The 144,179-nt window shown below is 43.3% G+C and overlaps 1 protein-coding gene across 4 annotated transcripts; it reads right to left on the bottom strand.

Annotated features, from left to right (window-relative positions):
• Positions 1-50,731: 50,731 nt before the first annotated feature.
• LOC147418498 (ELMO/CED-12 family protein) lies at positions 50,732-87,913 on the bottom strand. 4 transcript variants are annotated; one of them, XM_086506665.1, is made up of 10 exons: positions 87,593-87,913; positions 52,903-53,306; positions 52,590-52,704; positions 52,386-52,454; positions 52,181-52,296; positions 51,999-52,053; positions 51,790-51,910; positions 51,665-51,712; positions 51,499-51,593; positions 50,732-51,304 (listed from the first exon to the last, which is right to left on the bottom strand). In XM_086506665.1, exons 3-10 carry the CDS (start codon positions 52,662-52,664, stop codon positions 51,155-51,157), a joined length of 729 nt encoding a protein of 242 aa, XP_086362791.1. In that variant the 5' UTR covers positions 52,665-52,704; positions 52,903-53,306; positions 87,593-87,913; the 3' UTR covers positions 50,732-51,154. The 4 variants fall into 4 exon arrangements, with proteins under 4 accessions (XP_086362791.1, XP_086362793.1, XP_086362792.1 ...); XM_086506667.1 differs by having other exon boundaries at positions 52,611-52,704; XM_086506666.1 differs by lacking the exon at positions 52,903-53,306 and having other exon boundaries at positions 52,611-52,704.
• Positions 87,914-144,179: the final 56,266 nt, after the last annotated feature.

Here is a 144,179-nt window from a genome sequence, read left to right as displayed (position 1 = left end):
GACATTGAATCGTCTACTGTATCCTTGTTGGATCTTTCAACCTCAGCTTGAAAAATTCCAAGCTATTTGAGACCATCTGACGTAGCTGATCCTTTTTGGCAGCTTGATTTTCAATCGAAATATCATTGACGCCTTTGACCTCCAATATTTTAGTCATCAGTTTGTCTCTGGTATCCTTTGACAAGATTTGCTTCCTTTCTGGCGACTTTCTATTTGGAGATGTCTGCTTTAATGATTCAGCTGCTTGCAGTCTGATACTGTCTCGTTTTTCCTGCTTCATCATATCTAAGTGCAACTTTACTGGGCAATCAAGTATTAGATGATCAATGCCACATTTGTAGCAATGCCCCTCAATTTCTACTTGTTCCATACCTAGTCGAGGTATTTGTCCATAATACTGTTGGTATTCGTTGCCCATAGCATCTTTGAACAAGTATGTCATTAGCATGACATGTAGATACTTATAAACCAACACAGACGCTGGCTTTGACTGATTGCCTTTATCTTTGACTGTGGCATCTTCAAGAAGCTTGTAATAGCTTCCATTATAACCCTGGTAGATGGTCGTTTCAGCCCCTGCTTCAGTGACCAACTTTAATTCTATGTCTGTTATCAACATGTGATCCTTTATCTGTGGCTTATGTATAGTCTTGGGACTATGTTGTCGACTCGATCCTTTATGTGGCTTCTGTTGTCCGTTGAATTGTAAAAGAGGATTGTGACTCTCCTTCTTTGTCCAGTTGATAGTGAGGTGGAGATTGGACTCCCCCCATTCGAGTGTGTTCCCTATCTGTAAGAGGCATCTTTATTATGCCAGATGTGGACATTCCAGCTTTGTCATCTAGCTCAGCTGATTGAGCTAGGTCTTGGTGAATTCGTGCTAACTCATTAGCTGATACTTCCATTGATTGTACGTGTGTTTGTGTTGGTGCATTTTGTGGTGCATGTGCAGTGTTCTGTACATGTGAATGTTGTGTTGTGGCACTCATTTGTGTAATGAAAGGAGTTGAATTTTGCTCATACAAATTCACATTCTGATCCTGTGTCTGTGGAAGCCTAGGGCTTTCAATTTGCACTTCCTTATCTTCTAGCAATGGACTTTGTGCAATAGTGGCAGTATAACTAAGATTTACCTGGTTGGATATCATTTCGTCATGTGTCCGTCGTTCAATTTGGTCTTGTGGAGTTGCAGGTGATAAGATGAAAGCTACAGCTCCTTGTGAGAATTTATCTGCCATATAATCCATATCATAGTATCTTCCATCTATATCGTAGCTCATGTCTCTGATGCGCGCTGCCCATAGCGTCCGAGGAACAGACTCGCTAAATGTCCTTGCCCCTGTGATTTGAATCCATCTTTGCCAATCAGAATCCACATAAATTGGATCTTTCCATCTCGTTTCGTGGATCCAATTGAGAGCTATCGCTTCAGGTTGCTTGTTGACTTCCGAAGTTGTTGAAGGCAACTGTTGTTTGCACATGGCCTCAAGGAATTCTTTCCTGCTGACTGTATCTTCATTTTTTGGCAGATTGAGTATAGTAAGCCCCGTCTCTTAAGTGATTTCTCTGTTCTAAGCCACCACTGTATCTGCATTGGAAGCTAAAGGTAAGCTCATTATCAAGCGGTAAACATTACCACTTGTCGACACGTATTTGTAACCCAACTTTGAACCATCTTCATGAGCTATGAAGCATTGATCTGGCTCTTCCGTTGCTTGATGAGTTGTTTCCGCTTTGTAACATCTACCTTCCATGTCTCTATAGAGACTGCTACAGTTTTTGTCTTTGTAATTTGACTTTATCAAGTGCACCGTGACTCGAAAACTGCTAACCTCTGGAAGATCTTGCCTGTGCAATTTTGTTATGTCCAGCTCACTACCTGGTTTGAGCTTCATGTACACCGATCCCAAACAATCTTCCATTAAGTTCTTTTGTGAATTTGCCATGTTGGTAGCTTCTTCTACTTCCAAAACCTGTATTGTCGGACTTTTCAGAGCATTTTGCTTAGATTTTAGATAGCGATTGTCTGCATCGTCCATGTAGCATGGAAAGTCTTTGAAATGACCTATTAACTCCAACCTGACGCCCACTGAATTGACTGTTATTGATGAGCTAGAAGCTGCATCATCACTGCTTTGATTTGCCAATATTTCCATTACTTGTGGCTGTTGTATCTGCTGCTCCATTTTGCTTTTAACCCTGTTTCTGATCTGTTGAGCACCTGTATTCTTTTCTCTAGCCTCTCCCACGGGTGACCAGTGGTTTTCCTAATGCAATGTTCCCTGCTAGGCTTCGCTGTAATCTCGACGGTCTGATTTACCTGCAACGTTGTAGCACCAGTTGGCAAGTTACTTACCACTGTACTGCAACGACTATTTGTCTTTGTGAAATCCCGATTTCAGTCGATTGAGCAATGAAATGTGCTCTTAATCTGCAAAAGTCTGGATTAGCAAAGCACTTTTGAACTTGAATTAAAACAATCTCGGTTTGCCTGTGATCGCACTTTTATGGCGTCTAATTTAACTTAAACCGCCACGCGGGTGACCATAGGTCATCCAACTTCTGAAGTGTATCTGTTCGCAAATTTGCCTGGTACACTCAATTTCTCACTTCAATTTTGCTCTTTTGATGAATTGCACGGGAAGTTCCACCTGAAAATACTTGATTTCCGGCCTGTTACGGTCACTACCAGTCACTGCTGCTGGTTTTGCCCAGATGTATTTCCACTTCTATTGCTTTCTGCCTCTTTCTCTTTCGCTTTTCTGCTTCTGAGCGCTTTCGATTGACGTCTCTCTCGCTTTTCTGATTTTTACCTCTGTTGTTTTTCGTATCTGACTCTTTCGATTTTCTGTCTTTTACCTCTTTCGATTTTCTGCTTTTACCTCTCTGCGTGTGTGTGCTGGTGTATGTGCGCGCGCGTGTGTGTTCCGTTTTGTGTGTGAATGAGTGCTTGTGGGTGTGTGTGTTTTGTCGAAGCCTCGTGGGAACGGCTATTTTATTTTCTTTGTATTTTTTGGTTTTAATTTTATTTTTTTTTCTTTTTATTCGCGTCGTTTGTGCGAGTGCGAAATTGTGTATGTGTTCGTGCGCGTGTGTGAGTGTTTGGTGCGGGAGAACGAGGCCTTTGGATTTTCCTTTTTATTTTTTTATTTTTATTTATGAGAGTGTGCGTTTATGTGTGTGTGTGTTTGTGACGAGTGTTCGTGTTCGTGACCGTGTGTGTGTATGAATGTGTGTTACGGCGGGCGAGGTGGTGGGAATGGGCTCTTGTCTTCTTTTTTTTTTTTCACAGTGTGTGTGTGTGTCGTCAATTGTGTGTGTGCAAGTGTGTGTGTGTGGTAGGTGCACAAGCGAGCGGGGTGGCGGCACAGCAGGGGGTGGTCAGCGACAAGGGCTATGGCTGGCGGCGGCAACAGGCGGCGGTTACGGCTAGGTGACGCGGACAGTGGCGGGCTGAGGAAGCGGCGGTGGTGCGAGCAGTGGGCAGGCGGCGAAGCCGGGTTGGCGACAGCGAATGGCACGGTGGTGAGGGTGGGTGAGCGCGCGTGTGAGGGGGAAGGGAGGAGCGTATGATGTCTAGGGGGAGGGGCGTATGATGTCTAGGGGTAGGGAGGGCGTATGAAGAGAGGGAAAGGGAAGAGCGTACGATGTGTAGGGTCCAAGGGGGTAGGTAGGTGAGGGCCAAGTCGGCGCAATCATCGGCGAGGACAAAACGGAACCGGCGGGACAGACGGAGGGCGTGGGCGCGCGGTCAACGGCAGCCAGGTGAGACAAATTTTTTTATTTTATTTTTTATAAAACTAAAAAAATCAAAAAATTCAAATAAATCAAAATAAATTCAAATAAATTAGAAAATATACACATAAAATTTAAAAAAAACACATAAATAATAGAAAAACACAAAAATAATTTAAAAAAAGCACACAAGTAATATAAAAAAACATAAAAAATTCAAAATAACACTAATAAACTAAAAAAACATAAACAAAAAATCAAAAAATCAATAAATATAGAAATGACACAAAAAATTCAAAAAAATCAAATTAAATACAATAAATAGCCAAAAAAAAACACACAAATTAATTCAAAAAAATCATAAATGAATAAGAAAATCACACAAATAATCAAAAATCAAACAAGAAATCAAAAAGACTCACAAAAAATTCAAAAACACATACAAAAATACGAAAAGAAACACAAATAAATCTAAAAAATACACAAAACTAATCCAAAACACAAATTAAACATATAACAATGCACAAAAATATCAAAAGCACACAAAAAATTATGAAAAACACAAAAATTAATAAGAAAAAACACAAAAATTAATAAGAAAAAACACAAAAATTCACAAAAATCACAAACAAATCAAAATAAACGTAGGAAAATAATAAAACATACAGAAATAAATTGAAAAAACAATTCTTATCAAACAAAAAGCTAAAAAAAACTCAAAAAATTAGACTATCAAGCAAAAACACGCAAATTTTTTTTTCTTTTTGCCCTGGCACTCCACGAATTGTCCAATTAGGCCAATTTGTCAAATTTCTAGGTATAATTTGCAATTTTTGAGTAAAAATTAGCGGAAAATTGTTAAAATTTACCAAAAATTTCCAAAAAATTACCAAAAAATTCTCAAAAATTCTAGATCAACCCACCGACCTAAACATTTGCAATTTGAGCAATCGAAAAACAGAAATTGATCACTTGCTAATTGCAATCGCATGAATCATCAGAGTTTAAGCACAATTAACCGAATTTGACCGAATTTCGACAGCATTTCGGCATCATATCGGAATTAGAAAAAATAACCATAACTCTTGACGACCATAAGCAACATATGCTTCTCACAAGCAAATTGACACAAAAAACAGCCCCAAATTGCCCCAAATTGGGCACTTTCGCCTACACGAAGCGGTCATAATTCACACCTAATTTTGCATCTTACATATGCACATGGTTTATCAATCAAATCTGCACATAAAAACAGAAATTTAGCATCAAAATCAGCACCTCATTTGACCACAAACTTGGCGATTAAGCACTTGGTTAGTGCCCAACACACTAGTGTGAGTGTGTGTGTGTGTGTGTGTGTGTGTGTGTGTGTGTGTGTGTGTCGATCCCGAAAATCACCTACACACAACCAACACAAAATCAATGTGTAGCATCATTTAGCATTAATGTAAACACATGATCATGATGGACATGCATCAAATAATCAACACAAAACAGCACTTTGCAAAATGCCCAAATGATTAGTGAGAAATTAGTGAATGAAATTAGTGAAAATTAGTGATTAATGAGCGATTTTGGCTACGAATTGCGCACAAATGGAGTAGGATATGAGTGTGTGGATCACATAGGCATGTTGTCCATACACCCAACTCACTTTCTACTTGTGTGTAGCACAAAAAACACTTACCAATCAACGGGAAATTAGCATCAAAGTTAGAGAAAATTAGTGAAAATTAGTGAACTTGATGGTCAAAATTAGTGATCAAAATCAAAAACTAATGATGTGTGTGGATTGTTTTGGGATGTTCTAAGCATAATCAATGCTAATCCAAGCACTAATTACACTAAAAACCACTCAATTAGTCAACACACCTAACCTAAAAACTAACAAAATTAAGGAAAAATTAGAGAAATTAGTGTCTCCTAATCGCACCAATGGCACCTCTAGCTTAGGCAATCGATCCCCGGCAGCGGCGCCAATGTTGGGTCGTCATCCTAGCATAGGGGAAGATCAACATAATGTCAATCCGAGGAGCACGATCCGGCTAGGGCATGGAAACACACAAGTGGCGTTGTGCGTGCCAAACGGAGGATTAGGAGGTGAGACCTACACACAAAGAAAGCTACGGAGCGGGTGTGATGATGCTACGAGGAGTGAGCACACTACTAACTCTACCATTCGGCCTAATCTCTTACACACAAGCTTAATCACGCACTACTCTCTAATCAACCACTAATCCAACTCTAATCAAACAAACCATGAGCATAGATTAGCATAGAATGACCACACCGGGCACCAACACTCTACACAATCCTACACACACTTAGTAGCATGCTTAATCAAGAGGAAAACATGAAAAAGAGAGAGATTAATCACAAAATCAGCCACTAATCTTTGATTAATCGAGGCATTGATTACACCAAGAGCAAATGAGAGAGAAGAGGTTAGAGTTTAGCTTTTGGAATGTAGCCGATTCGTCCATGCGCGCGCGTAGAGAGCTCAAGGACTCCATAGCCATCTCCTTCTTCACAAAGCTTATCTCAAGTGAGTCCGAATCCCCTTTCAGATTGTGCATTTTGAGTTATATACTCACTAGACTTTTTAGAAGTGGCCGGGCGCCCAAATGGCCAGACTCACTTAATCTGCTATCTGCACTGCCTAGGATCTAAATATAGCTCAATGTTTACAACTTGGAACTCTTAATGAGCCCAAAACATGATTACAATCCGCATTTGCGGTCATTTGTCGGAAAATCCTAAAACTTAAGTGACCGTCACTTGTGACCATAACTTCATGGATAGTTGTTAATTCCGACTCTTCTCTGCATCTGTAGCTTGTGTTGCTTCATCTTCATCTTTACTTCACATCCGCATCATCTGGCCTCGTTAGTATTTACTAAAAATAGTAAATAGCATCTTTGACTGGTCCGTTTGGCCATTGTTGACTTATCCGCCAAACAACACCTTTTTGCTGCTTGAAACCCTTGGCAACTAGACGAGCCTTGTATCTAGGCTCGGGATCTGCCGCTGTATACTTCTTCTTGTATACCCACTTGCAAGGTAAAGCATTTTTTTCTTTTGGTAATTCAACCAAATCCCATGTCTCATTAGCCACAATTGAATTGTATTCTGATTGCATAGCCTGCTCCCACTTAACGCTATCCTCCATTTGTATAGCTTCTTTGTAGCAGGTTGGCTCTCCACTGTCAGTGACCAAAATGTGGTGTATACCCGGCTCAAACCGCTCGGGCGCACGTGATACTCTCTCAGAGCGTCTCAGTGTCTGACTGCTGGACTCCGCTCTCTCCGGAGCAATAGTAGTATCTTGCACTTGAGGAGTGGGTGTAACACTACTGAACTGAGTTGGTTCGGAGGCTACATCCTCAAAACGAACACGTCTGTACTCAAAATCTTTGATGGGCTTCTTGTGCATTTTTGATTCATTGAAAATCACATGTGAGCTACGAATGACTTTGTTTGATTCTGGGTGCCAGAGACGATAGCCCATCTTTCCGTTTGCACCATAGCCAATAAAAATGCATTTGTGTGATCTGGGATCTCGAAGTTCTTTGGGCACATGTGCATATGCTTCACATCCAAATACACGTAAATGCTCATAGCTTGGCCTTTTGCCAGTCCATAATTCCTCTGGAATTTTGAAATTCAAAGGAGAACTAGGTGACCTGTTGATGATGTGCACTGTTATCAGAACAGCTTCCCCCCAAAATTCGGGAGTAAGGTTCGCCATAGACATCATAGAGACAACTCGCTCTTGAATCGTACGATTCATTCTTTCAGATATCCCATTTTGTGCAGGTGTGTATGGAGCAGTAAACTGCCGCCGAATGCCTCTTCTATTGCAAAAATCCTTGAACTCTGTGGAGATGTATTCTCCACCATTGTCCATGCGAAAAGCTGTGAGCTTTGTTCCTGATTGGTTCTCAACCATGGCGAGGAATTTTTGGAATGTCGAAAAAACTTCTTCCTTACGCTTAAGGAGATACACCCACACCTTTCTGGTAGAATCATCTATGAACGTGAGAAAGTAGTTCGCCCCCCCTAGAGTTTTATGTGGCATTGGACCACACAAATCATTGTGCACCAAGTCTAGAGGTTCGCCTAGTTTCTTATTCAATGGCGAAGATGTCAATCTAGTCTGTTTGCCATACAGACAATGCTCACACAATGGAAAGTCCGTGTAATCTAACACAGGTAAGTAGCCAAAACGCTGAAGTGTTTTCATTCCCTTTTGGCTAATATGCCCTAGCCGGCTATGCCACAACTCAGGAGACGGCAGCTCGGCAACATAGATAGAGTGTTCGTCGACACTCGAAACAAACAAAGAGTACAGGGATCCATTTTTATTGCCTTTCATCATGATAAGGTTGTTCTTGCGGATCATCCAAGAACGATTACCAAAAACTGTAGTGTAGCCAAGATCATCCAATTGCCCTATAGAAAGCAAGCTTTTCGTAAGCTTGGGCACATGTCTGACATTCTGCAACACAAAAGTAGTGCCATTATGCATCTGAAGTTTCACATCACCAATGCCAATAATTTCAAGCTCATAGGAATCACCAAGCTTGACTATTCCATGCATGGATGCATAAGAGGAAAACCACTCTCTATGTGGTGTGACATGAAAACTTGCACCAGAATCAAGGATCCAATTCTGTGCATAACCCTCATCCTGTGCAACCAAAACATCTGGAGTGAGATCTGAAGTGAAAATGAGAACATCGGAGGCATCTGTTGTCAACTCGAGATAAATCTCGCTGGGCATAATGAGCATCACTGGAGGAGGAGCATCCTCTACTACAGTGGTAGGCATGGGAGACTCAACAATATTGAGCTCCTCAATCTTTACTGTACTTTTGCCTTTGCCAGAATTATCCTTTTGCATGTTTTTTTGATCTCTTAGGAAACTGTGACAATCCTTTTTGTAATGACCCTTCTTGTGGCAATAGTAACACTCGACATTTTTGACATTGCGGTCTCTACTTTGGTTCCTGTGTCTGCTAGGACTATGAGGATTCCGCTCTCTACTTTTGCTTTTGTATTTGTACCTGTCACGGCCTCTTGCCTTTGTTGAACTTCCATCCATATATGCATCTCCATGACTAGCATTATCAAGAGATTTACGATGAATCTCTTCAGTGAGCAACGCATCTGTGACAACATTGAATTCTAACTTGCCATTCGGAGCCGAATTGCTAATGGCTGTGCAAAAGATATCCCATGAACTGGGTAGAGAGCATAATAAGAAGATAGACTCGAGTTCATCGTCAAACTCCTTAAAGCCCTGAGATGTCAGTTGACTGAACAACGAGTTGAATTCATTTAAATGACTGGAAACTGTGCTACCTTCTTTCATGTTGAGCTTCATAAGCTTTTTCATGAGAAAAACTTTGTTGGATGCACTTTTGCTCTCCCAGGCTGAACATAAGCTATCCCAAAGTTCCTTGGTTGTTTTCTTCCCGATGATAGTGAAGAAGACTGACTCGGCTAGATGTAGACGTATCGTAGCCATGGCTTTTGCATCCAAAAGCTCCCATTGATCTTGTGTATAATCATCATCCTCTGCGCGCTCTTTCAACAGTTCTAAGAGGCCTTTGTTTATCAAAACATCTTTCATGCGCTCTTTCCACATGGTGAAGTTGCTACCATCGAACTTCCGAATGAAATACTCCTCCTTTTCTGAAGAAGAAGCCATCGCTGATAAGAGGGTTTGAGAGGTGCCAAACTATGGTGAGAAGCTGTAGAAATTTGGGCAGAGTAACCTTTGTATTGGGAGTAAAATTTCAACCGAAATAGACTCAAAAGTGCCAACAATGGAAGTCACGACTCACGGGAAGTAAATACGGCAGAGTCTCCTTTGTACGAGGAGTCAAAACTCAACTCAAAATGCATATAAATGTGCCAACTGCACTAACTGGGCATCTGCTGCACAAAACCACTGCTATGTGAGTGCCAACTTGGCGTCAAAAGCATAAATAACCGTCCAGATACATATCCTATGGCGAGGGTACCGTAAAGGGGAACTCCAGCTACCTGTATCACCGAAGGTGTCTCAACATTCGAGCACACCCTAGCTCAAAGAAAACCTCACACTATCGACCCTCCAAAAAAGGTAATGCAAACACAAAAGGACCACCCACAGTCTCAGAAAGGGCTCTTCCGGTCCGAGTCTCAGAAACGGCCGGGAAAAACTGCCAAAATAACAAAAAATGGCTCCACACGTAGTACAGTGGGAAGTGTCCGCAACTCAACGTACATGAGTAAAATCGCGCTCAAACAGGCGCCAAGAACTGCTGCATGCAGTGAAAGTGATCCCTGCGGGGATATCTGCTCTCAAAAGAGCTCAGTAGCACTAGGTATGCTCACAACAAAATGCATCTGTCAACGCATGTGTCCGCAGAGAATCTGCTGTCAAAATGACTGCCAAATCGCCTGTGAAAGCGCTGTGTCTGGTAATCGGAGAATCTGTGAGTGAATGGGTTGAAAAAAACCCCTGTAGCCTGTAACCTGCGTGTCGGTGTCGCTATGTGCCGATTTCTGCCGTCGGGCAGAAATATGCTAGTCGAATAGCCGCCAAAGGTGTCGTATCCCTAAACTGTGTCGTACAGGGCGATCGGTGCGCTCGATGCCGATGCCGATGCCGGGTGTCACTCCTCTATGATAGAGGTACCTCACCCGCCCATGTCGCAAGCACAGTTGTCGATCGCGGGAACGCGCTCGTGTGGGGAAGCGCCCGGTGTCTGGGTCGGATGTCGGAAATCCGCCGCAATGAGGAGTGTCGAGCCGGTGTGCATGAGCGTTGTGGATGTCGATGTCGCCTTCCGCCGCCAGGCAGAAGTGGCTAGCCGAGTAGCCGTAAAACGCCAATGCTCGAGCGTCCAATACCGAGTCGGATCGGTATCGATCGCAAATTTTGCTTGATCTGTGAAGATTGCTCTCAAAGTTTGTCGAACTCGGTTGCTTGTGCTCGCTCGCAAGCACGGTGTCAAGCTCTCTCTCTCACTCTCTCACTCTCTCTCTCTCTCTCTCTCTCTCTCTCTCTCTCTCTCTCTCTCTCTCTCTCTCTCTTTTGATTCTTCCGAGCCTCGTAGCTCTGCTGAACCCTAGGTCCAAGCCAGGTCAAGGTTGTAGTCGGGAAATGATCGGGTTGTCGAGGGCCTTGGGCGGGAATAGCCCCTTGCACACAAAGAAGTTTTAAAGGGTCACACCAAAAAAAAAATTGAATCCTTCTGCTTCTCTGTCGATTATGCAGAGTTCTCATTCTTATCAATTTTGGGAGACTCTCTGAGATCCGAGGGAGAACGAGTGTGTGTGTGGACGTCTTGCTACACATCGAAGTGTCTGCGCCTGTTGGGAACGACCTGCAGTTGGTGCTACTACAAGGCAAAGCCCGACCCAATTCTGCAAGTCACTATGCTTCCCCCCAAGCTACTCTCACTGTGTGTGTGTGTGTGTGTGTTTGTACCATCACGATCACAAGCTCATCGCCCGGTATTACCCGAGGTTGCAATTGAGTGTGTGTGTGTGTGTGTGTGTGTGTGTGTGTGTGTGTGTGTGTGTGTGTGTGTGTGTGTGTGTGTGTGTGTGTGTGTGTGTGTGTGTGTGTGTGTGTGTGTGTGTGTGTGTGTGTGTGTGTGTGTACACAAGCTCGCCAATTGCCCAATTGTTGCCCGATGGAGCCCCCACTGAGTGTGTGTGTGTGTTTGCAAGCTCTACCGGTCTTCGACTGCTTCTGCTCCCCCCAAAGCTACTCAAGGCCTTCAATTCATGCTCCTGGAGGCCTTCAATTCATGTGTATGTGTGGTTCTTGCAAAGTAAGAGCGCTGCCAGTGTCTTGCATTCAATTACCTGAGATGCACAGGCAGCCACTCTACTGCAATTTCAGCGCTGCCTGAATGCTCTGAGTGTGTGTGTGTATCCCGAGTCTACTCACGGCCATGGTTGGCTCGATTCCACGTACTGCTGCCTGGTTCTGCCCACTGCTGAGATTGCACACTGCCTAATTCGATGCCTTGCAGATATCTTTACTGTTGAAGTTCATGCCCTACTCTTCCTCGCAAGGCTCTGCCGGCATTTCTTTTGACTTTGCTCGCTATACACAGAGTGTGTGTGTGTGTCTGTGGTTCTTGCAATGCTCGTGAGCAGCCCATTTGTCCTCAATTGAGTAGGACAGCCCGATCTTGCTTTGTTGCCCCCAAGCTATGAAGCTCTATGAGTGTGTGCAAGCTGCCGTCTCCATGCCGAAGGCTCCGAGCTCCATGATTCCTCCTAATCCATTCGATCAGGCTTCCATGGCTGATCTGCAAGCTCCGATCTCAAGCTTTCTTTCGACTCCCTCTCTCGAGCTCCGAGCTCCAAGACCGGTTATGGCTGAGCTCTCTCCCGTTCTTCAAGCTCCACAATCTACAACCGCCACCGTTGCTGTTCCCACCTGAGCTCTGATACCAATTGATGAGTGCGCGTGTGCGTGTACCGAGTGTGTGCAAGAGAGGGGAAGAAGAGAAATGGGGAAGGGGGAGATACACAGGCACCCACTGTGTGGGTTAGTGGAGAAGAAAGAGAAGAGTCAACTCTACCTCTTTTTCTCCCTATATTGATTAGGTGAGAATCAAGTGTACAGGAGTGGTTTCCCACGGCCACCTGGCCTACACCCCAACAATATTATCTCCCTCCACTGCTTGTTTATAAAAGTGTGTTGTACCTCCTAGCTCATCCTCAATCTCCTTAGCAATAGCAGTTGGTGGACCTGGTGCTCGGCCTTGCTGAGCTCGAGAACCAAGTTTTTCAGCTTAAGGTCCAGCTCCATGATATCTACCTTCGACAAAAGCAAGCATCTTTACACTTTGCAGTAGAGCATTCACAAGATCAGAAACGCAGGCATCATACAAGTTCAACATTTCTTTGTTTCCCTTGCTAGCTAGCTAACTTGCGTGTTTTGTTTCGGCAAGGTTTGTAGTCGGTATGTATGATATATCACCCACTTCCTGCAACATATTGTAATTAGGGGATTGCATTGAAGCAACATAATATAGAACCCCTTTAAAAGAAAGCCTTGCATTGTTTTACCCTAACGAAGTGCTTTCTCCAGCGAGGGTAGCGCATGTGCCACCAACTGAGCCAACAATCCATTTGCGACAAGTTACAATTTCCAGAAGCCCACCAAGCTCGAATAGTCATGTACAAGCTTGTTTCCTCCTCCTCGCTTCTTGCACAACGCCACAATTCACCCATACGTTTGTGCTTATCCTGGAAATTTTTATGCACGTATTGCATGGTATGAATGTGCAAGCTTTGCTCCCAATGAAACAAGCACAATTGTTCTCTTCCTTCCATAACATTGTTAGGTCCCCCATTGAACACAGTTCGGATAGCTTTCCAATTTGCACCAGCTTATGCACACAAGCAGAGAAGGGGGAAGGTGGAATTGACACATTTGGACAACAATGATCTTCATAACTTCTATATGACACCATATACAATGGACTCCAAGCCGGCACAAGCATCGACGAGCTGAACACATACCTTGGCAGCCCTCTCGGCTCCACACGAGCTTCACATCCTCCATGGCCGCACCTTATCTCTTCCACACACTTGGCATCCCCATTTTGGCACCTTGTGCATGCTCGCCACATCGGCTAGTGGCACCCCTTAACTACACCAGGATCACATCCCTTAGCCACCAACTCGGCCTCTCTCTCTCTCATACTATGCACATGATACACCTCTTAGAGCCCAAGGGAATAGTCACAGCAGTGTGACTGTCCCAGTGCCCCCCCCTCCCTACAAAAAGGTTGGGTGCCATTTAAGGCACGCATGAACGAGCCCGTTGGTAATGCCATGTCATCACGCGCCAGCGGCACTGCCACCCGGAACCACCAAATGCACCCGCACACGCCAAAAGGCACAATCGTGCAGCACCATGAACGGCCCCTGCCATAGCTCGTGAGCAAGGGAGCTCTCTCCCTCCACTCGGATGCTCAAGAGAGGGCACACTTGTGGCCTATGTACCCCGCACTCCGGCCTTCAGAACTTGCATGTGGGATTTACCCTACCACGTGGCACCCGGTCCTTCACCCTCCTTGTCATAATAATCAATATCTAATTCTCCTAAATGATTTTCTCATATTAAACTGATCATTTAATGTGGGGAAGTGCCAAGGGAGAAAAAGCTAGAATATTGGTTAAGCTAGCAGACCGGCCACAGTAGGGATCCAAAGGAGGGAAAATAGGGATCCAAAGGGGGGGCCATCTGCAAAAGAGCCATGTGAAACAATGGGCCAAAAAGACCCTAAGGTTCAGCCCATTAAGACTTCCAAAATGCTAAGGTTCCAAAATTCAAAGGTTGTGTCCAAAGGTCAACCCTAGGAAAAATTGGATGCTTTGTGTGTGCCCTAAAAGTCTTTGCACATCCCTACATGGGAGGGGGCGAGCCCCAAAGCTAGGGGATGAGAGAGAAAGCCACACACACACACACAGGCTCCCTTTACACAAAGGGAATGAGGGACACATGTCAGCTCCCTAGGCCAGATGCCCACAAGGTGTGCCCAGTTCCTATTGGAAGACCCTTGAAGTGGACCAATGAGAATTAAGCTAGAGTAAATCTAGTTTAATTAATTTAAAAACATTTAATAAAAGAAACCAATGAGAATTAAGTCTCCTAGAAGACTATTGGGCAGTCTCCCAAGGGGTCCAATGAGCATTCAGGAGCCCCATGGCTTGCCTGATTCCTATTGGCCAGGAGGCAAAGGGGTCCAATGAGAGTTTAGTTTAATTATTTAATTACCTAAAGCTCTCACAAAAGGGGAAAGGGGGACACATGTCAGAAGGCTATCACTTATGCTGCTTAATTCCTATTGGCTTGACCTGGGGAGGTCCAATGAGGCAAAAGCCAGACCTAATTAGCAGCTAGGGCTCGCCCAAGAGAGAGGGGGGGCTGATTTTTGCTTGGCATTGACACACACACTCTCACACTTGACCATGTGTGAAGGGAAAATACTCTATCTTCTCCCAAGCTTTAATGGAGAGCTCATCACCTACTCCAAGCTTGTGAGATAGAAGCCTACATCAACACTCTCTTGGCATGTGGATGCAAATCCAACCAAGAGCCAAGCTTCAATGTATGCTCATCTTCTCTACCAAGCTAATTACTAAGCTAAGCTATGCTAATATGAGTGATTATGTGAGGAGATGTACATCTTTCTCGTAAGATACTTCTTTTTCTTCTCAATCTACTCTCATACCCTGCTAGCTCTCACCATCTTCGAAGGTGTGTGAGGTCTTGGGTCTGAGAACGGGGATAATTCAAGTTGTGTTTGATTAAGTGTTTTGCTTGGTGTATGAAGCTTCCATCTTCATTGCACTAGCTAGTCTTGAAGGAACACAAAGAATTGTATTGTACAATGTCTCTCTTGATGGGAGAAACCATAATACAAAGCCTTTTGGAGGGGGGCCGGCTCCATGCAAATCCGGTCCTCAACTGTTGTCAATAGCTTAATTTCTCTCTCTTTTGAAAGTATTGTCGATGCTATCTCACTAGGTGTTATGCTTTTTGTTGCTCTCTCCACCCAAGCACTCTTGTAATTCTCATTAGGAATCTATTCTAATGAAATGCCCACTATGTTCATGCTAATTTCCGCTACACATAAGATTATAGGCCATTAAATGTTTCATTGGTATCAGAGCTCAAGGTTTCTCTTTTCTTGCTCAAGAAGGGAGGTCCTCAAGCTAGCTACAAATGGTTGGTATTATTAATTGCCTGTGAGTAAGTAGAATAGGGATTTTTCAGCCTTGCAGTGCGCCTGCCTTTGTGCAGTTAACGGGGCATCACCGTCGAGAGCTATGGTCTTAATAGTGGAGTCCTACGGGGCTTGCCTACGGCTTAACCACTATTGAGCTATTAGAAGCTTGACAGGAGCCGGTGCTGTTTTGGTATCGAAAGACCCTCTCTTCTATTCCTTGCAATTAATGGTATTCGAGCCGCGGGTACAGTAGCTTGAGTGCTTTTTCTAAAGGGGTAAAGAGGAGTAGCAACTAGGGCTTGAAGTGCCAAAGTACACCTAAAAAGTTTATACCTAAAAGTTGTAAGAATGGCTGACAATAGTAAAGAGAGTGAAATTAATGTTGATAACTTTGATTTTGCTCATGAGCAAGCTACTAATGATGCTTCAATGCTTGTTAACTATCTAGTTTCTAGGCTTCAACAAGCCATGGGCAATCCATCTCTCCAAAGTGAAGTGCAACGGCAGCTCCGTGCTCACGGGATTCTCCAAGCTCATCACCATGACGAGAGAACACCTAGGAAGCCTCCTTGTGAGACTACCAAAAGAGGTCTCTCTCCGATTCGGGAAGAAGAAGAGAATCCATATGAAGGGCTCAAGAACTTACTTCTTGATGATGCATCTCCTTCCCAAAGGAGAACTCAAGAGCCTCCACCGAAGGAACGAGAAAGAAGCGAGTCTCCCGCCACCTCGGCGGAGATGGCTCCACGAAGACGGCGGGCTAAACGCTCTCCATCACCACCAAAGCGGAGAAGACCATTACACTCTTCTCCACGCCATAATTCAAAGAGGGATGATAAAAAGCAAGAGAAGAAAAAGGCGAGAAAGAGGACACCCTCTTCTCCATCTTCTTCATCCTCTTCCTCTTATGAAAGCTATGGTGAAGACGACAAAGATCAAGACAAGAAAAAGGCGAGAAAGAGGTCACCCTCTTCTCCACCTTCTTCAAATTCTTCATCTTCTGAAGCAAGTGATGGTGCAACTTTTGAACCATCAAAAAGAAGAGGCCATAGGAAATCCTATGCCGCATGGAAGAGGTCGTCTAAGCTGAAGAAATTCAAAGAGGGAGGGAAGAGCATCTCTTTCCTTACCTATGATGGCACCTTTGGTGCTACAGACAAAGTTTTGGCCTTTATCCAGCAATTCGATGCGGCGTTTGGAGATGAGGGCTTCACGGAGTCCTCTAAGCTACGCCATGTAGCTATGCACTTTCAAAAGTCCGCCAGACAATGGTGGTCTAGCCTACGAGCCAACAGTGAAGCTCCACGAACATGGAAGGCTTTAAGAGCTTCCATTATGAAGCAGTTTTTGGCCACCGATGCCAAAGACAAAGTACTCACCGAATGGCGAAGCTTAAAGCTCTCTCCCAATGAATCCATCCACAAATATGTAGACAAGTTTTGGGACCTACAACTCAAAGCCACTGTCTTCAAAAAGTTGGATTTTGGAGAGCAAAAGCAACAATTTTGTGCGGGCTTAACCGAAGAAATGGCGGAGTATGTCAACTCCCAAAGGCCACGTACCATATCGGCGGTAATACACCATACTATGGTGGCCTCGCGAATCAATTTCCAAACGGGGGGTAAAAGAAATAATAAGCCCCCGGAAAACAAGGGTTCCAATGAGCCTAAGGGGAAGGACAATGTCCAAAAGTCTCCTAAGGGCAATTCCAACAAAGCTAAAGAGAAGGGAGTTTACAAAGGAAAGAATAAACTCTCTCCTGAAGAGCTTGAGCGTTATCGTAAAGATAACCGGTGTTTCAAGTGCGGCGAACAAGGGCATGCATACCGCGCTTGTCCCCAAAAGAACAACCGCCAAGATCCTCCTAGAGCTTCTCTGGTTGAAATCCAAGAGGAGGAGATTCACCAAACTCACCACAAAGGATCTTCTCTATGCCATGCTTGGGGAAAGGTAAGAGAACATGATGCTTTTATTCTCTTTGACCCTGGTTCTACTCACAATTTCATATCTATGGAGTTAGCCACCAAGCTAGGCATACAATCCTACGAGATGGGAGATATCCTACCCGCAGACAGTGCCTTCAAGGGGCAAGAAGCTTCAGTCACTCCCTTAATCGGGAAATTGAGGCTTCATGTCCAAGGCTATGTGAACAAAGAGGACTTCTTTATCTCTCCTCTCAAGCATGAGGATGTAATCCTAGGGGCACCATGGTTTGACCGCCTGGCTGCCGATGTTAAATTTCCTGAAAGGAGAATCTCCTTTAAGTTCAGGGAAAAGGACATGTATATAGATGCTAAGGAGATGGGTAACACCATCCCCATTGTACATACACCAGCTTTCAACAAGTCAATAAAGAGCTCTATTTCCGTGTACATGATTTTTGTTAAAGATTCTCAAAATGAACCTAATGCTTTAACAAAAGAAAATAAAAGCAACCAAAAGGAATTAGAGTTATCTAATTTTCTCAAGGGGTTTCAAGATGTTTTTATTGACGACATCCCTTGTGAGCTACCTCCTAAACGAGGTAATGACGACCATGCAATTGAACTTCTTCCAGGAAGTTCACCGCCTAACAAACCTCCTTATAGAGTTTCTCAAGCTCAACAAGAGGAGATTATGCGGCAAGTGCATGAGTTAGTTGAGAAGGGCATGGTTAGGCCTAGCTCATCTCCATTTTGCTCACCTGTGCTATTAGTGCAAAAGAAAGACGGCACATATCGTATGTGTGTCGACTATAGAGCACTAAATAGGATCACTATCAAGAATAGGTTTCCCGTTCCAAGGGTAGAAGACCTATTTGATAAGCTACAAGGATCGACCTACTTCAGTAGGATTGACCTAAAAAGTGGCTATCATCAAATAAGGATAGTTGATCAAGACATTGTAAAGACCGCATTTCGTACTACATTTGGTCTTTACGAATACATTGTCATGCCTTTTGGCTTGACCAATGCACCAGCCACATTCAACCGCTTGATGGAGAAGCTGTTCAGGCCTCATCGAACCTTCACTGGAGTGTTCTTTGATGATATTATCATCTACTCTAATTCATTGGAGGAACACAAGCAACACCTCCAGGTAATATTTCAAGTTTTAAGAGAGAATAAACTTTATGTTAATCGAAAGAAAAGTGAATTTTTCTTGCAAGAGATTCAATATTTAGGTCACATTATCTCTCAAGATGGAATCCAAATGGATCCATCCAAGTTAGAGGTAATAAAAGGATGGCCTAAACCAAGGAATCTTCATGAACTAAGAAGCTTTATAGGTATGTGTGCATACTATAGACGCTTCATAGAAAAGTTCTCACAAATTGCGGGACCATTACATGACCTAACAAAGAAAAATATTAGGTATACGTGGTCTGCTAAGGAGAACAATGCTTTCGAAAAGCTTAAAGAAAAGCTTATCTCTCAACCTGTGCTTACACTACCGGATCTCTCAAAACCATTTGAGGTCCAATGTGATGCTTGTGGTGATTGCCTTGGGGCTGTTTTGCTCCAAGAAGGGCACGCCATAGGCTATGAGAGTCGAAGGCTCGACCCTGTTGAGCAAGCTCTAGGCATATACGAAAAAGAACTCCTTGCAGTTCTACATGCCTTAGACTCATGGAAGCACTATTTATTGGGGACTCCTTTCATTCTGCGAACGGATCACCAAAGTCTTAAGTACTTCATGACGCAGACCAAGCTCTCCGACAAACAAATGAGGTGGGCAAATTTTCTTTCGCAATTTCATTTTCATATTGCTCACATTGCTGGCAAGCATAATCAAGTAGCCGATGCACTCTCAAGACGACCGAGAGTGAATGCGGTTTCCATAGCAACTCACAATGATCTATCTTCAATGATAGATGAGTATGCTATTGATCCCGATTTTAGAGATGTGATTTCAGCCCTTGCATTAGGGAAGAAAGAAGAACCATTTACTTTACAAGATGGTTATCTTCTCTATGGCAATAGACTATGCGTTACTAACTCACTACGTGAGAAAGTAATGTATGAATCTCATGCTCCCCCATATGCGGGGCATAGAGGGATTCAGTCTACCCTAAAGGGAATTGAAACATATTTCTATTGGCCTACCATGAAAGTGAACATACACGAGTATGTTTCCAAATGTGTGGTATGTCAAAAGACAAAATTTGATAGAGGGAAGCAACTTGGATTGCTTCAACCCTTGCCAATCCCTAATTCACCTTGGGAGAGCATATCCATGGATTTTATCTTTGGATTGCCTAAGTCTATCCATGGGAATACGGGAATATGGACGATAGTAGACAGGTTCAGTAAACAAGCTCATTTTATACCTGTCAAAAAGACTATCAAAGCCCATCAAATGGCAACCCTCTTCATTTCACAAATTTTCAAGTACCATGGCTTGCCAATGTCCATAGTGTCGGATAGAGATCCTAGAATGACCAGTAATTTCTGGAAGGGTCTCTTTGAGAATTTAGGAACAAGGCTAAACTTCTCTTCGGCCTATCATCCACAAACTGATGGCCAAAGTGAAATAGCTAACCTAACCATTCTCGATCTACTAAAAGCCTATGTAACGGAAGTAGATCAAAGATCCCAATGGGAGAAGTACTTACCCTTAGTAGAGTATGCTTACAATAACACTGTACATACTTCCACAGGAAAAGCACCTTTCGAGGTAATTGAGGGAAGATCAAAAAGTCCCTTGCTACTTAAGGTACATGGGAAGATCTTCGCTGCAGATGAGTATAGCCGAGACCTACAAGAATCTTTCCAAAAGATTAAGGATGCTATCTCTATCTCACAGCAAAGGCAAAAGGCTGCTGCTGACAAGCACAGAAGAGCCCAAGCCTTTAAAGAAAACGATTGGGTCTTGTTAAAGTTTCCCAAGGCTCGATTAAGGCACACGACGGGCAAGAATCCTACGGGCCACCAAAAGTACTATGCTAAACTAGCAAAAAGGTATTATGGTCCCTTCCAGATTCTTAGGCCAATCAATGAGATGGCCTATCAACTTAAGTTGCCCAATCATTGGCTCATACACAATGCTTTTCATGTGAGCCTATTAAAGCCTTACAAAGGAGAGCCACCTCAAGAACCAACTATTGAAGACCCACCGGAGATCGAGGACCATGAGGAGGTGCTGCAGCCCGAGTCCATTCTCCGACATGAAGACAAGGTATTAAGAGGCGGTAAGACTATCCGACGATATCTTATTAAGTTTAAGAATTATCCTTTTGAAGATGCTAGATGGATGCAAGGCATACAATTAAAGGATAACCTAAACCTTGTCAATGCTTACAATGCTTCCCAAGAGTAAGCAAATGTACAAAATGTTAAAAATGAACAAAATTTTTGTCTTATAAGACTCTCTTTTTCTTTATTTGTGCACAAAAATGAAGTAATATGCATGCTTAGATCAAGTTTGCGAAGACGACGTCTCCCAAACACCAAGTAGAGCTTGTCACTCTACTATGGAAGACTGATAGGACTAATGTGCAGACATGCTTGCGGCAGCCTCAGGCTCTCAAGCGCCAAATGGACTAGTCATCCATTATGGAATGATGTCGTAGGGTAACATAGGGATCCTCTACCCGCTAAGAAAAGGACTCATGCATATGTTTTATCTTCTCTACACCATAGTCGAGGACGACTATGATTTCAAGAGAGAGGTAATGTCATAATAATCAATATCTAATTCTCCTAAATGATTTTCTCATATTAAACTGATCATTTAATGTGGGGAAGTGCCAAGGGAGAAAAAGCTAGAATATTGGTTAAGCTAGCAGACCGGCCACAGTAGGGATCCAAAGGAGGGAAAATAGGGATCCAAAGGGGGGGCCATCTGCAAAAGAGCCATGTGAAACAATGGGCCAAAAAGACCCTAAGGTTCAACCCATTAAGACTTCCAAAATGCTAAGGTTCCAAAATTCAAAGGTTGTGTCCAAAGGTCAACCCTAGGAAAAATTGGATGCTTTGTGTGTGCCCTAAAAGTCTTTGCACATCCCTACATGGGAGGGGGCGAGCCCCAAAGCTAGGGGATGAGAGAGAAAGCCACACACACACACACACAGGCTCCCTTTACACAAAGGGAATGAGGGACACATGTCAGCTCCCTAGGCCAGATGCCCACAAGGTGTGCCCAGTTCCTATTGGAAGACCCTTGAAGTGGACCAATGAGAATTAAGCTAGAGTAAATCTAGTTTAATTAATTTAAAAACATTTAATAAAAGAAACCAATGAGAATTAAGTCTTCTAGAAGACTATTGGGCAGTCTCCCAAGGGGTCCAATGAGCATTCAGGAGCCCCATGGCTTGCCTGATTCCTATTGGCCAGGAGGCAAAGGGGTCCAATGAGAGTTTAGTTTAATTATTTAATTACCTAAAGCTCTCACAAAAGGGGAAAGGGGGACACATGTCAGAAGGCTATCACTTATGCTGCTTAATTCCTATTGGCTTGACCTGGGGAGGTCCAATGAGGCAAAAGCCAGACCTAATTAGCAGCTAGGGCTCGCCCAAGAGAGAGGGGGGGCTGATTTTTGCTTGGCATTGACACACACACTCTCACACTTGACCATGTGTGAAGGGAAAATACTCTATCTTCTCCCAAGCTTTAATGGAGAGCTCATCACCTACTCCAAGCTTGTGAGATAGAAGCCTACATCAACACTCTCTTGGCATGTGGATGCAAATCCAACCAAGAGCCAAGCTTCAATGCATGCTCATCTTCTCTACCAAGCTAATTACTAAGCTAAGCTATGCTAATATGAGTGATTATGTGAGGAGATGTACATCTTTCTCGTAAGATACTTCTTTTTCTTCTCAATCTACTCTCATACCCTGCTAGCTCTCACCATCTTCGAAGGTGTGTGAGGTCTTGGGTCTGAGAACGGGGATAATTCAAGTTGTGTTTGATTAAGTGTTTTGCTTGGTGTATGAAGCTTCCATCTTCATTGCACTAGCTAGTCTTGAAGGAACACAAAGAATTGTATTGTACAATGTCTCTCTTGATGGGAGAAACCATAATACAAAGCCTCTTGGAGGGGGGACCGGCTCCATGCAAATCCGGTCCTCAACTGTTGTCAATAGCTTAATTTCTCTCTCTTTTGAAAGTATTGTCGATGCTATCTCACTAGGTGTTATGCTTTTTGTTGCTCTCTCCACCCAAGCACTCTTGTAATTCTCATTAGGAATCTATTCTAATGAAATGCCCACTATGTTCATGCTAATTTCCGCTACACATAAGATTATAGGCCATTAAATGTTTCACTCCTCAAGCCTTCAAAGTTCCCAAGCTCCTCAAAGAACTTTAAAGAAACCTTCCTATCTCCAACTTGACTGCACTGTAGTTTTGTGCTCGGTACCTCGATGATCGGGCCGTAAAAACCGACCAAATTTTCAACTCTTTGGCCTCAAACTCCACTCGTCTCCGCTTCACTTCGACTTCGTTGAGCCCATCAATGGAGCTCTCCCATAACTGGAAAAGACATCTGATAATGCATCATCTGTTGGGGTAAAGGCGCTTAGCCTCTTGCTTGCTCGAACGTCCAATGTCCGATCGCCCGCCCAGGTGTGTACATACCCTTATTCTTCGTTACATATGAGAATAAGGAGCTCCTCATCATTAGTTCTCTATGCTGCTCCACCCACATTGGCTTGTGCTTCTCCCCTTCCCCGCATGCACCACATTGTGCACGCATGCACGCATCCGTGCACACATGCACTCACAAGTGGTATCAGAGCTTCGGCGGCGAACCGCACGTGCGACTGCTCCCTGAGGACCAAGTCAAAAGCGATAGAGCTCACCGACTATGGTGGAGCTCAGAGCTCATGCTTGAGCTTAGTGGTGGCAGTAGATCCGACAAGAATCAGCAAACGCAAGGGAGATCGGAGCGCTCGGCTTCTTGGTGTGCGCAGCCCCTCTCTCAAAGAGGCAGATCTTGGAGACTCCAAGGGCATCTTGCAAGAATTTTGGCTTCTGCAAAAAAAGAAGCAGGGGAAGCCTTGAGGGCAATTGAAGGGGGAACCAAAGTTAATTGGGGGGGGAATGGTTGTGTGGTGACAACACACACACACACACACACACTCAAAATCTCGAGCAGCCAGCTCGACAGAGCATCTTCAAGCAACTCCAAGCATGGGATTGGGGAGCTCATCGGGCTTTGGGTAAGCAAATCAAGTAGGCTTGGAGCATTTTTGAAACCTTGAAATGCAAGGTAGTCCAGCAGTATAGAGCCAAGCATTGCTTGAGGTGAAAAGCATTGTCAACTGGGGTCGGGCAGTACAGACAGTCGAAGGTAGAGCAGGTCACGACAACAGCTCAAATCGGGCTTGAAACACCCGAGAGCATCATGCCTGTAAGGTAGCAAGTGGAAGAGCTTGGCAGAATCGGGATTCACTGCAGAAGGTTGCTTCATTGAGCCGCACTAGGAAGAGCTTGTGTGTACACACACACACACACACACACACCAAACGAAGGCAAGACAAGTAGGTTCTCGACAGGGGCATGAGAGCTCAGCCTTAAGGCTTGCAGTACAATTCTGCTAGAGCACTGCCAAGCTTGACATTGAGCAGAGCTTGGGGCCATGAGTTGCAGGTTGACATTGCAAGGAAGTCAGGCTTGGCGGTGTGTTGCGCACACACACACACCACACACACACACACACACACACTCAGTGTGTTCCAAGTCGGATCAAGCAATGTTGTAGCATTGGCTTGTATGTGTCCATAGACACACACACACACACACACACACATACACACACACCCTTAGCTTTAAGTGCCACGGGGTCCCAACCATGGGATCAATGGCTTTTGTGCAAAATCAAAGGCGCTCGCAGATCTTGGCCGCCGATGCGTAAAAACTAAACTCGAGATCCCGAGTTTAGTTTTTATAATGGGCTCCACAAAAACTAAACTCGGGATCCTGAGTTTAGTTTTTATGTCAAAATCTGTTGTTTTAAGTTTAAGTTTATGAAAAACACAACCATTTCAAGAAAGCGCACGCGGGCGTGATGGTTAAGGCCCCAGACTCTCAAGCTAGTGGTGAGGGTTCAAATCCCAGATGGAGAGAGGGGGGCATTTCTCGGGAGATTAGGCCCCATGTGGCCGGTAGGTAAAACCTAAACTCAGGATCCTGAGAGTAGTTTTAAAAAATCTAAACTCAGGATCCCGAGTTTAGTTTTAGCAGATCGATGGTCCAGATTGATCTTTCACTTGGGACCATTGATCCCATGGTTGGGACCCCGTGGCACTTAAAGGGGAGGCACACACACTCCCATTTGCATTCGGCAGTTCTGGCAGGGCTTCGACAGAGCCAGAGGAAGCCATTTCGTCATTGTCAGCTCTGGCAGCTTTTGACAGCATAAGCAGAAATTGAAAGAAAAAAAAACGATTTTTAAAAATCTTTTGCTTACACCCCCTTGTGTACAAGTGTCCATTCCCGCGGAATCCCCCCCCCCCCCTCTTACGACTCCCTGACCCTTCGCCTTTCTCACACCCCGACTCTCTTACCTCGGAGAGGAAGAGAGAGAAAGAAGAGAGAGAGAGAGAGAGAGAGAGAGAGAGAGGATAGGTTCTTGGTCGGTCCCAGTATCGACGAACACATTCCCAGCTTGGAGAGAGAGAGAGAGAGAGAGAGAGAGAGAGAACCCTCTCTTTTGGCGTGCGCTCATGCACACATGCAGACGTCTGCAGGTACCAGCAAGTAAGCCCGGACATCACCAAGCATCGCCCCGATTTCGTCACCCTTTTTGCCGATTTTTCCCCTCCTTATCGACTTTGGATTTTGGTGACCCAACATTGGTTTTGACATCAATTTCGGCATTTTTCCTTAGCATCTCGACGTTCTTCTCTACGGTTTTGCGTTTATGGCTCGACGCATCGGTTTCGACACCGATTTGCGGCTTCGACTAGCGCGCTTTTGCCCAACAAGACAAAAGCTGACATCGAGCATTTTCTCGACTTTGAGCACAGGCATCCATAGCATTGGCACTTCCGCCTGGCGGTGGAAGACGACTCCGAAGGCCATCCTCAACTTTTCAACTTCGACATTCTCCAGTTTTGGCTTCGACGGCACATACCGACATACGGCTCTGACGGACCATTCCAGAGCGCATTTTCCTCGAGCGCACTTGGGTCTTGGACGGCGTTTTTCCGATCGACGTGTTTACCGATCGATGAGGTAGTAGTTGCCGGTTTTTTAGCGGTTTTGCTCACAGGTTGCAATGTAGCTTGTGTGGAGCACTAGAGAGTAGTGTTTTGCACAGTCTTATGCAATTTCATGCTATGTACACATTATAAGGATACAACTTGAGCTTGGTATAGCTCGCAGGTAGCAGGTTTACATATTTGCAACGTTTTTGGACAGATACACGTTGATAGACCGCTTTCGGCATGGAAAAAGTAGCATGTATATGCATGGTCATATGTACAAAAAGATGTAAATACATGCATTTTGGAGCTTTGCAAAGTGGTTTCAAGTTCTAAAAAAGATGCAACGTGTACACATTGTGAATAGTCAGGTTCGCGTGCCAGCAGCAGTCGGACACTTGTACATGCCTCGATAGGGTATCGGGGCCTTGGATATGGTTCTAGGTGGTTTAGTTTGGCTCTAGAGAATGTGTTTGAGCTTTCTAGAATGTAAATAATTCAAGCGACAAGTGTGGGTACTCTCATCCCGCTCGAGAAGTTTGAGACAGCAGCAGTCGGACACTTGTACATGCCTTGATAGGGTATCGGGGCCTTGGATATGGTTCTAGGTGGTTTAGAATGTCTCTAGAGAATGTGTTTGAGATTTTTAGAATGTAAATAATGCAAGCGACAAGTGTGGGCACTCTCATCCCGCTCGAGAAGTTTGGGACATGCAGTAACTGTCTATTTTCGGTGCCTGATCTGTGGTGATGCGTGCACCGCCCTAGAAGTGGTCAAAAATGGAATGTGGGGATGTGGCAAAGTGATTTGGGTATCAAGCATCGAGTGTACAAAATTTGGTGAATTTTGGAGTCCGTTTGGGGTTTTTCCTTCGAAAAATGCCCGCCGGGGGTCAAAACTGGCCAAAACTGGGCAAAAAAAGGTCAAAAATGGTGTGAAAACAATTCAATTTGCCACATCACTCATGGTGCCATGAGTTTTCCAGTTAAGGGACTGTTTTTGAAGCCAATTCTTGGCACTTTCACCTCTCTAAGTGGGGAAGGAAGCAGGGTTCCTATACAGGTGGTGTAGTGCAGTCCCGTCGCATTCACGTCCTGTTTTCGAGTGTGTCAAGGAGTGAATGAGAGATTTCTCTCTTCACTTTTGCACTTGGGAGAGTCTATGGAAGTTCTGAGGTTTCCATGGATGTATGTGTGCGAGGAATTGATGAAAAAAGGTGCGGCTTTCTGCAAGACTATGTGATCTTGTATCAGTGCCATTTGGGTTGGCGCTACTCCAAAGAGTCCAACAGAGTGGAGTTTGGTGAAGGCTTTGCAATGGTTTGTGAGAGGCCTTTTGTGGCTGGAGTTTTGGAGTTTTTTATGGTTTTTCTTGTATATTTTGGTCACCATCAAGTGTGATTTCAAGTGTTGATTGACTCGACTCACCTTGTAGTGTCTGCGGGCAGGCAAGGGCTTGTAGGTCGAGGTGTTTGGAGTTTGAATTAGCTTGTGGGTAGTGTTTTTATTGATCTCTTGAGTGGTGGTGTGTGTGGGTTGGAATTTAAGAAAAGTCCTTGTGTGGTGTTGAGTTGTCTGGGTGTGTGAGTGTGCGCACGACGTCTTTTGCTCCATCATCCTTTGGCGATCCCGTTGAGGAGCGGAAATTTGTCGGTTGTGCACCCAGGTGAAGTGGTTTTGCTGTGAAGTTTGAGCTTCTTTGAAGAAAAGTGGTGGTTTGATTCAGGTGCAAGACTTCAACTTTTGTAGAATTACTCATGCAAGGGAGAAGCGCTTTCAAAGGGATGGCATATAGTCGGCCAGTGTTCACAGGGAAGGAGGATGTGAAGGAGTAGATTGTGGACTTTGAGTGGCATACCCTTGGTATGCACATTGTGAATGACGAAGCAAATCTTCATGTATTTCCTCTTGCGCTCCCGAGAGTGGTTTGAAGGTTTAGAGGAAGACAAAAAGAAAACATGGGAGCAGGTGAAGCTGGCAATTTTTGACAGGTTTGGAAAGAAACTAACCGCAATAGAAGCGAAAACAAAATTGAGAGGTTTGCAGCAAGATGTTCATGCTAACTTTAAAGAGTATTTGCAACATTTCAAAGGACTATGGGTGAAATTGGAGGCGGCATCCCAAGTACCTCCAGGGGATTTTTTTAAAGTGCGTCAGTTTATGGATTGTCTCCATCCAAGTGTAAGGAAGAAGGTCGATCAAGAGGAGCTTGCTACATTTGAAAGAGCTGTGGAAATTGCCGAGGCCAAGAGCAAGAAGATCAAGAGAAGGTAGGAGAAAGGCATGAAACACGATGAGCTAGTTGTGGTGCAACCAATGGTCCCTATGGCAACGGATGATAGAGTGGAGCGAGTGGTTCAAGGTCCGGATCCCATTACGGCTCGGGTTTTGCATGATCTTGTCGGTCAGTTGCAAGAATTAAGAATTAACATAATGAATAGGAACCAAAGAGAAGAGCGGCCAACTGGGAGAGGTAGGGGATGAAGGCTACAAGGCAGATGCTACAATTGTGATGAAGAGGGTCACTACACCCCTGATTGTCTTGAACCACCAAGAGAGAGAGGAGGGATATACCCCTTAAATGGACGTGGTCGAGGGAGAATAGAAGAAAATGATCAAGAGCGGGCACTAGAAGCACCACCGCCGCAACAACAACCACAACCGTTTGCAAATGGAGAAGTTAGGGCTATTAACATCATTACCCTTGAGCATCAAGATGTGGATGTTTTGCCCAATAAGAGAGCTAGGCATGATAGGGAGAAAGAGACAGAAGAAGAGAGGGAAACAAGAGAAAGGAAAGGAAAGGCTAAGGTAGAAGACAAACCAGAGAGTAGCAAGAGGCGGCGAAGAAGGAAAATTGGTCCAAAGGACTACCTCCTTGGCCAAGGTGTTGAAGACTATGATATTGTCCACGACATACAAAATCAAAAGGCAAATATACCTTTTGGTGAGTTGGTGGCTTTGAATGCTAAATTGAGGAGGAAGTGGACCAAGTGTGTGAGTACGCGGCTTCCTTCCGAAAAGGAAAAGCATCAAAGCATGGTTTCATCCTTGAGTGTTGGTCACCCAATGGATATGGTGCCAATAGTTGAAGCTATGCTGGGAAAGAAGACGGAAGTGCAAGCATATGTAGATGGCGGTGCCCAGGTGTGTGTCATGACCGAGGCTATCATGAAAGAAGCAGGCGTCAAGATGTTAGTGAATGCTTCAATCCGTATGAGGATGGCCAACCACAAAAAGGCAAGGTGTCTTGGGATAGCTGAAGATGTGAAGATAAAAGTCTTGGGGATTGAATGCTTGGTTGATTGCTACGTGATGCAAGCGGGTGAGAATGCTTATCTAATTATTTTAGGGAGGCCATGGCTTATAACCCTTGGTGCTAAGCAGGATTGGGGCACGGGCTTGATCACCATCCCCAACAAAGAGAAAGGAAGGACCATGGTCTACAACATGAAGACACACGAGAGCCGTAACAACCCCTATTGGAGATGCAAGATACAGATTCGACAGAAACTACGTCATACGATAGTGATGCTTCGTCTACATCATCAGAAGAAAGTGTAGAGGAAGGCTTGATGCAATTATGTCGTGATCTATTTGGGGTAAGTGCTGAAAAGGAAGCATCAATGCATGATGTGAAGGTCAAGGAGGAGAAGGAAAATACAAAAGCAATTGTAGAGCCTGCCAAAGTGAACGCAACGAGCATGCTAGGAGAGGACTTGATAGAGAAAGAAAAGGAGTATGAAGACATGTTCACAGAGTTTCCAAAGCTACTTGCCACTGAATATACAGAGTTGCAAGGAGCTAAAGGAGTCGAGCATAGAATCAATCCAAAAGAAGGTGCCAAGACAGAGGTTCAAAAGCTTAGGAGGTTGGGGGTCATTCATGAGAAGGCACTTCATGAAGAGGTGACGAAGCTTTTGGAACCAGATTTCATCTTTCGAGTGAGGAGTTCGAATGGATCTCTCCCGTTGTTATTGTGCCGAAGAAGAACGAAAGATTTAGGATATGTGTTGATTTCAAACCTTTGAATGCTGCCACAAAAAGGAATCATTATCCACTACCCTTCCTAAATGAAATCCTCAATCAGGTTGCAGGTCATGAACGTTACTCAATCATGGATGGATTTTTTGGCTACTTTTAGATCTAGATAGCGATTGAAGACGACCTTCATTACTCCTTGGGGTTGTTTTGCGTACAAAAGAATGCCTTTTGGGCTAGTTAATGCATATGCTACCTTTCCAAGGATGGATGAATAGAGTGTTTGGTCCCTACTTGGGTAAGTTCATTCGTGTTTTTATGGATGACATTGGGTGTTATAGCTCAAGGGTCACACATTTGGAGAAACTGAGGTTGAGTTTTGAAAGGCTTCAACAAGAGGGTGGGAAACTCAACCCAAAGAAGTGTAAGTTTGCTCCTACCATAGTCCATTTGATCAAGCACAACCACTTTTGCAGATAAGATGTCCGCCACATTTACTCCTCTTGATTAAATCTGGATACTTCATTATGGAATGAACAGGCTTAACCCAACAATGGCCATCATACTTTTAATCCATCCTTAACATCTTGAGAACACCATCTGGCACAAGGTCCAGCTCATAAATGCAATCCCCATTGTACGCATGGAGAACTTCATAAACGCAATCCCCATTGTACGCATGGAGAACTTCATCAACCTTCTTCCTAACCAAACGTCTAAAAATCATTTGGCTCAACTTGGGGTACTTGTGGCTATTTAGCACAATGTGCTTCAGTGTCCTGTGTGTTTTTTCTTCCTGGCTTGAACCCGAAGGTTTTTTTTTTTTGTCTTTCTTCTCTTCTTCTATCCAAACATATTGCATCGATTCTTGGAAAACAAAAAATGCTTCTTGAAGTTTCTTGGCTGAGTTTCTAGCAACAAAACCTTCTTTTTCATCAGTGGAGCTGTCAGATAACTCGACCATTGACACATTTGATCTTGAGGGCATATCCACACCCATGTTTGTTACCAATAAATAATTTGTGGACAAGGTTGAATCCAATACAAATTGAAATTGATGACCTTATGTCACATCATCCTTCAACTGAGTATAAATGTCGCCATCCGAAGTGGAAATGATGGCAAACAGCTCGTTGTTACTACTACCCCCATAATCTCAAGGAATCACCATGGAAAATCTTACAGGGCAATCAAGCAACAAAGGTTCACCGCTAATGGTATTCAAGAACAAACTCATCTTGCATGACGAAGAGGAAGCCATCGATGGGAGAATCTCCTAGCCTTACTCGATCTCTAGATATATTTTAACTGCCACCCTAACCTATATTTATAGACAATTGACACACTCAAATTCATTGAAGTTCTCTCTATGTTACCCTATCATCAAGTATATCCTGGAGAAAACCCTAGAGGATGAGGACTCTATCTCTCTCATTTCATTCTCTCTTCTCTCCCTTTTTCTCTATCTTCCTCTATCTTCCCCCTTCTTTCTCTCTCGATCTCCTTCTCCACACCCTTTATCTCTATTTGCCCCTCTTTCTCTCTCCCCTCTCTCTCTCTCTCCTCACTTTCTCTATCCCTCTCCCTCCACTCTCTCTCTCTCTCTCTCTCTCTCTCTCTCTCTCTCTCCCTCTCTCCCCTTGCTACCGACCTTTCTTATATCTTTCTTTCTCTCTCTATTTATCCTTCTCCAAGTCCCCTCCACCTCTTCCACTACTTTCTATACCCAGGTCTCTCTCCCCACTTTCTCTTTATACTCTATCTTGTTGCCCATCACTCACTCCCAATATTTCTTCCCCAATCTATATCTCTTTCTCTACTTCTCTCTTCCCCTCTTTATCTCCCTCACTCTCTCTCCTCCCTACCCTCTCTCTCTCTCTCTCTCTCTCTCTCTCTCTCTCTCTCTCTCTCTCTCTATCAATCTATCTATCTATCTCTCTCCCCCCCCAAAAAAACGTAGCCGTTTTTTGACCTAGTAGACAGTAGTTCACTCTTTTGATCATAACTTCTTCATCCAAACACCAAGATGGGTGATCTATAGCCTTAATCGAAGAGCACAAAGCCCTCTATGCATTGATGTAAAGATAGAAATTTTCAAAGTTATGGAAGGTATTTTTATAACAGCATTTCCAAAATGAATAGTTTCAGGAAAATTGACTCTTGTCTCTTACTTTACATACAATGTCTTCTGGCATTCGCAAGGGTTCTTCTTCTTCAACAAGGTCCACAACCATTGTGGAAAATGATCCAAAATCTCCTAAGTGTGGAGATAGCAACACAACCACCCAACCAACGACATCGGAAACCATGATCATGGCATACTTGTATCATTGCAAGAGACCGTAAAACAAACAAGGCAAAGACTTACGAGCACTTGCAATGGAGAATGGCACGCTAAGGGTACTTGTGGTTGAGAATGAGAATCTCAAGAGGATGCAAACAACATGTTTGATGCAACTTGAAGAGCAAGTCAAGGAATGTAAACGCTCTCTTGTGGACTTGAATGCTTTGAAGGAGCAGATGAGCAAAGTAGAGCATGACCATGTATTGAAAGAGGAGAAATTTGACATCATGAGACGGGATGTATGCAACATGAAAAATGTATGCACAAACAAGTCTTGGACTGATGTATGTGGTAGCAATGTGGTTTCTAATTCCTTACTCATGCAAGATATGGTTCAAACAAACAATGTTGAGAATGTGGATGTGGAGGAGTTGAAGGAACGGGAGCGACATTCCAAGTACATTTTTATTCGTGGAATTCCCAAAGAGAAGCTAGAGACACCTCCTTCTCATGCTATTGTTATCAAAGATTTCTTCAAAACCCACTTTGGCATGTTCGGAGTTATGGTCTATGGAGCACATAGAGTGGGGAAGCAAGGAGCTCCTTGCTCGGGAGAACGCAATTGTATGCACCATGCCGGATGAGACCAAGCGAAAGATTATCCTTGATAATAGTTGGATCTATTTGAGGGATACAAAATGTTTTGTATGTTAAGCAACAAAATATGTGTCGCAAGGCATATGAGGAAAAGAATAAGAAAAACAAGAAGATATCTCATGAAGAAAATGTGCCCAAGGAGGAGGCAAGTCCCTCGAGCAAATAGGGATGTGTGACCTATGAGACCCATTTACAATTGAAAATATGCTTTTGGAATTGTAATGGATACCCATGGAATGTGGGGGTTGGCATTGATGAACTAACAAGCATAACCGATGTTGTACTTCTTGTTGAAACTTGGGAGCATGATACACAAAGGATTAATGGCTCGGAGTAGAATTACAATGTACATTCATTGATGTGGTCAAAGAAACTTAAGCAACAAAGAGGACAAGGAGGGGTAGCATGTATGGTTTAAAAAAGATTTGAAAGATTTTGTATCAATTGTGAAAGATGACAAGTACAAACGTTATGTATGACTGAAAACTATGACACCAAAAAGAGCACCTATTTTTGTAGCCGGTTGCTACATTCCTCATCATGATTCCCCCTTTTATACTTGCATGAATAGAGATTAGTCTTTTTTTTATTTAGAAGAGGATATTGCTTATTTCAAAGGTGAAGGTGATGTTATTGTATTTGGGGATATGAATGCTTGCATAAAAATGTTGCAACATGATACTCAACAATTTGATATGCCATACATTTCAAGGGAGTTGGAGGAAGTTCACTTGTATGATCGTTCTTCAATGGATGAGAAAGATCCGGATCACTATGGAAAGTTACTTTTACACATGTGTAATAGCATGAGTATGCTCATTGCCAATGGTGTATCTTTGTGGAGTGGAACCAATGGATTTACATGTAGGAGACATAATGGCGACAATGTGATTGACTATATGCTACTCTCCAAAGACATCATGTATCGCATAAAGAGTTTTATGTTTGGCCAATGGACCCCAGAATCCGACCATCGCACCTTATGTATTGACCTTTCATGTGGACGAGCAACTAAGCATGATAATCTCAGCCAAAGGAAAGAGAAATTATCACTATGTATGGATTTCAAACGGGCACCAATGTACATTGAAATGGTTGAGCAAAAATTATAGTTGAAGAAGCTTCAATATGATGTACCATTGGAAACTAAATGGGAAGCTTTCAAGAACGTTATTTGTTCTTGTGCCGAAGTATGCTTTGCTATAAAGCATCTGCATGGTATCAACAAAGATAGATCGCGCAAAAGGTGGTTTGATAAAGAATGTCAATATGCTCGAAAGTCCTTGATAAAGCTTGATGCAACTATGGAGAAAGACAACTATCAAAGTCATTTGCATACATACAAAGCATTGATTCAAAAGAAGAGAAGAAGATGAGAATTAAAGCAACAACTTTTTCAAGTCCAAGAAAAGGCACATGCATGTGGAAGATTTTGGAGAAACTTGAGGGGCAAGCGATTTCAGAATTTTGGTAACTTTAGTCTTGTGGATATGTACACACATTGTAGGCAATTATATGAGCAAGCAAATGCTCAAAAAATACCATTTTATGGTTCACTCCTATGTATGCCCTCTTTTTTTACTATTGAGGATATATGCAGTGGGCTTGAAAAGTTGGCCACTCGCAAAGCGGGAGATCTTCAAGGTATCAAGCCAGAGATGATCAAATGGACGGGATATTTTACTCATGAGTGGATGTGTGATATGTTCAACCTTGCACTTCAACATGGTATGCCTTATAATTGGAGGACTAATTGGGTTAAGCCTTTGCATAAAGGAGGGGATGTAAAGAATGTAACAACTACTGGACTATAATGATTGGGTCTCTTATGGAAAAGTTGTTTGGGTGCATAAATGCAAAGGGACAAGCGGGTTTTTTTCAATCCCATAGCACCATTGATCATCATGTCACTCTTCGTGTTCTCATGGAGGAAAGCCGGTTGAAAGGCAAGCGATTGTATTGTTGTTTTGTGGACTTTAAGAAATCCTTTGATATGATTCCACGTAACAATTTGTGGAGAAAAATGGAAGAACTCCAAGTTCCAAGTGAGTTTATGCTTGCGGTTTCTAGAATCTATGAGAAGGTGATTTGTCAATTGCACATGGGAAGAGAAATTTCAAAAAAAAATTATAAGCACTATTGGGGTTAAACAAGGATGTCCGTTGTCACCAACTCTCTTTGGTCTATGCATTGATCAATTGGAACAAATGGTACTTGACTTTATGCAAGAAGAAGGCATTGAAGAAGTCACTATTTGCAATGCCGTAATCATGCTTTTGTTGTATGCGGGTGATATAGTGCGTCTAGCACACACTTTAGAAGATGCACAAAAGCTTATGGTTGTCCTTGAGAACTTTTTCTTGCATAGTGGGCTGATTGTGAATGAATCCAAAATAAAGGTTATGCTTGTGAAAACCAACCATAAGGAGAAGCCATGCATTGTGTACAACAATGAGACACTTGAATTTGTTGAGAGCTTTAAGTATCTTGGCCTTGAGGTTCCGTCCAATCACAAGTGGCATGAATGTGCTATGCGTCGTTTGGAAGTGGGAAAGAGAGCATATTATGTATTTGAGAACATGTGTAATGAGGGAAACATCAAGTGTTGGGTTCTCAAGAAGTATCTTTTTGATGCATTGGTGACACCGGTTCTTCTTTATGGAGTTGAAGTGTGGGGCGAGAGCATCTCAAAGGCTACTTGGAAAGAGTTTAAGAATGCCCAAAAGCGTTTTCTTACCAAGTGAAGACACAAACACCATATATGCTCCTACTTCTTGAGTCGAGATGTCTTCCAATTGAGGTTATGGGCATGGAAAGGGTTGTGGAGTACATGATAAAGATGCGTCAGAACCCCTTACATCGACTTCCTACAATTGCATGGGAAGCAAGCAAAAAAGTTCAAAAGATGCATAAAAGCAAGATCTTGAGCACGGGATGGATGCAAGACATAAAGAAATGGTTTGGGAGATGGGATGCATTACACTTGCTACATGATGCTTCAATTGACTCCCAAGTGAATGAAGCTTTTCTACAAGGCCAATGTATTACGGCTTGGGAGAAATCGGTAGGTCACGCTTCATACATTACAGCACCCATATTGCCCCCAACTACAAAACCATGTTCTTCGCTGAAAGAGGAAACCGTACTCACACTTACTTGCTTGAGCCTATCCCCTTGTCGACGATACACACTATCGCAACCATTTTTGGCTTAGCTTCCATTTCCTTCGATGCGAGATAGGGTGTTGGGACAATGGAGAAGAGTCAAATCGACTTTGTACATTATGCTCACTGCAAGCTTGAGAGTCTGAATACCACACACTCCTAGAGTGCTCAGCTTTTGGTCACAACCGCACTTGCTTCTCTCACATTTTCAGCCATAACTTAGACCTACACGCTTTTCTCTCCCAGCGGAAGTGTGGGCTCTCCATTGCGACTCTCATCACCACAATTTTGGAGCATCGAGAGTCACTCGTCAGCCATACACATACTACATCACATGTAACTTTGGTCCCATAAGTCATATTTGACCTCCGAGGATGATAATAAAATATATCTCTCTCTCTCTCTCTCTCTCTCTCTCTCTCTCTCTCTCTCTCTCTCTCTCTCTCTCTCTTTAAACCTCACATAAATCTCTCTATATCTCCCCCCCCCCCCTCTCTCTCTCTCTCTCTCTCTCTCTCTCTCTCTCTCTCTCTCTCTCTCTCTCTCTCTCTCTCTCTCTCTCTCGCGTTAATCCCCCTATCTCCCTTCTTCTCCCTCTCTCTCTCTCTCCACCTCCCTCCCTCACTCTGTCACTTGCTATTAACACAAGTGGGTGCTTATAGAAAGTGACAGAGAGAGGGAGGAATGGGAGGAGGGGAGAGAGGGTGAGGGAAAGAGGGAAAGAGAGTGTGTGTGTGTTTGAGAGAGAGAGAGAGAGAAGATGCTATAATCAAATGCTCTAATCTATCAAATTTTGATTGAAAGAAGTTTTTTAAAAAATCTTCTCTCTCTCTCTCTCTCTCTCTCTCTCTCTCTCTCTCTCTCTCTCTCTCTCTCTAGCGCCCACTTGCGTTCAAGGCAAGGGAGGGAGGGAGGGTGGGTGGGTGGGTGGGAGGGACAAAGGGTGAGAAAGAGATGGGGAGACATCAATGCAATTAGTTTTTTTGTATTAAAATTATACTTGCTTTTTCAGATCCATATAGAGGCCTTCTTTAACTGTTGTTGGAATTAGGGTTGCAAGAAAACACACACAGCTTGGAGAAGACGAAGGAAGCTTAAGGCACACAATAGAGAGTATAATACTTAGCGTGCAATGGAAAAGATAAGTTAGCCCTAGAGTGATGGACGTATATACAATGCACGGGGGAACCTCCTAGTGCGGGGAAAAATGCCCCCACGGTCCTAAGTGTGTTCACACACATAACTACCACATGTATATGGTAACAAATCCCCCTTGGAGTAACGTGGTGAACAAGAGTTGGCACATAGAGTAAAGGGAAGTGTCATGCCCTGAGGACATGACACTTCCAAAAAGGGGAATAAGTCCAAAGCTTTGCAGAAAGCTTTAAACTTCTTACGAGACAATGCCTTTTTGAAAAGATCTACAAGGTTGTCCTGTGTTGGCACATAAGCTGAGCTAATATCTCCTGCTCAGAGCCTCTCCTTAACATATTGGTAATTCACCTCAATGTGCTTTGTTCGTGCATGAAAAATTGGGTTCCTTGCAACTGCCAAATGTGCTCTGATTGTCAGTGTAGATAGTGATGGCAGTGTCATGTCCAGCACCCAAATCAGCCATAAGGTGTCTGAGCCATACACACTCAACCATAGCTGTGAAGACTGCCATGTACTCAGCCTCACAACTAGAAGTAGCCACAATAGGTTTCTTTTTACTCAACCATTATATGCATGAGCTGCCAAGCATGAAATAAAAACCACTTGTGGACACTCGTGTGTCCAAACAACTAGCCCAATATGAGTCCAAAAAAGCATGCACATCTGGCGGCAATGATCCCCCCTTGGGATAAAACAAGCCAAGATGTAAAGTGCCACTCAAGTAGCAAAAAATCCTCTTGATAGCCTGCCAATTCTTAGACCCTGGGCTATGCATGAATTTGCTGACTTGTGAGACTGCAAACTAAATATCCGGCCTCGTGTTGCATACATAAATGAGGCATCCTACAGTAGTTTATTGGTAAAGAGTAACATCTACAGGATCACCAGCATCATGAAGACTCGATTTCAAACCTGTTTCCATGGGAGTGGCAATAGGTTTGCAATCCTCAAGTCCAAATTTACATAGCAATGTCTCTATGTAACTTTTTGACACAAGGCAATACCACCATCACACTGCTTAAACTGTATACCCAAGTAATGATGCAACAGTCCCAAATCTTTCATCTTGAAAGTAGCATGCAAGTTAGCCTAAAATTCATCAATATGTCTCTCATTTGATCCAGTGATCAGCAAATCATCCACATAAAGAACCACAATAAGAAGTACATCACCCTCACGCTTTACATATAATGTGCTTTATGTTGGATTGTTACAAAAGCCTTGTTTGACCAAATGAGTGTCAGACTTCTCATACCAAGCATGGGGAGATTGCTTCAACCCATACAAAGCTTTGTTACATTTGTACACCTTATGCTCTTGTCCTTTCTTAACAAAATCGCGAAGCTGTGTTACATAAACTTTCTCAAATATGTCACCATTCAAAAAAGCAATAACAGTGTCAGATTGATGTACATCCCAACCAAAATGAGCTGCCAATGCACATAGAAAATGCACAATAGTCATACGACAAGTGGGAGAAGAAGTCTCTCCATAATCTATGCCTTTTTGTTGTGCATAACCCTTTCCAACAAGTCGAGCCTTATAGCAATCAATCTCACCATCGGGCTTGCGTTTCAACTTGTCATCCCACTTCATACCAATGGCCTTTTTGACAGGATGCAAATCACATAAAGTCCATGTGTCATTTTCTATAAGTGCATCATGTTCTGATTGCATGGCAGCCATCCAATTTTTAGGATTATGTGCTTCATCAAAAGACAAAGGTTCCTCAACATCATGTAAGCTAGACATAGCCAAAGCATAACAATCTGATGCATAAGATCCATGGCGAGAGCCTGAACCAGTGCGACTAGACAAAGCTGCATCCAATTTACTGTCAAGCAAAGTATGCATTAGCCATTTTGGCATACCTCTAGCCTTCTCATTTTTAGCCCTTTCCTCATCAAGTACATCATGTACATATACATCAGTAATAGGCTGATCTGTAAAATTTTCAAAAACCTTCAAAGGCTGTACATTTGCCTCATTGAAATTTACATTCAAACTTCCACCACTAAAAGAGGCAACAAAGCGTCATAAATGTCATGTGAGCTTACATTACTATCTCTAGTACATGACAACAAGGGCTGAATAGAATCTTCCACAAACACAACATCCCGTGAAAGGAGAATACGCTTTGTTTGTGGATGATACAATCTATTACCTTTTGTTTTAGCACTATAACAACAAAAATACATTTGACAGCCTTATCATCCAATTTTTTGTGTTATGTTTGCGGCACCAAAGCATATGTCAAACATCCAAAAACACACATGTGCTCAATAGAAGGCTTTCTATCATACCATGCTTCATATGGAGTAATAGACTGCAAACTTTTGTAGGACACCTGTTTAGTACATAAGTGGCACACATGATGGCCTCAAGCCAAAACGAATGTGGCAAAGCTTGAGTTTTGACCATACATCGTGCCATTTCCATAAGTGACTTGTTTTTCCACTCAGCAACACCATTTTGTGAGGCGTATAAGGCAGATTGGTGTTTTATCCCACAACTAGCCATAAATGCCTTAAATTCATGAGACATATATCCCCCCCCCCCCCTCGATCGGAACGGAGGGTACCCATAGAACATTTCACATTTGTTTGAAGCACATACATACTTCAAACTTCACTTTAAGCGGAAATGCCCATGGATACCTACAATAATCAACAATGAAAGTCACAAAGTCAAGGTAATTGCTCAAGGACGGAGATTGCATGGGCCCACAAACATCATTATGCACAAGTTGTAACCTGCATGTGGCCCTAACTGAATCGTCCTTTGGAAACTTAGAACACTTCATCTTACCCAAAATACAGCCTTCACAAACATGTTTGACAAGTGCTTCAAGAGGCGGCAAAGAAGCAACCATATAAGATTTCTGCAAGCGCAGCAAACTGGAAAAATTTATATGACCAAAACATGCATGCCAAAGTTTTGCATATGAAATAGCCTTTTAATCCACAACTGCATTTGCAAAATTTTGCCCACACTTGTCATATAAAGTGAGCTTATACAACCCACGACATAAAATGCCAGATGCAACAATTTCATCATCAAAACTGAGATCATGTACTATACATCTATCATCCACAAATTTGACTAGAAGACCAAGTCTAGCAAGTGCAAGTAATGTGCTTTGTGGCATCACTGTCAAAATAACACACATGTGAATCTGCAGCAATTAACATGCATGAATTATGGACAGCAGGATTATAAGTGCACTTTTCACTAAAATCCCTTCCTGCATCAACATTAGCATCACAGTCTCCTTTCACAGAAGATTCAACAATAGCTGCATTTGTAGTGAAACCGGCATTAGTAGTGGAACCAGCCTCTTTCTTCTTAGCCTCTTTGGCCTTCAATTTAGGGCACAGTTTGATCAAGTGATCATTAGCTTTACAATAATGTAAACGCATCTTCTTGTTTCCCTTATCACCAGAATTTCCAGACAAATTGCTACCACCAAAAGCATTAGGAACAGGTGATTTTCCACTTGCAGAAGAACCATGAGTAGTGGCTGCATTACTGTTACCACGTTTTCTTTGAGCAGTAATAAAAGCATGTTCAATTGCACGCTGTCTTATCTTGTTTTTTTTGAAAAGTGACTCTTGCAAAAGAAATGTGCATAATGCATCAAACTTGACAACTTCAAGATTTCCTTGGGTCAAGTACTAGCAAAATTCTGGTAAGAATCTGGCAAGGCATCAAGAACAGTCTGCCCAAGGGAACTGTCTAAAATGACTTCACCTGAAAACATAAGCTGCTCTTTAATATCCTTGACACCAGCAAGGAAAGTGTCCATATCATCTTCCTCATGCATAATCTTCAATTCCAACTCTTTACACAGTAGCAATGCAATTTTAGCCTCATTGCGACTTGCATAAAAACCATCCAGAATATCCCAAGCCTATTTTGCAGATTTTGTTGAATGAATGTGAGGAGTAATAGTGCGCTTCGCAAACAATGCAATCAATGCATGAGCCTGTGCATGTTTTACATCCCAACGAGCTTGTTCTGCCGTAGGCAAAACAACTCTAACAACAGCAATCCTTGCAGCAAGACCTGCAACATCCTCAACATCGCATACATCGTCAGAACCAGGACGCGCATGAATGCCTTGCACAATACTCCAGACACCCTTTGACACAAGAACATGTTTCATCATGTAAGCCCACATAGGGTAATTTTCCCCATCTATCAGCAGCAAACGTCTTGAACACATATGTGTTGTCGTCCATGGCAAATGTCTGCATCGGATGTGTAAACTGCACAAAAAGAGGAGAAATGAAGCACAAACAACACGTGTTATATAGCACAAACCAAGAATGTAAGGGACCTGTTATGCAAAAAATGGCACTGACAAAAATTCTACACAAAATGATGGAATAGCCTGTGCAGTACTGCTTGTAGTGGAAACGAAGGCCGAAATGAACCCTAATTAGAAATTTGAGCAGACAGAGCTCTTTGAGCTTATCCAAAATATTTTTCGACCTGCGAACGCTTGGCAAAGCTCACAAAAATCGGAGAAAGTGAGCAGACATGTGCTGGAGGTGCTGTCGACTAAGCCCGAGAGGACGCAACCTGCTCTGATATTGATTGTTGGAATTAGGGTTGCAAGAAAACACAACAGCTTGGAGAAGAGGAAGGAAGCTCAGGGCACACAATAGAGAGTATATTACTTAGTGTGCAATGGAAAAGATAAGTTAGCCTTAGAGTGATGGGCGTGTATACAATGCACAAGGGGAAAAACCTCCTAGTGAGGGAAAAAATGCCCCGACGGTCCTAAGTGCGTTCACACACATCACTACCACATGTATATGGTAAGAACTGTGTCTCACTCTCGATCCCTTTCCCTCTCTCCCTATATCTATCTCTCCTTATCCCTCCCACCCACCCTCCCTCTCACTCTCTCTCACTTGCGTTTAACGCAGGTGGGCACTAGTGCCCAGTTGTGTTGAGAGAGAGAGAGAGAGAGAGAGAGAGAGAGAGGGGGGGGGGGGTGAGAAAGAGATAAAAGCAATTCTTGTAAACTTTTCTCAATCAAAATTTTTTAGATTAGAGCATTTGATTACATCCTCTCTCTCTCTCTCTCCCTCTCTCTCTCAATCACCCTCTCTCTCTCTCTCTCTCTCTCTCTCTCTCTCTCTCTCTCTCTCTCTCTCTCTCTCTCGCATTAAATGCAAGAGAGAGAGAAAGAGAGGAAGTGAGAGAGAGCAAGAGTGAAGGAGAAGAGAGAGAGAGAGAGGGGGGGGGGGATTGCCTATATAAAGGCTCTAAGAGCTAAATATTTTACGCTATTTAAATTTACTTTCATGGGAAGAATATAATCTTCTAGGTATGTCTCTCCTTGCCTCACTCTCCTTCCTTCTTCTCTTCTTCTCTCTCTCTCTCTCTCTCTCTCTCTCATAGTGAGATGTGCAAGAGAGAGAGACAGGCATGAGAGGGAGGGAGAGGTTGCCTATATAAAGGCTCTTAGAGCTAGAGATTTTACTCTATTTAAATTTACTTTAGTAGCGAGTTTATAATCTTTGAGGTACGTCTCTCCTTGCCTCACTCTCCATCCTTATTCTCTTTTTCTCTCTCACTCTCTCTCCCATGCTCCCTCTCTCTCTCTCTCTCTCTCTCTCTCTCTCTCTCTCTCTCTCTCTCTCTCTCTCTCTCTCTCTCTCTCTTGCACCTCTTGAGTAGGTGCTAGCATCTCCCTCCCTCCCTCAGATGAGAGAGAGAGAGAGAGAGAGAGAGAGAGAGAGAGAGAGAGAGAGAGAGAGAGAGAGAGAGAGAGAGCATGGGAGAGAAAGTGAGAGAGAAGAAGATAAGAATGAAGAGGAGAGAGAGAGAGAGAGAGAGAGAGAGCATGGGAGAGAAAGTGAGAGAGAAGAAGAGAAGAATGAAGAGGAGAGAGAGAGAGAGAGAGAGAGAGAGAGAGAGAGAGAGAGAGAGAGAGAGAGAGAGAGAGGTGAGAAAATCAAAGGGGAAGAAACAGATATGGAGAGTGAGAATGGGAGGAAAAAAGAAAGATAAAGAGGGATAGGAAAATAGAAGGAGAGAGAGAAAGAAAGAGAGAGGGAGGGGGGGCAGAAGAAGGCAGAAAAAAGTCTAATTGCTTGGCCTAAAAGCGATATGGTATTTTTTGGCTCTATCTCAATAAAGGCTTTAAATTGGCTTTGAGTGTAAACTGTTAAATGTCCACTACAACATTATTTGTTGAAAGACCATTATTGTGTTTTTTTTTTATCAGCAAGTTACCAAAACCGCAAGGAAAGAACCACACAAAATGTCTCCATCTACTAGTGTATCCCTATCCAAGAGCAGGCCAATTAGCACTATGCCATCGCCACCTGCTACTATGACATCAAAAAATATAAAAAGGGAGAAAAAGGAAAAGCAAAAGTGCAGGAAGGAGCATCATCTAGATTTGTATCCGATGTTGACAACTCCAAAGAACAGATCAATGACAAAGAAATGGAGGCATACATGATAGCAAGGGCAAATGCTGGAAGTGAATTTCCAATTAATGAAGATGTTATAATTCACCAAGATATGTTATCGAAACATCTTGGAAATTTGGAGGTACATAAGAGCATTTAAGTATAAAGAAGCAGTAATTGTTGAAATGTTTTGGCTTTAAGATATTTTGGACAATGCAGGTAGAGCATGAAACTCCGTTGCTTGGGGTTCCTCTTTGACGTTTGGCAAAGCTAGAGAAAGCAAGACAAGTTAGCTGGTACCCCAAGCAGCTACAACCTTTGGACGATGCATTCTTGTTGGAGGGGTATTATGAGCCCAAAGGATGCTTCATATGATCTCTTGATGTAGACAATGTCATGAAGACGTGGGATCCCTTGTGGTGAGGGGCTAACGAGAATTTTGAGGCCGAAATTAAAGACACTTGATGGGGTGACCTAGGCGGAAAAATGTTATATACTTGGGATGGCAACCATAAGCTAGCCACTTGGATGGGAGTTCTATTGTTAATGGTTTTAATTTTCTTATGTGTTCTTAAATGCAGTTAATGTGTATCCTTCTCTTTGGGTTTAGGTGTTGCCTACGAGAAAGACGTCAATCTTCACTCAAGAGTTTAAGTTGAGCTAGTGACTATGGATTCTTCAACTGAGGCTGATATGTTGAGCATTGTTATGCGTATAAAGAAGATAGATCCTTTGATTCTATTTTCGTGAGCAGCTAGCTTAGTATCAAATTGTCAACGTTTTTTCTAGTGATCCAACAGATTTGAAGAGTTTGGACATCCCTCAAACTGGTAAGTGGATTAACTCTCAACATTGGTGTTCTCTAGCTAGGCGGAGAGAATATTTGAAATATATAATGTTTAATTGTTGATACAAGCAAGTCTATTGTCTTTCAAGACTGGTTGTGGATCGAGGTCTATACATCTAAAATTGATGCCCGATCTTGACCTTGACTCATTCCTCGAGGACGCTAAACAACTGCATAGGGGCAAGACCTTTACTTATGAGCTAGGTCTTTTAAAAAGAGCCACAATCTGAGGTGTGCGAGGCATTGGTGCATAGTGAAAAGATGTCTTTGCAGGTATGTACACTATATATTTACATTAGGAATAAAAAAGTTAATTTTGCTCCTTACAATACTCTGTGTTATGTTAGATGGTTATGGAAGCACAACTTCAACATTAGAAGTGTGAAAAGCTTACAGACAATTCCTGAAGTTGAGAAAGTGGAGCATATTTCCAACCTAATGCAGATAGCACGTAACTTCAAGAGAAAAATTTACATGGGTTTTCCATGGTTCTTGGAGTATGATGCGGGACACTTCTATCCCAACGAGGAAAGAGCACACAATGACGCTATAAAGGATAGGGAAGAAAGAATGCATGGAGGTACACAGATGTCCACAACGGAAGAGTTTAGTGTGCAAATGTCTCAGGGAGAGGGATTTGCTACAACATCTCAGGTAGCAAAGTTGCTTAATTTTTTATAATCATTTTGATATTGTTGTGCAAATGGAGCCTTTTGGGGAAGCTTCAAGCTTGCATGGAGCGGCTCGTATAAATCAAGGACAAATGTGAGTTGTGTTGCCGTTCATAGGATTAAAATGCATGATTCGCTTCTTTATTGCTATATTTATGGTGTTCAGGAAAAAGAAGTGGATGTTTGCAAAGGGAGTAATTGACTTCACAACGAGTCTAGAAACAAAAATATTTCATGCCTTGGACCTGCCATTAGTTACATACCCATCAACAGGTAAGTGGCCTTCTAGAATGGAAGTTGTTGTGTGGATCAGGATCTTGCTTGATTTGTTTGAGGTTTATTGCAGCAGCTAGTGAATGCAGCCATATCCAGATTGTGCATTTCAGCTTGGACAAGACAGAGGATGACTTGAAGAATGCTTTGTTGAGCACTATGAAGCCACACATTGTGGAGAAATGTCTTCGTCCGTTTTGTGATGGGTCCATCGTTGATTGTGTAGTGAACGCTTCTATTCTATTTTTGCCATCCAATACTTTTGTGCATGGGCTTTCTTATTTGATGTATTAGGTTGGAACAAAATGGAAGTATGCCATTTTGGACAACTTGCTTGACTCGCGCATGCAACAAGCGATGACAAAGGCGTGTTTGTAGTTGTCTGCCAATCAGATAATTATGGCATGGTTCCTGATCTCGCTGCAGCTGTTGGATGGCGTGAAGACCACCTGAATGTAGTTTTCTGTAAACACCAATCTGCAAGAAAGAAAGTAGGACTATGTGCACAATATTCGTGTCTGCAATGAGCAAAGATCACATTGGGACATTAGAGGCCATTAACATGCCGTCGAACAACGCCTGGTTGGATTCACTAGAGGAGGAGGATTGGACGGAAGAGGAGGATGGGACACCTATGCGAGGTACACTTGGGCACCTTCTATCTATAAATGATATTTTTTTTCTTGCTTTGATTTTCATTTGTTGTGTAGGAGGTATAGAACACGGGCATTGGTTTGTTTGGCAAATACTCGCGCAATATACAAGCAAGAACAACCTTGCCATCCAGTATTGAGGAGATTGTGAGGCTTTGGCTTTGTTGCAGAGCCAGATGACCGTATGATGACAATATTCAAGAGCAACAAAGAGCTATCCACCAAACAACGCACCGCTTTGGAAATGCAAGCCCGACGACTTAGAGAGATGCAGGAGCGAGACAAGAGGCATGCAGATGAGGTGGATCGTGCCATGAAGGCAGCATCTTTGTTGGGGTTGTTCCCAAACATTGTGGAGTTAGATCCACCATCCCATGACTTAGACTAGATATTTTAGGTTGCACCTCACATTGTATAAACAATGATCTTTTTTGTAAACCGTTATGACCGGTCGCTTTTAACATTCTTTTAAATAGAGATATATTCTTATTCTCAAGTAGTCTAATCTTGTAATTAAGTGGATTTTTTCTGTGTCCTGTAACCCTTTCCGTGAATTGTGAGAGAGATATATAAACTTGATGTGTCACACACACACACACACAAAGGAGAGAAATTGGAAAAGAGGAGTTACATGGAGTAGGTGAAGAGTGTCTGTCAATCATTTGGCAGAGCGAGCTTTTGGAGAGAACTTCGGGAATCTAGCACAAACTTGATGGAGAGAGCTTTGCCAACCGGTCTATTCTCCATAAAAATCTTCCTCAATCCCCAGCTCGATATGCAACTATGATTGGTTTCTTTATGGGTTATGTGGCTGATTGTTTGAAGGGAGCCTTGAAGGGAGTCAGACTTATAGATTAAGTGTGCAGCTCCTTAGGCAAGCTTTTGCCGTTCATATCTTTGCAAGCCACTTGGCAAGAGGACCAACCACGAGCTGGTTCTAAGGGAGAAGAGTCACGTTCAATTCCTCATATGTGACGTAGTAGAGGTTTATCATTGCAAACTACTACACAAACCCTTCCTACTATCAAGATTGAGGGGTTTTTTTGTGTGGGGGCTTTGAGGGATATTTACCTCTCATCTTCTCCTTATGGATAGGAATACGTATTTCCGCAAGTGCTCTTGTATAATTGCTACTTATTGATTGATTGAGAGAGAGAGAGAGAGAGAGAGAGAGAAGAAGAAGAAGAAGAAGAGAAATTTTTACGTCGTGGGAAACTATCCCAAGAGACCTCAAAGATCTATCTGAACTCAAGACTTGTTATTCAAGAGGGAAATGGCATAACCAATCTACCACACTTGGGTGACAAAAAAGGTTAGACCATTTTCCTCCTTTTATTCTCTCTCTCTCTCTCTCTCTCTCTCTCTCTCTCTCTCTCTCTCTCTCTCTCTCTCTCACACACACACACACACACACACACGCGCGCGCGCACGCACACACGAAGAAGAAGAGAATTTTTAACATTGTCAAGAACTATCCCAAAAGACCTCAACGAGAGTTGAACTCAAGACGAGAGAGAGAGAGAGAGAGAGAGAGAGAGAGAGAGAGAGAGAGAGAGAGAGATTATGCATATTTGGATGCAATCTTGGCATGTCAAACTATCCAAATTCACTCTTACATTTAATGGAGCTAGCAAGACCAAGGCTTGCCAGAAACACTTTTTCTAACGAAAGAAAATACGAGTGCACTTCCACTTTATAGGTCAAAATTCGAAGCATTTTCTTTAAGACTTTTTTGGTTTTTTTCAAGGAAAGCTCGGAATAAAAGTACGAATGGATTCAAGGCATAAACCTCATAATGTCTCATATGAGTGTGTGAATTTCACAATTGTACTACATGTGTACTACAAAATTAACTAAGTTTAGTAGGCCAAAATACTTTTGCATGTACATGTTTCATTTGTCTCTTTTAGGTTTGATCGAAAAATAGCTAGAAAAAAGGCCTTGAACTTTGTTATTTACCTTTTTGCATGTACATGTTTCAATTGTCTCTTATAGGTTGTGATGTACCTACAAAAGAGGTCTTGAACTTCGTTTTTTGTGACTTAACTTGGTTTTTTTTTGGCTCAGGAAAACTCGCTCGGTGTTAGGTTAAACTCCAAAGTTGAAGAGCTCACATGAAGATTGAGCTTTGTGAAGACCAACGAAGTTCCACGTTCACTCCAAAGAGCTATCATGTTGTATTCTTTTACTCCCACACGCTCCCTTATGCATGATGGTTAAGAATATGAATATAATGCTTCCTCTCTCTCTTTTGCTTTGTGAAAGTGTACTTAAAGTAGATAATTTTTCTTATTCATTTGAATGCTTAATCATTGTATGATGCTTGTTGATTGACTGGTGGTGCCCTAAGTTGTGTGTAATAGTAAGGAGTAGGCAGCACTCTTGTTTGGTTATTAGTGCACACATATTACTATCTTGATGCATGTTAGGAGTAGCTATGTCACTCCTCCTTGCATTACGAAAGATGCATTGAGCATTCGATAAATTGAGCATTGCATGAGTAAAAAAGAGTAGGCAGAGAGTTGCAAATGAGTACGTTTAGGAGTAGAAGTGGTTAAACTTGCAACGCTATCGATATGCATCTCTCGAGACCACCAATGAAGTGGTGTGTGTAGATAGTTTCCACATGCTAGGATAAGGTCAAGTTCCAAGTTCACTAGATTGGCATATCTAGTTGGCTAGTACAATGATATACTATCGTGGTCGCAAAAACATTAGCCCAACGAAGGTGGGGTGGTTGATCCCATTTGAACCAAAGAGTGTCATGTTGTCATGTGGCTTGACTTGGATCTAGGAAGTAGAGGATTCAAGTCTAGGGGTGCGTGGTGATCGCCTTTTGTTCACACTATACGAGTGTGATCAACGGCCCACATCGCTCGATGAATGTGGGTCGTTGATTGCACCTAACCCAAGGAGTTTCATTTAGTCCCTTGATAAGGCAAGGGCCTTCTCTTAATCAACTTAAGGCCCTCTTGGATGGATCAACTCTAGTAACGTAGAATCTTTGGACGATATCTTCATTTTGCAACAGATGTCTACCATGTTGTTTATGTGGTCACCATCCATGGAGTAAACATAGGGGTTACTCCCTTGCTCCTATTTGTCTTTTAACTCTGCAGCATGTGCTTATCCCCTCTTGTATCGTCACTAGTAGACTGGTTCTTTGTGGGACATTTAGAAGATGGATGGCCCTTCTTTCTACAATGCATGCAAAACTTGTTTTGGAATCAATATATCGCAATATTACACACTTACAGTACCAAGTAAGGGCCACCTCCGACCATGAAGCAATAGCCTCTAGGGTGCAAAGAGGCAGGTATACCAAGTGAGTTCAAATGTATTTTGTTCAATATTTTCTTTTAAGCTTAAAAGATTGCATTTACATAAGGGATTTTTGAATGGCATTTTCAAAAAAAAAAACAGAAAGCTTCTCAAGAAAAGGGGGTCATTTTAAGTTTTTTTTTCAATGCCCTTAACGTGCATGTGAAGTAGGCAATTTTGTATCGATGAGCTGCAGAAGCACAAAGTTTATGTTTACATTCTATAAACACATTTGGGAGGAAATAGCTCAAGTTGTTAGCTAGTATTCATAGGAGCTAAATGTCTTTTAAAGATATCCTTTGAGCAATCATTGATTTCAACTATTGGTTAAAACAAGAGGATCCAAATCACATTTTGGCATGCGTCACAATCTCATGATAGACAAAGTGCACACATTCATTGTGGAAAAGAAGGGGTGGATAAGGTCAAACACTACTGGTATATTGGAATTAGGCAGTTTTAATACACGATATTGAGATACCATAAGCATCAAGAATCATTTGATGAATCCCTTGCTATTGTGCTACATATTTTGCCATTGACAACCATACAGACAACACTGGACATTGATGGAAAGGCTTACCGCATAATGTATTGACCAAAGGAATCCATGCAAAAACCTTTGACAATTATAAATACACAAGATGAGCTCCAAAAATTTGTGTACCAATAAAAGGTTCATTGTCATAATATAGTACCTTGCAGAGGTACAAATGCAAGAATGAGCAACCAAAACGCAAGAATTGGGTCTTCAACTGAGCTTTTTTTCCCTCTCTCTGGGGACAATGTTGCACTAAATAAAAATTGGAAGTATCTTTCTCTTGCTATATTACCATAAACCTTACAAACATCAAAGCATTTGATAGTGGGTCCTGTTTGCCCACCTACCCTAACTAGCCTCTTGAATAATCCCCTCCTTCCTGTCGGGCTCGCTCAGCTTGGTGCCCTGTCGCACTGGAAAGCATGTCCATTGCCTACCCTCCTTTCTCAACCATAAATCAAATTTGGCATTTTCAATTTGATCTTGGATGCCTTCAAAATCACTCTAATGTATCATAAGAGGTGGGTAAGCACTTGGAAGCATTCCCATTGTTTACCCTCCGCCCTCCTCATATGTAGTTTGTCTTCAAATTCATGAAAGGTGCTAGATGCTTTCATATAGCAGTATGATATAAAAGGAAACTATTTAATTAAAAAAAGGAAAAGGAATCACTTGCTTTGCGAGCGCCATATTCAAAGACACTCTTAGCATTTAATTGATATATCAATTTCAAACCAAAATTAGGTCCAATCTCTTACATTTATTGGACTTGATTTTGTAGGGGGGGGAAATCCAACGTCCTTGAGAAATTGTATTTGTCAAGTATCACCTGTTCTGCATAATCTTTTAGGGAGACAGTAAATTAGAAAGCAACAGACGAAAATGCATGAGGTCTCCAGGACCAAGGAAAAAATAACATGACCATGGCTTTAACAAGAAGCTAATGTGTGCACTTTTTAAAGGTCGTCTGCAGTGGATTGCAAAATGGTATGAGAGCTCTAAGCACCTGTCAAAATATGGAAGTAGGTACCAACCACGAGGACAATACCACTTTCCTTGGTCATTGAACAAGCATGCCAAACACTCTGCTCAAACTTCATCTTTCTGAACATGGACAAAAAAACTCAAGAAAAGTGCAGTTAAGCTTCTGAATCCCAGAGGATAAGAGAGCTGAAGCTTTATTGAGTTCCTTGAAAAAAACAAGGAGTGTGATTTACACAATTTAGTACCGCTCTAATTCGATGCACACTTTTAGGGTTACATTATCATGTCAGTAAGTGTATGTGTGCTCATTTCCAGTGGGATTCTACTCCCTCTGCCAATAATCAGCACCCTTCCAGGCTACTAAGCACAAACAATCTCATTGAACAATACTAGCTAGAACTAATTGTGTAAGCCTCTCCAAACCCTGCTTTGGTTACTGACTAGATTATGCATTTGGTATGTGAGTTGTTACAGTTTTGGAAATAAAGAAGGTGATTTAGATCTCGGCTCCTCCTCAAGTCAAAGCGAATCGAGTAAAATGGGATGCTCATGAAGCTAAGAGTTTTCTTGATCTTACAAGTATGCTGATAGAGACGCCTTCTGCCAGTTTTTGTGAGCGAAATCTTCTCGAAGAAGAGTGTATGACGGCATATCTTCAATCCGACCTATGGAATCCATGGTCAATTCTTGTTCAAGTTGCGCACGTGTCGCCTTCATTACAACCTAGCAAATGACAGAGAATCTTATAGACATTGCAAATCAAACACTCTTATGTAAACAAACACTTTAACGAACACACATCAGTAAGAAAATTTACACATATTCTTCCAGACAGGAACAACACACATTTGAGTATATTATGTATCTTTGATTCAGCAGCAATATACAGCATCTAGGGGAGGGAGCTGGAGGCATACATTGAATTCCATATAAGAAGCATGCATTGCAAGCCACAGTGTGTCCATGACTTTGAACGCTACACAATATAGCAGATCAAAAGCTGCCTCCTCTTCTGCAAGCCAAAAGTTTGTGAGCTAAAATCTACTCCGCATTTTGTGGGAGGCACTGCCAAAAGTGACATACCTGCAAGTACTTTCAAAAAAGAGCATCCCATCCACGATCTTGGCTTATCTGTAAAAGTTGAAGACTGACAATCAATTTAGGTGACAAAGATGAAGAGAGCCAAAGAGATCTTGAATCAATCAAACCAGCACGAAGGTCCAGCATCTGAATCAACATAAACGTTATGTTAACACCAGCCACAGCAAATGGATACTCCCAGGTTGACCTCCTCCCACCTTCCTTACTTAGCAGCTGCTGAAATGTCCTCTGCAGAACACAATGAAAAACAACTCTTACAGTTGTACCAAAAACAGAAAAGAAGACTTTACATGTTTAAAAACTGAACAGGACTTACCGGAAATTTCCTTGCAAAAAACAGTAAATTCTCCAGAGAAATGAACCCTCCACCCCTGCATTTCTCCACATATATGTACATCAGATATCAAGTCAATATTGCCATCTAACAAAACCTGCACCCTCGTGTGCGCACAAACACTTTTTAGAAAGTTTAAGTAGCTTGCAGGAGTTTTTTGTAACCTGAAATCAGTGGATGGATCATTGCCCTGCCAGCCCATTATTTTCCACTGATCAGAAACTAGTCCTTCTAAATCAGATTCAGGAAACGCAGCATACCATAGAGCCCGCAACGTCTCCTGATAAGGAATGAGCACTGATCAAGCATTTACTTCATCAAAATTTTTGTGGAAGGGTTTCCTTACTGACAATGGTCAGATAAATGCACCTGATGATCAAGTCGGGCGCTGTCAAATACAGCTTCTAAGCGTGCTTGCAGCCTCCGGAGCCTTTCTTCCTGCCAAATTTGATCTTATTGGCAATTCAATTGGAACGTAAATTCTTGCCCATCTTAACCAAAATTCCTTGGGCAACAAAAAATCGTCACATTTTGATAAAAGAGAATTCAATGCAATAAAAGAAGTTGAAATACTTGGTTGGGTGTGAGATCCACATTTAGGTACTTCTGCCCTTGACCTTTCTGGTGTGCACAGCCGCATAATAGCATATTGCCAACCACTCCTCCCGGGGCGGATTGAAGGTTTTAGCTGCATCAACAATAATGCTAATTATTATTTCCCCACAACCTAAAATAGGAAAGTGCAAACAACCTTAACTTGATTATGCTTGCAAACAAGCTTATCTAATTATTTGCATTCCATTGAAAGAGCAAACTGTCTAGTGTCTTAACCAAAAAGATATAAACAGATATACAAAATTGCCAGGTTCCTGAAAATTTTTCTCACTCTTGCATTTGTTTAACCCAAAGCATGCATCTGTTTAGCCCAAATGCTTTGCAAAGATTGTGGTCCAATGTCCAGCTTTCTTGTCTTCAACGACATCATGGCGCTTCACCAGCCTGTCCAGGGTTCTAGGTCGGATTCCCCAGAACCTCCTGAAATGGCCTATTGGGTGAACAGTTGAGAAAGTGGCCCATGTGGGTACTTTCAATGGCATAGAGCTCTTTGGAGATGGTTAGCCACTCTACTTCTGTTGATAATTGGCTTCAGGCCTCCTTCAGCATACAAAATGGCCCCGTCATTGAGTTGGTGCCGCGTGGTAGAAACCTATAGTTCCATCTGTCGCTACACTTGCAAGCTGTATCTTTGCATACCAACAATCACTGCTGGCTCATGTATTGTACAACACCCTGTCGTTATAAGCACTTTCAGTTGGATGATTTTGATAACCAACACAAATACCACATTACCCTGCCCTGTTTGTCATAGTGCACAGCAAAAGAGAAGGAAATGGAGAGACACAAAAACCAAGAAACTGATCATAGATGCTGGACAGAATGGTGAAAGCAGAAGCACGAGAAGTGATAGCTTTGGTAGGGGGTTTTGTCCTCTATTTTTTTGGGGGGGCGGGGGGGGGGGGGGGGGGGAATTGGAGTGTGATCTCTCTCTCTCTCTCTCTCTCTCTCTCTCTCTCTCTCTCTCTCTCTCCAAGTTAAGACACAAACACCATATATGCTCCTACTTCTTGAGTCGGGATCTCTTCCAATTGAGGTTATGGGCATGGAAAGGGTTGTGGAGTACATGATAAAGATGCGTCAAAACCCCTCACATCGACTTCCTACAATTGCATGGGAAGCAAGCAAAAAAGTTCAAAAGACGCATAAAAGCAAGATCTTGAGCACGGGATGGATGCAAGACATAAAGAAGTGGTTTGGGAGATGGGATGCATTACACTTGCTACATGATGCTTCAATTGACTCTCAAGTGAATGAAGCTTTTCTACAACGCCAATGTATTACGGCTTGGGAGAAATCCGGTGGGTCACGCTTCATACATTACACCACCTATATTGCCCCCAACTACAAAACCATGTTCTTCGCTGAGAGAGGAAACCGTACTCACACTTACATGCTTGAGCCTATTCCATTGTCCGCGATACGCACTATCGCAGCAATTCGGCTTAGCTCCCATTTCCTTCGATGCGAGATAGGGCGTTGGGGCAATGGAGAAGAGTCAAATCGATTGTGCACATTATGCTCACTGCAAGTTCGAGAGTCTGAGTACCACACACTACTAGAGTGCTCAGCTTTTGATCACATCCGAACTTGCTTCTCTCACATTTTCAGCCATAACTTATACCTACACACTTTCCTCTCCCAGCCAAAGTGTGGGCTCTCCATTGCGACTCTCATCACTACAATTTTGGAGCATCGAGAGTCACTCATCAGCCATACACATACTACATCACATGTAACTTTGGTCCCATAGGTCATATTTGACCTCCGAGGACGATAATAAAATCTATCTCTCTCTCTCTCTCTCTCTCTCTCTCTCTCTCTCTCTCTCTCTCTCTCTCTCTCTCTCTTATTTTGTCATTTTTGTTATATCATATTCACCACATTGTAACTTTCTGGTCTCATAGGTCATTCTGGCCTTCTGAAGACGTTAATATAACATTTCATTCATTCTCTCTCTCTCTCTCTCTCTCTCTCTCTCTCTCTCTCTCTCTCTCTCTCTCTCTCTCTCTCATAACAGGTCTTGAGTTCAACTCCTCGTCGGCTAGATCTTTAAGGTCTCTTGGGATAGTTTCCCACGACGTTAAAACTCTCTTCTTCTCGGGTGTGCATGTGGGTGTGTGTGTGTGCGCTAATAAAAAGAGGAAAATGGTATAACCTTTCTATCACCCAAGTGTGGTAGATTGGTTATGCCATTTCCCTCTTGAATAACAGGTATCGAGTTCAACTCCCCGTCGGCTAGATCTTTAAGGTCTCCTGGGATAGTTTCCTACGACATTAAAACTCTCTTCTTCTTCTTCTTCTTCTTCTTCTTTTCTCTCTCTCTCTCTCTCTCTCTCTCTCTCTCTCTCTCTCTCTCTCTCTCTCTCTCTCTCCGTGAGGGTTTTCTGGATACTTGGAGCATGTCTGCTATTGTGCATATCTCCAACGCAGGAGACCCCATGATACTGGGGAATTACTGTACTATCATGATAGGGCACATGCTAACGAGGTGGTATGCATCCATTCTTGAGCAGCAGCTGAGTAGATGGGCAGAGAAAGGAGGCATTCAAGCATCAGGCCAGGCAGGTTTTGAGGAGGGGTTTTTCTACTCTTGATCGTATATCGACACTTAGAGCTGTTATTGAGGAAAGCAGATAGCATGGTAGGAGGATTTAGTGTACCTTCATGGATTTTCGCAAAGCCTTTGATACGGTTCCCAGAGCTCGATTGATGCAAAGATTACAGGAGATGGGAGTACCCACAGAGCTGATCTGGGGAGTCGTGGCTCTGTACAGGATAGTCATGGGGCAGGTTCGTACTCCCGAGGGGTTATCTGAGCATATTCACTTGACTGTTGCAATGAGACAAGGATGCCCACTCTCCCCTACATTGTTTGGTTTGTATGTAGATGAGGTTTCAGATTACATTGAGAGGGGAAGCGCCGGAGGAGCACAGCTAGCAGGGATATGGATCTCATTATTACTGTATGCAGATGATATTGTGTTGATCTCAGATTCACCAGAGGGGATGCAGCGACACTTGGATGCATTGCACATTTTTGCTAGTGATAGCGGCTTGTCGTTGAACCTTGGCAAGACCGAAGTTATGGTGTTCAACACGGCACAGTGGGTCAGGCGATCTGCACCGACCTTCACATATGGTCAGCAGACGGTTGAGTATATAGGTGCATACACTTATCTAGGAGTGGTCTTCAATGATCCAAAGTTCTCCTTAAGGAGAGGAACAGAGACCATACTGACGAGAGCATATGCAACTTTGGGGAGTATGAAGAGGGTGTGTTCGTGTTATGTCCCGCTCATAGGAGAGGGGATCTAGCCTAGATGCCGTCGGGATGGGCATCCAGTGTCCGGGTGGACGTAGTGTGAACATGGCCAGTGTGGCTGGCCATTATTATAAAAGGGAGGCCACGGCCTCATTTGCAGTTATCGACCCCCACTAGCAGAGTGCCAGTTGTTAGCCCGCGAGGCTAGGAGTGCGCGAGGTCACCTCGAGGAGGTGAGGCCGGGTGGTATGGGACACCCGGTCTTACAGGTGCACGCCTACGTCCTCGGACGCTGGCCCCAGCACGGAGGAGCTACCGGATGGTGGCTATGGTCAGGTGGTTCCTCCGACGCGTATCTATAGGCGGTCTGTGTAGCCGGGAGATCCTCTCTCCGCGTTCGTTTCATGGTATCAGAGCCGGCTTGGCTGCACGAAGGACCGTGTGCACACCTACGGATTGGTTCGAGTCGGGGAGCCTTAATTTCACGTAATCTTTAGTGATTAATTTGCTGAAATTACTTACTTTTCTTCTCGAAAGCATGTTTACAGGTAAGAAAATAGTGTCCGGTTGCTGATTTTTGACAAAAAAATCAGCAAATTGGTAGGTGAAAGTGCTGAAAAATGTCAAAAATCAGCAAATTGGTAGGTGAAAGTGCTGAAAAATGGTGGATTACTTACTAAATCGGAGGATTACTTATTGAATTGCTGGTTTTAGATTAAAATTCGGCATGCTGTATCCTTTCGAATCTCTCTTTGTAGGTCCCTCTGTGCGAAGCATAGAGAGAGAGAGAGAGAGAGAGAGAGAGAGAGAGAGAGAGAGAGAGAGAGAGTCACCTTCTTGACTCTGAGCGGTCCTCTCCTCCTCTGTGAGCGTTGAGGCTGCAAAAACGAAGCATGAGAGGCTGGCTCCGAATTGGCGCTCATGAGTATGGTGGACACACGCACCCACGTTGGGTGCACGAGCGGGATTTTTTTTCTCCACGCGGCATCAGCAAGCAGACCAGTGCTCGATTTTTTTTTCAGCATGCGTTGAAGCCTGTTTTTTACGCTATCACTTAAATTTGGTTTGCTTAAATCAACTAACTCTTTTTATTGTAAGTGTGGCCAGGACATTTTGAGTTTTTTAAAGTATGGTATGAAACCTGAGTTTATTAAAAAACTCACTTACAGAGACTCATAAGTTGCAGAAAACTGACTCTTTGACTCTGCTGCTTCTCTCCCACCACTCCTCTCTCTCACCTGCTCGTGCTCCCGCGCTCCCGCCATCACCTGCTCGCCTTCAGACGCTCACGCCGGCGCGTAGAGCTCCTCAAACTTCAACTTTTCGTGAACGGAAAGTGCAGAAAAGGCCCAGTTTCGCGTGAAATTTCAAGTTTTTCACGCACTTTGCCATGGATTCCTCCAGCTCAGATATGCAACATGACGACGGGCCAGGTAATGTTCAAATTCCATTCACGCATGCTCTCTACACATGGATTACAAGTACTTTCTAGAGTTTCGACCAGCGTGTTACCGCTCTGGAAAACACGAACGTTCAGACGAACCTTCGCTTGGTCTCTCTCGAAGGGGTCATACAAGGGCTTAGTTCTAGGCTTACTGCTTTAGAAAATACGGCTCAGTCGACGACTGCGCGTATTTTCAAGAGCGAAACCCATCTCTAGCAATTGCGGACGCAGATTGCTTCTTTTGGGCATTCAGAGGGTGGTCCGACTGCCACAATTCCATACAAAACTAGAAATTTCTCAGGTGAAAAGAAGGAGTGTACATAACTGGCCGTAAATAATTGGCTGCACCAGTGGACCACATACTTTGATCTCCATGGGGAGCATGATGAACAGAGGATTCAGACGATTCCTCTCTATCTGCGCAGTAAGGCGCTTACCTGGTGGCGCAACATGACAGAGAAGCCTACGATGTGGACTGACTTTTGTGTGAAATTCAAGAGGGATTTCGCCAAAATGGATCCTTTGAAAGCCTATGCCAAACTGCATAGTCTTTCGATGAAACCTCTGTCTTTTGATAAGTATACGACAGCTTTCAAGGAGGCGCTCACCTTCTGCAAGGTGGATTCTACGCACGTTGTGCACATGTACCTGCTAGGATTGCATGAGGATTACCGTTGGGCCTTAAGGACAAAGCCCCGACTGACGTCGAGGATGCAGTGGCAAAGGCCAGGACGTTCCATTTGATGAATGGAGCGAACTATGAGAAGAAAAGAACTGCGGACCATCAATCCGGTGAGGGCACTTCGAGGAAGCGACCCCGATCCCAGCATAAGTCCAAATCACCGTCGAGATCTTCTCAAGAGAAGAAGAAAGCCAAAAATGCTTCAGTTGCTGATGCAGTGAAGAAGGGGGCTTGCTTCGGATGTGGCCAGACGGGTCACCAAATCAAAGATTGCCCCAAGAAGAAGACGAAGAAACCGCAAGGCCATCCTTCGGTTCAAATTCACGAGATCTCAGGTAACTCTGATGTTATTCAAGTTGAAATCCATCATTTAGCGCACAATTCATGCACTAATTGTACTTTTAGCACCAAAGTATTTGATAAGCACGATCTTCTCCGTTTCCCCGGGAAGATCAATGGTCACGACATGACCGTACTCCTTGATAATGGAAGCTCACACAATTTTGTAGATGCAAAATTGGTGCAGAAACTGAGCTTGTGGACGCGAGACAGTGACCATGAGTATCGCGTGAAGATGGCTCGTGGCGTGGATACGGATGTATGGAATCGCATGGTTCCAGGCTTGTTGCTCGAGCTAGTTGCTTACAAAGAGAACCTGGATTTCCACATCATACGCCTGGACAGAGAAAATGTAATTTTAGGAATTCCATGGTTTTATGATAAACAAGACTCATTGTATATAGACTATGTACATCACTCTCTTGTTTTTGTTAAGCAGAACATGCCTCATGTATCTGTTTCGCTTTGTAATCAAAAGTCTGTACATAATGGTTTTGCAATACCAATTATTACTGCTTTGAAAATGTATAAAGAAATAAAGTCTTCTGATGTTGACTTTTATCAATGTGTACCATCTGCTTGGTTTGATTCGTTAGTGCCAAGGTTGCATCCGTACATACATACGGATCTATACAGTACAGTACAGCCGTACGGTACGGTTCCGTACGTACGGATAGATAGTGTACGTTTTTTTTTTAAAATAGAAATTTATTTATTTATTTATTTTGTTTTTTTTATTTTTGGGCAATGGACTAAAGTTTATTGTATTATATAGTGTATTTCCATTTTTCTATCTTTTTGATGGTAGAGTCTAGACTGGTCACTATAGTATGATGTATCCATCTTTGAATGAGGATTGATAATCAATCCTCAATCTTAACTCTTTATGTTTTATGTATTTTGACTCCGGTATCATGGTATATTGAAGTTTTAACTTTTAACTTTTCGCAATCGTGACTCATGTTTAGTGCTATTGAAATTTGACTAAGTGATGTATTCTAAGAGTTAAGTACGGATAACATTTGAAGCAGTATCTAATGGACATTGAAGCAGTATCTAATGGATGTTTGAAGTAGTATCTATGTCTAGACTCTATGTAGTTCTTAGTATGTATAGGCTGAAAAAGGCTAAAGTCACTATTCTTTTTGTTGTTACAAATGTTACGTACTGGTCACGTACCTTAAAGGCTGATCCGTACAGAAGTACGTACCTTACGTACTGATTACGTACCGTACACTCCGTACCTTTCCACCTTGATTAGTGCTTGGTACTTCTGTCACTGAATTTCGTAAAAATGTTTCATGTTCTTCTGTTGAACTTGGGGATTCCGACGAATCCAACCTTATCCGAGAAATCATGACTGATTTCAAGGATGTTTTTCCTGATGATCTACCTCCTGGCTTGCCGCCTTCGAGAGGAGTAGATCATGGCATTGAGCTGGTGGCTGGTAGTCAACCCTTCTCAAAGCAACCCTATCGGTTTAGTAAAACCGAGGAGGCGAGATTCAACGACAGCTGAAAGATTATCTTGACAGTGGTTTTGTTCGGCCAAGTAAGTCCCCGTGGGGAGCGCCAGTGTTACTTTCCCGAAAGAAGGATAACACTATGCGCTTCTGCATGGATTACAAGGGGTTGAATAAGCTCACTGTCAAGAACAAGTATCCGCTTCCGCGCATGGACGATCTGATAGATCGGCTCCATGGAGCATTGTATTTTACAAAGATAGACCTGCGATCACGCTATCATCAGATATGGATCAAACTGGAAGATATTCTTAAGATAGGCTTCCATACGCGTTATGGTCACTACGAGTTTTTGGTCTTGCCTTTTGGTTTGACCAATGCTTCAGCTACGTTTCAACAGATGATGAATGATCTATTGAGACCAATTTTAGGCAACTTCGTTGTTGTATTTCTCGATGACATCTTGATCTACAGCCGAAGCTTGCCTGAGCACCTAGCGCATATACGCACTGTTCTCGAAGTACTGAGGACTGAGAAGCTTTACGCTAAGGCTTCTAAGTGTGAATTCTTTAGGAAAGAGATTCTGTACTTGGGTCATATCATTACTCGCGACGGAATTCGCGTTGACCCTGAAAAGTTGGATAAAGTGCGAAATTGGCCCATTCTGAAGAATGTACGCCAAGTAAAGTCCTTTTTAGGCTTTACTGGATTCTTTCGCAAGTTTATCAAGGATTACTCTAGAGTTGTTGCTCCGTTTACGCAACTTTTAAAAGGAGGGGTGAAAGGACCAAAGACTTCGAGTCCTCATCGTAAAGGTAATCCCCCTCTTGTCTGGAGTGAGCGTCTCGACGAGAGCTTTCGGACACTAAAGCACTTAGTGACTACTGCGTCAATATTGCACATTGTGGATCCTTGCAAACCGTTTGTGGTTGAAACGGATGCTAGTGATTATGCTATTGGTGCGGCATTATACCAGGATGGACGTCCTGTTGCGTTTGAAAGTAAGAAACTTTCTGACGCCGAGATGCGTTATCCAACGTATGAGAAGGAGCTTTACGCCGTAGTCCACGCCCTGAGGAAATGGCGGCACTACTTGTATGGCTCTACGTTTGTTGCATGGACAGATACGCTATATTTGTGATCAGGGTGATCTCAACGGCCGGAAGGCTAGATGGGTTGAGCTTATGCAAGAGTTTGACTTTGAGATCCATTACAAAAAAGGATCCAGCAAACGAGTTGCCAATGCGCTCAGCAGGATTCCTGAGGTCAATGCCTTGTCTATGGCTGAAATCTCGACGGATTTCTATCTCTCTCTCCGAGGGCTATGTCGTTCCAATGGCCATTTTGGCAAGATATGGAACGAGGTCGAAGCGGGGCATGACTCGCATACAGGCTTGGGTGGTCCGGAGACCCAAGTGAGTCGTGCTGGAGAGACGAGATAACGACAATATTCCATTAGAGGTGGACTATTGTTCAGAAATGGTAAAGTCTGCGTGCCGGAAATCGATGAGGTTCGACAAAGGATTTTGTCCGAATGCCACGATGTTCCTAGCACTGGGCACCCAGGCATCCAGAGAACTTTGGCTTTGGTCAGGCTTTGGTCAAACGATATTTCTATTGGCCAAGAATGCACTCTTACATAGACAGCTATGTGAAGAGATGCGCTCAGTGTCAAGTCAATAAGGCAGAGCGCCTTAGGAAAGCTGGCCTGCTACATCCATTGGAAATCCCCGATGCCAAGTGGCAAAGTATTTCCATGGACTTCTGAAACCGGCCCGTGGGGCGGTAGGCGTTGGCTTTCATCCGAAATTCTTTACTTTAGACACACACACAGAGCACTTTGCAAAAAGAACTTGCGACGGGAATTAACACTTGAATACACACACGGCTCGGAAGCTAGAATGCCCCGAGCAGACGCCGACAACCTGTAGGCCCCAAAATTGGCGTCCCTTTCGGTATTTCTGTATACTTTGAGAGGGTAAATTTACGAAGTAGAGTCCTAGGAATCCTTTGTCTATATCCAACTAGATACCACTTGATTTGGCCAAATTTCGATAGCATAACAGTCCCAAAACATGCTCGAAACCAATTCCCCTGCTGGAACTCACTTCCATTGGCATAAACCCTTTGATTCCTGCCCAATAATAGTAAATTCAGCACGCTGTATTTATTGGTTTTTGCCTTGTTTTCAGCCCCAAACAATCCCTTGACTATCCTCTGCCAGTGGGGCACTATTCCCAATGGTCCTGGCGTCCGTATGGCTGAAAAACAGTCAATTTACAACGCATACACATCGCTGAAAACGCACTTGTACGGTGAGGTTATGACCCTCATCGGTGCCTGCTTTGGAGTAGTAGTTAGCTACCCCTCTTCCTGCTCAAGGAGGCTCTTGCCTCAGCACAAAAGCATGAAACCACACAGCTGTACATCAGTCAAATGAAGAGCCCTCTTGTGGGGCATCACATAACTACACGTAGGGGAGAGAGAGAGCAGTGTGTAGTGTGCAGGTCATCAATCCTAGCACCACACTGTACATAGAGAGGAAAGCAAGCACTCCATAGCTCTTAACCTGTGATGACAGGTTCTCAATGAAGCATCCCCCCAACATAAATCGAGCGCCCCTTCTGCTGCCCTTGACCTGTAATGCATCTGTGAACAAATAGATGCAAAAAGGGGAACATTTCCATGGCTGCCAAAACCTGCGTATCGTTGAAAACGCAGCAAAACAGCCTTGCAAACACCCATCTTGTTAACCCTCACAGCTCACGGACACCCTATCACCTACAACGGACGTTGTAACCTACGACGGACGTTGTAACCTACGACGGATGTTGTATTATTTACTTGGTAGAGTCCGGTACCGAACTTGTCGGTCAAATAGGAAAAGGGTACGAGTGATTGTCGATGAGAGGCGCACTCTAACTGGAACATTCAAGGGATTAGTTGGCTAAGCATGGGCGCCCAAGTGTGAATGGGGCGAGCTCATATAAAAGTCAACTAAACCTAAAATTCACTTATTCTCTCATTTGTGCAATTGAAGAGTGCTCTTGCTCCATCTCCATCTTCTTCTTCTTCATCTCCTTGTGTGTGTGTATGCGTGAGAGAGAGAGAGAGAGTGTGTGTGCGATCGAGCATTGCGGAGGTACGACGGCGGCGAGGCGGTTGAGCGCGGCGTAGTGGCGTCTCCCTCTTCTTCGCGGCGAGGAATCCTCCACGACAGCAAGCGTAGAGCGGTGAGTGACACACCAACGCCATCTTTGAGCTTACTAGTTTAGGCTTATTGTGTGCTTGGAGCCATTTGTAGATCACACACAGTGTATCGGCAAGTTCCTTGCATTGACACGTGCGACATACGCACACATTTTTGGCGCCGTTGTCGAGGAATGCGATACACTAAGCTTGAATGGCACTCTGTGCTTCTTTTGTGGTGCAATTTCAATTGTAGGAAAGGTAAGGAAGGAGGGTGTGTGTGTTGAGAAGAAGGATTTTGTGTTACTACTATGTATTTTTTTTATTAATGAAGTTTTCGAAGATACTGTGTTTTTTCTCTGTGTAAGGTGTTAGTATTAAGGTTGTTAGTTCTGTGTAATGTAATGTACAGTAAGTAGGAAGTAGATTTGTGAGAGCTAATAGAGTATGTTAGTGTGTAACAGTAGGTGTATTAGTTGGAAGTAGGTAGGTAGAGTGTGTGTGCTAGCGCGCAGGCCATGGCGACCTTATCCCAAAAAAAAATTAAAAATTAAAATTAAAAAAATTAAAAAAAAAATTAAAGGTAGGACCGGGATCGGGAATTTCTTCCAAATCCAAACCCGGACCCAAGCCCAAGCTCAAGCTCAGGTTTAGGCATCTATCGCCCTTTAAAATTACGAATTTTAGCTTCACACGTAGCTAAAAATCGACCTTTTTTTAGGACCAATGGAGCTTGAGGTGACCGAACGTTGTGCTATAAAGCACACCGCGACCCTCTGAGTGATACGCTCATTTTGAGCTATCACACACTTTAATCAAAAAAATCAATCATTAAAAAACATTAAAAACGTAAAAAACACGAGTGAAAACGGACGCTTAAAAAAGTAAGCGGTTAACCTTCGAGGTTATTCGCCGACGCTTGTAGGGTGCCAAAGACACATGCATCTGCGCTCTAGTCGTGTGCTAGAGATGGAGCAACTAGAGAGAATTTCGACTTACGCGAGTTCTCGATATCCACCTACTTTAGGTTCCGGGCCCTCGTAAGGGACCCAAGGTAGTACAAACCAAAACCCGAACATAGCGGCTAGTGACTCTTCCTCTGACTACGACATCATGGAGGGTTTCCCAATGTCTAATCCCGATAGCTCAAGCCAAGACATGCATGCCATGGGCCCACGGTCCGGGCCGAGCGTGCTTAGCCGCTTGAAGGAAACCTTTAGTAGAGCCACTCGCTTTGAACATGGAGCTAATGATGTAAATGAGGGGGGTGGAGAAGTAAATTCTCCATTCATGACCAACGTAGACCCTATGCCCTTAGAGAATGTGCACATGAATACCTGACTCTTCAGAGGTATTTCCCTCCGAGGTCATATTACCCGATGGTAGAAGCCTTGCCGAAGTGCAAGAGGTTGAGCGGTATATCCTTGCAGCGAAGGAAAAGGAAGTCGAGAGCTTACGCAAGGCGGAGCAACGAAGAGAGTTAAAAGCGAAAGCCCCTATGTCAATATGCTTGCTAAGAGAGCAATCAAGTGATAGCTTTACCTTTCCAAGTCTAGCTCATCTTTCTTTTGATGACACCACGGCTACCATGCCTACTCCAATGATGGGCATGCCAAGAAACACGCCATGGACCTCATTTGTTAGTAAAGCACCGCTACATGGTAGCTCAATACCTGCAACAGTACCTACAAGTGTGTACCAATCGTATGCACCTATGGGTCATCGCACTCATGTAGTCCCTACCCCTCCCATTGTTTCAACAACCTATGCTCCACAACCACAACACCCAAGTTCTTATTTCCATGGGACTATACCGGCTAGCATTAGCATGTCACATCCAACATCTGCTAAGCCTAGGGCCACACATATGAACTTTGGGCCACCACATAGCACAACATTGTACCCAACGTGGAACCCAAGGGCTTCCTATGCACCAAGCCCAATGCCAATACCTACTCCACATGTAGTCTCTGGAGCACCTCCACCCACGGTGCCTGCTCGCTTAGGTGACTTGGCAACATTCGCTCAAGCTATTGGTCGATCTATTGCTGAGAATATGCATAACACGCTTGATAGAGAGCCTAGAAGTAAGGCAGTACAAATAGCCAAGCTCACACAAAAATTTAGTGGAGACGGAGATGTGAGAAAGCATATCGAAGTGTTTGAACAAATATGCGATTCTCTAGGAGAACACAATGACCTACATAAGAGTAATGCTTTAAGCCTAACCTTAAGTGGGAAGGCAGGGGATTGGTATAGAACCCTAAGGGTGGAAGAAAAAACGATTTACCCTACTCTTAGGAGACTGTTCTTGAAAGAATACATACGAGAGGGAGTGCTTTGGGGTGTAGCCTCTCAGCTCCAGAAAGCCCAACGAGAGGAAGGAGAGTTAGTGAGAGACTTTATTAGTCGCTTGAAGCATTTAAATTCTCATTGTAATCCAAATGAGCGCTTCAATAATAATCAATTGCTTGATAGATTCATTAGGGGCTTACGACATGAGGATATCTACAATGGCCTAGTCATTAGAGGTATCACCACTTGGGAAGCAGTCACCACCAATGCGATCCAATTGGAGGATAATTTAATGATTCAAGGAGAAAGAGTGTCTGTTGAGCCTAAATCTATTAGCTCGCAAGCATCATGGCATCAACCAATGACCTAAAGCCTATTGCTAAGGAGCCAAAAATATCTGAGATGACTTTAGCAGATCTCACCAAGGCTATTCAAGAGAGTCTTAGAGACAATCGTGCTCCGCAAAACAATCATATGTATCCTTCCCATTGATGTGCCTCCTAGAGGTATTCTTTGTGTTTCCTAGTGTGTACAAGAACGTGTTGCTGTGGTTAGGATTTTGACCTTCATGGAATCTTTATCTCAACTCACTCACCAAATCAAGCGCGACCATCAACACAAACAAGTGTTTCTTGTCCATTAGCATTGCTCCTTATCTTTTTTGCATCCATGTTTGTTAGCTTTAATTGGGATTGGTAGCCTAATATTCAATGCCTTTGTTTAGTATCAAACATTAAATTCAATGTAATTTTTGTCATAATCTCTTGTCTAGGCTTAACAATCAAGCAGTCCGGCTAAGCTAGTTTGACCAAGCTAGGCGTTAGAGATCTTCTCTTAATACCATGGGGGATGCCTTCCTAATAATTAATAGTCACTTAGATTCTTAATCAGATTTAGGCAGCATTGTGTGAAATGTACTAGGGCTTTCTAGTAGGCTTAGTCCCTATTGACCTTTAGCTTAAGTATTATAAAGGGAGTTTACTAGTGTGATGAGCCTGGGGATGCAACTTATATTGCAATTAAAAAGCATTGCATTCTCAAAAGCCTACAACTGCATATGCTTTTTAAATGCTTATGAGAATACAATTACTGTGCCAATGTTGTTTGATTTTGTAGTGACTGAAGGAGGCTAAGGACATTCATCTCAAAAGCTCTTCCACATCGACGAACGCGATTCAACTCAATAGCTTCCGAGGACGGAATCTACATTAGGAAGGGGAGCATGTTAACCCTCACGGCTCACGGACACCCTATCACCTACGACGGACGTTGTAACCTACGACAGACATTGTATTATTTCCTTGGTAGAGTCAGGTACCGGGCTTGTCGGTCCAATAGGAAAAGGGTAAGAGTGATCGTCGATGAGAGGCGCACTCTAACTGGAACATTCAAAGGATTAGTTGGCTAAGCATGTGTTAGGTGCAGCGGAATGAATGTTGTATTTTCTCAAGATTAGTGATCTTTAATGCTCAAGGTTCCTTTTAGTTCTTAGGGAAGGAGAAAGCCTTCCGTCTATGGAGAGTGCTATGATCACGAACAAAGTAAGTGGATATTGTGCGTGCAAGTGAATGAGACTGAGAGAGAAGGAGAGAGAAGAGATACAACACCCGAGAAGTTGTAAAACCCTCCTCCGAAGGCCCCACTCTCGTCAGCGAGAGTGGTCTACTTTTGATTGCACAAAGTGATACAATGCGTATGCAATGGACTGATGCAACTAGGACTATGCCGATGACGACGACGGGGGTGACGACGACGACTTTGGGGCTGAAATCTGAGATCTTCTTATCGCTGAAATTCGGGACTGTTTCGGTGGCTGAAAATGACTGTTTTGGCTGCATTTTTATGGCTGAAAATGAAGGAACATTCTGCAACCAATCTGGGGCTGCTCTGCTACTTTGCTAAAGGCTGGATCCTACGTTTTTTACTGCTGAATTGCTGATCCAAAAACGCTGAGATAGCTGATCCAAAAAACGTTGAGATGGCTGAGGTTGGCTGGCGTTTTTGCAAGGAAAAACGCTGGCTGAGATCTATAGCGTTTTTGCAAGGAAAACGCTGAGCTATCTAGTGCTGGCAAGGGAAGAATCTGCAACTGCTAGGGTGTGATGGCGATGGCTTGCTGTGGAAGAAAACGCCAAAGTCTGGAAACTTGCCCGACGAGGATGGAGGTCCAAAAACGCTAGGGGTGCTAGGGGTACTGCTGAGAAGTTGCCTGTTGAGCGGGAAGCTCCTGCTGCCTCTTCTGCCAGAAAGTGCTAACTTGGGTTTGCTTATAAATTAACTTAGCAAAATTGCCCTACCTACTATTGTTGGAAAGTCATTTAAAAATAATAAGTGAAATAAACCAAAAATAGGAAAATAGGCTAAATGCACTGGAAAATTCCCCTGACTGAATATGATGGATTCTGAAGGAAATACTGATGATCATGTTGTATGCATCTATGCTAAGTGACTGGGCATGCACGGTCTACGAATAGACTCACAAAAGTGCCAGATCACTGTTAATCTAGACTTGACTGAACTACCTGAATCCCTGATCATGTTGTAGCTTGTCCACGGACACATAGGGTTAGATGTGTCACGTGAAAGCATGGGCGTCCAAGTGTGAATGGGGAGATCTCATATAAAAGTCAACTAAACCTAAAATTCACTTATTCTCTCATTTGTGCAATTGAAGAGTGCTCTTGCTCCATCTCCATCTTCTTCTTCTTCATCTCCTTGTGTGTGTGTGTGTATGCGTGAGAGAGAGAGAGAGAGTGTGTGTGCGATCGAGCATTGCGGCGGCACGACGGCGGCGAGGCGGTTGAGCGCCGCGTAGCGGCGTCTCCCTCTTCTTCGCGGCGAGGAATCCTCCAGGACAGCAAGCGTAGAGCGGTGAGTGATACACAAACGCCATCTTTGAGCTTACTAGTTTAGGCTTGTTGTGTACTTGGAGCCATTTGTGGCTCGCACAAAGTGTATCGGCAAGTTCCTTGCATTGACACGTGCGACATACGCGCACACATATGATGCCTTTCAATGCTGAAAATGAGCTCCTTGGACCTAGGCAAAGTCATGGGAAGCTCAAAAATGGAGAGAAATGGCTGAAAATCAGAGTTAACAGCCTCCAAAACTCCTCCAAAAAGACAATTACGAGTTCTGTTCTCCCAAACTTGATAAATTGACCAAAAAGTGCCACTTGGCACTGATACATGCAATTTCCTCGCATCGGGCTTCCTGCTTAAAAATCTCTCAACTGGTGCATCAGTTGACTTTGCAACAGAGTAATAAAATGTTCCCCTTGTCATTTTGAAGGTAATGACGCGAGCACATTTCATGGCCCAACATAGCAGTTCCCTAATTTTTGGAGATGCTTCCGTTGGGCTCCCATTGGTCATCTGACCATCTATCCTCATTGGGACCGCATCCAAAAGTGCAATGTGGCCCAACTGTTGGATACTTTCTGTTGGTGATCCCACCTTGACTTTATGCCTTTATTGAGTTCACTTCCTAGTATCCACCAACTTGCTAAGTGTGACGGGGGGACCTACATGATCTTGAACTGAGTCTAGACATCCTTTTACTTTACGAGTTCCAGTGCCGACCAACTTCCCATCTGCGGGTGAAACTATCGTTCACATTGGCCATACAATGTCTGACCATTTGCAACTTCAAAAAGAGGGTCTCAAAAATAAAACAAAAATCATTGGAAAGAAACCAACAACTAAGGTTAGCAATTGCCACATCCTCATGACATACCCCCCTCTTGAAATCGCGAACGCCCTCGATTGCATACCATAAATACACGCCACTGATGATCTTGTGTTGTCAGCACTCTTTTATCATCGCATGTGTCCGCAAGAAAGGTCGTAACACATAGATACAAATGACTTAATGAGACCTTCATACTTTTGTCATTTCCATCTATCGCACTGAATTCATATGTACATATGATGTGCTAGCTCTATCATTATCCCTCCTTTGCACACATTGGGTTGGGGCATACGTAGGCTGTAACCCAAAGGCCTCAAGGTAAAGCTGCAATACATTTGGTGACTCTGACAGTTCATGCTCTTCCATCCACTTTGCATCCATAGGTGGATAGTTCTTGAACTTCATCACATAGCATCTTGCAACCTGTCCCTTAACTTTTTACCTGTGCAAGAGGCTCTTGCCTCTGCAAACGAGCATAATTCCACAACCTGTGACGTATCACCCACGACCAAGTAAGCTCAAATTTCAAGATGATTTACCATGCATCAAAGAATCCAAGCAATCGCCTCAGAGAATCGGCAAGCAGCGTCACCTGGCAGACCCACATTACTCCCGCAGGAGATATAGTGGCCAATCTACCACCTAAGACCTCTCCCTACCGGGGCCTATCTCATCTTGGTTCATACTTGCAAACCCTAAAAACGCAGCAGAAAATCAGCCCTAATTTGAAAACTTTTTGGTAGGGGGAACATGCGGAATTTCCTGTATCTCCTGTGAAGAGGGGAACCCTCTTCCATAATGCCCTTCCCTTTGTCGGCCATAGTATGATCCCGGGTTCCTGTACTCTGTGTCTTTACCCAAAACAACCGAGGCTCACTTCTTGAGGAAAAAGTGATTCTGTCCCAGCAACGGAACCTTGAAACCGGCCCATGGGGCGGTAGGCGTTGGCTTTCACCCGAAATTCTTTACTTTAGATACACACACAGAGCACTTTGCAAAAAGAACTTGCGACGAGAATCAACACTTGAATACACACACGGCTCGGAAGCTAGAATGCCCCGAGCAGACGCCGACAACCAGTAGGCCCCAAAATTGGCGCCCCTTTCGGTATTTCTTTATACTTTGAGAGGGTAAATTTACAAAGTAGAGTCCTGGGAATCCTTTGTCTATATCCAACTAGATACCACTTTATTTGGCCAAATTTCAGCACATAACAACCCCAAAACTTGTGCGAAACCAATTCCCCTGCTGGAACTCACTTCCACTGGCATAAACAATCTGATTCCTACCCAATAACAGTAAATTGTTTTCAGCCCCAAACAGTCCCCTGACTGTCCTCTGCCAGTGGGACACTATTCCCAATGGTTCTGGCGTCCATATGGCTGCAAAACAGTCAATTTACAGCGCATACACAGCGCTGAAAACGCACTTGTACGGTGAGATTATGACCCTCACCGGTGCCTGCTTTGGAGTAGTAGTTAGCTACCCCTCTTCCTGCTCAAGGAGGCTCTTGCCTCAGCACAAAAGCATGAAACCACACAGCTGTACATCAGTCAAATGAAGAGCCCTCTTGTGGGGCATCACATAACTGCACGTAGGGGAGAGAGAGAGCAGTGTGTAGTGTGCAGGTCATCACTCCTAGCACCGCACTGTACATAGAGAGGAAAGCAAGCACTCCATAGCTCTTAACCTGTGAGACAGGTTCTCAATGAAGCATCACCCAAGCATAAATCGAGCGCCCCCTCTGCTGCCCTTGACCTGTAATGCATCTGTGAACAAATAGATGCAAAAAGGGGAAGATTTCCATGGCTGCCAAAACCTGCGTATCGCTGAAAACGCAGCATAACAGCCCTGCAAACACGCATCTGATGCCTTTCAATGCTGAAAATGAGCTCCTTGGACCTAGGCAAAGTCATGGGAAGCTAAAAAATGGAGAGAAATGGCTGAATCAGAGATATTAGCCTTTAAAACTGCTCCAAAAAGTCAGTTACGAGTTTTGTTCTCCCAAACTTGCTAAATTGACCAAAAAGTGCCACTTGGCACTCATACATGCAATTTCCCCGCATTGGGCTTCCTGCTTAAAAATCTCTCAATTGGTGCATCAGTTGACTTTGCAACAGAGTAATAAAATGTTCCCCTTGTCATTCTGAAGGTAATGACGCGAACACATTTCATGGCCCAAAATAGCAGTTCCCTAATTTTTAGGAGATACTTCCGTTGGGCTCCCACTGGTCATCTGACCATCTATCCTCATTGGGACCGCATCCAAAAGTGCAATGTGGCCCAACTGTCGGATACTTTCTGTTGGTGATCTCACCTTGACTTTATGCCTTTATTGAGTTCACTTCATAGTATCCACCAACTTGCTAAGTGTGACAGGGGGACCTACATGATCTTGAACTGAGCCTAGACACCCTTTTACTTTACGAGTTACAGTGCCGACCAACTTCCCGTCTGCGGGTGAAACTACCGTTCACATTGGCCATACAATGTCCGACCATTTGCAACTTCAAAAAGAGGGTCTCAAAAATAAAACAAAAATCACTGGAAAGAAACCAACAACTAAGGTTAGCAATTGCCACGTCCTCGTGACAACTTCATCGTTGGTTTGCCAAATACTAGTCGGGGCAATGACGCTATTTGGGTTGTGGTCGATAGACTCACAAAAATGGCGAAGTTTATACCAACGAAGTCGACAGTAAAAAACCATGAGTTGGCGGTTTTATTTGTCGATCAGCTTTATAAGCTGTATGTTCTTCCAGAGGATATCGTCAGTGATCAAGATACTAAGTTCACTGGCTGATTTTGGCGAGATGTCTTTGCTCATCTTCAGATGAAGTTGAGTATGTCGTCTTCTGACCATCCTGAGTCCGACGCACAAACTGAGAGGATGAGCCAGACATTAGAGAACATGTTGAGAGCCTATGTCTCTCACAGGCAATCTGATTGGGAAAGGTATCTTCCACAATTAGAGTTTGCCTATAATAGTAGCAAGCATTCTGCTATTGGATTTAGCCCGTTCATGCTGATGTATGGATTCGAGCCTAAATCCCCAATTGCTATTGACTTAGAGAAAGTCAAGGAACACCAAGCTCGTGATTTCCTGTATGACATGCAAGAAATGCTCAAATTGGCTAAGGATAGTATAAGAACGGCTCGTGACCGAGTTACTACTTATGCTAATCAAAAGAGGTCTCCAAGGACTCTCGATGTGGGACAATGGGTCTATCTGAAGATACCCAAGGATTCCAAGACTATGCGAACAGGAAAGCATTATAAGCTTTCAGCTAGATATTGTGGTCCGTTCTTGATCACAAAGAAAATCGGCCAAGTTGCCTACAAACTGGCTCTTCCTTCGGATGTTAGTGTACATCCAGTGTTTCATGTCAGCCGCCTTAAAGTGAAATTGGGCGAAGCCGACGTTGTTGTGTCTATCGAGGAAAATGTATGGCATGATATGCAAACTGCGTATATTCCTCGAGAACCAGAGGCACTTTTAGATCATCGTACCCGTCATTCGCATCAAAAGGCTTATGACGAATACTTAATTAAATGGAAGGGTCGATCTGAAAGGTTTGCTACTTGGGAACCTGTTAGAGCCTTGAAGGCTCAGTATCCCCACTTCATTGATGAGGACATCAATGGTTCTTAAGCGAAGAAGTATGTTATGTCCCGCTCATAGGAGAGGGGATCTAGCCCAGATGCCATCGGGATGGGCGTCCAGTGTCCGGGCGGATGTAGTGTGAACACGACCAGTGTGGCCGGCCATTATTATAAAAGGGAGAGCAAGGCCTCATTTGTAATTATCGACCCCCACTCGCAGTGTCAATGGTTAGCCCGCGAGGCTAGGCGTGCACGAGGTCACCTCGAGGAGGTGAGGCCGGGTGGTATGGGACGCCTGGTCTTACAGGTGCACGCCTACGTCGTCGGACACTGGCCCCAGCACGGGGGAGCTGCCGGATGGTGGCTATGGTGGGGTGGTTCGTCCGACGCGTATCTATAGGCGGTCTGTGTAGCCGGGAGATCCTCTCTCCACGTTCATTTCAGTTCGTAGATTCAGTTTCAGGAACCTCGAACAAAGCTCTAGCTATTTGACACATTGGTTACTTCAGTTATGTTTTATGGGGTGTAAATATGGGGACCATCAGTAGACCATCATAGCCGAGCTGGCAGTACTAATGGATGGAGATGTATGGAGAGGCCTCTGGTCTCTATGATTTCCCGAATGATTAGGGCCAAGGCCTCTATACCGCACGAGATTATTCCTGCACAGCTTGCTGCTCCCCCACTGGTCATAGAGGCACTTACCAGATCCGTCTCTTTTATACACAGTATCTGGGATCTCCCCAAAGATAGATATGCTCACCTAGCTTTGGAGTCTTCTCGACAGCTTGCCTCACATGGAGACACATCTTGTTGGTATGCACAAATGATATCATTGTTTCAGCTACATGGATTTAGTATAAGACTGATCATTTGGCGAGATTGTTTGTTTCACAGTTTTTTTTATTACATGGCATGCTTGAGTCCATAGTCTCGAACAAAGACCCCCGATTCACTAGTTTGTTTTGGAGGGCAACTTGGGAGAACATTGGCACGCGGTTGCAGTTCTCGTCCTCATTCCACCACAGACAGACGGGCAATCTAAGATAGTCAATTCAATGGTTTTGGATTTATTAAAGTCTTACATTTCGGACCAGAAGACTCAATGGAAAAAGTACTTGCCCTTGGTGGAATTTGCCTACAACGACACGGTTCATTCATCGAAGGAGAAGGCGCCATTTGAAGTAATCGAGGGTGCTAAGAAGGTTCCTCCATTTCTAATCTTTTTTTTAAAGGAAATGCTTACACATGGTGATCGACCTTGCTTCTTCATACTAAAGCTCCAACAAAGTGGATGAAATTCAAGAAATTGATTTTTTCGGTATGGTTGGCACGGCAATATGAACAGGATGTGATTACAACCTGGGAATTGACTACAAAACGTGGGAAGATGACACTTTGGCTACTTATAGTTAATGTTTTTGGGATACCTTTTTGCCAGTTGCTTCTTTTCAGAACAACCCTGCAATATTTTCTCACACAGACGAAGTTGTCTGAGAAGCACATGCGATGGGCAACCATCTTGTCAATGTTCCATTTTCAGATTGTGCATGTGTAAGGGAAAAAGAACGTGGTGGCTGATGCGTTGTCAAAAGCCCCAAATTTCAGCAGTGTCAATTCCGTACCATTGTGAACTAGACGAAATGAAGACACAAAATGCAAAGATTCAATTTTGCAAGGATCTATGACCAACTTGTTGATGGGCAACATCATGAGCACTATATGCTTAAGAATGACTTTCTCATGATGCATGGAAAGTTATACGTTACTAAACAGTTACGGCCAAAGATTTTGATGGTAAGTCACGCTCCACCTTATGCTGGACATCGTGGAATTGATGCGACAGTGAAAGGGGTTGAGACATTCTTCTATTGGCCAGCTTTGCGTCAAGATGTTGACACATTTGTAAGATCATGCTTAGTTTGCCAAAAAGTCAAATTTGACAGGCAAAAGCAACCGGGATTGTTGGCAGCCATTGCCGATTCCTGATAGGCCATGGGAAAGCATAGCAATGGACTTTATCTTTGATCTTCCAAGAACGCAAACAGGCAATGATGGGATTTGGACTATCATTTGCAAGTTCAATAAGTAGGCCCATTTCATTCCTGTTAGGAAGAAGATAAAGCTAGAACACATGGTCAAGATATTCATGAGCAAGTATCACGGGATGCCTCAGTCAATTGTCAGTGACATGGATCCACGTATGACGAGTCTTTCCTGGAAGGCATTGTTTGAGAACATGGGCACTACGCTAAATTTCTCTTCTTCGTTTCATCGGCAAACTAATAGACAGTCAGAAGAGGTAAATTCTATTGTCCTGGATCTGCTCAAATGTTATGTGTCAGAGCACAAGGCAACTTGGGAACACCATCTCCCATTGGTTGAATATGCTTACAATAACACTATGCATACGTCAACAAGTAAGGCACCATTTGAGATAGTGGAAGGAGGGAAGAAAGTCCCGCCCATTTTGCAGACTAAGGACAAGATTTTTGAGGCGGACAAGTATGGACAAGATGTGGTTGAAACATGCAGGAAGATAAAGATTGCTCTTGAGAAGACTCAGGCTAAGCAAAAGAAAGTTGCTAATCGTCACAGTCGTGCACTTGTATTTTCACTTGGTGATTAGGTGCTTCTGCACTTTGAAAAGGCCAGGTTAAGGAAAAGGAAAGGCAAGGAACGCTTGTTTCGTAAGCTCAGTATGCGATATTATGATCAACGATGTAGTTTACAGGTTGAAGCTACCAGAAGGCTGGAAAATACATAATGCTTTTCATGTCAGCCTTCTAAGACCCTTTGTTGGTGATGTGCCAGAGAATATGCTTGATGAGGAACAACCCGAAGTGGAAGAATTGGATGAGATTCTTGTTCCTGAACAAATATTGGCACATAAGGAAAGAAAGGTTAGAGGAAAGCCTGCAAGACGCTATTTGGTGAAGTTCAAGAATTATCCATCGTTGGATGCCAAATGGATGGAAGAGTCTGAATTGGTTGATTCACCTAAGCTATCGCAATTGTATCTTGAAGCCTTTCAGATGGAACCCACAGTGACTTGATGTAGCCTTTTTGGAGCAAGGCAAGAGCATGGTTCATGATGCTCAACAGAGTAGTTAAGCAATTGTATCTACTCTTTCCATACAGAATTTAGCTAGAGAAGTTTGTGCTCGAGCGTACACTAGAAGACTTCTATGCTTGATATATGTGTCGTAGCCAAGTTGGTGGGATTGTTTAATCGTCCAACGCTACATTTCCGGAAGCATGTATATCTTGGATTCCCATCATAGAATATATGTGATATCAGGAGTTATTCGCATGTATTATTGGCATGCAAGCGAGGTCGCTTGCAGTATTTCAAGGGTGGGGTGTGTCACCAGGACGTGTATTTTTCCTGTTGCCTTCCGTAAATAAGTACTAGATATTTTTATTTTATTTTTATTTTTACTTGTTTTCCCCGGAACCCTTGAAAAGGTGCAAGTGGACATTGCATGGCCGATGTGAAACGACTGCCGCCAAATAGGTTTCTCGCATCGGGAGTCTAGGTCGGTCAGTCTGGGACTGTCTAGGCCAGTTAGCACTAAATTCTGATGAGTACGAAAGCCTGTGTGCGCCAAATGAAGTCTGGGCCACTCGGAAAGTCACTTATAACTTTATAAGTCAGTGGGAACTAGAGAATTAACTCAAAGGGGCAAACTGGACACTTGGCAGGAGGAGAGCTGCCTGCAGGCCTGCAGGACACCTCAGCAAGAGGAGGTGCCCAAGAGAGAGAGGGGGCTGATTTTTTACTGATAAGTGACCTACAATGTGTGTGTCAGTAGTCGGTGCGGGTCTGAAAGCTTGCCTTCTCCTCTGTCTCATGTAGCGAGATGACTTGCTCTCGTGCATCTCTCTCCCCTTTGGCACATATGGTAATGCCCCACTAGTTGGGCTACTCAAATGAATATGTACAGTTCTGGGGGTTTATGCGCGTTTGCCAAGGCAAGAGCCTTCTAAACGGGAAGCGGATTAGCTAATTACTAATCCCCGACAGGTACGCACAGTTCCATCGCGAAAGATTGCGAGTTCGGAGAGTTTTCTCGCGTGAAAACTCATCCATTTCACAGGGGAACCGTCCCATTGCGTGCGGGAGCCCTTGGGACACACGTAGGCGTGTTCGCTCCGCTAAAAACGATCCGAAAACAAGGAATTACAGCCTGTTGTGTTTTTCTGCAGGTTTAGGGTTTCGCACCTAAACTGCAAGGGAACACCAAGGGAGCCTCGTGAGAGCCTTGGGATGCGTGTACAGGCTTTTGGACACCCGACAGTGAAAAACAGAGAATTACAGCCCGCTGAATTTCTGTGACAGCTCACCAGAAAGCTTCCAGATATAGCGAGGGAATGCGCCCTAGACAGGTACTTTTGACCTACAGAGGTTTTTGCGCCGTTATGCTGCCGAAATCAGGTCGAAAACCTGCGTTTTCAGCCCTCGTCAGGTTTGGACAGCTTTGAACAAGCTTGTACTAAGTGGTCAGATCGTCTACCTTAAATTGAATAAAGAAATACCGAAAGGGACGCCAGTCTCTGGGGCCTACAAGGTGTCGGTTTCATGTGCACAATGACATTCTAGTCGCTAGACGCAACTGTGTTCTCTTTCCTTCTCAGTGCTCTGTATAAAGTTAACAGGTAATTAAAATAGTACCGCACTCTACGTTGTAGAGGCCGGTTATACATTCCCTCCCATTTAAAATAAAACCCAGGGTGAAGGAAATGTATTTTTGTAGTGCTTCTGCATCCAAATCTCTTTCTGTGAATTCCCACGTCATGGCACAGTTATTGATCATAACTATTTTGCCAAACTGAAAACTGATCATTTTTGCAATTTGATAAGTGCCTTTGTCAAAGTCTTTTGTAACTTCGAGCTTTTTCCAAGAAAAGATTGAATCTTTATCTGCTTCAAGTGAAACTATTGGTAAATTGACTTGAGTTTTTTGTTGAGTGATGACCACTGGTTGGAAATCTGTAAGGTATTCCATTGGTTTATCTGGAACAATAAAATCCTCTTGAAGGGACGTTGTAGACTGAGACAGAGTAGTGTTTGGAGGTATATCCATTTGTAAAGGTTTATCTATAGAACAATTTGTGTCCAATGATTCAATTGCAACGACTGAAGTCATGCTGCAAGAGTCTTTATCTGTTTTATCCTTTGCACCGCTGAAGGTAAGGACTTGAGTTTTCAAGTTTGAAAAATTATCATTCACCATTGTATTTGATATCTGTTCAGAGACAAAGACTTTATTCTGCAAGGGCGGTGACAAGGCGAGTTTTTCTCCTGGGATCACGGCCAAAGAAGGGGTTTTGTGCTTGTCCATTGTCACACAAGAACCGGAATCTTCTGAATCTTCACTTGTCTCAACTTGTATTAAGGCTTCCAATTGAGAAGGGGGAGGTCAAGGGAGCGGTTGCCTCTTAGACCTCTGAAGAATCCTCTTGCACAAGGAAAGGATCAATAAATCTTCAATTGTACAACCATCAGATAAGAAAGACTTAAATGTAGGGCATGGCTCGCGAGGGAGAACTTGTCCTGCGTGGCGACATTCACAACCAAGTACTCGACTGGGGTCGGATATATGTGCCACTAAGTAAGCCCATCTTGATATGGCCGGTTGCTTTTTAAGATGAGATCCTTTGGAAGCTTCATGTTGCTGCTTTTGTTGTTAATGATTCCAATAAGAAGTTGGTTGCTTAGAAGTGAACTTTCCAAGAATATTTATGCTGAGACTTTTGCTGCTCGCATAAAGGTACTTTGTGTCTAGTTCTCTCTGAGAAACCATGCTTTGGGTGAGAAAATTTAAGTTTCAAAGCCTTTAGTTTGAGTGGTTCTTCCTTGTCGACCACTGGAGCGTCGAAAGAAGATGGAAGAGAAGCAGCATGTGTAGTCCGAGAAGCAGTAGAATAACTTTGGGAAGAGGTTTGCATCTGCATCTGCTCCAAGCGAATATGAATTGATGCAAGACTTGTCGAAATTGCTGTCGTCTGCTTTTTGAGAACTGCAATCAGATCCTCGGGTAAAATATTGTCGTTACTATCTTGTGATTCGGCCATGTCGATTGTTCAACGAAAGTAATTGTTTCTCCGAATAAACTTAAGAACTGATACTTCGGGAGCGGAAACTGCCTCTAGAAAGGTTTTCGGCTCTAGCGAATCTAGAATCATTATAATCTCGGGGAAGGTTTCGTCAGGAATCTCATCTATGTCCAAGAGATATGGAATGGTCATGTCACACACGGGAGCGCAAAACAATATAAAATATACTCGGATAAATCGAATTTATCACTTAATATTGAAGCCAGAGGATATAGAGAGAAATAAATAGAGAGAGAGAGAGAGAGAGAGAGAAGATCGACACAGTACTGGGGACCAAAAGATGGGCTGGTCCCCCCCCTTAAAGAGTATTCTTTATTAGGGAGAATCTTTTTACAAGCACAAGAACCAGAGAAAACCCCTCCGTTCTAAATCTCTGACTCGATGGTCGTTCCTTCCCGTAAGGGAAATCCGAGAGACAAGCTCTCAATCCTTTTTCCGTCTGTACTCAGAGTAGAGACTCCGCAGACAATTTCCGAATTCCGTTTCCGGAATTCCCAAGCGTAGGCCGAAGCCTTCTCGCTTCTCCTTCGCGATGAAGTACCTGCAAACACACACGCAAACACACGACAACAATTCGTATGGCGAATCCACAATAGGTACCTGTCGCTCTTGCGCGAGAAAAGCGACTTCCGTGCTTAGTAGTCTCGCGTATTCTGACGACAGAGTCTTCTCTTGCTGGCGCTGCCAACCTCCCTTCAGTGAGGGCATGTGGTGCTTTTATAGCTCCTTCACCACGGCACGAATAGCTGCTCGCAGAGAGATCGCGGCCGTTTTTTTTTTTTTTTTTTCTGTTCTACCCGAAATAGGGAGAGAGAATTCGCTGGCTGGTTTTGTTGCTTTATTTTCTAAGTGGCTGCCCACTTATTAAGTGGACGATCGGCATATTTTTAAAATTGGTCTGAACCTACCTAAAAACTCAATAAAACCTTATAAGTTAAAATCAATGCTTTCACAGCACTTCCCAGGCGTCCCTGGATGCAACCACATACACGAACGCAATGCAAACATAGATTCCTCACGGGAAAGCGTTTGCTCTTCCCGGAAAACTCGTTAAAATATTCCGCTTTTTAAGAAAAGCTTCTCAGAACCCATCTTTATTCTTGCGCTTGCGTCTTTACGCGTATTCCTCTTTCCAGTTCGGATTTCCTCTCGACTATGGATATCCCCTTTCTGATGCACCCGTCACCCACCTTGTGACGCATCAGGAATACCCATCACCTAGTCCTTTTCTACCGAACTTACGGTACAATCCCCTTCACGATGCTCTATGTCACCCATCCTATGACGCATCAGAGATGTCCGTTCCCGGATGGTCGGATACTTCTTCCCGATGCTCCCTGTCACCCATCCGATGTGACGCATCGGAAGTACCCGTTTCTGGTGGCCTTACAGATATTCCCGTTCACAGTGCTATCGTCATTACTTTGAATGACGCACTAGGAATACTCTGTACTCGGATGTCTCCAGTGAGAAAAACCCTCTCACTTAAAATACCAATAATTCATTTAGAATTATTTTTTCCTTGATGTTCCAAGCGAGAAAATCCTCTCACTTATAAATCCAATAATTCATTCAGAATTATTTTTCTGTAAGATAAAGCCAATTTAGCAACATCCCTCTCACTTATAAACAGTTGTCCTCAACTGTAGAGGTCCAACTGAACTGCCGGGGAGAAACCGGAAAATTTCAAATCTTGCTCAATGGTGAGTTGAGCCAGTCCTTTCTCAAAAGAGAACTTAGAAATTAAATTAAACAAAAATTCAATAATTCAATACTTACCTTACCAGTTCATGTCCTTCTTCTAGTACCTCGAGGATATCCTTCACCATTCATTAAACTTACGAGCCATGTAAGAACTCGTCATTCGCGTCTTTTCGAGAATCTGTTAACTCAATTCCACCTTCTCAATCCCGAGAAGAATCATCCTCCTAAAAATAAATTTAGGTCTATGTCTTTGCGCATAACCTTGCGCTATTAGTCCTAAGGATATTAAACCTCTTGTGTCCTCCCACATAGGGAATGCCCAAATCATAAGAGTATTAATCTTGATGTCTTCCTTCACAACCAAAGTGTGTGATCACCTTAAAGAAGGTTCTTGTTTCAGGCCGTCGCTCAACGTAGGCGGACGGTTCCAATCCGAAGATTCCTTGTGCACGGCGCACTTCCTTCCAATCTTTTCCTCCTTGCAAGCATCAATGACGCCTTGCAAAATCTCAAGCAGATAGGATTCTAGCCATAGCATTTTCTGAACGTACGTTCAAACCTAGTTCACAATAGAGCGAACCCTCTTTGATTCTCAGGGATGTTCTCCCATATGTAATTCTTACCATTTTGAAACAGTTGGCGAATTATATTCTTACGAACAGAATAGTTCGAATTTATTCCAGCAGCGTGTAAATGCTACTTGACCCGCTCATGGAGAAACATATACCGCAACCAAAAGTTGATACTGTAATGGTAAAAGCACATAGCGTAACTCAATGATCAACGACCATCAGAAAACCTCTTCTCCGTAGAGAAACTCAAATTCCTTCTACCAAACACATCTAAAATAGAGATTCTCGTGTCGGAATATCCTTGCGCGCAAAAAGGCGCTCAAGAGAGTATAACAAACTCTCATCCAATTCCTTGCAATAGGTCCGGATCTTCGTGTGTTATCCATGTACCCAAAGGTGTACATAATTCTTAAGCTGAGAGTTTTGGTGAACCTGGGAAATTACCTTCCCTTCGAAAGATCCTTAGAGCAAAGACGCTCAACTTGACGATCCCTTGGCTCGATCTTAGAGCAAAACCCGCTCATCAAATAATCTAGGATTTCAATCCTTGGATTCCTCGAGCACGAGCCGTAACAGTCTCTTGCTCCTTTACTCATAAAGAGTATTCATTCACTTGTGCGAAAAGCACTACCATATCTTCCCTTACCGGGTAGGGTGTTGGTTCATAAGGTACTCAAGCTTAATGAAAGCTTTTCTTTGCTGGAAAGCTCAGAATGGTTCCTTCATAATTTCCTACCCACAATAGCAAGTAATTTGTTGGAGAATCACCGGATACCATATCAATCATGGACCTTCCGGATGGTTAAGCAAAGCAGTTCATTGTATAAAACAATGTTCTGACTCAACCTTACTCTCATAAACACTCGAGAGTGATTGTCTTGGTTAGACACGTGCATATCTCGTGCATAAAAGCAATACGCAGTTGATGAGTTTCTCAAAGATTTAACTTTGATCAAAGACCTGTCCTCTCACTTAGAGTTTGAGGGTCTTCTATTCAAGCATTCAGGAGTTAGATTGAATTCCCTTACTCCAAACTTTCTCCGAATAGCAATGTATCCTTCGAGGAGAGGTAACAAAAATTCGTTGTTTCTGTGTTCAATGGTTCCCGTCCCACTGTGGGGATTAGATTCTATGTACACTGAGGTGTACACTTCAGCTTGTACTGCTGACTCCTCCATCCGCTACAAAGTATCTTGCAGATGCGGCTACAAAATTTGGGTAAAAGTCTCTTCATCTTTCCTTCCTCAGAGAGGGTCAAGAGTGGAGCTACCTTGGCAGGAGTGAACCACTACTTGCTTAAACTCGCTTGTATTTCGATTGGGCAAACCGATCCCAATCTTCTTAGATGCCTTCCTCGAAGTGCAGAGGAAAAAAATTTTGTCCGAAAATTTAGCCTTGAATTGAATCCAAGTCTTGTTGTAAGTTCCTTGCAGAGCTTTGGTATACCACCAAGTACTTGCAATCCCCTTGAGGTGTTTAATCACATGCCTCATCTTCGACGCTTTTTCAAAAATTGTCGTTTGCAAAGGCAACTTCAAACTTGTCGAATCAAAGCGGTAGCTTTCGGGGCATCTTCCCTTCCGTCAAAAGTATCAAACTTGACTGGAAGTGTTCCTAGGTCTAGAGACCTTCTTCATATCCTTCCCGGAATGACGGGATTTCATGGCTATAGTTCTGGATTGACGTTCATGGATATTTTCTGGATTCTGAAGAATCTCGAGCATTCCGCTCCTTGGATTCTCTAGGTTCTTGAGCATCATGCTCTTGTCGCCTTCTCAGAGAATCCCAAGCCTTGTGTCGACTTCTTGCAGAGAGGAAAAAAAAAATTCCAACTCTGCGAGCTTTTCCTTGCAGGACTTACGGTTCCGCCTGCTTACTTCTCTCTTGGCTTGTCATGGCTTCTTCCCGTATCTTCCCAGAGTCGTCCTCCTTTACAGAAAAAGAGAGGAGACCATGCTCTGATTCCACTGTCACAAACGAGAGCGCATAACAATATAAAATATACTCGGATAAATAGAATTTATCACTTAATACTGAAGCCAAAGGATATAGAGAGAAATAAATAGAGAGAGAGAGAGAGAGAGAAGATCGACACAATACTGGGGACCAAAAGATGGGCTGGTCCCCCCCCTTAAAGAGTATTCTTTATTAGGGAGAATCTTTTTACAAGCACAAGAACCAGAGAAAACCCCTCCGTTCTAAATCTCTGACTCGATGGTCGTTCCTTCCCGTAAGGGAAATCCGAGAGACAAGCTCTCAATCCTTTTTCCGTCTGTACTCAGAGTAGAGACTCCGCAGACAATTTCCGAATTCCGTTTCCGGAATTCCCAAGCGTAGGCCGAAGCCTTCTCGCTTCTCCTTCGCGATAAAGTACCTGCAAACACACACGCAAACACACGACAACAATTCGTATGGCGAATCCACAATAGGTACATGTCGCTCTTGCGCGAGAAAAGTGACTTCCGTGCTTAGTAGTCTCGCGTATTCTAACGACAGAGTCTTCTCTTGCTGGCGCTGCCAACCTCCCTTCAGTGAGGGCATGTGGTGCTTTTATAGCTCCTTCACCACGGCACGAATAGCTGCTCGCACAGAGATCGCGGCCGTTTTTTTTTTTTTTTTTCTGTTCTACCCGAAATAGGGAGAGAGAAGTCGCTGGCTGGTTTTGTTGCTTTATTTTCTAAGTGGCTGCCCACTTATTAAGTGGACGGCCGGCATATTTTTAAAATTGGTCTAAACCTGCCCAAAAACTCAATAAAACCTTATAAGTTAAAATCAATGCTTTCACAGCACTTCCCAGGCGTCCCTGGATGCAACCACATACACGAATGCAATGCAAACATAGATTCCTCGCGGGAAAGCGTTTGCTCTTCCCGGAAAACTCGTTAAAATATTCCGCTTTTTAAGAAAAGCTTCTCAGAACCCATCTTTATTCTTGTGCTTGCGTCTTTACGCGTATTCCTCTTTACAGTTCGGATTTCCTCTCGACTATGGATATCCCCTTTCTGATGCACCCGTCACCCACCTTGTGACGCATCAGGAATACCCATCACCTAGTCCTTTCCTACCGAACTTACGGTACAATCCCCTTCACGATGCTCTATGTCACCCATCCTATGACTCATCAGAGATGTCCGTTCCCGGATGGTCGGATACTTCTTCTCGATGCTCCCTGTCACCCATCCGATGTGACGCATCAGAAGTACCCGTTCCTGATGGCCTTACAGATATTCCCGTTCAAAGTGCTATCGTCATTACTTTGAATGACGCACTAGGAATACTCTGTACTCGGATGTCTCCAGTGAGAAAAACCCTCTCACTTAAAATTCCAATAATTCATTTAGAATTATTTTTTCCTTGATGTTCCAAGCGAGAAAATCCTCTCACTTATAAATCCAATAATTCATTCAGAATTATTTTTCTGTAAGATAAAGCCAATTTAGCAACAGGGCACTCAAGTATGGGCGTTTCCCATGGCCGTGAATAGTACCACAGGGAGGAGGGACACAAGTGGCCCGTGCTACAAGAGCAAAAGGGGGAGCTAAAAAGCTGCAAATCGATGCCCATGCTGCATCTGAATTCTTACGCTACTGCTGTTTTTTTTTTTTTTAAATCGCTGGCTGGTTTAATTGAACGAATACATTCAAATGGTCCTTTTAGTTAGTGTAAGTGGCCAGCCAGGTTGGGCACCCACTTGGGGTTTTAATAAAAAAAAAGGCTTGCGCTGCTGCCTGAAGGTACTGGCGTTAAAAAAAAAAATCTTACGAAAAGCTGCCAACGTACGTATGAGGGTAGCGCTTGGGGAGGAGTCATGCGCCAAGGGCTACGAGCACGAAGAGGCACGCCAGCGAGAAGGGGTGCGAACACGAAGGGGCAACCAAAGGGTACATCCCTCGAGAGGGCAACAGCAGGGCCACCAGCATCACCATTCATGGGTACATGCGCGCACACACAGCTCTTCTGTCCTTTATTGTTTTGCACCGAAGTAAAATTCAAGTTACCTCATGCGCGCATATGTGTGCGTGTACCACCGTTCTTTTGCTGCCATGCAACTCTTGGGGGGGGGGGGGGGGGGGGGGGGGTAGCGGCAAGGGTGAGAGGCTCATAACCTTCGGGCCTCGAGAAAAATTTTGCTCTAATACCACTGTGAAGAACTGTATATTACTTCATATGTGTTTATTCTATTTTTGCACAAGACTAGAACTAGAAAGATAACTCTGACAAGAGACTCAAAAGACGGTGTTTGATTGAATGAATGAATGCTCTAAAACTGAGTACAATAGGCTCCTTATATAGGAGACGAAGAGACACAAATGAAAAGACACATCTCATGGTGAAGAGACGCGACATTAGACGTAAAGACACATCCTTTCGGCGAAGAGCTGCAACCATTGGACGAAGAGTCGCAACCATAGAGCAAAGGGGTGTGACCAATCGTCGAAGGAGTGTGACTTTTGGCGAAGAGGCATGTCTCTTCAGCGAAGGGTCGTGACCATCCAAGCGTAGGGGTTCTCCTTGGCATGGCACTTTGCGTATCTGCAACTAGGAGTAGATGTAATACTGCAACATAATCACAATCGTGACAGCTCTGATACCACTGAAACCTTTTTGTACATTAAGAACAGGTGGTGAATCACAATAGCACACACTTCAACTTGGAGAGAGAGAGAGAGAGAGAGAGAGAGAAGGCGAAGGCAAGCACAAGACACGAGAAGGTGGAGTTCTTTCCCTAGAAGCATTGGCTCTCAAGACGAGCGTCCCCGAAATGTATTTCTAATATATTGCAAAAGATAACCAATACAAGTTGTTGTCACGAGTGCTCAAGGAGAGAGATCGCCCAAAAACTAATGATGGTTACAAATGCCTCCAAGAGATCTTCACATAGGTACTAGCCTAGCCCTTTGAGTATCCTGATTGTCCAACCTTTGGCTTTTCATTAATCAGACCTTTGGCTTTTCAATTATCCAATCCCTTCTTATAAAAGGAAGGGTGTCCCACTTTTAGGACTAATTTGTGTGATGCTATTCACTTTTAGAGCTGATTTGTAACATAGTTACCCGGAACAAGAAATCGAAACAAGAACGGGAAATGGCAACCGGCATGAAATGCAATCCTATTACTGATACGAAACACAGAACTCAGATTCGGAACGGAAATCTAGAAAGGGAACCAGGAACGGAGATCTGAAAATGGCCATTCCTTGTATCTATGTCATGTCATAGCTTATGACTATTATGAGTCCAATGGTTGTAAGGGCCTAACCCCTTCTAGTGGCCGGCCACATCATCAACTTGTGATAGTATTTGGAACATAATCGACAGATTCAGCAAGCAGGCTAACTCTTCATACCACTAAAGAAGACAGTGAAAGCCGAACACTTGGCTAAATTGTTTGTCTCACAAATGTTTAGATTGCTTGGCATGCCTACTTCTATAGTGTCTTGAGTTTGTTTTGGAGAGCAGTGTGGGAGAATATAAACACTCAACTTAAATTCTCGTCATGGCTTATCCACAAACAAATGGTAGTCGGAGATAGCCAACACAGTGGTTTTGGACTTGTTGAAGTCTTATATCTCTGACAACTAGACTTAGTGAGAAAAGTATTTGCCTCTAGTGGAGTTTGCTTACAACAACCATGTTCACACGTCTACAGAGAAGGCGCCAATTGAGATTGTCGATGGTGTTAGAAAGGTTTCACCGATTCTATGCACCAAGGACAAGATTTTTGAAGCACATCAGTACACATAGGATCTAGAGACTACTTTCGCCAAGGTAAAGGAGGCTTTGTAGAAGTCTCAAGCACGTCATACAACCAAGAAGCATCGTCGCGACTTGCAATTGAAGGAGAATGATTGGGTGCTACTCCATTTTCATCAAAATCATCATCGGTCTAAATCGGTCTAAATCTGCAACCTCATCCTTTTCACCAAGTAAACTTCACTTCTTCCATGCTAGTTCTTAAAGAAATTTTCATTGAACAAATTTTCCGAGCTTAGGATAATCCAAACCCATTCATGTGTTTGATAGTCTTCATCCATTCAGCATGGTTCTCAAATTTTACAATTTCCTCCGCAAGTGAACAGCCTTCATCTTTCTAAGTAAGAAAAATTTTCAAAATAACGAAAGATCAATTCAGGAATGTTGAAAAGTCCTTGAAGCTTTAAAACATCAATTGTTGATCGGAAACACTAAGATAGCCTGCAATCACCCAAATCATACGTACCTAATGATCTCGATTCTCACTGGTTGAAAACCTCTCAAACAAAATACATGTGCCTGCGAGTATGCTACAGATATCTTGTCGAAAGTTTCCAAGAGAGACGTATGTAATAAGTAGCCTCACAATGGATCAAAAATGAAAGGGGCAGCATTTGACAGACAAACTTAGAAAGATGATGGATGTAGCCTCAACAGAATCCAAGAACGTAATTTCAAAATACGTGTACTGGTGTGGACAAATTTGCTTTGTATCTGCGTCTGCGAGAAAGCATTTCGATTCTAGAGCATTGTGTGTGTGTGTGTGTGTGTGTGTGTGTGTGTGTGTGTGTGTGTGTGTGTGTGCGCGCACGCGCGTGAGAGAGAGAGAGAGAGAGAACTTACAATGCAAGCGATAAACACTGGCTTGTCGAGGAGAAAAGGGAACTGGAAGCCTTGCGATGGCGGGTGGTGATGAAGCCAGAGAGTGGCAGCATGAGAGGACATGACTCTTCAGGGCAGCATCATGGCGGACGCAGAGGTTTAAGCTGCTGCTGCTTTGTTGGAGCTGGAAGCGAGATCGTCGAGTATTGTGAAAGGCTGTGCCAGTGTGTGAGTGCGTGTGCGCGCGCAGGGAGGGACTCGGGGGAGAGATGAGAGAGATCTGTGTCGCGTGTGAAGGGGGAGGGAGTGAAGTGAGAACTGAGCGCAACTTGGCAGCCGAACAAAAGGGCTTTACTTTTTGGAGGGTTGCTGTTGGGGGTGATGGCTTGGCATCGCCATCCAGCATGTGACGCCACCACCTTTGAAACCCCACCATGGCACATTTTTCCAAATTTATGCCCAAAGGCTCTCTAGGATGTAAGGCCCTTTACACACCAAAATCCGCTTCCAATGCCATTTTGGGATGAGCGACTCTGCTTTCACGTCTTAGACCAGGTGAAAATTCACTATGGCCTACATAAGGCTCTTGAGATGAATAGAGGCTTCTTTGTGGGAGAGAAAACGAGAAAGTGACACTAGCATTTTAAAGTCACAATAAAATATTAAGTTTTTTGGCTTACAGAAGGCCATAGAGGAGGTGTGGGTTTGAAGCGTGCAATTTTTTAGCCGTTCGATGCAAAAGTCATATTTATGCCACGCCTTCACTTTTGTTTTAGTTGTATGCCACGGTGTCACCTTGTTTAAGGAACAGATCTTTTTTGTTGTGTTTGCATCCAGAGCTACAAGGGCTAATGCCACCTATGCGCATGTGATTTCGCACACGACTTAGAAGGTATCAAATGGAGTTTTCCAGGTGGCACTATCGCAGTAGTGTCCCATGGTTCACTATATGCGAGGTGTTTGAATGCTCTGCTTCAACTGCACATGGTTGTGGTTCTTGGCAACAAGGTCGGTGCTCTCTCATTGAATGTGTGTATGTGTGTGTGGAGCTCAAAAGTGGTTGTGAAGCATATATGATAAATTTTGGGTATGTGCCACTTATTAATTGTGTGATCAAAGTACTCATTAGGAGATTTCGGAGGTCTTTTGGAGGGCCTTTTGGAAGAGAGAGGAAAATAAGCTCCTCCAATGAGAGAAGAGCCTACGTTACATAGAAAAATAGATTGATATTAACAAAAATATAAAAGGTGTCCCTCTCCTCATTTAATAATCTAGTGGTCCTTGAAGACGAGCACTCTCTTTCATTTAATGCGAGCACCTTTTTCAGAAGGTAGATGCGGTGCATTTGATACGGGCTACGTCATCACTAGAACTCAAAAAGTCACAAAACTATCAAGTGGTGGAAGATTTTGAAACTTTTGATATTGTCATTGCGTCCGGAACGCACATATCTCGTAGAAATGAATGTCCAATTGCCTCGCTTAGACATCCAAAGAGGCAAAAAAATGTCAAAAAGCCCTAAAAGAACATTTTACTAATGGCGCGCGAGGGGCCATTCCAAAATTTTGTAATACCTCCTCGCGCGCCGTTAGTAAAAAACCCCTTTTTCCTCTTTTAAGGGAGCTTTTTGAGAGGAAAATGTCCAAAAACCTCTAAAAAGGGGCTTTCTGGAAAGATAAGTGTCCAAAAATCACTAAAAGGAGCTTTGTACTAACGACGCGCAGAGGGGCATTCTAGAATTTTGGAATGCCTCCTCGTGCGCCATTAGTAAAAAGCCCCTTTTTCCTCTTTCTAGGGAGCTTTTTGAGAGGAAAATGTCCAAAAACCTCTAAAAAGGGGCTTTCTGGAAAGATAAGTGTCCAAAAATCACCATAAGGAGCTTTGTACTAACGGCGCGCAGAGGGGCATTTTAGCATTTAGAAATGCCTCCTCGCGCGCCTTAAGTAAAAAGCCCATTTTTTAGGGTTTTTTGACATTTTTTGCCTTTCCGGTTGTCGGAATGAGGCAAGTAGACATTCGTTTTTAGGGTATTTTGGCATTCCGGACGCATTGGTGGTGTCAAAACACTCAAAATCTATCACTATTTGACAGTTTGTGACTTTTCAACTTTTAGTGATGACGTAAGCTGCATTGAATGCGTCGCACCTGTCTCCTGAAAAAGACGCTCGCATTAAATAAAAAAGTGACCGTTTTCAAGGACGATTGGGAATATAAATCTACTTTTTAGAGTGTCTGGTTGTCCTTTTGGACGTACTCACAAGATGTAAGTGCATTTTATAAAAAGTTTCTAGAGAGAGAAATACAATTTCTTACAAGGCCCTCCAAATGACCTACGAAATTTTCTAATGCCTAGACACACTCTCATTTGTCAATGGTCACCCATGTTGTATCTTCACAAAGGCCAACAATTTAAACTTTGCCTACTGATAAGACATTTTAATCGCCAGTCTATTGAAGAGTACTTATGCCTGCTCCATCAGAGATGGATGCCTACTTGCTAGAACTATTTGGCATCTCAATGTCGGTGTTCCTCTTTGATGCTACCACTAATTTGCATTTTTGAAGGGCCGATGTCACTTGTCCCCATGGTGTTGCATCCTCTAATTGAGAATGTGAGGACTTGTAATCCTTTTTAGTTCTACTTTTGTAGATTCACTTGAGGAATAGCCTTTTCAAATGATAAAATATGGATTCCTCTCCTGCTTCTCATACTATTTGTTTTGTTTATGGTAACACAAGTTTTGCTTTTGTTATTGTGTTTGGAGCAAATGTTAGTACCTAGTTCTACACCCACTATTGGGCACTAGTGGCTTTAGTTTGGATGCGACAATATTTAGTCAATACTATGTGTGATGAGGTTGTTGGTTATAGTGTCTTATGGGTGACTACCATGGCACTTGCACAACCTGTGGCCTTGTTCTTTGCTTCTCCTTGTTCTCATAGTCGCTTTTCTTACAATTGCTCATGTTTGCTTCATCAAACTGACATTAACACCTTCTTTAGTAGGTGCTAGCTCCCAAAGCTCGATGGACCACCCACCCCTCTCACTAGCATCTCTTGGGTGTGTGCATCGCATTGTATGAGCAATCCATGTTTGTCACTATGAAGTTGCAGGCACAAGCCAGCGTATAGGATAGCTCCTCACTGGTCACCCATTCCAACCCATCTCATGACCGAACATGCACCCTTTCCTCCCTCTCTCTCTCTCTCTCTCTCTCTCTCTCTCTCTCTCTCTCTCTCTCTCTCTCTCTCTCTCTCTCTCTCTCTCTCTCTCTCTCGGAATTACACGTTTCCTCCAATAGGCTAGTATGAGTCGAGCCTTCTTACAAACAATGCATGCGTTGCAATGGACTTGAACACTTCCTTGTCTGTAGAGGAAAAGGCTCTCATATCAACCTTCAATGAAGGTCAGCTCCCCGTGGTTGAAGTTTGAGGAGTGTAAGCTAGTGACCCTAGTTACTCTTTGGATAGGTGCAAGATCTCTTTTGATGGCCTTATAACATAGGAGTACCCTGCAACAATCTAGTAGGTGCCTATTCATTTTGAAGGGTTTGATGAGGAGGTTATGCAGCCTCTATGCATGGCACAGGAGTTGACCGGGTTGAAGGATGTAGCCTACTAGCGTTAGATATGAGTCGCACCACTAGCGATCGCCAGCTACCCATTCTCAAGACTTGCACTCCAGTATCACTAGCAATAGTTTGTTGTCCATTTATATTGAATGTATTTGCATTTTGGGTGTTCCATCGTGATCTCCATCACTACAAACTATATGCAATAAGGCCAGCTTGCCTATCGTGTAGTATAATATAAAAGGAATGTTAGAATCCATCCATTTTAAGTACTCATGCGTGTGACCCTCACCCAAATTATCCCCATTGGTACCACTTCAATATTGCTCTCTACTATGCACACCCCACGGGCACCCCACTCGGCACCTTTGACACAAGCCTTTGTTTGAGGGGCATGTCTTCGAGGTTGAAATGTAGTGTAGTATTTGTAAAAGTCCCTCCTCTTTAGATGAGTAGATTATATCGATGCTTATGATGTGGATATCGGCCTAAGAACCACGTCTTTCCAAGTGCATGCCACATCCATCGCTCCTTGTCATGGAAACATGATGAAATTGCTCCAAATGGGAAGCCTAGAGTACTTGATACGCGAGCTAGTGCCAAGCATTTGCGCTTGGATTGAAGGCAATAGGCAACTGATGTGAATATATGAACCCGCTAGTCTCGCGATTAAACAACTTAATTGACCAGAGAAAATTGAGAAGCTTGCCCATGGTATTAATAGTCAATCTTTAGTGCCTTTCGATCGTTAAATTAGCGACCCCAAACTTGTTTAATTTTTACCTTTAAACTATTTATGTGTTTGATTATATTGCAATTTAATGTTTATTACTGACATATGGTTTAGAATTCTGCTACCAATCAATTTGTCTGCCTAAAACTACATATGATTTTTAATTGTATATGAGAACGCAATTACTGTGCCAATGTTGTTTGATTTTGCAGTGACTGAAGAAGGCTAAGGACATTCATCTCAAATGCTCTTCCACCTCAACGAACGAGCTTCAACTCAATAGCTTCCGAGGACGGAATCTACATCAGGAAGGGGGTCATGTTAACCCTCACGCACATTCCTATCACCTACAACATGCATTGTATTATTTATTTGGTAGAGTCAGGTACCGGGCTTGTCGGTCCAATAGGAAAAGGGTAAGAGTGATCGCCGATGAGAGGCGCACTCTAACTGGAACATTCAAGGGATTAGTTGGCTAAGCATGGGCGCCCAAGTGTGAATGGGGCGAGCTCATATAAAAGTCAACTAAACCTAAAATTCACTCATTTTCTCATTTGTGCAATTGAAGAGTGCTCTTGCTCCATCTCCATCTTCTTCTTCTTCTTCATCTCCTTGTGTGTGTGTGTATGCGAGAGAGAGAGAGAGAGAGAGAGTGCGATCGAGCATTGCGGCGGCACGACGGCAGCGAGGCGGTTGAGCGCGGCGAAGCGGCGTCTCCCTCTTCTTCGTGGTGAGGAATCCTCCACGACAGCAAGCGTAGAGCGGTGAGTGACACACCATCGTCTTCTTTGAGCTTACTAGTTTAAGCTAGTTGCGTGCTTGGAGCCATCTGTGGCTCGCACACACTGTGTTGGCAAGTTCCTTGCATTGACACGTGCGACAGACGCGCACATCTTTTCACAAAGGCATTGTCTCGTGAGAAGTTCGAAGGTTTCCGCAAAGCTTTGGGCTTACTCCCCTTTGTGAACTGATCATGTCCTCACTGGGCATGGCACTTCCCTCTACTCTAGGTGCCAGCTCTCGTTTACCGGATCACTCCCAAGGGGATTTGTTACCATATACATGTGGTAGTGATGTGTGTGAACACAATTAGAACCGCCGGGGTATTTTTTCCCTCACTAGGAGGTTTCCCCCCCTGTGCATTGCATATACGCCCATCATTCTAGGGCTATCTATCTTCCATTGCACACTAAGTAATATACTCTCTGTTGTCTTCCTTGAGCTTCCTTCGTCTTCTCCAAGCTGTGTGTGTTTTCTTGCAATCCTAATTCCAACACCATGCTTGGTTTGCCAAAGGATATGTTCCATGCATGATAGTGCTCGTTAAGTAATGCACTAAAAATTACAATACAAATGAGAAAATGTCTAAAAGTTCCACCTTCTCTATGCTACTCAAAATGTGCATCTTCATCTTTCGTGGATGTGAGTGCACGCGCACGCATCCGTGCGTGCGTGCGAGGAAGGGTAGTTGCAAAAAGGGGAGGGGGAGGGGTACCGCGGGAATGGACCCTTGCACACAAGGGGGTGTAAGCAAAAGATTTTTTTTTAACTCATTTTTTTTTCTTTCGATTTATGCTTATGCTGTCAAAAGCTACCAGAACTGACGATGACGAAATGACTTCCTCTGTCTTTGTCAAAGCCCTGCCAAAATTGCCGAATGCAAATGGCAAGTGTGTGTGTGTGTGTGTGTGTGTCTATGGACACATACGAGACAATGCTACAGCACTGCCTGCTCCGAGTTGGAACACAGTGAGTGTGTGTGTGTGTGTGTGTGCAACACACCGCCAAGCCTGACTTCCTTGCAATGTCAACCTGCGGCTCATGGCCCCAAGCTTTGCTCAATGTTAAGCTTGGCAACGCTCTGCCCGTATTGTACTGCAAGCCTTAAGGCTGAGCTCTCATGCCCCTATCGAGAACCTGCTCATCTTGCCTTTGCTTTGGTGTGAGTGTGTGTGTGTGTGTGTGTGTGTGTGTGTGTCTGTGTGTGTGTGTGTGTGTGTGTGTGTGTGTGTGTGTGTTATGAGCGTGTATAGAGCTAGAAGAGAGCAAGAGGAGGCGCTCACAATGTACAAGAACTTGGATTTGATGATAAGCTTAATATTGATTACAAGACTTAATACTTTATTAAGAGAGCTAGATACAAGACTTGGATTACATGACTTGAGTACAAGACAAGGCTTGATTGCAAGGACAAGACTTGAACATAAGAACTAGAAGAGGGATTTCCTCATAGGAGGCTCACAACTGGTGTTGGCAAGACTTAGGGGCTTGTGGCCCAAGACCCCTATTTATACTAGTGCTTGAGGAGGTTACTTGAGGAGGTTAGGACTTTCTAGGTTCTTCTTGAGGAGGTTAGAATCTTCTAGAACCTTCTAGTTCTTCTAGAACCTTCTGGATCCTTCTTCAATTTTCTAGAGCTTTCCAGAAACTTCTGGATTCTTCCGAAATCTTCTCCAAGCTTCTAGAAACTTTTTGATCCTTCTAGTTCTTCTAGAACCTTCTAGATCCTTCTTCGACTTTCTAGAGCTTTCCAAAAACTTCTAGATTCTTTCAGAATCTTCTCCATGCTTCTAGAAACATCTAGAATCTCCTTGATACTTTTAGGACTTCTAGAATCTTCTAGAGCCTTCTAGCGATGATGTAGGTGATGACATAGGCGATGATGCAGGCGGTGACTGACTCTCAAGCATCCATGACATTACCCCCTCCTCTAGCGACGAGTTCCACGAGGAGCAGTGGTGTTCCTTGAGTTGGGCTTCCATGGATGTTGTTGATGGAACTCTTGGACTTTGAGAGATGCATGCTGTAGATTGTGTGATGGTTCCTAGGTCCTTTCACTAACATCATAGCCTTTCCAATGCACCAAGTACTGTAACCTACCACACAAAACTCGAGAATCTAGGACTTTCTAGACCTCATATTCTTCATGTCCTTGAATCTCAACCGGAGGAGGTGGTTGTAGGGCTCTTCCTGGGATCTTAGATGTGTGACAAGGTTCTAGGACTGAGACATGAAAGACCGGATGGATTTTCATGGATGAGGGCAATCGGAGTCGATAGGTGACTGGATTGACTTGACGGATAATTTTAAACGGGCCAAGCCTTCAATAATCAAGCTTTTGACAGGGACAAGATGAACGCAGATCACGTCGGAGGAGCCACACTTTATCCCCTTCTTTGGATTTTGGATGTTGCATGCGATGGAGATCTGCACTTTCCTTATACTTGGATTGAGCTTCATTGATATGAATTGTAAGTTCTTTGTGAATTGCAGATAATTGTTGTGTAAGATGAATAGCACCTGGATTCTTGACTTGATAGTGTTTGTGGATATCCTGTTTGGGATGTTGACCATAATTAGCAAAGAATGGAGTGTGACAGGTGGAGGCATGAAATCTGTTATTATAGGAGAATTCTGCTAGCGGTAGAAGCTCGACCCAATTATCTTGGTGATAACTGATAGTACAGCGGAGATACTGTTGCAAAACTTGATTTACTCTCTCTGTTTGTCCATCACTTTGTGGGTGATTGGCAGAGGAGAGGTTGATTTGTGCTCCGAGTAGCTTAAATAAGCTTTTCCAAAAGCTAGAGATGAATTATGGGCCTCGATCAGAAACTATGTCAACCGGTAATCCGTGATAATGATAGATATTATGTAGAAAGAGTTTGGCTGTACCTTCGCTGGTGATGGTGGTTGGAATGAAGTGTGCCATTTTTGTAAACTGATCCACGACTACTAAAATGGAGTCAAATCCTTGTGACAAGGGTAGCTTTACAATGAAATCCCATGGAGATGGATGACCATGGTTTGGTTGGAATGGGCAAGGGATGGAGTAACCCATGAGGACGATGACGAGGGGCCTTTGATCTATTGCAAGTGTCACAAGTGCCTACATACTCCTTGACAAGCTTCCACATTTGCGGCCACCAAAAGTCACGGGAGAGAAGCTCAATTGTCTTATTAACCCCAAAATGCCCTACTGATGGAAGATCATGCCGTTGTTGAAGTACCTCCAAGCGTGTTGGTCCTGGGGGAATATAGAGAAGACCCTTATAGTAAATTAGTCCATCAATTTCTTGGAAGTCCTCATTAACCTCTTGTCCTTGTAGTTGTTGTCTAATATTCTGAGCAATGGGTCTTTAGCAATTTGCGTGTTCACCTTAGAAAGAAAAGTAGAATCTTCAAGAGCTTGGCTCATGGTGGCATTTAGCTTAAGCTACTCAGGTTTCAAAATCACTTACTCTTGTTGATCAAATGCTGCGTCGCCTTCTCTAGGTGCAAGGTAGGATATTCTTGATAAGGCATCTGGCTTAGCTTGTTGACGGCCAGGTCTATAAGAGATAAGAAAATCAAACCTTGATAGGATACCACTCCACCTGGCTTGGCGATGATTCAAGACGCGGGATGTCATGAAGTATTCCAAATTCTTGTGATCTATATAGACTGTGATGTTATGAGGAGCTCCTTCAAGTAGGTGACGCCAAGTGTCGAAGGAGTCGATGATTGCTAAGAGCTCTTTGTCATGGATTTCAGAATTGATTTCTGCAGTTGAGAACTTGCGGGAATGAAAAGCCACTGGATGTACTCGACCATCCTCTCCTACTTGGGATAGAATAGCGCCAAGGGCAAAATCTGAAGCGTCTGTTTCTAGGATGAAAGGCTTTGTAGGATCTGCGCGAATTAGAATGGGTGCGGTTGTGAAAGCTTGCTTGAGAGTCTGAAATGCTTTCGCTGCCTTTGAGTCCCATACAAACTTATTATGGCATGTCAACCTTGTGAGTGTTGTAACCACCTTGGAGTATCCCTGTATAAAATACGATAAAAATTTGCAAATCCGAGGAAACATTGAACATCTCTTACCGAGGTGGGTGTCTCCCAATCAAGGATGGTTTGAACCTTCTTTGGATCCATGGAGATTCCCTTTTCAAAAATTACATAACCAAGAAATTCCACCTTAGATTGATGAAAAGAGCACTTCTCCAACTTTGCATATAACCCTGATGCATGAAGCTTTTCAAGCACTAATCGTACATGGTGCTCATGCTCTTCTTGGTCCTTGGAAAATATCAAGATATCATCCAAGTATATTACCACAAAATAATCCAAATACTCCCGAAAGATATTGTTCATTAAATGTTGAAAAACAACTGGGGCATTTGTGAGACCAAATGGCATGACGGTATATTCAAAGTGGACATACCTTGTCCGAAAGTCTGTCTTCCATTCATCACCTTCTTTGATTCTGACTAGGTTGTAAGCACCACAAAGATCTATTTTTGTGAATATTCTTGCCTTGCCAAGGCGCTCAAGAAGATCTGGGATCAAGGGAAGGGGATACCGATTCTTGACGATGATCTTGTTTAGGCCCCTATAATCCCCGCACATCCGGAGAGTTCTGTCCTTTTTTACAAAGAGTATTGGAGCTCCTACTGGGGACTTTGAATGCCGTATGAACCCCTTAGCAAGATTCTCATCAATATTTTTCCATAATTATACCAATTCATCTTGAGATAGCTTGTATATTGGGCCAAAAGGGGGTTGGGTTCCCTCCTGAAGCTCTACAGCACAATTATAGGGTCGATGTTCCGGTAAGAGGTCTGCATTCTTCTTCTCAAAAACATCATTGTAATCTTGATATTGACGTGGCAATGCCTCCATGATTTTTATTGTTGATGTGTCGGTTGGTGTTGCAAATATCAGGAAAGTTGGATACTTTTTGGCTGCACGCATGAAGACCTTGGCTCCAAGATATATAGGCCTATTATGCCTTCCCTTCTTCTTTTGGACTTTCCGTGGTTCAATGCTCCGAGCCCTCCAATCGATGTCAGGATTATGTAATTCAAGCCACCGTAGCCCAATAACAATTGGACTGCTTGGGCTTTGTATAATATTGAACACTATTCTTGAAACATGCTCCTGCAATGTTACTTCTATGGGGCGAGTTTCATACCTGACATCCCCTGAAGCGAGGGGACGACCATCAATGACTTATACAATTGCTGGATTAGACTTCTCCACAAGTGGTATGCCTTGTTCTTTTGCAAATTCTTTGTCCATGAAGCACGCCATTGTGCTTGAATCTAGTAATGCTTCACAATCCATGTGTCTACCCGACATATGGATCTTGACTGGTAGCATAAAACTTGAAGTGGAATCAACGGGAAGAAAGAGACCTTTTTTTGCTTGTCTTTTGTCCAACCAATCGGTCTCTATTGGGGTTGGACGTCCATGTTTTCTGAACACGTTGAGGCCATTGCACCATGAACCTTCATCCTTCTCTTCCTTGGACATTGTTGAACTATGTGCCCCTGCTCTCCACAATACATACATAAGCCATTAATGAGTCGCCTTTGCTTCTCCTGGGCTGAGAGAGGTTGAAACCGTACTTAATCAATTTATATGGGCTCAATGCTTGATTCATGGCCTTGTTGAGGTGTGTAGCCATTATGTGTCACTTTTGTTTGGGGTCGCAATGGTGCCCCAAGACGCCTCTCTTGTCTCCTCTCAAAATAGTCGATTATCACATTCATATTGCTTGAGAGATGAACTCGCTTAGTGTGTGAACCTTTGGCATAGTCAATAAAAGATCTTTTACGTCATCTTTTAATCCCCACCTAAATTGGCTAATGAAATATTCCTCATGCCAAGTCAGATCACAAGTGAGCTGTTGAAATTCGAATGCATAGACAGATGCAGGTCTTGATCCTTGGTGGAGATTTCTAAGTTTGGTTTCAGCAACCCTTGCTCTATCAATATCCCCAAAGGTTGCATAGAACTCCCGCACAAAAGCTTCAAAGTCATGCAGAAGAGGAGATTCTTTTTCAAGTAAGGGAGCAAACCAAGAGAGAGCCGTACGCGAGAGGAGGGTCCCAATAAGACCTACTTGAGAGGCATCATTTGGATAACGCTCTCGTTGCATTTGAATGAAGAGACACACTTGTTGGAGAAAACCTCTAAACTTTGATCTAGTCCCATCAAATTTTTCAGGCATGCTGACCTTCGACTCCTTCTTATGTTGTTGAGAATAGCTAGATCTCGCAGCTTGTGCTTGATGTGTACTTGTCTCTTGAAGCTCTTGAATTTGACGTTGAAGATCTTGCAACGCTGGTCCCAAGATTAGGGGTTGCCCTGCTTGAAGTTGAGTGTTACTCTCGCGAAGTTCTTGTAACTGAGCTTGAATGCTTTGCGATGCGTTGATGACACCTTCCATCGTCGGCTCCATGATGGCTTGAGAAGATTAAGAGATGGTGGTCTTGCCAAACTGTTATGAGCGAGTATAGAGCTAGAAGAGAGCAAGAGGAGGCGCTCACAATGTACAAGAACTTGGATTTGATGATAAGCTTAATATTGATTACAAGACTTAATACTTTATTAAGAGAGCTAGATACAAGACTGTTGGGGTATAAAGCCCAATGTGGTCGCCCAGGTAAGTGGGCGGGCCGCCAGGTATGTACACATATTCTTTTGTAAAAACCTAATAAGAACTCACTATGCTCTATACATTACAGTAGAGCGAGTTCACCATATCGTCGTGCTCTTCTTCTCGCACTCTCTCTCGCGTCGCACTTCCGCTCGTACTCCTTCAACTGGTATCAGAGCTCAGATCGAGGCTCGGGGCAGCACTGCAGGAGGCTAGAGTCACCAACTCAGATTGGAGTGAAATTCGACAGGCGAAGACACGACCCCAATCTCGTGGGACAGCCCGAAGGGCTTGGTGTTGTTAGAATTTCATTCTGAGGTCATCTCAGCCACCGTTCGGCTTCGACAAAGGTCTGCGCAGGCCATTTTCGACTACGTGGTCTCGACAGGTGCAGATCCAACTCTGCAAATTTGGGGTTTTCGGCCTACGACTGTAGGTGCTGAGGATATCGACACTCCCAGAGTGTTGATTTGTGGCTGTCTACACATCGAAGGACGGCTCATAGTTCTTGGAGGCGTGTCACATACGACACGGGCGCATCTACACATAGACTGTAGGCGACATCCACTAGTTCATCAGGTAGCTTGTGTTTGCTGCTTGATATTCCAGATTTCATCCTGACATTGCAGGTACTTCCACATGGGATGTATTGTCAGAGATGATGTATGTCTGTTGAGGGTTTGCTGGCTGTGAGTCACGCAGCAAACAACCGCCGCAGCGGTTACAGCATACAGTGGGAAATTTGTGGATGTATGACTTTGTGGGAAGTCTATGTACTGTCAGATTTACTGCAGCCTTTGTTGAGGGTTGAGTGAGGTTTTATTGAGTTGGGGGATTCTCGAATGTTGAGATCCTTTCGGTGATACAGGTCTTGGAGTGATCCCTCGAGCACCCTTAGATAGGCAACTAGGATGTATTGACTATGAGTTAGACAGTTGGGATTGCATCTTTGCTTTACTGCCGTTGAGGCATTGTCGCAGTCTATGCTTATAGGACAGTGACAGGACAGTGAGAGACAATACAGGTGCAGGATAGGTTTACCCGCAGCTTACAGTGTCAGAGAGACAGTGTTTTTAAAGCTGTTTTTTGGTCTGTTTTTAGTACACCAGAGCCATTTTACAAAGGAGACTCTGCCAAAATTTCTGCAGAATCTGAAGCTTTCTTGGTTCATTTGACAGGTTGATATTGGTTCAGAGGTCAGTTTACAAGGGAAACTCTGCCGAATTTTTCCCAGAAAAGTAAACAACTGTGAAGCGTAGCTATGGCTGGATCACAGGACACTGCTCTTTACAATATCAAGAAGCTGGACGGAACCAATTTCCCATTGTGGAAGAAGCATATTTGGCACGTGTTGGTACAAAAGAAGCAGATAAAACCTATAAAGCTCAAGGGGATAAAACCAGAAGATATGGACAACGATGAATGGAGCGAAATGGATGAATTGGCACTTTCTACCATTATGCTGACTTTGGCAGAAAGCGTTTACTTCAATGTAGCAGACGAGATGTCGGCTTATCAAGCATGGTTAAAGCTGAGTGATCTTTATGAGAAGCAGAGTGCAGCTTCACAGGTATACTGGCTTAAGAAGCTTGTTGACTTGAAGATGAAAGAAGGGACACCTATGTCCAATCATCTGAATGAATTCAACACAATCTATAGTCATTTGTCAGCTCAAGGTGTCAAGTTTGATGAACCTGTTAGAGCTATGTTCCTGTTGATCACATTGCCGGAAAGTTGGGACACGTTTCGCACAGCTTTGAGTAATTCTGCACCTCCAGATGGTTTGAACATAGCAGGTGTAGAAGGAAGTCTGCTTACTGAAGAAACCAATAGAAAGACAATGGACAAAGGCAAAGGAACAACCTTAGTTATCAGGGGAAGGACCAAAGAAAAGTAAAAAGGTGGAAAGAGGAATCAGTCTCGTAGCAAGTCCCGCAGTGCTAAAGGCAAGAGTGACATAGAATGCTACCATTGTGGCAAGAAGGGTCACATGAAAAGAGACTGCAGAGAATGGAAAGCAGAAAAAGGCAAAGAGAAAGCTGAAGACCATGGTGAGAAGAACAAGTCCTCAGTGAAGATTCAAGAAATAAATGTGACAAACACTGTTGTAGAGGATGACAGTCTAGTGTCAGGAGACATCTACTTCTTGAAGAATACAATGGACTCAGCTCTTCTTACAACATCTGATGGAAATGCACTGAGTGACTGGATTATAGACTCAGGGGCATCACTTCATGTGTCTCCAAACAAGGAGTGGTTTACTTCTTATGTGACCACTAAAGATCATGTTCGGCTAGGCAATGGGCAGACATGTGAGATCTTAGGTGTTGGAGATGTTCAATTCAAGTTTTAGAATGGCTCTTCTTTCACGCTGAAGAATGTGAGACATGTTCCCGCAATTAGAAAGAGCTTGATCAGCACAGGTTTACTTGATGATGCTGGCTACGTCACCATTTTTGGATAGAACATGTGGAAGATATCCAAGGGTTCTATGACAGTAGCACATGGAGTAAAGTCTGGAGGACTTTACATGATTTATGTATCAAATGTCTCTAAAAATGTAATCAATGTAACCGAGCAGTCGAACGTTTCTTTGTGGCATAGCCGGTTAGGACATATGTCCAAGAAGGGAATGGAAATCTTGTCTCGTTCTGGTTATTTGCCTGGCTTTTCATTTAATGATTTTGAATTCTGTGAACATTGTCTGTATGGTAAGCAAACACAGCAACCACATAAGCATAGAAGTAGTAGAAGAGATACACAGTTGGCACTTGTTCATAGTGATTTGTGTGGACCTATGCCTAACCTATCTCTAGGGGGAGCTTCTTACTTTATGACATTTATAGATGATTACTCGAGGAAAGTATGGGTTTACTTTCTCAAGCACAAGGATGAAGCGTTTAGTGTTTTCAAAACGTTTGTGACACTTGTGGAGAATCAGAGTGGCAAGAAGCTTAAATGCTTACGCACTGACAATGGTGGAGAGTATGTTTCAAAGGCCTTTCAGGACTTTTGTGAGTCAAAAGGTATAAAACGTGAACTTACTGCTCCTTACAATCCTCCTCAAAATGGTGTTGCTGAGAGGATGAATAGGACCATACAAGAGAAGGTCAGAAGTATGTTGTCTAATGCACAACTGCCAAATGGGTTTTGGGCTGAAGCTGTATCAACAGCTGTTGATCTTGTAAATAGATCTCCTAGCAAGGTTTTGCAGAAGGATTCAGTGCCCGAGATGGTATGGTTAGGCAAAATGCCCTCATACAAGCATCTCAGAGTCTTTGGCTGTGAGGCATATACTCACGTTCCAAAGGAATTTAGGAACAAACTTGAGCCAAAGAGTAGAAAGTGCATCTTTCTAGGCTATGGTAATTCTGGTGAGATGGGGTACAGACTTTGGGATACCGAATCTAGAAAGGTTGTCCGCAACAATGATGTTCACTTTAATGAATCCAAATATCATTCTAAACCAGAGAGGGTTGAGGAGATTAGAAGAGTTGTCTTCCAAGAAGATGGACCTGCACGTGCAAGACAAAATGTCAGGGCTCAAGAGGAGCAAGGACAGGATAGACTGGAACCACAGGTTGTGGCTGAGCCTAAGCCACCTATTGTGCGTAGATCTAGACGTGTCACGCGACCTCCTGATAGGTTTGTTCCATCTATGAACTATGTCATGTTGAGTGATTGCAATGAGCCTTCATGTTACAAGGAAGCAGTGCAAATGAAGGACTCCGAGAATTGGCAATTGGCCATGCAGTCAGAGATGACAGCTCTCCATAAAAACAAGACATGGAAGCTAGTTAAATTACCACAGGGCAAAAAGGCTCTACCTTGTAAATGGGTTTACAGGTATAAGATCACCGCTCATGATAGTCAGCCAAAGTACAAAGCAAGGCTTGTTGCCAAGGGCTTTAAGCAAGAACAAGGCATTGACTTTGATGAAGTCTTCTCTCCGGTGGTCAAGATGACTACATTGAGATGGTTTCTTGCATTGGTTGCCATATTAGATTTGGTGTTGCACCAAATGGATGTCAAGACAACGTTCTTGCATGGTGATTTAGATGTGGAAATTTACATGCAGCAGCCAGAAGGGTTTGTTGAGAAAGGCAAGGAAGATTGGGTATGCCAGTTGTTAAAGAGTCTTTATGGCTTAAAACAATCACCGAGGGCATGGTACCATAAATTCCACAAATTTATGCTTTCTCAAGGCTACAAACATAGTGAGTTCGATCACTGTCTATATATAAAGAAGGCTAAGGATGGCAGTTGGCTGATCCTTATTTTGTATGTGGATGACATGTTGATTGTTGGCAAGCACTTGGAAGAAATTTCAGCTTTGAAGTCAAAGATGGCAAAATTGTTTGACATGAAAGACATGGGTGAGGCAAGTCATATACTTGGTATGCACATTGAGAGAGACAGATCAAATAAGTTGATTTGGTTATCTCAAACAGAGTATATTGACAAAATTTTGCAACGTTTCAATATGGAGAAGGGAAAGGCACTGAGTGTTCCATTGCCACCATATGTGAAACTTAGCAAACAAGATTGTCCTGTGTCTGAGGAAGAACAGGCTGAAATGGATAAGATTCCATATGCGTATGCAGTGGGTAGTTTGATGTATGCAATGATTGCTACTCGCCCAGACATTGCATTTGCAGTGGGAGTAGTAAGTCAATACATGTCAAACCCAGGCAAGAAACATTGGGAGGTAGTGAAAGGAATATTGAGATACCTGAAAGCTACAAAGAGTATGCATATATGCTATGAGAGTCAGGAGCTAAGTGTAAAGGGTTTTACAGACTCAGATTATGCAGGTGACTTAGACAACCGAAGGTCTACGTCAAGGTATGTCTTTACATTGGCTGGTGGAGCAGTATCATGGTGTTCTAGATTACAAGATTGTGTTACTTAGTCTACTACAGAGGCTGAATATGTTGCAACATCAGAGGCATGCAAAGAATCAATTTGGCTTAATCGACTAGTAATAGATTTGGGAATCAAAGAAGAGATGCTTGTGCTATATTGTGATAGTCAAAGTGCTATACAATTGGCTCGCAATCCAGTTTATCACTCAAAGACAAAGCATGTGGATGTGAAGTATCATTTCATCAGGGAAATGCTCGAGGATAAGTAACTTCAGCTTGTCAAAGTTCACACCACAGAAAATCCTGCTGATCTACTTACAAAAGGACTTTCCTCAGAGAGCTTTGCGCATTTTCGCAAGCAGTTAGGTGTAGGGTAGTACATCACTTCTCTACATCTCTTGTATATTAGCTTGTATAGTAGCTTCTCTCACACTTAAAGTACCACATTGGACTTTAAGTGGGAGGTTGTTGGGGTATAAATCCCAATGTGGTCGCCCAGGTAAGTGGGCGGGCCGCCAGGTATGTACACATATTCTTTTGTAAAAACCTAATAAGAACTCACTATGCTCTATACATTACAGTAGAGCGAGTTCACCATATCGTCGTGCTCTTCTTCTCGCACTCTCTCTCACGTCGCACTTCCGCTCGTACTCCTTCAAAGACTTGGATTACATGACTTGAATACAAGACAAGGCTTGATTGCAAGGACAAGACTTGAACATAAGAACTAGAAGAGGGATTTCCTCATAGAAGACTCACAACTGGTGTCAGCAAGACTGAGGGGCTTGTGGCCCAAGACCCCTATTTATACTAGTGCTTGAGGAGGTTACTTGAGGAGGTTAGGACTTTCTAGGTTCTTCTTGAGGAGGTTAGAATCTTCTAGAACCTTCTGTTGGGTTCAAGCCCTTGTCGGTCAGCCCGTGAGAACAAGTCTCAAGGCATGCAACTATAGACCATCAGTTAGTGGAGTTTGCATGAGCAAAAGGTGTGGTTGACATCACCTTTCAAAGACTTCTTTTCTTAATGAAATTAGGAGTAGCGTGTTATTTTTGCTTTTGGCTTGTGTCGACTTCTTCTCTCTCTCTCTCTCTCTCTCTCTCTCTCTCTCTCTCTCTCTCTCTCTCTCTCTCTCTCTCTCTCTCTCTCTCTCTCTCTCTCTCTCTCTCTCTCTCTCTCGTCCTTCTCTGCACGCTCTGCACCACCATGGCTCCCTAGCCTCCTTCACAACAACTGGTATCAGAGCCATAAGAGCCTGCCCCGAGTCTCGACTCGACTCGAAGCCCTATGGGAACCGCTGCCTGCAGAGAGGAAGGACGCGCAGTCGACCTACTGCAAGCCCAACAAAATCAACATCAGGCTGTTCATCCTGGCTCAAGGAGCGATTTCTGACACTATAGCTTCTGCCAACTCAGCCTCTTGAGCCCGCTGTGAGCGAAACCATCCACAATGCTCTGTCGTCGACTTCTGCTACAGAGAACGCAGAGTTTTTTCTTTTCTTGGGTGTTCACACTATTTTGAAAATAGTGGTCAACTTGAATTATTCAACCAAGAGGACCATCCCACTCTTCTCAAGTCGGTGTGTGACTCGACCAAGGTCTTACGATGGAGGTGATTAAGCTCATATCGACAAGGACAATGAAAGCGGGTTTTCTACCATGACGAATAATTCGGAGTTGAAGATTCATTACAGCAATCTCCAAGAGCACAGAAAGATTCCAGCATTTTGTTTTGGTGATTTTAATCTATAAAGCGGAGTTGCAATCATTGAAGGCTATGTCACTATTGTCCAAGTTTTTCCTTGGAAGATCAGTCGCTGCCGGTTCTTCTTGGTTATTTTATGCTACGGATCCAGTGATATGTTAAAAGGTGCTTCAAAATTCCATTAATGAAGATCGGCGATCATTCTTCACAAGCATTACAAACACGACCAAGCTATCCTTTGCATATCGAATATGGCATCAAAAGTCGACAAGTTCAATGGATCCGGCTTCCACACTTGGCTGATCAAAGTTAAAGGCTATTTGATGCGAAAAAACTTATGGAACGTGGTCAAGCCTCTCGTAGCCGACGAATCTGGCACATCCGTTGTGCAGTTACAAGGGCATTATCTGTTGAGCTACAAAGGAAAGACGAACAAGCTTTTGGTATTGTGCGCTCCTTGCCGCACTGTCGAAGCAAGGGACTTGCCTAACACTGTGTGCGAGCCACAGACGGCTCCAAGCACACAACTAGCTTAACTAGTAAGCTCAAAGAAAGCGATGGTGTGTCACTCACCACTCTACGCTTGCTTCGTGGAGGATTCCTCGCCGCGAAGAAGAAGGAGCCGCCGCTTCGTCGCGCTCAACCGCTTCGCCGCCGCCGTGCCATCGTCGCAATGCTCGATCGCACACTCTCTCTCTCTCTCTCTATCTCTCTCTCTCACATACACACACACACACACAAGGAGGTGAAGAAGAAGAAGATGGAGATGGAGATAGAGCAAGAGCACTCTTCTATTGCACAAATGAGAGAATGAATGAATTTTAGGTTTAGTTGGCTTTTATATGAGCTCACCCCATTCACACTTGGGCACCTATGCTTAGCCAACTAATCCCTTGAATGTCCCAGTTAGAGTGCGCCGCTCATCGGCGATCACTCTTACCCTTTTCCTATTGGTCCAACAAGCCCGGTACCTGACTCTACCAAATACATAATACACGTCCGTCGTAGGTGATGGGGTGTCCGTGAGCCGTGAGGGTTAACATGCCCCCCTTCTTGATGTAGATTCCGTCCTCGGAAGCTATTGAGTTGAAGTTCGTTCGTCGAGGTGGAAGAGCATTTGAGATGAATGTCCTTAGCCTTCTTCAGTCACTGCAAAATCAAACAACATTGGCACAGTAATTGCATTCTCATAAGTGATTAAAAAGCATATGCAGTTTTAGGTAGACAAATTGATTGGTAAAAGAAATTCAAACAATTTGTCAGCAATGAACATTAAATTGTAATGTAATCAAATGCATAAACAGATGTAAAGGTAAAAAATTAAACAAGTCTGGGGTCGCTAATTTGACGGTCGAAAGGCACTAGAGATCGAATATTAATACCATGGGTAAGCTTCTTAATTTTCTCTGGTCAATTAAGTTGTTTAATCGCGAGAGCCAAGTATTCATGTTCGAGGGCTGACTAGAGGCTATATCTAGAAGACCTTGTAGTTAAGCTACCATAAAAGGAACTTCTCATGAAATCATCGCCTGACTGATTACTTTTTCTTTGACCCCCCAAATTCTTTTCACAGTGATTCAATTTTGATGTGTGTGCTTATTTTGTATGCCTTGGGTTTTTTGCTTTTCAAGAAAAAGCGCCCATACTGGGAACCTCTAGGGCTCTAGTACCATAGGTGATACATGTGAGTGAAGTACCCAATCAAGTTGAGATTTCTCTTCTAGCTTAAGATTTTACAATGTGGCACTTTGATTTTTTGTTTGTTCATTTTCATCATTTTAATTTTGTAACTTTGGGGGGTCATATAACACTGATACACCTCCCCAGGCTCATCACACTAGTAAACTCCCTTTATAATACTTAAGCTAAAGGTCAATAGGGTCAAGCCCACTAGAAAGCCCTAGTACATTTCACACAATGCTGCCTAAATCGGATTAAGAACCTAAGTAACCACCATTAATTATTAGGAAGGCATTTCCCATGGTATTAAGAGAAGATCTCTAACACCTAACTTGGTCAAACTAGCTTAGTCAGACTTGCTTGATGTTTAAACCTAGACAAGGGATTATGACAAAAAAGACATTGAATTAAATGTTTGATACTAAGCAAATGTGTTGGATATTATGCTATCAATCACAATCAAAGCAGACAATCATAGATGCAAAAAAGATAAGGGACAATGCTAATGGACAAGAAACACCTGTTTGTGTTGATGGTGGCGCTTGATCTGAAGTGTGAACGAGAGAAAGGTTCCATGAAGGTCCAAATCCTATCAATAGCAACACGCTCCTGTACACACTAGGAAACAAAAGGAATACCTCCAGGAGGCACATTAGTGGGAAAAGGTACCAACACTTATTGAACAACCCTAACCTAATTAGTTGCACTCCCCCTAGAGAGTCAAGGGAATAGGATATTGTAGAGGTTGGGGGGAAACCCTAAGGCTAAACCCCTATCCTCGTCGTCGAGATAAACAAAGTCATCATCCATGAGACCATATGTGCCATCCGTGTAGTCCTATAAATTTTCTTCTTCATAATAGGTGCCCATGTTTACTAAGAAGGTCACTAGACGCCTATAGTCATCTTGGTCAAAAGGGCAGGCTTGTGCAATGGGAGAAACGCTCTCTACTAAGTATGGATCAGACGTGGTCAAGAGACGTACCAGCCATTCTAACTCCTCAAAATTCCTCTCACATGCTAGCGTACCTATCAAATCCCATTCACATGCAAGCACTGGAAAGACCATGTGAAATATTTGTGAAAAGTAACGAGGGTACCTCTCACCCAAGGCATGAGTGGATGACTCTAGCGTACTAGCCATATCTGTACACGCAAATAGATGATGGTTAGAGTGCAAATATTACAAGGGTCGTGTTCTTGTGCATAATTTGTTTTTATGATTTTGTGTTATGGCTCTTGCTCTTTTACTTTTTTATCTTGTTTTTGTGAGTATAAGGCTTTATATATACATTCCCTAAGATTGGAGATTAACGGGTTAGGGGGAAAGGTTGAGAGGAAAGTGAGTGAGTGATGATTGTCAGCAAACACTCCCCCCTTCCTTGGGTAGATCATACCGTTTGAAATGAGCTCGTCACCCTTTGAAACCAATTGTTCTAGTTGGTAATAGGTGAGGATTTTTGCAAGTAGTTTTCTATTACCCTAGGTGCCTCGTCAAGTTACAAGGGTGGTAAGGTACTCTCCCAGGATCGAACTTGAAGTGGTTCATCAGGTGATTCTTGAACACTGGGAGGTGTGGATTCTTTTGTAGCTTCATGGAGGTCCACTACTATAGATGGAGGCTGCGTAGAAGCTTTTACCTCTATGGATGTATTACATGAGGAGCTAGAAGCTTCATGGAACTCCCACCTTCCTGAGCTAGGTGGAATAAATTGGTTTTGCCTTGGAGCCCAAACTAGCTCTGGACTAGGTGTGTAGCATTCTCTGATCTTTCCCTTCCCACGGTCTGCCATTGGCTTTAGCGTTACACTGTTTGACTCATACGGGTTTGTTGTCGATAGGGAAGGAGCATTCTGTGATCTTTCCCTTCCCACGGTCTGCCATTGGATTTAGCGTTACACTGTTTGACTCATACGGGTTTGTTGTCGATAGGAAAGGACATATTTTACGTTTAGGTACCCAAATTTTCTCATTTCCATCATAGTAGCCTTGGGCTTCTAATAGTCGTTTTGGAATCCATCGTGATTTGGTCTTGAAACTCCTAGAGCGCGCTCTTGGTTCTCCAGGGAAATTTTTTCTTGAAATGGATGGGAGGGTTGAGGTAGTTGGAAGTAAGGCCTTGGGGACCCATTGATATGTACTCTTAGGTCGTGCTGGTTGAGTACTTGCAATATTACTGCTTGCTGCAACTACAAGTGTTGAAGTGCTAGGTTCATGGGTAGCCGGCAAAGACGAGTTAACCACCTTGGCTTGTGAATGTTGGCTATCCTTCAACTTTGCTAGAGTTTGCAACGTAGGTGACTTTGCTTGAATGATAGGGGTAAGAGTTGGTGGTCGTGTCGTGACACTACCAATATCCCAATCAATAGTGCATTTGGTTGCCAACATCCACGTGCGTCCCAGGTTTACGTTGCCTTCCATAGCTCCCGCGGGCATGACTAGAAACCTCTGCACTATGCTTCCATTGTCATAGACAACAGGGGTCTGAAGGACTCCAAGAATAGCAGTTTTCTTTTTATTAATGCCCTTGACTTGCATCGTACTCGGGGATAGGGTCGGTTCCCTAATTGACACCAAACTGCATAGGATAACAAATTGTGTTTAGCTCCCGTATCTAATAAGGCATTGTATAGTACTTTCCCATAGGGGCTATTTAGCTCAATTGGGTATCGTAGCGGTGGCTCAGATTCTAATGAGTCGTCATCTGTGTCCTCAAAAAATGCTTGCGTAATTCCCAGATTAGCCTCTCGTTGGCGTCTAAGACGTTGTTGTCGTTCTCGAGCCTCAACTCTTGCTTGGATTTTTCTAAGCTCTGCTTGTTCCTTGGCAGCCTTCTTTTGATGGATAGCTTGCAACTCTTCCTGGCTTAGAGGATCATAATATCTTTTGAATTTACTCCCATTAAGGAATCCAATGGTTTCAACTCCATCTAGAGTCTCCACACGAATGGTCCCTTGCGGGGTAATTTCACACACTCGATATGGTCCCTTACCAGCGTATTTCAATTTCTTCTTTTCATTACGTACCCCGTACATAAGAACTTTATCACCAACCTTGATGTCTTTATCCTTTAAATGGCTATCAAACCACTTCTTTCTCCTATCCTTCTCCACTAGAGCATTTCGCACAGCTAATTGACTTTCTTCATCTAGCCTTTCCAGGATATATAATCGCTCCACTAAGGGGTTACCATCCCAACCTTCTTGAGAAGCTACTCGAAGACTAGGAATGACAAACTCCCATGGCATAATTGCTTCTTGGCCATACACCATCTTAAACAGTGTGCAATTAATAGCAACTTTATACGCAGTACGATAAGCCCATAAAGCTGATGTAAGCTTTAGGTCCCAATCAGTGCGATTAGCCTCAACTGTCTTTGTCAAAATGGAGATGAGAGTTTTGTTGGTACTCTTAGCTTGGCCATTTGCTTGGGGATAATAGGGTGTAGACTTGTGGTGAGATATCATGAAGTTTGATGTGAGTTCTTTTATTACTTCATTTATAAAATGAGTTTTATTGTCACTCACAAGTTCAAAGGGGCATCCAAAACGTGTGATAATGTTCTCAAAGAGGAACTTAGCTGTTGTTTTTGCATCCGCCTTTCGTGTTGCTTTTGCTTCAGCCCATTTGGTTACATAGTCGGTAGCCACAATGATATATCGTGATTGCGTGTTATGTGTAGCCGGACTAATCGGTCCTACAAAGTCTAAGCCCCACTTTTATAATGGTTGGGTTACCTTGATGGGATGTAGAGGCATCCTATCCCTTCTTTGTGGCTTGTTGAAGCGTTGGCATTCATCACATCCCTTTGCAAAAAGTGATGCATCCTTAAACAGAGTGGGCCACCAATAGCCTGACTGTAAGATCTTTCGGGCAGTCAACTTTCCTGAAAAGTGACCACCAGCTACGCCCATGTGTGCCTCTTGTAGAATATATAAATACTCATCCTCGCGGGCACAACGTCTAAGAACATCATCTTTCCCTCTCTTATAGAGAGTTCCAGCCAGTAAGCAATAGGGTTCGCATTCCTTGATTAATTTTCGAGCTATATCTTTTCGCAGCTCTTTGGGTGGAAAACCATTAACTAAGAAGTTAACAATCTTTTCACTCCATTCAGGCATTGTCTCAACAATGAACAAAGGAGTATCAGGAAATTCATCATCAACCCCCGTAGGAGCTTCGCCATTAGGGATACGAGATAAATGATCTGCCATGACATGTTTCCTCCCAGGCCTCACAACAACGGTGAAGTCAAACTCAAGAAGAATTAACAACCATCGTGTAATTCGACCTGTGGAACACGGCTTGTTTACCAAATATAGCAATGCTTGATGATCAACATAAAACACAAACTTGGTAGCAAGAAGGTAATAGCGAAATTTCTTTACTGCGTAAATCATAGCTAGACCTTCGCGCTCTGTAGTAGTGTAGTTCATCTCGGAATCATTTAATTGGCGACTTGCAAAGCTAATAGGGTAGTCCAATTTATGTTCTCCTGGTTGAGTTAGAACACACCCAAGAGCAAAATTTGATGCATCAATATGCACATGAAAAGATACATTCCAATCAGGTGTTCATAGGATTGGAGCACTTGTTAGGGCCTTCTTTAATAACTCATAAGATTGATGACATTCTTCCGTCCAGTGAAACTCGATAAGAAGCTTGTACAATGGACGCGCTATCTCGGCAAAATTTAAAATAAACCTTCGATAATAACCAACATGGCCCATAAATCTTTGAACTCCTTTATAGTTCGTAGGTGGTGGCAAATCGGCAATGGCTTTAATCTTACTCTCATCTGTGGATATCCCGTTCTTGGACACTATATGCCCTAGAATGACTCCATGCTTAACCCAAAATTGGCATTTGAAAGGGTTCAATGAGATGCGATAAAATCTGCACCTTTCAAATATTTTTCGTAGATATAACAAATGCTTCTCCCAAGAAGAATAAACACAAAGGTCGTCTAGGAAAGCTTCACAAAACTCCCTTAGAAATTCTTTAAACGTAGTGTTTATTAATCGTTGGAATGTAGCAGGGGCATTTGTTAAGCCAAAAGCCATAACACGAAATGCAAACACTCCAAACTCTGTGATAAAAGCAGTTTTAGCTTGGTCCTCTAATGCAATTGTGATTTGATTGTAACCAGAGTACCCATCTAAAAAGCTATAAGCTTCCTTGCCCGCCACTTTTTAAAGCACATGTTCTGAATATGGCAAGGGATAATGATCTCTCCTAGTGGCTGCATTAACTTTCTTGAGGTCCACGCACACTCTTAGTTTCCCATTCTTTTTTGGCACAATGACTATTGGAGAAACCCATTCTGAGTGCTCAATAGGGTATATGAATCCACATTGGATAAGTTTTTCAATCTCCTCTTGTACAATTTTGGCGTACTTAGGATTCATTGGATAGGGTCGTTGCTGGACGGGTTTAGCAGTGTTGATCATGGGAATTGTATGTTGCACCACAGAAGGTGGAACTCCCTTCATGTCATGATATGTCTAAGCAAAGATATCCTTGTATTCCTTGAGGAGCTCCTTAAGTACAACCTCTTCAGTTTCGGTAAGGTCTTGAGCAATAAAGATTGGTTTAGACTCCTCACCTGGTTCTGCTAATTCTATCTCTTTAACTACCGTTGGACCATCATAGACTCCACTGCTTCCATCGGTAGGTATTCGTTGGGCTTTGGCATACACAACCTTTCGCTCCCCCGTGGTATAAGATTTAAAATGTTCAGGAGCCGTATGTAAGTCAGTAGGCTCTTGTCCTGACAGAGGCCTTTCTTTTAGTTCTGCCTCCTTTTGTTGTTGAGCTAACTCTCGGTTTTGACGTCTTCTTATAGTTCGACTCAATTTCGGCTCTGTAACCTCCAATTGAGCGAGGTCAATGGGTCGCGGGCTGCACCACATGACACTCTGGAGATGTTCACCCCAATTGTCTACTAGCTTTCAATGAGCATCACATGCCCCTAGATAGCTAAGCCATTCTGCAGTAGATCTTTCCTTGTTTATCCTAGCTCTCACATTTGCTCGATATCGTCGTCTCTTATATGACCTTTGTTTCTTGTTAAGGTTTTGATTTTGGTAAATGTTTGAACTCGACTTGCCTGATAGGTCTTCGCTTGTATTTTCTTCACTCTCATATAAATTACGATAGATGGCCGTACTAGGCCTTGAGTGTTCAGTTTCTATACTTGGCTCACTCGATGTTTCCTCAGGTTCCGAATCCATTTCTCCCTGAGATTTCGTTTCTGATGTGTATTGGCCTGAAGCCTTTGAGGAATCATCGGTTTCACTCTCAGATAGGTGTGCCTCTTTCTTATCATCGGATGTTACATGCGCTACACCTAACATGTTTACTGGTGCAATGTGTGGTATCTCTTCCCCATCTGGTGTTTCCTAGGTTGTTCTTCTAGCTCCCCATGTATCTATAGTTGCCGCTAGGTGTACCCAATCGACATTGTCTGACTCAGCCATTCCGGGTAGGATATCCATATAAGGAGAGTTCTCCCCAATATCCGTGTCTTCGTTACACGTGTAACAATACTGTAATGGAGCTGATTGAATTGTTGTGTTTGATCGATTATCAATGATGAATTTATTTCCTAGAGGATGCGTTCGACCACTTAAAAGATCAACTCGAATGACAGAGTCTTGGAACTGTAAGTAGACGTGGTTTTTGGACCAGTCATGCACCATTTTTGCTTCCCTCATGAATGGACGCCCTAAGATCATCTCAAATGACATAGGATGCTTGGGAAAATCCATAACAATGAAAGTCTGCCTTACCTTGTGTCCCAAGACCTTGATCCTGAGATCCTTTAGCATTCCAATAGGCGTAACAATAGATCCATTAGCCATTTTTACCACTACGCTTTTGTCTTCAAGGTGAGGTCGCCCCATAGATAGGTTCCAATCTTTCTCTTGCAATCCTCATTTTTTGTCTCTCGTGGCTTATCTTGGGGGTTCGCAACTGGGTGGTTTAACTTTGAATACTCTTGTGGTGTTCTTCGTAATTCCCTCTCGTGATCCTCCTCACTGGATTTTTCCTTTGTAGTAATAGTTTTGGTCTCTGTGGTCTCTATCGAATCTGAGTCATCCTCAGGGTCATTCATATACACAGGATCCTCTCCTGTCCCTATGTTAGTCTTTAAACTAGGTTTTGAGCTAGAAGCATCAAGGGATTTCTTTCTTCGTGTTTTCTTCTTTCTCGCTCGGCCAATGGATGCAGCATCTCTCTCTTCGAGGATGTAATTTTGCTTTTGGAGCATCGACCGTGTGAGTCCATTCATTGGTGCTATGTTTATAGTTGGTGGTGTCCCATTAACTATCTCTATTATGTTCAATGGTGTGATTTTTGGTGCGTTTGGATTGTTAGGACACTGTGCGATCAAATGATCTATGCCACAACGATTACAAGTGAGTATTGGCATTTCCAATGCACTCCCTTGACTTGTTTGCATTAGTGCGGCATTCTTTTGCATTCTAATGGGGCACTCAGCTACTCGATGTGGTCCACCACATTCGTAGCACTGAAGAGGTGGTCTCCCGGCAAAACTATTAATGGTTTGGCCATTTGCTGCTAGCGCAGTAGCTTGATATACCGGTTTGATTTGTCCCCAATGGTCTTCCATATAGTACATGGGATGTCCTCAAGCATGTCGACTCCATAGGTGATACTAGAGTCTATGTCCTCTTCGCAATCTACATAAGTACTAGATGACTCGCAACCTATTTGGTTCATAGGTGTAACTCTTGGATGAGGGGGTTGCGGTCCTAGCACTGGAGGTGGCAACGGTGTGGTTTGGACCACATTTTGGGTTCTAGGGACCATGTGCTGTAATGGCAACTGTTGCTCCATGGGTGGGGTAGGCATCAATGCAGGAACTCGAGGTGAGTCTGCCCAAACTATAGGTGGTCTATTTTCCATGATGCGTTTAAGCATTAGGCAATCCTTCGCTTGATGGCCATACCTACCACACGCATTACAAGTCCCGTTAAACTTTACTCCGAAAGTAGGGCATTCACTCATAGTATGTGGGCCCAAGAAAATTGAGCACCATTGTTGCTCCCTTCTTGGATACATATGAGTGTTTTGTGGAGCACGATTACCCCTAAGGCTTTCTAGGATGGCCTTGGTGAGATCTGCCAAAGTCATCTCAGATATCGTTTGCTCTTTCATGATTGGCTTTATCTTCATTGGCTCATGCCCTGACGCTTGAGAGCTACTAGACTTCAGCTCGGCGGACACTCTTTCTCTTGCAATCATTAAATTATCCTCCAATTGGATTGCATTCATGGTGACTGCTTCCCAAGTAGTGATACCTCTAATGACTAGGCCATTATAGATACTTTCATGTCGTAGTCCCCTAATGAATCTATCGAGCAATTGGTTGTTGTTGAATCGCTCGTTTGGATTGCATCGAGAATTCAAATTCTTTAGGCGACTAATGAAGTCTCTCACGGATTCACCTTCTTCTCGTTGGGCTTTCTGGAGCTGAGAGGCTACACCCCAAAGTACTCCCTCCCATATGTATTCTTTTAAGAACAGTCTCCTAAGAGTAGAGTAGATCGTTTTCTCTTCTACTCTTAAGGTTCTATACCAATCTCCAGCCTTTCCGCACTTATGTAGCTCAAAGCCTTACACTTATGTAGCTCATTGTGCTCTTCCAAGGAATCGCACACATGTTCAAAGACTTCCATATGCTTTCTAGCATCTCCGTCTCCACTGAATTTCTGTGTGAGCTTAGCTACTTGAACTGCCTTGCTCCTAGGCTCTCTATCAGGTGCACTACACATGTTTTCCGCAATAGAGCGACCGATAGTTTGAGCAAATGCTGCCAAATCTCCTATTTGAGCAGGTATAATGGGTGTATGTGCTCCTGGAACCACATGTGAGATGGGAGTTGGCCTTGGCCTTGGCATACGCGCGGCTCTTGGGTCCCATATTTCGTATGGTGGTGTACCAGACGGTGGTCCAAAGTTTACAGGAGTGGCCCTAGGCATAGGGGGTGCCTGATATGGCATGTTATTATTAAATGGCATGGCTCCACTTGTATAAGAGCTTGGATAATGCCATTGTGGATTGTAAGCTCTTGGAATAATCGGAGGTGTAGGAGCTACATGAGGCTGAGGTACGACAGGTGCACATGATTGATACATACATGTAGGTATAGTTTGGGGTACTGTGCTACTAGGCATCGGCGCAGTATTAACAAATGAACTCCATGGTGTACTTCTTGTCACGCTCACCACTGGGATATGCATGGTAGCCGTAGTGTCATTAAGAGAAAGATGAGCTAGATCTGGGAAGGTAAAGCTGCCACTTGTGGGCTCAGATTGTACTGAGGCTCGTGGCGAAACAACATATGGAGGATCAATGGGGCTCACTGAGGGAGTCTCCATTTGTGATAGGGTTGGTTGGTTGGCCTTTCCCGTATCCAAAAATCTCATTAGGCCTGTTGAAGGCATGTTGATCCCTGTGTTCTGTCTTTCTAACTCGACAATCCTATGGAGGACATCACAGACTTTCTGTTGTTGCTCATCTATGCTAGTAGCACCCGATGTGGATTGTAGAACATCTAACCAACCCACATGATAGGTGTGTCCTGTGTACCGATCAGTTAAAGCTTCTGCTTGTAGGTCATACTCCCAATTTTCGTTTAGGAATATCCCATCTAGGCCTGGTGTGCTGGAGGTTTCCCTTGAAGTGGAAGCATTATTGCTCCCCATAGCTTGCCCCTCCGTGACTTCTACCTTGGGAGCACTCGGTTGCTCGGCTGGCATGATTGTTGTCATAGGAGCCTTTGCTTTCAGGGCTCGACTTTGTTCTAGCCTTCGTAGGTTCTCAATTTCTCTCTCCCTTGTTGCTTGCATATAGCGTTCGATCTCTTGTACTTCGGCAAGACTCCTACCATCGGGTAGTAAAACCTCAGAGGGAGATAGTCCTAAAGGATCAGGAGGTGCAGTGGATGGAACATTCACATGCACACTCTCAAGAAGCATAGGGTCCATTTTAGGCATGAATGACGAATTTACTTCCCCACTCCCTTCATTTATTTCATTAACCGCATGTTCGGAGCGAGTAGCTCTACTAAGGGTCTCTTTTAAGCGGCTAAACACGCTGGACTCGGGCCGTGGGCCCATGGCATGCATGTCTTGACTTGAACTATCAGGGTTTGGTGTAGGATACCCCTCCATGACTTCGTAGTCAGAGGAAAAATCACTAGACGCGATATGAGGATCTTGGTTCGCGCTACCTTGAGTCCCGGCCGAAGGTCCAGAACCTAGGGTGGAGGAATAATGGGTGCCCGCGTAAATGGAGGCACTATCAATATGCTCGTGCTCTAACACTCGTCCAGAGCGTAGGTACATGTGACCTCCACACTCTAAGCGCGTTGGTGAGTGCCCGTGAAGGCCGCTCACTTAGTTTTTTTTTTAAAGGTGTTTATAACCCAAGTTTTTCGTTATTCTTGGTTATTTTTTGTAACCAAGCCACAAAATATGGCGTGTAATAGCTCAAGACGAGCGTTTTGGCTAAAGGAACGTGCCATGCTTTATAGCTCCCTATTCGGCTACGTGAAGCCCTCGAAATCCTAAAAATAGTCTTTATAGTCCTCGAAATCCTAAAAATAGTTTTTAAATATAAAAAGGTGTATAAACTATATTTTAAAACTGAGGACTGAGGTCTGGGTTTGAGCTTGGGCTTGGGGAATGATCCCTAGCTCGATCCTTCTTTTAATTTTAATTTTAATTTTTTTTTATAAAGTCGCCGCGCACGCGCGCACACACACACACACACTTAGCCTACACCTAACTTATCTACTTACAGATAATAGAGATACTGCCACACACACTCTAACACTGTTTACACAGTACTACAGTAGCTAACAGATCTACAAAACTAACCTTAGAGAACTAACATTCCATAGCTAATACCTTAATTCTAACAATGCATTGCAAAAAAATTGTAACTCCTTCATTACAGAAAACAAAAAAGGCACTACAGTGTAACAAAAATCTTCTCCACACAACCACACACCTTCCTTCTTCACAAATCCTTCTCCACACAACCACACACCTTCCTTCTTCACAAATCCTTCAATTGAAATTGCATCACAAGAAAGCGTAAGGTGCTTAACCGAGCTTAGTGTTGGGCATTTCCCCGGCAGCGGCGCCAAAAATGTGCGCTCCTTGCCGCACTGTCGAAGCAAGGGACTTGCCTAACATTGTGTGCAAGCCACAGACGGCTCCAAGCACACAACTAGCTTAACTAGTAAGCTCAAAGAAAGCGATGGTGTGTCACTCACCGCTCTACGCTTGCTTCGTGGAGGATTCCTCGCTGCGAAGAAGAAGGAGCCGCCGCTTCGCCGCGCTCAACCGCTTTGCCGCCGCCGTGCCGTCGTCGCAATGCTCGATCGCACACTCTCTCTCTCTCTCTCTCTCTCACACACACACACACACACACACACACACACACACACACACTCACAAGGAGGTGAAGAAGAAGAAGATGGAGCAAGAGCACTCTTCTATTGCACAAATGAGAGAATGAATGAATTTTAGGTTTAGTTGGCTTTTATATGAGCTCACCCCATTCACACTTGGGTGCCCATGCTTAGCCAACTAATCCCTTGAATGTCCCAGTTAGAGTGCGCCTCTCATCGGCGATCACTCTGACCCTTTTCCTATTGGTCCGACAAGCCCGGTACCTGACTGTACCAAATACATAATACACGTCCGTCGTAGGTGATGGGGTGTCCGTGAGCCGTGAGGGTTAACAGGTATCCTAACCTCCTTAGAAGACGATTTTATTCATTATTTGGACGATGTTGATTCTTCAAGTGCTGCCTGGATAGAGTTAGAGAAGCTTTTCGGTGTCAAAGCTAAGTATTCAAAAATGAGTTTAAAAATGGAATTATATTCCATCCGCATGCGTGAAGATGAAAACATTGCAGATTTAGCCAATAGACTGAAGAGTATTAAAACTCAACTTGTTTATGTCGAAGCTTCAGTACCAGAAGAAGATCTCATAGCCATTTTGTTAAAAAGTTTGACTGACAAATTTCATCAGATTGTTACTCTTTTAAAAGAGAAAGATCCGCTACCCTCCTTGGATGGTATCATCAATTCATTGCAGGAAGAAGAACGCAGGGTACCTAGTACCAATTCTACTTTTTTTCCCAGTGCATATATAGTCTCGAATTCCGTATCCCCCACCAGTTCTTCTGATACTTCCAGTGCATATGCAGTCACTAAATGTGCTGCTACAGCAGCTTCATCTCGACCATTCAATGGAACCAGATCTTGTGCCATTTGTGGGTGCAACAATCATCAGACGAAAGACTGTTTCAAGAAGAATCCTTGTGTTCACTGTGGTAAAACAAATCATCCGTCAAATAGGTGCTTTCAAAAGGGTAAAACTCAAATTCATGTGGTTGAGGGAGACACTGAATCTCCAATATATTTTGTTGACGAGGAAATTTTTTAGATCAACTCTTTTCACGTTGTTTAGTCAAAATAAATTGTATGGGCTATAGACACTGCCACCCATGAGTGGTAAGACCTCCCAATTTATCAGTTTTTGTTCTCAAGTCCTATTTTTGTCCTACTTCTCATGAGGTTACTGGGTACACCTTAAACCCAAGGTTTGGCAGTGAACCAAAAACTCCATTTTTGGTAGCTAACTTTTTTTTACCTACACCCTATCTATTCAAGGGGGGGTTACTGATCTAGCACCAGGTTATGGATACACCAGAAATCCTTGGTTGTGAGAAAACCTAAAACTCACGGTTGACAAGTACACCAAAAACTCGAGGTATCATGAGAGGGTCTGTCTAGTTCGGGCTTGAGGGGGGGGGATTGTTGGGTTCAAGCCTTTGTCGGTCAGCCCGTGAGAACAAGTCTCGAGGCATGTAGCTATAGACCATCAGTTAGTGGAGTTTGCACGAGCAAAAGGTGTGGTTGATATCACCTTTCAAAACTATGTAAAGACTTCTTTTCTTAATGAAATTAGGAGTAGTGTGTTATTTTTGCTTTTGGCTTGTGTCGACTTCTTCTCTCTCTCTCTCTCTCTCTCTCTCTCTCTCTCTCTCTCTCTCTCTCTCGTCCTTCTATGCACACTCTGCACCACCATGGCTCCCTAGCCTCCTTCACAACACCTTCTTGATCCGTCTAGTTCTTCTAGAACTTTCTGAACCCTTCTTCAACTTTCTAGAGCTTTCCAGAAACTTCTAGATTCTTTCGGAATCTTCTCCAAACTTCTAGAAACTTCTTGATCCTTCTAGTTATTCTAGAACCTTCTAGATCCTTCTTCAACTTTTTAGAGGTTTCCGAAAACTTCTAGATTCTTCCGAAATCTTCTCCATGCTTCTAGAAACATCTAGAATCTCCTTGATACTTTTAGAACTTCTAGAATCTTCTAGATTCTTCTAGAGCCTTCTAGCGATGATGTAGGCGATGACATAGGCGATGATGCAGGCAGCGGGGGTGACTCTCAAGCATCCATGACAGTGTGTGTGTGTGTGTGTGTGTGTGTGTGTGTATACACACACAAGCCCTTCCTAGCGCGGCTCAATGGAGCCCCCTTCTGTAGTCAATCCCGATTCTTCCAAGCTCTTCCACTTGCTGCCTTACGGGCATGCTGCTCCCAGGTGTTTCAAGCCCAATTTGAGCTGCTGTCGTGACTTGCTCTACCTTCGACTGTCTATACTGCCCAGCCCCAATTGGCAATGCTTTTCAACTCAAGCAATGCTCGGCTCTGTACTGCTCGACTACCTTGCATTTCAAGGTTTCAAAAATTCTCCAAGCCTGCTCGATTTGCTTTCCTAAAGCCCGATGAACTCCCCAATCCCATGCTCGAATTTGCTTGGAGTTGCTTGAAGAAGCTTTGCCGAGCTAGCTGCTCGAGATTCTGAGTGTGTGTGCGTTGTCACCACACACCCATTCCCCCCCCCCAATTGACTTTGGCTACCCCTTCATTGCCCTCAGGCTTCCCCTGCTATTTCTGTAGAAGCCAAAATTCTTGCAAGATGCCCTTGGAGTCTCCACGATCTCCCTCATCTAGAGAGGGGCTGCGCGCGCCGAGAAGCCGAGTGCTCCGATCTCCTCCGAGTGCGTCGATCCGTGTCGGATCTGCTTGCCACTGCCAACCTCAAGCATGAGCTCCAAGCTCCTCCATAGCCGACGACCACTGTTGCTTTTGAGTCAGTCGTCGAGAAGCAGTCGCACGTGCATTTCACCGTCGAAGCTCTAATACCACTTGTAAGTGCATGCGTGCGCGATGCTGTGTGTGCAGGGAAGGGGAGAAGCAAAGCTGATGTGGGTGGAGCAGTGTCAAGAACTAATGATGATGAGCTCCTTATTCTCATATGTAATGAAGAATAAGGGTATGTACACACGTGGGCGGGCGATCGTACAATGGATGTCCGGGCGGGCAAAAGGCGGAGCGCCTTTAACCCAACAATGGTTCTACTGTATGGCTGAAGGGGAGAACCAACGAGCTTGCTCAGCCGTAGGCAAAACAACTCTAACAACAACAATCCTTGCAGCAAGACCTGCAATATCCTCAACATCACATGTATCATCAGAACCAGGACGTACATTAATGCCCTACACAATGTTCCAAACGCCCTTGACACAAGAACAAATGTTGCATCATATGAGCCCACATAGGGTAATTGTCCCCATCCACCATTTGTCCTCTGCAGCAAACATCTTGAACACATCTGTGTTGTTGTCAGCCGTGGTAAATGTTGCACCTGATGTTAAAACTACCAAAAAATAGGAGAAAGAAAGCGGGTACAACACATGCTATATAGCACAAGACTGTAAGGGACCTGTTACAGAAAACATCACTGACAAAATTTTTGCATAAAATGACAAAATAGCCTGCGTAGTGGGAACTGAGGCCAAAGGAGCCCGAATCATAAATCTAAGCAAACTAAGCTCTTTGACCTTGCCCAAAATATTTGTCAACCTGCCAACACTCACCAAAAGCTCAAAGAAATTGAAGAAAGTGAGCAAAAGTGTGCTGGAGCTGCTCACGACGCGACTAAGCCTGAGAGGACGCAACCTGCTCTAATACCAATTGTTGGAATTAGGGTTGCAGGAAAACACAGACAGCTTGGAGAAGACGAAGGAAGATAAAGGCACACAACAGAGGTTATATTACTTAGTGTGCAATGGAAATATAGATAGCCCTAGAATGATGGGCGTATATACAATGCACGGGGGGGAAAAACCTCTTAGTGAGGGAAACAATGTCCCGACGTTTCTAAGTGTGTTCACACACATCATTACCACATGTATATGGTAACACATGGCACCTGTATCTTGGAAAACCAGACACCCCTAAGAAAAACCCCAATTACAACCGTTTTTTCCCAACAACAAAACATTCAAGCGGACATGCCCTCCTGACAAACCACCCATAACTTCTACAACATGTTGGCCAACCCCATGAAGTCCTCCTCTCCATGATGCTCGTTTTCTCTCTACTTTTCCATGCATGCTGCTTTAGAGACATCATTCCCTTTGCTCTATCTCCTCCCATGCAAAACTTCACTACCGATGTTGGAGTCAGATCTTATAGCCAGGGGTTTTTGTTATTTAAAAAGTTAGGACTACCTAAATTTCTAAGTGGGTTGAGTAGGTGTGAGATTGAGATGTGGTGATCGCTTCTTGATATCTTGATAAAAGACTCTGAGAAGTAGTCCTTTATTTACCATAAAAAATTACATATTTTATGCAAAATTTAGTTCTGCTTTTATGCTTAATTTTTGTCAAAAAGTTCTTGTATGCAAGAATTCACAAGATGGAGAAAGGGTTTGTTTGTTTACACATATTTTCATGCATTTCTATTTTTCTTTGGGAGAACTTCACATAATCCGTTTGAATTTTCCTAATAAGGATTATGGGTAGCCTATACATAGCCATTTGTAGACGAGCATGTGTCGGTCTTGAACATGTTGAAGATGTGTACGATTGTGTAATGTGTTGAGCTCAATGTTGTTAGGTGCTACTTAGTGTTGTAATAAGTGTGGGTCCTTTAGGAGTATGCAATAGCACCAGGTGTTGGGGACTCAGCTTCTTGTGGACGCTACTTGAGAATTAGGTGGCACAAAGAGGACTTATGTAACTGGTTGCCGCTACATGCTTATCGTTCTCTCTCTCCCCTTAAGGCTGGGCCATCTTCACCATATGTCATCTGAAGTTTGGATTTGTTTTTTTCATTTCTTATTATCATATCTAAACGTCTTATGCTATAATCCAAAACTGAAATTATCTAGTCTAAACTTTTAACTCCACAATTATACATCACCCTTCATTCTTGAATACATTCATAATACAAAGGGATGAAATCATAAGAATGTGAGCGATTTAAGGCACACCTAGATAAGGGCTAGGTGATAGACCACAAAGTGCAAGCATGGGTTTAGGGTCTATAGTAAAGAGGACTAAGTTGCTAATGCTAGAGGGGAAGGGCATGTACCAAAGGTGTTAACCCTCACGGACACCCTACCACCTTCGACGGACGCCTTATTATTTATTTGATTGAGTCATGGATCGGGTATGTCGGTCCAATAGGTGTGTAGGTGGTCGCCGATGAGAGGCGTACCACTTATTATAGTAGTTTTGCAATGATCGGCCACTGTGGGTGCCCATGTGTGAATGGGTCAAACTCTTACAAAAGGTCCATTTGACCTAAAAATCCTCATTCTGGGAGGTGCAAACTAAGAAGTGCTCTTGATCCATCTATGTCTCCTCCTCCTTCGTGTTCTCACACGTGTATGTGTGTATATGCTTGTGTGTGTGTGTGTGTGTGTGTGTGTGAGAGAGAGAGAGAGAGAGAGAGAGAGAGAGAGAGAGAGAGAGAGAGAGAGAGAGAGAGAGAGAGTGAGAGCATTACGACGGCATCAGTGGTGGCTCCTTCTTTTTCACAGCACATGATCCTTCATGACGGAAGCATTGAGTGGTGAGTGACACACCATTGTTTCTTTGAGCTTGCTAGGACTGTCTAGTTGTGTGCTTATAGCCTTTCGAGGCTCGCACACAGTGCACATGCAAGTTCCCAGACTTCAACACATACCACAAAGCACACATTTTTGGCACTGCTGCCAGGGATTGCCTTGCATTAAGCTCGAGGAGCACTTAGTGCTACCTCTGAAAGCCTTTCTTCCATCTGTTTTCATGCTTTTGTCTGAGTTTGTGTAGATCTACTAAGTGGTTGTAATGTGCAGGTTTAGCAGGTTTGTTAGAATCTGTTAGTGTTGAAATGTGCAAGTTTAGATTTACTAAGATCTATAATGTGCTTTGTGAGTAGATTGAGTACTCTGTGTGAGTGAGCAGTTTTGTTGTGTTAGTTAGTGAACAGTAGTGTAGACATTGAGAAGTAGAGTAGATAGTCAGTAGTAGAGTTGATTGCTTTGTGAGTAGACAGTGTGTGAGTAGATTGAGTACTCTATGAGTGAGCAGTTTTGTTGTGTTAGTTAGTGAACGATAGTGTAGACAGTGAGAAGTAGAGTAGATAGTCAGTAGTAGAGTTGACTGTCTGTGAGTGTGCAGTTCTATGTTAGATAGTGTGTGAGCATAGGTAATTAGTGGTAAATAGTTGTGTTAGCTGCAAGGAGGTTAGATAGAGTTGTTAGGAGCTTTTCTCAAAAAAATAAAAAAAATATTAAAAAAGAGAAAAAAACGCTCGAAATATCTGGGACTAAAAAGAAAAATCAAACAAAAAACAAAATAAAAAAATCTCACTTTAAAAGGAAGGGATCGGGATCTTCCCCCAAGCCCAAGCCCAAGCCCAAGCCCAAGCCCAAGCCCAACCCCAGGCCCAGGCCTCATGCCTGAATCTTATGATATACTATACACACTACTTTACATATAAAGACTAGGACCTCAAGTGAAGGGAGGGCATGTGGGACAAGTTCCTCAAGTCCTCCACCATCCCCTTCACACTCACCCTTTGGACTTACTAATTCTAGCCTTCTCCCTGACTAGGAAAAGACTACTTTTAGGATTTCAAGGGCTTTACGTAACCGAATTGGGGGGTGTAAAGCACAACACGTCCCTCTAGCCAAGAAAATCATTTTGAGCTATCACACGCCATATTCCGTGGTTTGGTTAGAAAAAAGGACCATAAAAACAAAAACATTTAGGGTAAATTTGGCTTGTAAACACCTAAAAAACAGGTGTGCGGCCTTCACGGGCACTCACCAACACTTTCAGAGTGTTGAGGTCACATGCACCTACGCTTTGGTCATGTGCTAAAGGACGAGAACACAGAGAGTGTCTCCGTTTATGCGAGCACTCACTATTCCTCAACCTTAGGCTCTAGGCCCTTAGCGAGAACCCAAGGTAGTACCACTCTTCCACTGAGTATGATGTCATGGAAGGTTACCTGATTCCTAATCCCGATATTTCAATCCAAGACATGCGTGCCATGGACCCACGGTCCGGGTCGAGCATGCTTAGCTGCTTGAAGGAAACTTCCAGTAGAGCCACTCGCTCCGAACATGGAGCTAACGAGGTAAATGAAGGGGGTGGGGAAGTAAATTCACCATTCATGACCAACATAGACCCCATGCTTCTAGAGAGTGTGCACGTGAATACTCCATCACTGCACCCCTTGACTCTTCAGAGCTATTCCCCTCCGAGGTTATATTACCTGATGGTAGAAGCCTTGCTGAAGTGCAAGAGGTTGAGTGATATATCATTGTGGCTAGGAAAAAGGAAATCAAGAGCCTATGCAAGGCGGAGCAACGAAGAGAGCTTAAGGCAAAGGCCCCTATGTCAACATCCATGCTAGTCAAGCAATCAAGTGCTCCTGGATTAGCAACTATTGAGGGTCAACCCATAGAGGTCCACATTGCATCTAGTCAAAGGACACCCCTAGCACCTCAGTCCTAGATGGAGTGTTTCTAAATGATAACTGGGAGTGTGAACTACAAACAGAAACTCTAACCGCCTATACATTGGTCACACCTATCACGTGGGTTGGTTAGATGTCCTACAATCCACAAAATGTGCTACTAGTGTAGAGGATCAACAACAAAGAGTTTGTGATGTCATCCATAGGGTTATTGAGCTGGAGAGGCAGAACAAGGGGATTCACATGCCTTCAACGTGTCTCATGAGATTCTTGGATACAGGGAACGCTAGGCAACCAACTCAATCACAAATGGAGACTCCCTTGGTAAGTCCGATGGACCCTCCATATGTTGTTTCGCCGGGGGTCATAGTACAATCTGAGCCCACAATTGATAGCTTTACATTTCCAAGTTTAGCTCATCTCTCTCTTGATGACACCATGGCTACCATGCCTACCCCAATGATGGGCATGACAAAAAACACGCCATGGACCTGATTTGTTAGTAAAGCATCGCTACATGGTAGCCCAATGCCTGCAACAGTACCTACAAGTGTGTATCAATCATATGCACCTATGGGTCCTCATGCTCATGTAGCTCCTACCCCTCCCATTGTTTCAACAACTTATGCTCCACAACCACAACATCCAAGCTCTTATTTCAATGGTACCATATCGGCTAGCATTAGCATGTCACATCCGTTGTTTGTTATGCCTAGGGCCACACATATGAACTTTGGGCCACCACATGGCACAACATCGTACCCAACTTGGAACCCAAGGGTTGCATATACGCCAAGCTCAATGCCAACCCCCATGCCGTATGCAATCCCAAGAGTGCATGTCCCCACTATACCTGGTCACTTAGGTGACTTGGCAACCTTTGCTCAAGCTATTGGTCGATCCATTGCTGAAAATATGCGTAACACGCCGGATAGAGAGCCTAGAAGTAAGGCAGTGGAAATAGCCAAGCTCACACAAAAATTTAGTGGAGACGGGGACGTGAGAAAGCATATCAAAGTATTTGAACAAATATGTGATATCCTAGGAGAACACAATGACCTGTATAAGAGTAATGCTTTAAGCCTGACCTTGAGAGGGAAGGCTGGGGATTGGTATAGAACTCTAAGGGTGGAAGAAAAAAAGATTTACCCTACTCTTAGGAGATTGTTCTTGAAAGAGTACATACGAGAGGGAGTACTTTGGGGTGAAGCATCTCAGCTCCAAAAAGCCCAACGAATGCCCTACTTTTAGAGTAAATTCAATGGGAATTTCAATGCCTGTGGGAGGTGTGGTCATCAAGCTAAGGACTGCATAGTATTTAAACGCGCGATGGCCAATAGACCAACCTTAGCATGGATGGATACACTTGGAGTGCCTGCATTGATATGGGCCCCATCTCTTGAAAAAATGTCACAACACATGGTGCCTAGGGCCCAAAATGTTGTTCAAACAACACCATTACCACCTCCAGTGCTAGGACCGCAACCACCACATCCGAGAATCACTTCTGTGAATCAAGTGGGTTGTGAGTCATCTATTGTTGGTTTGGAAGGCTGTGAGGAAGATATAGACCCTAATATGGCCTATGGGATTGATGCACTTGAAGAGAGTCCACAATACTACATGGAGGACTATTGGGGACAAGTCAAACCTGTCTATCAAGTAGTTGCTCTTGCGGCAAGAGGCCAAAATATCAATTACACTGCCAAGAGACCACCTCTTCAATGCTGTGAGTGTGGAGGAAGAAAACAAATTAATCAAAGCCAAAAGATTCAAAAGTGCGAATTCCTAGGACGAAAGTTGCTCATAAATTCAAATGCCAACAAAAAACAGTTGCCATATAGCAAGTACTTGACAAACCTGAGTATGTCTCCCACCTTTATCGAATCCAAAAATGTCAGCAAACTTGCATCTTGTAAACTCCTAGGCCGATAGTTGATAATTGGACGAGTACACTTCATTTTGTATCAATTCATGGACTGCACAACTAATAAAAACCACATGATCATTCCTTGGAAGGTACTTTTTCTTGGCTTCACCAAAGCAAACAGTGCTCACAACAATCCAATTTGCATTTGCTTCATCTGCCACCATGAACTCTCTAAATTTTGGCTTTTCAAACCCTTGGTATTGCATGACCGTATTCAACATTTTCCAAAACTCACTCTGAGCATGTTTATTTTCAACTCACAAGCGGAAAGTGTCATTAATTCATGCACAAATGGGTCATATACATGAGCCGACATAGTAGGCCACCCTTGCATATGGTGCACGTGATTGAAGTGGACCCACATGTGCTGTAAGTTTCCTCTTGGACGCATCCTACTCTCCAAATCAACTCCACTACTTGAACCCTTGATTGACATTTTGAACACATCATATGGCTAGTCCGAGCCTCCTAGTTGTCGAGGAAAAAGAACTCTTTGTATGAATGGATACCTACACCTGCTCTTGAGATTGAGGAAAGCCTCCAATCCTTCAAGCCAAAATTCTCTCTCATTAACCTCAAGTGTAACACATAGAATATGTTATCAAAGAGCAATAAAAGCTTCTGACCACGGACTAGAACATAGATAGTGATCTAGCAACCCAATGCAGTTTCAATATAGAAGACACCTCAAAAGACAATCAAATTGAGAGGGATGTATTACAAGCTATGGTGCATGGTCAGTTAAAAGAATAAGCTTAGTAGACCTTAATATGTTGCTCATTTTGGAAAACGGTGTTATGCAATACTCGAATCGAGGAGATTTTTGAATAGTTCCTAACTTATAATAAGATAGTGGGAAAATTATCAAAATACCCCTGTAATTTTTGCTGGAAGTTTCCAAAATATCCCTCAAATTTCAAAAATTTGCAATATACCCTTGCATAGTCTAATGTTAATGACAATGGAGATCTATCTTTTGAAATCTTGAACCAAATTATTCACCAATGATCTCACAAATAGAGGCATATGTGTTCAAGCAATAGCCCTCAATAACCTCTAAAATCCTAGTTCTATCATCTTCAATTGAGAAGAAACAATCTTCTTATGAAGACTTGCAAAAAAATTTGTTTTTAGAGATCTTTGCGAGGTTAATTAGGGGTATTTTTGGGAATTTTAGCAAAATTGAAGGGCATGTTGGGAATTTTTGGCCATATATGAGAGGATACATTGGGAGTACTAAGAGAATTTTCACAATTTACAGAGTATTTTGGTAGCTTTCCCTAAAAAATTATAACACGAAGGCCAACTGCTCCATCACCCATGCGGCGCCGTGCACCTCTCAACATGAAAGCCTCTTGCGAGCTCTAACCAGGTGATGCAAGTGATGACAAATCACTTGTGCCTGCTTTATTGTGCTCTCTCTCTCTCTCTCTCTCTCTCTCTCTCTCTCTCTCTCTCTCTCTCTCTCTCTCTCTCTCGCACCTCCCCACCTCTCTCTTCCATAAGCTTGTTTATGGTCTATAAAAATTCCCATGAGCCAGGGCTAGAAAAATACATTTTTCCTAACGGGTGAAAATAAGGCAAACTTGAAATTCTCCTAGTTTTTAGGTCAAATTTTGAAGCTTTTGCCGATAATTACACTAAAACCTGTGTAAATTTTCCGTTTTTTAAAAGGCAATCTCAAAATCTAACTAGGATTTTACAATTTCAATCGATATAATACAATGGACCCTGGGTTTTTTCTAGCATTAACAATCAACCTACCTAAAAATCTTGTTAGATGAAAAATCTAGAACTCGAGTCTTCTTGTTTGGAACGAGGATTTTTTTTTTTTTTTAGAGAGAGAGAGAGAGAGAGAGAGAGAGAGAGAGAGAGAGAGAGAGAGAGAGAGAGAGAGAGAGAGAGAGAGAGAGAGAGAGAGAGAGAGAGAGAGAGAGAGAGAGAGAGAGAGAGAGACGTCAACTTGAAAACAATGAGTACTAGTTTCTTCTATGGTGCTACAAGGGATGATGTTCAATGAGGCTCTTGCAAAATCCCTTGTAGGAAGGTCCATCATTCACACATATTCTGAAAATAAGTGAGGATTACTTATACACAATGATTTTTTGAAGAGGGTGTGCTTTTGGGGAGTGAAGATTCTTGCATCTCATGGAAGACTGCAAGTAGAAATAGAAATTTGGAATTTATATGTATTTACTATGTACACTTTTTCTTGTTTGTGGAAGTGTCTTACCGATCTATGCACGCAAGGGAAGGGGGGGGGGGAGCTAGTTTTTTAAACGTAATATGCAAGTTGTAACATATGGTATTTTTTAAATGTCAATAGTTTGAAATCCTTGTCCAATGGACCATGTTAGAATCTTGAAATTTTCCCATTTACAAAGGAAGATCTACCGAGAAAGGAAATTGGGAATATGCAAGGTTCCCATTTACCAAGAAAGGAAGTGTTGGAATTAGGGTTGTAGAGAAATGCACACAGCTTGGAGAAGATGAAGGAAGCTCAAGGCACAAAATAGAGAGTGTGTTACTTAGTGTGCAATGGAAAGATAGATAGCCCTAGAGTGATGGGCGTATATACAATGCTCGGGGGAAAAAACCTCCTAAAGAGGGAAAAAATGCCCCAACGGTCCTAGTGTGTTTACACACATCACTACCACATGTATATGGTAACAAATCCCCCCTGGAGTGATGCGGTGAACGAGAGCTGGCACATGAGTAAAGGGAAGTGCCATGCCCTGAGGACATGATCAGTCCACAAAGGGGAGTAAGCCCAAAGCTTTGCGGAAATCTTCAAGCTTCTACGAGACAATGCCTTTGTGAAAAGATCTGCAAGGTTGTCCTGTGTTGGCACATAAGCCAAGATGATCTCTCTTGCTGAGAGCCTCTCCCTGACATAGTGGTAATGCACCTCAATGTGCTTTGTGCGAGCATGAAAAACTGGGTTCCTCGCAACTGCCAATGCGCTCTGACTGTCAGTGTAGATAGTGTTGGTAGTGTCTTGTCCAACACCCAAATCAGCCATAAGGCATCTGAGCCATACACACTCAACCGTAGCTGTGAAGACTGCCCTATACTCAACCTCACAACTCGAAGTGGCCACAGTAGGTTGCTTCCTGCTCAACCATGATATACATGAACTGCCAAGCATGAAACAAAAACCACTTGTGGACACTCGTGTGTCAAAACAACCAGCCCAATCTGAGTCCGATAAAGCATGTAAGTCTGGCGGCAATGATCCCCCCTTGGGATAAAGCCTGCCAAGATGTAAAGTGCCACTAAGGTAGCGGAAAATCCTATTGACAGCTTGCCAATGCTTAGACCTGGGCTATGCATAAATCTGCTGACCTGTGAGACTACAAACTGAATATCTGGCCTTGTGTTGCATACATAAATGAGGCAGCCAACAACTTTTTGGTAAAGAGTGACATCAGAAGGATCGCCAGCATCATGCAGACTCAACTTCAAACCTGTTTCCATGGGAGTGGTAATAGGTTTGCAATCCTCAAGTCCAAACTTACATAGCAATGTCTCTATGTAACTTTTCTGACACAAGGCAATACCACCCTCACACTGCTTAAACTGTATACCCAAGTAATGATGCAACAGCCCCAAATATTTCATCTTGAAGTAGCATTTAAATCAGCCTTAAATTCATCAATATGTCTCTCATTTGGTCCAATGATCAGCAAATCATCGACATAAAGAACCACAATGAGAAGTACATCACCCTCACGCTTTACATACAATGTGCTTTCTGTTGGACTATTACGAAAGACTCGTTTGACCAAATGAGTGTTAGCTTTCTCATACCAAGCACGAGGAGATTGCTTCAACCCATACAAAGCCTTCTTACATTTGCACACTTTGTCCTCTTGTCCTTTTATGACAAAACCGCAAGGCTGCATTACATAAACTTCCTCAAATATGTCACCATTCAAGAAAGCAGTAACAATGTCTGATTGACGTACATCCCAACCAAAATGAGCTGCCAATGCACATAGAAAACGCATAGTAGTCATACGACAAGTGGGAGCAAAAGTCTCTTCATAATCTATGCCTTTTTGCTGTGTATAACCCTTTGCAACAAGTCGAGACTTATGGCGATCGACCTCACCATCCGGCTTGCGTTTCAACTTGTAAACGCACTTCGTACCAATGGCCTTTTTGCCAGGAGGCAAATCACATAAAGTCCACGTGTCATTCTCTATAAGTGCATCATATTTTGATTGCATGGCAGCCATCCAATTTTTTGAATTTTGTGCTTCATCAAAAGAAAGAGGCTCCTCAACATCATGTAAGCTAGACACAGCCAAAGCATAACAATCTGATGCATAAGATGCATGGCGAGAACCTGAACGAGTACAACTAGACAAAGGTGCATCCAATTTACTGTCACGCAAAGTGTGAACCAGCCATTTTGGCATACCTCTAGCCTGCTCATTTTCAGCCCTTTCCTCATCAAGTACATCATGTACATCTGTATCAGTAATAGGCTGATCTATAACATTTTCAGAAACCCCCATAGGCTGTACATTTGCCTCATTGGAACTTACATTTGTATTTCCACCACTGAAAAGAGGCAACAAAGTGTCATAAATGTCCTGTGAGCTTACATTACTGTCTCTAGTACATGACAGCAAGGGCTGAACAGAATATTCCACAAACACTACATCCCCTAAAACCAAAATTCGTTTTGTTTGTGGATGATACAGCCTGTAACCTTTGCTTTCAGCACTATAACCAACAAAAATACATTTGACAGCCTTATCATCCAATTTTTTGCGCTGTGTTTGTGGCACCAGAGCATATGCCAAACAACCAAAAACACCCATGTGCTCAATAGAAGGCTTTCTATCATGCCATGATTCATATGGAGTAATAGACTGCAAAGCTTTCGTAGGACACCTGTTAAGTACATAAGCGGCACACATGATGGCCTCAAGCCAAAAAGAATGCGGCAAAGCTTGACTTTTGACCATACATCGTGCCATTTCCGTCAGTGACCTGTTTTTCCTCTCAGCGACACCATTTTGCTGAGGTGTATAAGGCACTATACATTGGTCTTTTATCCCACGACTAGCCAGAAATGCATTAATCTGATGAGACATATACTCCCCCCCTTGATCAGAACAGGAGGGTGCCCATAGTACATTTCTAGACATTTTGAGCCATAGCCAAAAATTGTTTGAAGCACATAAAAACTTTGGACTTCGCTTTAAGCGGAAATACCCATGCATGCCTGGAGTAATCATCAATGAAAGTCACAAAGTACAGGTGATTGCCCAAGGACGGAGTTTGCATGGGCCCATAAACATCACTATGCACAAGTTGCAACCTGCATGTGGCCCGAATTGAACCATCCTTTGGAACTTAGAACGCTGCATCTTACCCAAAATACAGCCTTCACAAACATGTTTGACAGGTGCTTCATGAGACGGCAAAGAATCAACCATATCAGATTTCTGCAAATGCAGCAAACTGGCAAAATTAAGATGACCAAAATGTGCATGCCAAAGTTTTGCATCTGAAATAGCCCTTGAATCTGCAACAACATTTGCAAAATTTTGTCTACACTTGTCATACAAAGTGAGCTTATACAGCCCACGACACAAAAGGCTAGATGCAACAATTTCATCACCAAAACTGAGATCATGAACTGTACATTTGTCATCCACAAATTTGACTACAAGTGCGGATACAGACAAGAGATTCTTCTTGATCCCAGGTACATAAAGTGCATCAACAAGTGTGAAGGAACTGCCATTTGCAGTAGTAAGCACAATCTTTCCAACTCCCTGAACAGGATAAGAGGCATTGTTGGCACAAGTGACTGAATGCCCATGAGGGACAGACTCGAGAGAGGTAAACAATTCACGATGTGAGGTAATGTGCTTTGTAGCACCACTGTCAAAATACCACACATGTGAATCTGCAGCAACCTGACAAGCATGCATCATGGACAACAGGATTGTAAGTGCACTTTGCGCTAAAAGCCCATTCTACATCAACATCAGCATCACAGTCTCCTTTCACAGAAGACTCAACAACGGCTGCATTTGTAGTGGAACCAGCATTTGTAGTGGAACCACCCTCTTTCTTCTTAGCCTCTTTGGCCTTCAACTTAGGACACAACTTGATCAAGTGATCATTAGCTTTACAATAATGGCAATGCATCTTCTTTTTGCCCTTATCACCAGAATTGCCAGACGAAGTGCTGCCAGCAGAAGCATTGGGAACAGAAGTTTTGCCACTCGCAACAGAACCATAAGAAGTGGCTGCATTGCTGTTACCACCCTTTCTTTGAAAAGCAATAAAATCCTGTTCAACTGCACGTTGTCTAGTCCTGTTTTTTCTGGAAAGTGACTCTTGCAACAACAATGTGCATAATGCATCAAACTTGACAAATTCTGGATTTCCTTGGGTCATAAGTCTCCAAGTACTAGCAAAAGTCTGGTAAGAATCTGGTAAGGCATCAAGAATAGTCTGCACAAGGGAACCGTCTGAAATGACTTCACCTGCAAAATAAGCTGCTCATTGATATCATTGACACTAGCAAGGAAAGTGTCCATATCATCTTCCGCATGCATAATCTTCGACTCCAGCTCTTTATGCAGCAAAGCAATTTTAGCCTCATTGCGACTTGCATAAAGACCAACCAATATATCCTTAGCCTGTTTTGCAGATTTTGCTGAATGGATGTGAGGAACAATGGTGCACTTCACAGACAATGCAATCAATGCATGAGCCTGCGCATCCTTTACATCCCAACGAGCTTGTTCTGTCGTAGGCAAAAAAACTCTAATAGCAGCAAGACCTGCAACATCCTCAACATCACCTGCATCCTCAGAATTAGGACGTACATCAATGCCCTGCACAATATTCCAGATGCCCTTTGACACAAGAAGGTGTTGCATCATATAAGCCCACATAGGGTAATTGTCCCCATCCAATGTGTCCCTCAACAACAAACATCTTGAACACAACTGTGTTGTTGTTGTCAGCCATGGTAATTGTTGCACCTGATGTGAAAACTGCCCGAAAATAGGAGAAACGAAGCGGGAACAACACATGCTATATAGCACAAACCATAGAAGACTATAAGGCACCTGTTTTGCAAAAAACGGCACTGACAAAAACTCTTCACAAAATGATGAAATAGCCTGTGCAGTAGTGCTTGTAGTGGAAATGGTGGCCGAAATGAGCCCGAATCGAAAATCTGAGCAGACTCATCTCTACGAGCTTTGCCAAAAATTTTGTCAACCTGCGAATGCTTGCCAAAGCTCACTGAAATCGGAGAAAGTGAGCAGGCGTGTGCTGCAGCAGCTGGCGACTAAGACCGGGAGGACGTAACCTGCTTTGATACCAATTGTTGGAATTAGGGTTGCAGAGAAACGCACATAGCTTGGAGAAGACGAAGGAAGCTCAAGGCACACAATAGAGAGTGTGCTACTTAGTGTGCAATGGAAAGATAGATAGCCCTAGAGCGATGGGCGTATATACAATGCTCGGGGGGAAAAACCTCCTAAAGAGGGAAAAAATGCCCCAACGGTCCTAGTGTGTTCACACACATCACTACCACATGTATATGGTAACAGGAAGCTCGGGTTTAGGGTTCTCTCGAAAAATATTACTCAGGGTACGGTAAGACTCCAGGCTAAAAAATCTGTTAACTTATTTATATGGATGCAGGTGAGGACTCTATCTTTACTTAGGGTCTTTTTGGCTTAAAGCTGGTGTCTGTCATTGGTGCACCTAACCTTTTTCACTATAGAAGCATTTATTCTTGACTACCCTTTGTACAAAAATACTAGAATGATACCTCATTCTCACTATAATGTGCAAAAATGAATCAAAGACTATCATTTTTGTTCTTCTCTCTGTCCCCTATCTAAAGCCAGATGTCTTTTGAATTGATATGTTTTTCTTGTGTACTATTTTAAAAATAGCAACACACACACACACACACACACACACACAAAACCAGTTTAGAGTCTCTATATCTGTCTCACATGGACCTTCGCTTACAACTTACTCTACCATATCGCAATGAAACATACACGTTCACTGTCAATATAATCAAAAGGATTCTCTCATTTTCTCCTCTTTCTCTCTCTTTATGTCAATTATATAAGACACATACACATTCACTCATAAAATAATCAAACATGGATTCTCTGTGTATGTGTGTGTGTGAATTGTGCAAGATAAACACATTCACTCATAAAATAATCAAATAAATCGTCTCTCTCTCTCTCTCTTTCACTCTCTCTCTCTCTCTCTCTCTCTCTCACACACACACACACACACACACACACACACACACACACACACACACACACACACACACACACACATTGCACGTGCCACTCAAGCACATGCCACTCAAGCACGGACAACATGCTGAATGTAAATCTTCCTAAAGATTTCAACATTAACAAACAATTTTTAGATGGACATCTTCTTAATCAAGATTTCTTCATGGCTCTACATATCATGATTCAAACGAATTTACCATTCCAATTGTTCAAGTCTATTATGTTTGTATTTTTATTTGAAAACTACTCTTTGTGCAACATCTATGGAAGTTGATGGTGCGGTATGGCAGTATCGGCTTGGACACATGATTGCCAAAGGAATGAAAATCCTTCAATCAAAGAAGCTTCTACCAAGTTTGAAGGAAGATTGGAGTTCTATGAGGATTGTGTTTTCGTTGAACAAAGAAGGGTGAAATTGTTTGAATTAGAAAATGAAAGGAAAAGCAAAAAACTTGAATTGGTTCATTCTAATGTGCTTTAGGCACACCGTGAGGGCAACATGAAGAGGAGCTTGACAAGTGTCCTAAATGCTTTCTTTGTACCAAGCTTGCCTTGTGTGAGTGTGTGTGTGTTTTCTCTCTAGCCCCCTCTTGTAGGACTCGCCCCCTCCTTGTAGGGATAGTTGTTGAGTTTGTGGAACACCTTACCCTCAAGCACCGTAGTTAGCAAGCATGACAAAGCACCTCAAGCTTGGGTAATGTTCCCACAAGCATCTCAAGCTCCCTAGTCGGCAAGCACGACAAGCACCTCAAGCATCTTAGTCAGCAAGCACGACAAGCACCTTGGTCATCAAGTACGACAAGCACCTCAAGCATCTTAGTCATCAAGCATGACAAGCACCTCAAGCTTGGGCCAGGTTCCCACCTCAAGCTCAGCCCTAGCTTATCTAAGGTCAAGGGACTTTTTAACACTAACCTTTGGAGGTCTTCAATGAAGCTAAACCCTAAGGTTTTTTAAGCTCCATTGGGTAGCCTTGCTCTTTGACATACCATCTCTCATTTGGACCCCTTTACCATTGGCCTCATGGTGAGATAGATCTATAAGCACATGTCTATATTCTAACCCTTGTTCCCGTTTATTCTCCCACATTAAATGATTAGTTGAATATGAGAAAATCATTTGAGTTGGTTAGATATTAGAATTTATGACATTATCTCTCTCTTGAAATCATAGTCATCCTCGACTATGAGGTAGAAGAGATAAGCCTTAGTCATTAGTCGATCTTGCTTAGCGGGTAGAGGATCCCTTTTTACCCTACGACATCTTTCCAAGATGGATGACTAATCCATTTGGTGCTTGGGAGACATAGCTGCTACAAGCATGTTTGCTCTTTAGTCCATTTCATTCTCCCAAGTAGAGTTACAAATTCTACTTGGTGTTTGGGAGATGTCGTCATCACAACACAATTGTAAGCATGCATACTACTTAAATTTGTGCACAATAAAAAGACAGAGAACTAGTCTTATAAGACAAAAACATTGGTCATTCAAAATAAATTTGTACACTTTCTTACTCTAATGTAACATTGTAAGCATTGACAAGGTTCATACTATCCTTAAGATGTATTCTTTGCATCCATCTAGCATCTTCAAAATGATAATTTTTGAACTTAATAAGTTACTGTCGAATAATCTTACCATGTCGTAGTACCTTATCTTCATGCCGAAGGATAGCTTCCGGTTGTAGCACCTCTTCTTGGTCTTTGATTTCGGGAGGGTCATCAATAGTTGGTTCACTTGGTGGCTCTCCTTTGTAGGGCTTAAGTAGGCTCACATGAAAAGCATTGTGTATGAGCCAATGGTTGGACAGCTTGAGTTGATAAGACATCTCATTGATGGGTTTCAAGGTTTGGAAAGGACCATAGTATCTTTTTGCTAGTTTAGCATAATACTTTTGATGGCCCGTAGGATTTTTGCCCATCGTTTGCCTCAATCAAGCCTTGGGAAACTTAAGTAAGACCCAATCATTTTCTTTGAATGTTAAGGCCCTTCTGTGCTTGTCAGCAATAGATTTTTGCCTTTGTTGGAGAGATGGATATAGCCTCCTTAATCTTTTGAAAAGATTCTTGTAGGTCACGGCTATACTCATCGGTAGTGAAGATCTTCCCATGTACTCTAAGTAGCAAGGGACTGTTAGGTCTTCCCTGAATGATTTCAAAAGATGCTTTACCCGTAGAAGTATGTACAGTATTATTGTACGCATACTCTACAAGAGGTAAGTACTTTTCCCATTGTGAGCGTTGATCTACTTCTGTAACATAAGTCTTTAGTATATCGAGTACCGTAAGATTGGTTATCTCACTTTGGCCATCCGTTTGTGGGTGATAGGCCAAAGAGAAATTCAATCTTGTACCTAGATTTTCAAAGAGACCTTTCCAAAAATTACTGGTCATTCTAGGATCTCTATCTGACACGATGGATGCTGGTAATCCATGGTGTTTGAAAATATGAGATATGAAGAGAGTTTCCATTTGGTGTGCCTTAATAGTCTTTTTGACAGGAATGAAGTGTGCTTGCTTGCTAAACCTGTTGACTATTGTCCATATTCGCGTACTCCCATGGATAGACTTGGGTAATCCAACGATGAAATCCATGGATATACTCTCCCATGGTGAATTTGGGATAGGCAATGGCTGGAGTAATCTAGGTTGCTTCCCTCTATCATACTTGGTCTTTTGGCATACTACACATTTTGAAACATACTCTTGTATGTCCACTTTCATGGTAGGCCAATAGAAGTGCATTTCTACTCCTCAGAGAGTAGGTTGAATGCATCTATGCCCCGCATAGGGAGGGGCATGGGATTCATACATGTCTTTCTCACAAAGGGAGTGGGTAACACATAGCCTATTTCCATGAAGAAGATAGCCATCGTGCAAGGTGAATGGTTACTCTTTCTTTCCCAAAGCAAGGGCTGGCATTATGTCTCTAAAGTCAAGGTCAGTAGCATGCTCATCTATCATGGAAGATAGATCATTGTGAGTTGCTATAGACACAACATTAACTTTTGGTCGTGGTGAAAGTGCATCGGTCACTTGATTGTGTTTACCAGCAATGTGAGAAATCTGAAAATTAAATTGCGAAAGAAAATTTTCCCACCTCATTTGTTTTCTGGAAAGCTTGGTTTGCATCATGAAGTACTTGAGACTTTGGTGGTCTGTTCATAAAATGAATGGAGTTCCCAGTAGATAGTGCTTCCATGTGTCTAGGGCATGTAGAACAACTGAAAGCTCTTTCTCATAGATGCCTAAGACACGTTCATCCGTATTGAGCCTTCTGCTCTCATATGCTATGGCATGCCCTTCTTGAAGCAAGACTGCTCCAAGGCAATCACCACAAGCATCACATTGGACCTCAAATGGCTTTGAGAGATCCAAAAGCATGAGGACTAGTTGGGAGGTAAGCTTCTCTTTGAGCTTGTCAAAAGAATTTTTCTCCTTAGCAGTCCATGAATTCTTAATGTTCTTCTTTGTTAAGTCATGTAATGGTCCTGTGTTAACCCTCACGGCTCACGGACACCCCATCACCTACGACGGACGTGTATTATGTATTTGGTAGAGTCAGGTACCGGGCTTGTCGGACCAATAGGAAAAGGGTAAGAGTGATCGCCGATGAGAGGCGCACTCTAACTGGGACATTCAAGGGATTAGTTGGCTAAGCATGGGCGCCCAAGTGTGAATGGGGTGAGCTCATATAAAAGCCAACTAAACCTAAAATTCACTCATTCTCTCATTTGTGCAATAGAAGAGTGCTCTTGCTCCATCTCCATCTCCATCTTCTTCTTCTTCACCTCCTTGTGTGTGTGTGTGTATGTGAGAGAGAGAGAGAGAGAGAGGGAGAGTGTGTGTGCGATCGAGCATTACGAAGGCACGACGGCGGCGAAGCGGTTGAGCGCGGCACGACTGCAGCTTCTTCTTCATCGCGACGAGGAATCCACCACGAAGGCGAGCGTAGAGCGGTGAGTGACACACCCTTTGCTCTCTTGAGCTTGCTAGATTAGTCTTGTTGTGTGCTTGGAGCCATTTGTGGCTCGCACACGGTGTATCGGCAAGTCCCTTGCTTCGACAGTGCGGCAAGGAGCGCACATTTTTGGCGCCGTTGTCGGGGAATCGCCCTGCACTAAGCCCAAGAGGCACTTTGTGCTTCTCCTATGAGTTGTTTGTAGTAGGAAAGAAGAGGAAGAGGAAGAGGAAGAGGAAGAGGAAGAGGAATGAGTTGTTTTTCTGTAAGTTGTTAATTTCTGTGTTGTCTGCAAGTTCTGTGATTTCTGCATGTTAAGGTGGTTACGCCGCTAGCGGAAGCTAAATAGCGAGAACTCAACCAACAACAGAATTTGTTAGACGAGGATGGAGCTTGACCCGTAGGCGCATGGAAACAACTAGGTGGGTGTCAAATCACCTACTCGACCTTCTAATGACAATCACTACTAAGGAAATCAAATCTAAGTTCTAAAATACGCAAGTGACTGAAATCCGTACTACGAACGAATGCTATACGAAACAGGATCTAGAATCATTGAATCGATCTCAAACTCAAGGGAAAGTCTATTCACTAGGTAAGAACAACACCGTAAAGACTTGAACTGCAAAATCAACCTATAACCACTCCGTGCGGTAAACGCGTATGAAGACAGGCCAAAAAATACAGGTGATCGAAACTTGACCCCGATGGTACCAATGTGTAGCTCTACTCGTTGTGGTTCTATAGATATGCTGCACACTCCATTCTGACACACGAGTTGGAAGAAAACTCACACCAAAGCTCGTAGGAACTTACCACACATAGAAGCCGATAGCGCGCACTCTTGGTATCTGTGCGTAGCTCTCGCCGTTGCTAACACAATGGCGGTGTCGCTTCTCCAATGGCGGCTCCGTAGCTCGCGTAGCAAGTAGATAAGACTCTCTCTCTCACTCTCTCTCAGACACAGTCACGGCGCTCAAAAACTCACTTTGATTAATAAAACTGAATCTCCTTTAGGTTACAAAACTTTGGCTTATATACCTCAGCCTTGGAGGTGAGAACATCTCTATCTAATTACATCAGCAAGTGAAATTACTTCGGGATTACAAGCTGGAAACTCAATTGAGTCTCGTTACTTAATGAATGGCTCAATTCAAAATCAATGTCGGAAAGACATTTATTACAATCAATGGTTACAAAAATGATGAGTGTGAGCAAAAATGTGGGTGTGATCCTCTGCTGGCTCGCTCAACACTCCCCCCCCTCCGCGTTCATGTCGTCCCTGACATGACCTTTATGCTTGGTCAATAAAGTCCTGTCGTCTTGAGCATCTGCAAATGTGATTCGTATCGCAGGTTGCCGATGGTCAAGGTTGGGCCGAATATTTTGCTTTCGTGGGTGAAAAAGCCGGTGTAGAAAGCTTCTTCGAATGTTTGCATGTGGAAGCTAGGCAAAAACATAATCCTCTGGTATAGGAGGTGCAACACTTTTGGAGAAGGCTGCAATGAAAGGTCATACATCATATCAGTCACTGTGTCGGCCGTCGATAGTAGACTCGAGGTCGTGGCTTTCTTTGGCGTGAACACTTCAATGCAAGCTAAGAGAGTCCTGCAAATTTTCTTGAGCATCTGACAGGAAAGGTCAGGAGAGCCAGTAAAGAGCTTGATGGTGCCCGTTAGGGTTTTCACCATGTAGGCTTTACCTATTCTCTCTCCTACCTTTGGGCCTGGCATCCTTGGGTAATTAAGCCAATTTGGCTTCTTTTCTGCAATCCTGCCATGCTCTTTCCAGCTTCTGACTCTTGGCACCGGGCAGAAGGTTGCATCCTCCCGAGTCTCCTTTGGTGCCTCTACCAAGTAGATGAGGTAGGCTGGGTATTTGTTCAGCCAACCTTTCCTCCATCTAGGCTGCGAATCTACAATCTTCTTTGATTGTTCCTCTTTTGTGATGTCGCCTTCGTAAAGAGCGACATACTGCTCCTGCTCTATTCTCTTTTTCGTTTTTATCACTTCAAACTTCATCAAAGGGAAAGGCAGGCTGGGTTGCATCCACTCTTCATGGAGCACTTTTGTGTCTAATCCCTGAAGTCTAATGGAGATGAGGAGTCTCCTCTCCCATTCCATTTCCGCCTTGGCACTCTCCTCTGTTGACTTTTCTATTTGGTCATGGAGCCTTTGTTCTTCTTCTTCAGAGATTCCTGAAGTTGAGGCCACCTCGTGAACTGGGGCTGGATCTTCAATTGTGGTTGCCTCTCCAGTTTCTGGTAGCTCTATGGCTGCTCCACCTGATCCTTCTTGTGGTGTCTCTGTCTCTCTTCTTTGTTGCTCTTGTAGATCTTGGAGCTGTTTGCGGAGGGTCTCATTCTCTGTTCTTAGTGTTTGATTTTCTAAAGTGAGCCTCTCCTCTGCTGCCAATGATCCCTCTGCAATGTGCAACCTTTGCACTTGCTCTAATCTTAGCTCTCTTTGTAAGCTTCGGACCTGGTCTTCCAGAGCTGGTACAAGAGCTCCCTCTTGTTCGGTTCCTGCTCTGCTAGCTCTAGGGGTAGTCCTGAGTCTAGTGATTGTTCTTTCTTGGAGTGCGACTCTTTCCCTTAGCTCAATGAGCTCATCTTTAGCCGCCCCCAAGTCGTCTTCCATCCGCTCCCTTGCTTCCTGTGCACTTGTTACTTCTCTTGAAGCCTCGGCTAGCTGGAGTATCAAGCCATCTCTCTCGTTTTCCGCATCGTAGAGTGATGCTTTATGACTTTCAGATTCAGTCATAGCATCCTCTAATTTCCTCTACAACTCGGCTTCCCTTTGTTTGGATGTCTTAATCTCCACTTCCTTTGCCTTGGATCTTTCTTTAATCTTGTTGAGCAGTTCATGCACCATGTGCATGTCTTTTTCATCTTCATGTGTCAACTCTAAAGCTTTTTTGGCCACCACCTCCACTGACTTCGGCTCTTCTAGTACGTTATGCTCGTCCAGTTTTTCATCACTTTCTTTTGTACTCTTTGTATTTTCCTCTGTCCCTCTCCGATCTTCTCGTTTTTGTAGGGTGATCCCATAAACCGCCTCAAGGGCCTCTTCTTCAATGTACCCTATCGCTACCAGATTCTCATAATCGTTTTTCTTTTGCTGAATTGGATCTATCTCCTTTTCCTTGGTCCCGGCCTCCTGCTTTTCCATACCAGCCGTGTCCATCTCTACTGTGGTCTCTTCCACAATGATTTCCGTCTTCTTCGGGCTTGGTACATTAGTAAAGGAGGGCTGATTGTCCTCAGTCATCTTGGCTTTCCCTTTGCTTGCTTGCCCGTCTTTCTCTTGAGGTTCAATAGACTCATCTACTTCCTTCTTCCCCTTGTCGTCCTTTTTCAGCTCAGCTTTTAAAAGCTGTACTTCCTCTTCAGTGTATGGCTCGACAGGTTGCTGCTCCAGTATAGCCTCTGATTCCTCATAAGCTCTAATATATTGATCATATTGATCAACATGTGGCCTGGCTGAGCTAGTTCCGACTTTAGTGAGGTCTGGCACCCACTTTTCTTCAAAGCCCCTTTAGAGATCTTTCCGCTCTAAACTG

This window comes from Adiantum capillus-veneris, chromosome 30 (genome assembly GCF_014529385.1).
Source record: "Adiantum capillus-veneris isolate H3 chromosome 30, ASM1452938v2, whole genome shotgun sequence".
In the NCBI taxonomy this organism is placed as follows: domain Eukaryota; kingdom Viridiplantae; phylum Streptophyta; class Polypodiopsida; order Polypodiales; family Pteridaceae; genus Adiantum; species Adiantum capillus-veneris.
Note: the sequence above shows the minus strand (reverse complement) of the source record. Positions and strands in the feature narration are given on the sequence as shown.

Bases quoted from the DNA above. Each gene is read 5' to 3' on its own strand.
- LOC147418498 (XM_086506665.1), bottom strand. From the start codon at position 52,664: ATGCTATTATGCGGCTGTGCACACCAGAAAGGTCAAGGGCAGAAGTAC. The intron at 51,911-51,998 runs GTAAGTCCTGTT...TGTGTTCTGCAG, and splicing joins TTTTTGCAAGGAAATTTCCG to AGGACATTTCAGCAGCTGCT. The intron at 51,594-51,664 runs GTATGTCACTTT...TTTGGCTTGCAG, and splicing joins TTTTTTGAAAGTACTTGCAG to AAGAGGAGGCAGCTTTTGAT.